The following is a 144,179-nucleotide window of genomic DNA, read 5'->3' on the forward strand; positions in this document are numbered from 1 at the left end:
AGACGTTGTCCCTTCTGTTTTATCTGTCCCTGCACTCCCTTCATCTTTGGCATTAGTTTGTGTCGGTATCTTTTCACCAACCTCATCTTGCTCCTTATTATTTAGAGGAGGTTTTTTTTTCTTGGACATGCTCGAACCAAATGGCCAACTTCTCCACAACCAAAACAGACTAAAGTGCCTGAATTCACATAAATGGCATAATCAAAGTCTTCCACTCGCACATTAAACACTAAATTAAGGTCTTCATCCTTTCTATTCAGAATCATAAGTACTTGTCTTTTATGTGAAACTACATGCTTCAACAGTGGTGACTTGCAACCTGCTGGCAACTTCCTGATAGGGGAAATAATTTTCCCATGACGTGACAGTTCTCTGACTAGCAACTCATCACTAATGAACGGAGGAATATTTGCAATCGTGACTTTTTTACCAGGTGTGCTCAATGGGGAAACTGGCAAAAAAAAACATCATATACATCGATACCTTTTTCAATCACTTTGTTTGCCTTCTCCACACTATCAACAAAAATAACTACTGCGCTGTTCATCTGGGCCACAGATTTGACACTGCTACAACCCACAACTTCGCCCACTGCCAAACTACATTCCTCCACTGTAATGCTAGGACAACTAGGAATGATATTCAAACCATGTTGCCTTGTAAGTTTGGTGAAATCCATTCCCGGCATTTTGCAAAACCCAGCAAAACACCGGTTCCTATTTACTAAAAAATAATCAAAAACCCTTCAAATAAACTTCACCAATGTGATCCAATCAAAAGAAAATACACAAAAAGACACATTCAAGAAAAGAAATAGCAAAGTTAGAAGTTCTCAATCTCTCAGTCCACTCACCACATGCTCCACCCACAACTCCCAGCATGCAATGGGAATGAAAGAAAGAAAGAAATGCCAGCACAAGGGTGAGGAAGACGAGTACCAGGACAAGGGAGAGGAGTGGGGCAAGGTAGCGGGGGAGGAGTTAGAATGCGTGGTGGCGCTCAAAGAAGGACCAGAGCTAAGGTAACTGATCAAATAAGAGCCACTATCATTGACCATGTCATAAACCACGGGCTATCAGACAGAGAGGCTGGTGAACGAGTACAGCCAAATATCAGCCGGGACACAGTGGCATCTATTGTCCGTATTTTCAGAGAAACCAACAGGTAGGATATTGCTTCTCCTACAGCAAAGTGTAAATACTGTAAAATTACCATTTACAGTATTAGAGTGACTTTATGCCTCCAGTCTCTGATATGTAACTGTATTTTGTCTCTCTAAGGATTCAACGTCTACCTCCCTCAGGGGGCAGAGGAAAGCTCCTGAATGAAGAACAAAAACTTGCTATTGTCAACATGGTGATTCTATAAACCTAGAGGACATACAGTAGATATTCAGAGAGTCAGGGAGTTGGAGGCCAATCGAGTCCCCCATGAAATTATCTATGTTGACGAGGCTGGCTTCAACCTGGCAAAAAGGCGTCGCCGTGGGAGAAACATAATTGGCAAAAGGGCCACAGTTGCCGTGCTGGGCCAGAGGGGAGCCAACATCACCATGTGTGCCGCAATCTCCAACAATGGTGTACTCCTGCATAAATGTGAGATTGGCCTTTACAACACCGACCACCTTCTTCTTTTTTTAGAAGACCTGGATGAAAGACTGGTGCCAGAGGTAGAAAGGGGGCAGTTGGGAGACCACTTGCCAATATATGTGATCACATGGGACACTATGGCATTCCACCATCCCCGTACAATTACAGCCTGATTTGATGCCCATCCAAGGATGATATCCAATTTCCTTGCCCCTTACTCTGCTTTCCTCAACCCCATTGAGGAGTTTTTCTCAGCCTGGAGATGGAAGGTATTTACAATAAATATTTTGGCAGAGTTGGAGCCTTTTGCAAACAAAATGTGTAATTTTGACCATTGTTGCCACTGTTTAGGCCTGTGCGTTAACTGTTTTGAAAAATGTGGGTTTTTAGTTGACTGCTGCGTCAAAGTAATCAATTAAAACTGTAAATTACATGTTGTGTCTTCACCTCTGCGGTCCTATTTACGCACATCCCTGCAAATAAAACTAATCTTCTAGACTGGAAAACAAAGACAAATCTGTGAAATCCAATTTAGAACAGTTGTGTAAGAGCACATTAACATGGAAACAATGTCCGGGGGGGGGGGGGGGGGGGGGGGCGGATTGGGCTGCCTCGAACAATGCTGACATGGTGGTAGGTTGGTGCAGGTCCCGGTATCCCACAAGGTGCAAAGTCAAGCTGGGTTCAGCAAACTATATACAGTATATAACGCCGGTGTGCATCAGGGAGCTGCACCCCTGCCGCCGCCCAAGCTTTCTAGGGCAGGGTGTGCCACTGGGTCCGTTTGTATCATCAAAGATAATCATGACGGATGCAAGCCTGTCAGGATGGGGAGGAATTCACGAGTAAGAGGTTTTTGGAGCCACAACTTCCAACAGTCCCACATAAATTATCTTGAGCTCTTAGTGATATTTTTCTCTCGCTGAAGTGCTTCCTCCCATTCCTCAGCGGTCATCATGTCCTTGTGAGGTCTGTTGGTTGCACATATTAGCTCACAAGCAGATAATTTGGAGCAGCAAGCATCTCCCGTCGCTCAGAGCTACCCATGTGCCTGGGGATCTAAACTGTGGGGCAGACATACTGTCCAGGGCCGCCCCATTATACGAAGATTGGACTCTGGATCCAGCCATAGTGGAACAGCTGTGGTTCGGCTTTGGGAGGGCAACACTGGACCTGTTCCCCTCCAACGAGAGCGGTCATTGTCCGCTGTTCTCCTTGATGTGCGATTGGGACACGACACTCGGCGTGGACGCGCTCACCACATCTGGCCCTGTGTTCTTTTGTACGCTATTCCCCCTCTGGCTCTGATTTCACCCACTCTCGCCAGAGTGAAGGAGCACCTCCACACGCTGATCATGATAGCTCCACATTGGCCAACGACACACTGGTTGGAGGGGATATATACAACAGCTCCTGAGAGGACAGTCTTGGCAACTCCCGCTGTGGGAGGACATGCTGTCTCAGGTAGGGGGGACATTGTTTCACCCACACGCAGAGCACCTAAAACTATGGGCCTCAGAATGTTATAAATACCATTCAGAGCACTAGGGCTTCCTCCACTAGGTGTTTATATGTCTGTAAGTGGAACATTTTTGAAGGGTGGTTCTCTGACAGAGATCTCCTCTCTTTTCAATGTCCCGTTGGGGGAATTTTGTCATTCCTGAAGGAGCTGATTGACAAAAGAATGGCATTCTTCACAATTAAGGTTTACCCGGCTGCCATCTCAGCATGCTATGTAGGCTTTGAGGGTAAAACAACCAGCCAACACCCTTTGGTGGGCCGCTTTTTGAAAGGGACACGCTTCTGCCAGTTGCCATGTTCCTGGCACCTCCATGGGACTTGTCAGTGGTATTGGAGGGCCTTGTCAGCCCCCCATTCGAGCTTTTGGAGGAGGCTGACCTCAAGCATCTGTCCCTCAAAACAGTGCTATTGTTGGCCTTGGTATCTACTAAACATGTAGGAGATCTCCATGCTATGTCAGTGAACCCCTCCTGTACCAAGTTTGGTCCCGGAGATCCCAAGGTCTCATTACAGCCCAACCCAGCTTTTGTGCCTAAAGTGGTGGTCTCATTCTCTCCTATTACTCTTACAGCCTTTTCTCCACCGCCTTTGTCCTCCCAGGAGGAACAACAGCTGAACAATCTTTGTCCAGGCTCTGCAGGCCTACGCAGACAGGACTAGCAACTTCTGGAGAAGTGATCAGCTCTTTGTGTCCTGGGCAAAGCTTTTTAGGGGCAAGCCCATCTTATACAATCAAGGGTCTTCAGGTTGCGGTGGGTCTCAGGGCTCACTGCACTTGAGGCATAGCGGCGTCCTGGGCCCTCTTTAAAGGAGTGTCCATTCAGTAGCGAGTTCACCACTCGCTTTTACTCAATTCTATAAGTTGGATATCTCGGTTCCAAGCGTGGCCTCAGCTGTTTTCAACTGAGCCCCTGCTGGGGCATGCACAGCCGAGTGCTGGGGGTCGCTAGAAACGTCTGGCAATACGGGAGTCTCCATATCCCATAGTGAGACATCAAAATGAATCTTGTGAATAAGAACTATAGGTTACTTGCGTAACCCCGGTTCTCATAGTAGCATGAGTGAGATGTTTCACCAAACAACCCTTCTTGCTGGGGCAAAGCGAGAAGAGGTGCTTATTTTGAATGATGTTCAATACTCTTGCGTAGAAAACATAACTGTATATTACCGTAGCAAAAATACTCTTGCTAAGGCTAGGAACATATTCAAACTCATCAATTTAAACAACAGCCTTATTAAAACTATAAACTAATTTTCACTATAACTTCTTCACTTTACTCAAAATATACAAAATGTATATTCGAAATCTTTGATCTCTAAAACATAAATGTCTTCTTTTTGAACTAAATATACTGAGAAATTCATCTTTAGCTTATAAGTCTAACTTAACTTCAGAAAATGGATTTTCTCCCATGTGTTAAATAATTGACCTATTGTGGTCACCCCTGGTTCTTTTTCTGAATAATGTGGTGTTTCTATTGTAGACTTCTGTAGTAATAAAAAGACTCCTGAAACCGTAACTATATTTTACCATATTTAATCTAAAAGGCAGAGGGATGTTTATAGCTACTGGACTCTCATACAAAACGCAACAGGTGCCATCACGTAAAATAATCTTATGGTGCAAAATCATTTTCTTTATGGTCTTCCCTATTTCTTTCTCATGCACATCTTGTTTTATGAAGATTACTATATCTTAAAGTTGCATCTTTAAAACTTTTCACCTGTACACATCCATCAATGTGTCGTCAATTGTGTAGTTTGCTTTTTATTGTGTACAAGAAAATCTGAAGTGAAATGCAGGTGTGTTTGACAACTCATCTTCGTTTCCGTCGCTGACAGGTCCATTGAATGTTCTTCATTGCCTCTGTCTTAGCCCCTGCCGTCAGTTGTCCATTTTTCAGTGTTCTTTTCATGGCCCCCAAGTCGGAATTCTGGTGAGTAGCACACCATCCTTCCAGGAAGAGCAATCATCCACGAACAACATTTTTTGACAAAAATTCTTAAAAAATCCCATTTTGTTTAATATAAACATTGACCATCTTCTTCATCCTTAGTGTAGTGTCCATAAGCTTAATAAATTACAGTAAAACAGTCGCAAACAAACACTTTAAACACAGTGTTCCCTCTAAAAAAGTCATAAACAGGTCTTCACCTTTCCCCCAGGTGTGAATCCCTTCATAATTTAAATAAGCAAAATATTTTACAGGGAGTTCGTCCTCTTTATATAAATACAATTAAAAATAAAACTGAATTTTTCTCTTAAAACCTTCCAGCATCACATTTCCACGTTAATCCTTTATGCAGCCTTGGTAAACATTCTTAAAATCCGACTAAAATTTTAATAAAAAAAACTGGATTAGGCAGAAGTCAATGACAGCCCCTCGTGTCATTGCTGCACAGTATGGTACTCCATTCAGCACCTGAGAATATCTTAAAAGAAACTAAAATCTCTCTGTTCGCACATTCCAATAATATTGACCAGGTTTCTTTGCAAAGAAATGAGCAGAAAGCAGGACAGAAGTATTAATGACGAATGCAAAGAAAAACTATGGGAGGAAGATGGAGGAGCAGCTTTCGCAGAACAAAGTCAGAGATGTGTGAAAGTGTCTCAAGAACATCTCTGGCTTTGGGCAGAGGACCAGCAGGGCTGCAGACGGTGACACCAAGTTTGCAGATGAGTTAAACAGGTTCTTCACCTGGTTTGACTCCCCTCACGCTGGCCCCCTCCCTGCGCTCAACTCTCCACACGTCTACAACCTCCAGCCCACCAGAGACCTACCCTCCCTCCCGCTGCCATTCTCACCAACCCCCGATCCATCCACACCTTCAGTCCTGCCCTTCTCCCCCCACACAGTCACTTCAATGCAGGTGAGAGGGCAGCTGATGAGGCTCAAATAGAGGAAAGCTTCAGTACTGGATGGCATCCCACCAAGGCTGCTGAGGACCTGTGCAGATGAGCTCTGTGAGGTCCTCAGCTACATCTACAACCTAAGCCTTCAGCCTGGGGGTGGTGCCCAACCCTGTGGTAGATCTCCTGTGTAGTACCGGGTTCCCAAAATGCTGCACGCCAAGGATCCGGTTCACTTTAGACCAGTCACTCTGACCTCCCATCTGATGAAGACCATGGAGCGCCTCATCCTTGTACACCTACAAACCGTGGTGAGCCCCACTCTGGACCCGCTGCAGTTTGCTCCTCTACGCTGTCGTCTGCTGGGCCCCAGGCAGCGCAGAGCGGCACAGAAAGAGGCTGAATAAGCTGGTGAGAAGGACCACTTCTGTCCTGGGCTGCACTCTGGACTCTGTGGAGGAAGTGGCTGAGAGGAGGGTGTTGTCTAAGCTTACATCCATAATGGACAACACCTTCCACCCCCTGCACCAGACTGTAGAGGAGCTGAGCAGCTCCTTTAGTGACATACTTATACACCCCATTTGGAGCTACCACAGGTCATTCATCCCTGCTGCTATCAGACTTTACAATGCTGCACTATAACTACAGTAACTTGAGCAATAACTAATGTGCAATTACTATTTAATAACCTGTGCAATAACTTGTGCAATAATCCTGTTAAATAAGGGACTTCAGCTGGTTATAGTTATCTCACTACCTCACTGTTGTTCTTTACCTGGTACCACTTTAATGTACAATGTCAAATCCATATGTACACATGTCACCTTAAATGTACATAAGTCATCTTAAATCTCTGCTTTATTTCTTTTTTCTCTCTCGACCCACTGTATATATGTGGACACACTGTATATACCTCATGCACCTTTTCCTCCTTTTGGCACCTCCTTTTGATTATAAGAGCCGATGTGACACGTGAATTTCTCCACTCTATTTAACATAAACTCTAGGCTTTTGTCTCTTTGGTGCATTTTTGGTTAAAACTAGTATGTTCTTATTTTTTACTTGAACTTACTTGATTGGAAATTTTCCAGTTCTGATTCAGATGGTAAAAATTACCCTCTTGCGACCTGCAGTTTTTTCGAGATGCAAATTGTAACAATTAATATTTAGATGATCATTAAATCCATTTTGGCCATGTCATTTCAGCCAGATTAATGAGCAATTATTCAGTGTACTGTGTCCACGTTCCATCTGTACACTTCACGTTACATTTCCCAGTTCATTGTCCTCCCAACAATGACATGGAATTCCCATCCTTGGTTACTCTGCCAATAAAATGAAAGAGCTGCTATTTGAACATTTTCAATTCAGCCCACACATGAATAGGATTTGGATAGTGTTGAATCTAATATTTGTTATACTCAAGTTAAGAGTTTGGAACATTTATTTGAAGTTGTGAGGTTGTTGCTGGCTTTAATTTAATGTATTGTTTCTATCCTAACAGACATGAATATAAAGTTTGAGCTGCATAGTGCAAATGGAACTCAAGAATTTATTATAAATAGCTTTTTTCTATGTAGAAAATATTTCATTCAGAAATGTCATTAAGGCACATCAGGTTCTGAGACCTTTACATGAAATGTGCAAATGTGTTTCTTTAAATAAGGTCCTTCAGTATTCACAGTTTGACTTGAATATGTGAGTACCTCTTGGTTGTTGTTTTTTTACCACATCATTGGTAGACACTCCACAAACTGAATCATGTTTATGAGTCATTGAAATCACTCAGAACCCTAGTGTCACACAAGTTCCTCCTCTGTGCTGGAGATGCAGCAGATGGCGCTGAGGAGCAGCCTGGGCTCAGTAACACTGAGGAGAGCATTGGGCTCAGGCCCTGGAGGCCTGACACAATCCAATTCACACTTAGGTCACAGAAATAAAAGACTTCAGGCTCAAGATTTGACTTGGTCTCCTGGTCTGAGACCTGATTCTTATTGACAGGTTTTTTTTATCAAATGTAATGAAGTATGAAAGGGAGCTGAGCAAGTGCTACTGTAAAATAATGCACTTTCCTGGATTACAGGCTGTTAACTGCTCAGAACCATCTGTTCATGTTAGCTACAACCTCACAATAATATCCATATGAATGATTTGGGATATGCAAACAAAACAAACTTGACTTACCTCACACGTTCTCTTGCTGTCGTCACCGACTGACGACGAGGACACCTGCAGCTGAAAATATCAAAATAACAACAGGTTCATTCTGAAGTTTAGCTCTCTGTTATTTACATCCTGTGTTTTTGCCTTGTTCAATTTGTTGTAATTTACACCTTTAATCTGAACAGCTTCACTACAATTAGAATTGAGAAGAATTGGTGGATTTGATCAATGTAGAAAGTTGTTTCTTAATCATTTAAAAAATTCCTCAATTCCCCTCCAAAGCCCCTTTTAATAGTAAAAGAGTCAACAATATGAAGACAAGAAAGACCTATATTTAAAAATGTAACATAAACTTTTTAGACTTCTAATAGGGTAAATATTACATTATTATTATTATTATTATTATTATTATTATTATTATTATTATTATTATTATTATTATTATTATTATTATATTAAGTAGCCTTTTGCAGTTGAAATGGTGAAATGAATATTAAATTGTTATAAGATAATTGTTGGTGAATGTTAAAAGATTGAAAGGTAATTGTAAAATGTTCTTGTGGTAATTTAGGCTTAAAGACAAATGGTACAGGTTTGGAATTGAAACATTTGATGCTGGGTTAGAATTAACCTAGATGTGATTAAAAGAACTTGTGAATGCAGCTTTGGAGACTTGACTCTGACTTGGGACGAAAGATGGGACTTTCTTAGACTTCGAAAAAAAATTACCTTTGCACATCTCTGCTGCACATCATCAGAGACAAAGCTCTGCTTGTTCCATAAGAAAAAGGCCTTTCTGCACCCAGAATTGCCATTTCACACAAGAATAATTACAAAGAGCACCATGGAGGGAGTTGCTCTGAGCACATAGAGGAAGTAGTGTTGACAGAATGTGGCAGAGAAAGAAGAGGAACGGAGATTTGTCGTTTTACTTTTTTTTAATATATGTTCTCTCAACAGAAGTAAAAATCAGACCAATACACATTAAAAGATGATGGACTGATATCATTTTGAACTCAACTGTAAATTACAGAATTTATAACTTAATGATTCCACGCTACAATTATAATGGAGTAAACAATTATGTGTTATTTAGATGAGATGCTAAAAAGCCTTTTGATTCCTGTGAGAATGCGGCAGCACAGCTTAGCTTCACAAAGGCATTTGTTTACTGATAATAACTGGGTAAATGACATGCAAAAGAACAAGTTTTGCTAATTGCAAAGTAAGCTTCAATTTAGTGAAAACCATTTATAGTACAAACATATAGCAGAAAAATGATTACAAAAAGAATACATTCATAGCAAAAATCATATGCAGAGAAGGGGGGGTCAATGGTTTGTTGATTTGATCTTATTTATGTCTTTTGTTGCGAGTAAGAACTAAAGCAGGCGAGGCTTCTGAGAAAATGAGGAGCATCTTCTCCCACTCAGGAAACATCAGCACTGGCGCTCCCCAAGGGTGTGTTCACTCCCCACTCCTCTATTTATACAAATGACTGCACCTCAGCGGGTCTGTCAGTGAAAATGCTGAAGTTTGCGGATGATACCACTGTCATCGGTCTGATCCAGGGCAGTGATGAGTCTGCATTCAGAAGGATGTGGATTCCCTGGTGCACTGTTGCAGTCTGTTCCACCTGGAGCTCAATCCACTCAAAGTCCATGATGAATCACCTCCGGTTCCTGGGAACCATCCTTCCTCAGGACCTGAGACGGTCCTCGCACATAGACACGGTCCAGAAGAGGGCCCAGCAGAGACTGTACAAGTATAACCTTTCACAAGAGCTGCTGGTCACCTTTTACAAGGCTATCAAGTGGTTTGGCTGAGCCATAGACCAGAACAAAACAAACATGCACCAACAAATCAGGTCTAAAGAAAGAATCGTTAGGGTTAAGCTTCCCTTTAGAAATATAAAACTGTTTTTTTACCCTTCGATTGGTGCTCAGGTTGGCACTACAAAGCGCTATTTACAAAAGCAACCACAACAAAGACAGTTTCTTCCCCCAGGCTGTCTCTGAGATAAACACAATGAACAACTTTTAGCCTGAGTGGTCAGCTATTGTACTGTTAAACCAACGCTGCAACATGCCTTTCCACCCATCCATCATGTATACCCACTTATCCTTGCAGGGTCAAGGGGGGATGGTGCCTATCTCCAGCGGTCAAAGGGAGAGAAGTTTTTTTTTTATATATAGAAAAATACCTATTTTTACCAATTGACAAAGACACAAAAGTATTTCATTCTTCCAACATTGCTTTTATTGATTTTTATCATCCTTTTGATCTTTTTGGCATCTCTTATGGATCCTTTTTAAAAACTGAGAAACTAGTAATGGAAAATAACAAAAAGTGGTTATTTAATTTTACCTTTTAACTACAAATGTTCCCCTCAAATTTGCAAAAAAAGACAGTTTAAATGTTTAAAATCCCTGTATGCATGTATTTTTGTGTTATGTTAGTCTCATGGGTTTTGTATTTAGATCATCTTGGGTTGTGATTATTGCTTAGTTTTTGTCTTTTGTGGTTTTCCATACTGGTTCACTCTATTGTTTTAGGATTCGTGGTTCTTTCTTGTGCTCTGGTCATCGTGAACAGGTTTGTTTAAAGGGAACATATCATGTAAAATCCAATTTTTTTAGCTCTTAAATACATTTTGTTGTGTACTTAGGGTCACTAGAATGCAGAAAATTTTAATCTACAGTTACATAAATATATATTCCCCTTTTGAGTCATATTTTTCAAGCCGTTCAGTTTTCTATGTTTTCTATGTTTTGAACTATTACATCACAGTATTTGCTGCAGAACTGTTAAACAAGATCAAGGTCATTACCCTTACTTTTTCTTTGACATAGGAAGTAAACATAGGCAACTGTATCTGATCTGGGGTGTCTATTTGTGTGTGTGTGTGTGTGTGTGTGTGTGTGTGTGTGTGTGTGTGTGTGTGTGTGTGTGTGTGTGTGTGTGTGTGTGTGTGTGTGTGTGTGTGTGTGCTTCATCTTCTTAACCCCCCAGTTGTTTCAAATGGATTAGCTCTGTTCCACTGTCGCCACTTGCCTTCACAGTATGACAGGCTGCTGCAAAGTTAAGCACACAATGCTATCAACAGTCCACTATTGCCTCATACTAATTCAGTAGGAAGTACTCTAAAGTCTGTGACTCAATGCAATGCAGTTAGCTGGGTTTCCGACAGAAAACGTTCTAGTTTGAATAATAGACTGAATTTGTGTGCATTGTATTACTAGGGATGAATAGGAATGTATTACATTTTATTTCAGTCTGCCTCTATCCCTGTGGTGGACTGGCGACCTTTCCAACGTGTGCCCTTTGTTTTGCCCAATGACCGCTAGAGATAGGGACCCACCAGTAGGTGTAAATTTAAAAAAATCAAACAAAAAAAAACATTAATCAACAGGTACCTTTTTGAATAAGTTTGCATGTATTTGCCTGTGCATGCAAGTGTGTGTGTGTGTGCATGACTTATTGTCAAGTGTGTCTCTATTGGCCTGTGATGGACTGGTGACCTATCGAAGGTGTGCCCTCCCTCCTACACAGTGAGCGCTGGAGCTTTCCCACCTTCCAATCCTGCAAGGATAAGCCAGTATAGAAAATTAAAAGATATTTCTGGATTGATTTCATAATATATTTTTGTTCAAAACTGTTTATCTTGTAAAGTGCTTAGAGATTACATTTGTTGTCAGTTGTTGCAGTTTTAATAGACAGAAACCCTTAACAATCCATATATACCCACTCACTTGTGCATGCACACACTTCCATGCACAGGACCTTCTTGCTGCAAGCCAACAGTGCTAAGAACAGTGCTATGCCATGCTAGTGACATGTAGTCAGGGTAGGCAGGTGAAGCACTGCTAACAATGATGAGAGAAAATTAATTTATCCACTTGACGGTAGAATTGGTCTGTATATTTGTTTTCTGAATGATTTCAAAATTTTTATGGTTAGAAGTCACTGAATCTTTGGCTCCTCACAACCACTATTGAGTATTTTTCTTATGGAAAAACCTTACACAAGTGCACTCTAGCAAACACTTACAGGCGATTGGATTCAGGTGCTTACAGATTCACTTCTATGCAGAACACCCCTATTATTAAATTTAGCTGTCAATTTATTCATTTTGTATTAAATAATACTGTATATTCTTCAGTGATGGTATCAAGGCATTGGTTGTAATAGTTTATCGGTTGGTTTTGCTGTTCTTTTTATATCTCTCTTTGCAGGTGTAGAAGCAGACTCTGACGATGTTATATTGCTTGCTCCTTTTCTTTTCCCTTTCTCTTTCACCTTTTCTCCCTTTTAGCATTTTGTCTCTTTTTTCCTCGTTTACCTTCCCGTTTCGGTGTCCATTGCACATGAAATAGTCCCGGCATAAAATCTAATAAAGCTTCTTGCATACATAAATCAAGCGGAGCACTGTGGCAAAACCAGTAAGGCCAATTTTACGCATTACCTATTCAAATCTATGGGAGAAGGGTGAGGCGAGGCAGTGAGGAGCTCATCTCTGCTGTATGCCCATTGTTGTCTCTCTTTATATCACCAATATACATGTTTGATTACACATGTACTACACACTGATGTTACACAGTCTATCTAAAATATTTCCTGAATATGTGTCACATCTTTAATCCTAGCTGGGACTTTATAAAAATGAACATCTCCCCGACATTTTTTTAAGGATAATATTGTACACATGGGATCATTTTCAGAAAGGTTTTCATCTACATGCGAACCTGCACAAATACGGCACTAAGAGTAGTTTTAAACATGCCAAACACACAGGGGGCAGTGTAGTGCGAAGCTAAAACCCGTCAGGCAGTCAGAATCCTTCAAAACAGTGGTGACGTTGAACAACATTGTGCCTAAACAGGTGACCTCCAAGCACTCTTTCTCTGTTACGCCTCACCGTATCGGAGCAGCTGGGCTTGGAAAAACACACAATCAAAAAGCGTCTGGACCAGCTGGAATGTTTATAACATTCCAATGTGTGCTTTTACTTTGAAGAATCGATACCAAGGTGAAGACAGGAAACGCGGTGTGGTTGCTGGGGAACGTCTGTTGGAAGTCGGATGAAAGCAGTCGGAGATGCCGTTGATTTCATAGCAGTGACTTTATTCAGTTTAACATTGATTAAACACATATTGTAGCAAATCAATCACAACAACATAAAAATCAGCTCCTCTCTGACAGCATTAATTTTTCCTCTGATGCATGGCCAAGTCTATAACAAAGGTCGCACTGACTCGCACAAAGGACCTCAGCGTCTGTGATGCGCCGGACATTAAAATTCTGTTTCACCATGCCTGTGCAAATTCTCAGTTATCTGGGTCATCCCAACAGCAAACAGGCATAAATCAAAGGCAAACGGACTTTCGTTCAGTTCTTTCTGAAAACGTTTCGACACCTATCCAGGAGTCTTTAGCCCCATTTACACTACCCTTGTTAAACCGATCCATGCCGAGCTTGGTCCGAGCTTGGATCAGTTAACCAAGCCGAGCTTGGTTCTGACGACCGTTTACACATCACGCTATCTCGGTTCCTTGGTTTCCTCGCCTCCTAGTGACGATCTGCGGTATTACTGCTCTCTTGGCTTGAAGGAGGGACCAAGCAAATAAAAATGGCGGCCCCTGTAACATTCAGGAAGTTATTTTCGGATATATTTAGTTGTTTGCGGAGAGTCAGGCGAAGACGGCAACTTTTGGTGAATTTACTTGACAGAGTCGGCTTTTGGGACGCGGATAAGACAAACGAACATCTAATAAGGATTTACAGACGCAGGAAACAACGACAGACGCTGAGGTTCATCCCACTGCTAAGCAGAATCATCACTGGAAATCGTGTGTCACGGTAGGGAAGCTAATATTTTTATGGATGGATGAAATGTCAGCTGACCGCACGGAGAGGACGCGGTCTGCTCATGCGCTCTTCGTTATCAGATAACCGAGATAAGGAAAATCCGAGCTGAACCCACCCCTGGAACTGGGCTGCATTTAGCGCGGTCCGGTTGTGTCTGGCTCGGTTCAGTTCAGTTTGCGTTCCACTTACACTCAAAAGTTATCTCGGTTACCGAGCTCGGACTGGTCTTGGCTCGGTTAAAAAAGGGGTAGTGGAAACGGGGTATATGTCAGTTCTGGTGGCTCACACTTCAACAACCTGTAGTTGGTTCGCTGCTGTTTTTAAGGACATGGGGGCCCATCCTCCTAGGTGCATTCTAAGTCAGATGCAAATCAATGACCCACCCTCCACACTGAACTGCACAGCACAGGAGGGCCAGCAGCTCAGGGCAAGATTCAACAGTGCACTTGCTCCTCAAGAACAAAGGACACTCTTTTGATGACAAAGATGTCCAGATTTTGGACAGGGAGATGGTTTGAAAGAGGGGTTAAAGAAGCCATCTTTGTCAAAAGAAAAAAGTCGTCACTAAACAGAGGGGAGGATTATGCGTTCAACTCCCCAGTGTTTACAGCTGGGACCTCTAACACATTCCAAAGAAAATAAATCAGCAGTCTCTTCATGGTTCAGGAGACCAAATTCTCCTCTCACACCAAGCAATAGCTTCTAACGATCCAGAACAGTGACGGGTGGGTCATAGATTTGCATCTGACTTAGAATGCACGTAGGAGGATGGGCCTCCATGTCCTTAAAAACAGCCCCGAACCAACTACTAGTTGCTGAAGTGAGAGCCACCAGAACTGACAGAGACTCCTGGGCATTCAAGCGTTTTGAGAAAGAACTGAATGAAAGTCTGGTTGCCTCCAATTTAAGCATGTTTCCCCTGTTTTAACATGTACAAACGCAGGTTCACAAACTCCATTTTCAAAAATCTCCACTCTGGACCTAGTTTTCAGAAATTATTTTTTGTGGTGATGTAAAACACAGCTTTTATGTGGATGAAAGGCAAAAAAAATGTTGTTTTGTTGTATAATGACAAATGGTTGTTTGTCCTGTTTGTCTCTGTGTTACCCTGCGATAGTCTGGTGACCTGTCCAGGGTGTACCCCGCCTCTTGCCCATTGACAGCTGAAAGCACCATCACCCCTCGCGACCCCACAAGAAATAGACATGTTAGAAAATGGATGGATGGGTGTATTATGAGATGAAACATTTACCAAGGAGTGAGGGAGATAAAAGACTTGATTAATGCAACTTGCTTCTATAGACTTCATATATAAATAACGGCGTGACCATAGATGATTTTGAATTTTAATAAAAAGGGAGCTCAGCCAAAGCTATGTATGATAAATAATATAAATAGAAAATCTTATTTTACCTTATATTAAAAATTTTCTCTTGCTATTGTATTGTTGAGCATTATGGAATTGATTAAAGTATAATCAAAAGCTTTTAAAGCAACTAAATGTTTCAGTTAAGGCCAAAATTGAAATCTAAAAGCTCGTTTTTGTTTGTACATCACGAGGCCTCAGTGCCTCCTGGCCATGAACCTCGCGGCACACCACTGCGCCATGCAGCCCTATAAACAAGAAAAGGTTCCCTAAAACACAGTTTGGGATCATTTAGATCTTTATTAACACCGTGAAAACACAAAAAGAGCTTAGGGTGGCAGGAGGGGGGGGGGCGCCGCGTACACAGGAGACCTCCCCTGAATCCAGACCCACCAGCGCGCACATGACACTGGGTCACCTGTAATGCAGACGACCCCGGCCTGCTCCCCCGCCCCCTCGCTTTTTGACGTCATGCTAGCCAGGCCTGGGATCGCCCATTAGTCCCCGCGCCTGTCTGTCACGCGCCCTGTCATCGGATTGGGCTTCCTGCGGAAGCCGTGTCCCGCCACGCTGCACCTGTCTGGCTGTGAGAGGCTGGCGGCTCTTCCTCCTCCTCAGCAGCTCCCGCCCCTTTCATTCAGCTCCAAGGAAGGAAGGAGGAACTCCTCCAGCCAGCCGCGTGTGACACTTCCAGGGCGCAGCCGAACTGCGCTGCTATGTGCTTCCCAGGGATTGTTTAACTGCTCCTACCGTCGGCCGGCAGGGAGCTCCGACTGTTGGGGACCCCAGGCGTTTCTTCGGGGGGGCCCGGGCTGTGCAGGGAAGGCGCTCGCGAGCGGCTCGGAAGTGAAGCGTGGCACAGAATAGGCAGACGAGAGGGGGGCTTTTCCTGTGTTATCAGATAGCTCGAACTGCACGGCTGCCACCGCGGGACTGACGCAGAGCAATGGCGGAGCATCACCAGGTTTCCGACAGCAAACACAAGTCCCCGCTGACCTCCGGGGCGCCGTGCTCTGGGAATGGCCGCAGCAGCACCGCGGCGACGGCGGCGGAGAGAGACGGCGTGGCCGGTGCGGGAGCAGGGTTGTCCGGCGGCCTGTCGCAGCCGGCCGGGTGGCAGTCCCTGCTGTCTTTCACAATCCTGTTCCTGGCCTGTCTGGCCGGCTTCAGCTCCAGGCTCTTCGCCGTCATCCGCTTCGAGAGCATCATCCACGAGTTCGACCCCTGGTAAGTTGGCTTCTACCCGACTGCTATCGCGAAGGATAGGAGTGGGAGCAGACATTTTTAATAGCACGTTTTATTTTTTATTTATTTTTTTTGTCTTAGTTGAAACGCATGTTTTCTTGGTGTTCTCTATTTAACGCGGTGGTCCCGAACGCATTGTTCTTAATGAGAAAAGAAGCTCTGGAGCAGCAGCGTAGGGAATGAGGGGGGGTGATGACAGCTTGAACCCGGAAACAAACAGCTGCGCCACCAGCGCCTGGAACAGATCGCTCCTTTGCTTGTCCACCGACGTGCTCTGGAGCAGCAGCACTGATTGCAGCCTCTCGGTGTATCCGGAACACCTTACTGGCCTCATCTGCCTTGCAGCAGACAGGTAGTGCCTCACGCTGCACACTGTTCTTGTAGCAGGGTTGCCAGGTTTGACCAGGGTTGCCAGATGTGACTGACAGTTTCCTGCTCAAACGCAACATAAAAGTCTCACCCTCTCTAGAAACTCGTGTTATACGTGGAGAACTATTGTATGCATAATATTAATATTAATAATAATAATAATAATAATAATAATAATAATAATAATAATAAAAGGTTACACAGACTGACTCCCTGCAAAGTATGCAACCTAGTAACAACTACACCAAGACCACTTTCCCAATCATGTCACAGTAACCCCCTAGAAAGTGATCCAAAGCCAACATGACCCGCAAACCCATCTTAGTGGATCAATGCAACATCTCTCTTTCACACACAGTCATGTAACAGTTTTAGGTTGCTCAGCTGCAGCACATCAACACCCTTCTCTTAAACTGAGGAGTGTTGACCTGTGTGGTTTTGTGGCACCATGTTTTTTTTTTTTTTATATATCCTGAACTTGCACTCATATTTCTGTCTTACAATACTTGCAAACGAGCTTCAGAGTCATCCTCTGGGACAGGAGCGATCCAGATCAGCCCTCCGTTCCTTTCTGGATGTGGTTTTGTATTGTTTTCACTTTGGCATTGGGCTGTCTGTGTCCGCCAAGCTAATAACAGCTAGCGTTAGTTGTCTCGTATTTAAAATAAATAAACAATGCTTAGGCTGGTGAGAGGCAAATAAAGGCTGCTTTTCTGTTTACTCCAAATTCTGACCTTACCAGCTAAGTGTTGCTGAAATATTGACTCATCAGACAGGATGTTTTTCTAATCTCACGTTGTCCAGTTATGGTTAGCCTGCCGCCTCAGCTTCCTGTTCATAGCCCACATGGGGGGGCAGTCAGTGAGGTCTTCTGCTGCTGCAGCTCCTGTGCTTCAGGGCTTGGCATGGTGTTCCCTCAGAGATGGCATTCCTCACACGTCGGATCTAACGAGCGGTTCTTTGAGCTACTGTTGCCTTTCTGTCACCTCTAACAAGTCTGCTTTCACCTCTGCTTTCTGACATCAACTCCTCTTATTCACCACCACAATTGCTGCTCACTGAAATTTCCTCCGTCCAAGACCCTTCTCTATGATTCCCATTAGATCAGCAGTTTCAGAAAGACAGGGACCACTCTCCCTGCCATCCACACCATGCCGTTGGCTGTTTCATTTTGTGTTTTACCAGCAATTGTGAACAAATGAAAGTAGTAAAGTGGTCGTTGAGGGTGGCTACTGAAGTCTTCTTCTTGCTTTTGTGTTACAAGGGGTTAACCCTTAGGATCTCTCATTTTTGTCTTTATTTGCTTCCACTTGGCTCCATTTTTAGAAGACATGGACTTTGTTTTCACTTTTATGCTGATGATTGTCAGGTTTCTGTGGCTATTAAGAAAAGTGACTAATTTTCCACTGGACCACTGCTTAAATGTCTTGAGGAATTAAAGGCCTGGATGGCGTTACATTGTTTGGACTTGGAAGGAGAAGTTTGTTTTTTAGCAGCTCCACTGATACCCCGTCTGTGGAGCTACAGTCCTTGGGTCAATATATCAAACCAGTAATCACAGATCTGGGGGTCAAAGTAAACAGTGGTCTTGAATTTGTTTATCATATAAGAGCAGCGGTGAAAACAAGCGTTTTTCATTCATGGCCGCTGGCTAAAGTCAAGCTGATTCTTTCTAGAGAGAACTATGAGACGGTAATCCACTCTTTCATCACCACTCTGTTAGATTACTGTAATGGACTTTATATGGGGGTCGGTGCTTCTATTGCTCACCCCCAGAGTGTCCAAAATGCTGCCGCACGTGTTTTTAACTGGCAGAAAAAAGCATGAGCCCATTTCCTGTTTTAGCCTCGCTGCATTTGTTGCCTGTACATTTTAGGATTCATTTTAGATCCGATTTTATTTGTTTTAAAGCATTACGCGGTCTTGCGCCGCCCTCCCTCAGTGAGCTGCTGCGCGGTCGTACCTGCTCCCACGCTGTCAGGTCAGCAGACCGGATGCTCCTCAGCGTCCCGATAACCAAACGCCAGGATCCAGCCGGTCGTCTCTGCTGCTGCTCCTAACCTGCCTTTGGGCATCAGACAGGCCGCTTCTTAAAAGCCACCTATACTCCTTGGCTTTTGGCTCCATCAGAGATGTTGATTTTTAGTTTAAATTAAGATTGTTTAGTTGTGGTGTTTTAGTTTTTTGTTCAGGCTTTTATTGTGCTCTGACTGCTGTGGTGTTCTGTTGACTGTAGCCGTACAGCACGTTTGCTACTATGGTTGTTTACAGTAATTAAAGTTGGTTTGGTAAGCTAAAGAAACCATGACTTTTTTTTTGTGGTAACGGTTGCAGATCCCTTTTCCATGCGATGCTGCGTGTTCAGCAGCGAGTAACTGGCATAGTCCGCTTTGGGTCACCTTAAATAGTTGCTGTGTTTGGCCGTAGAGTGGTGCAGCCTGAAGTCTCATTACATTTAGCTTACTTCAGCAACTCCTCTCTGCCTGACAGCGGGATTATTGTCTTACTGCTTCCCTCTGATGATGGCGGTGGCATAGGCTGTAATGTCGGCGTGTCCATAGCGGGGCTTCCCTGTTGCTCTGGGACAATTGTGAATCCGTCTGGCTGGAGGTCCGTTTTGGCAAAAGAAGTGGGGCGAGGCGGCAGCTCGTCAGGGAATCGCAGTGTCGGGATGCGTCGACCAGGCCTCTGTGTGTTTTATACCGAAATCCATGCTGTGTTCTCGCGTATTTACCGCAGCTGTGTACAACGCAGGTTAACACCACTCCAGGGATGCTCTAACGTGTTAATAAAGGAGAAAAAGACTAGGGGAAAAAGCAAGTGGATGCATGTAAACTAACTGATTTGGTGTGGGGTCACCTTGATGCATGAATGGGGCTCCTTCATGTCATCACAGAGCAGTTACACTGAGCTTACCAGTGTTTTCACTAAGATACACAGAGAGTCAAACAAATCTTTAAATTTTTTTTTTACCTCCTTCTGTTTCTGATTGATAAGCCCAATGCATAAAGCAGGATTGCTGCATTTATGACTATATTTTCTATTTAATTTTAGAGTCCACCAGCAACTATTCTATTCTATTCACAGACTGCCCAGAGCTTTTATTTGCACTTTAAGGGCACCGTTGCCTTGTTGGAGTCTGCATTGCATCACTGCGAAGCATTTAACGATCACTCCGTCTGGTGGTGTGGCTTTAACGGCCAGCCTCGGGTCTGTCTGCTGAATTACAGAGAGGGGACCTGAAAGCCCCCCCTGGCTGACAATCCTTTCGTTCCTGTGCTGTTGCTCTCAGAGAGCCTAACGTAGCATGACGGAGTGAAATTTATTCCCACAGTGCTTCATTGTTCTTTCAGGCTTCTCCACTGTTTGACAGGTGGCTGCATGTAAACTAGATATTTGGTTAGCTGGGGAAGAGAGGGGGGGGGGGGGTGTCTCTGACTGTGTTTTTATCTGTGTTCATGACAAAGTTAATGGAATATTTCAGCAATCTTTGCCAAACATCTCACTGGGTTGATGTTTAATAAGGGATGCAGCAATTAGTAACGATTTCCACTAGCTAGGATTTGTGAAACATTTTATCGTTTGGCTTTTTTGTGATTTCTCACAACAACGTAGAAAAATTACATTCAGACTGTTGTAATTTTAACAAGCCTTTCTCCTGTCACCGGTTAACTATTTATATTAGGAGCAATGTGGTGAAAAGGGTTTTACAAATGTTTTAAATCAAACATGAAATGTTTGATTTAAAACATTTAAAACATAAAACAGTTCTCAATATCAACTACGAAGCTGATATTGAGAACTTTTTTTGCCATCTTTCATTAGCAGTTAGCTAACGCCACTAAAGCAGCTGTTTGTGTGTGTTCCCTTCAGTAAGTTACATTTCTAAATACTGCATGTTCAGTGACAGAGGTTGGAAGATCAACAGAATAAAAGGGCAACCTTGCACCAAGTTCCACTTTCTTGTTATCTTCTCAAAGCCTTTCTCTCTCTCTCCCAGTCTGACTGAACCACAGTCATGTCTCAGTTTGTTAAACAGACAAATTGTTGCTCCCTCTTGGGCACCTTTGCTTTGGGGTTCTGGTTCCCCCCGTGTCTGCCTCGCCACCCGGGGGGGGGGAGGAGTCCTCTGCGCTGTACACTTTTGGTAGTATATAAAACAGTCATTCATGAAGTGACTTGCGTTGTGGCTGGGCCATTGCCATCAAAAATAAAATAAAGCTTTGCATTTCGTTGCGCTCTGACTGGAAGAATGCTGTTTATTGGCAGCCAACAACAAAACATTGGTCCTTTTCTGCAGCGCCGGAAATGGGGTTATCATGGGATAACAGGTCCCCTTTAATTAAAGCTCAGATGTATCATACTGTGGGTTGTTTTTTCTTTTAAGAGGGAGTAGTAACTTGACTTGCTCTTGTTGACGACAGTTGCTTTGTGTGCCTCAATGCGACCTCGCTACAAGGTTGCTGTCATTTTGTTGCTTATCTTTACAAGAACATTGCAGGAAAGCAAAGGGTTGTATCAGTCCCCTGCAACCCCCCATCTGTCCTTCTCCCCCTCTCCCCAAGGCGTTCCTTTGATCTGGCTAGTTAATGGTCCCTTTCCCTCTGAAGCTCCTGATCAAGCCGCTGCAGATCTGACAGTGTACACGGTTGGCACTGGCATCAGGCAGATAGCCAGTAGATGGTGAGTTGTGCTTTGAGTTTTGGCTGTGTTAAACATCCACTGAGCAGCAGTAGCATCAGAGCAGAGAGGGAAAAAACAGCTTCATTAGCGCTTATTTCTGTCTGGTACTAAAGTTGCTTGCTGGTAAGTTGAACCTCCCTCGGAGGGTCTATCTGATCCACATCTCATATTTTAGTCAGAGCTCCAGCTCTATGGAGAAAGGCTTGCTGAATACACAAATAAGAGTATTTAGTGTTAGATCAGCCCTCACTAGATCACGATGCTAGGCCTGCTGGTTGGTGGTAGAACAAACGCATTGCTGGAATAATAACATGGATAATGAAATGGTCTGTACATGAATGTAAAGCTTGAGGTTGGGACAGTTATTTTTGGTTCTGCTTCCTGTTTGAACCAGTTGATTGATAAATGCGGCAGCTTATAACTCCTGATCCAGCTAAAGCAACTCTGACTCAGCTTCTGCTCAGGTGTTATTGGTCTCAGAACTATCATCTTTGACAGACTGCTTGGCAAGCATGAATTACAAAAAAATCCAGTTGGAGGTTGCTAATGGATCCTTAGCTAGTATGAAATGTACAGCGGACACCACCAGCATATCTGGAAAAAGTTGGCTGCAAAATTATTAAAACTATGGTAGTTTGTTGTGGGGGAGGCAAGAAATGACCTGTTCTAGTTTCCTGTTACTACCAGCAATAGCTTAGTGTCGTAAACATCCCTGTTGGTTTGATCAGTTCTTCTTAGTGCGGCGTGGAGCTTGATGTCCCTGCAGTACAGGTGCTTAGGTCAACTGGAGGAGACAAAGACTTAGCTCAAAAATTCAGCTTTTGGTCTATAAAGCACTTAATGGTGTTGGGCTGCATTACATAGGAGTGTAGTACCAAGGAGACCATCCAGTCTTCAACTGAAGACAGAAATGGTGACTGACTGGTCATCGTTTGCAAAACTACATGTTCAGTTGCAGGACTATACTTATGAAATGTTCAATTTGATGCTGTTGGGTCAAATGTTAACATTTTCCTTATTCAAAAAGTCAATAGTTTTCCTAGTGCTTCTGCATCTTAATGGAGCTGTTCACTCATTCGCCGTCTCATCAATCAGGCTTTCCTTTATTGTGAACATCTGAATGTGTCGCAGTAACTTGTTGTTTTACCTGGATATGCTCAGCTCTAGATTAACAATAAGCTTTACTCAGCCTATTTAATCCTATTTCATACATTTATTACACAATATTGAGAAGGGGGGCACTTGATTTTAAGCTATGTGAGGGAACAGTGAAACTGGATCACTGTGGCTTTCTGAATATACATACTATAAAGGCATCTATTATTCCAGTGGGCCATGATTGTGGTTGGATTGCATGTGTTTGGTGCTTTTGCCATGTGTTTTTCTGTTGCTATGATTAGCAGTTAGATGAGTCAGAACTTAGTTTATCAAGCTGATTATCAATGTGCACACTCTACCGCAGTCCGTCTGCTGCTGGAGTTGAGAATTATGGCTTGATGCTTCTGTCGCTTGCTTTTGAATTGTTATTTAGCCATGGTTCCTCAGTAAGTGTAAAATAGAATTTCAGTATGACTTGTGACCAGTGAGAGCTAAATGAAGTCACATTGTTCATCTTCCTTCAGCAGTCTCCTCATGGACCCAAAGCAAATTAGATTTGTGCATGTCAGTCAGTCTTTCCAGAGAAGCCAATAAAAGACAGGAACCGCGGTGCAGAAAACGAGGATAGAATGGAGGAGTTTAACTAACAAAATGGAATAAATTACAAGAATTTTCACATATTGGGAAGGAGGAAAATGTAGTAGTTCCTGAAATATTTCTGCCGTACCTGGTTGGAAAAAAAGTTACCCGGTTGGCTTGGCTCTCCTCTCCTCACAGAAATTTAAATGGTTAGCCTTGTCAAAAAGGCTCACTGAAATAGGGTATGGCAATATATTGAGATTTTTAAAATATTGAGATTTTTTTAGGAGATAAAATGAGACTATATTGTTTACATCAAGATGGTCTCTGTTGTGTAATTATACTTTTATGTATTCCAGTAGATCATTTTTCAGCTGTTTCTCATATTTTAAGAAAATGTGCCTGTGAGACGTTTGGGACAAAGCTTTGATTCAGAGATGCCTTTTTATAATTACTTTATGAAAAGAAAAACATATTGTGATAAATATCGTATATTGGCGTTCAGCCTAAAAATATAGGATTATTATTTTTGGTCCATATCGTCTAACCTTAGACTAATACACAGAAGTCCTCCAAAAAAGTTAAAAACTCTAAGCTTAGTGCAGAATTTAGGACAAAACGATGCCAATAATGTTGATTAATCAGAGGAAAAACTTTCCTGTAACATCTGTCAGCACATGATAGACTGGAAGCTAGAGATGCACCAATCCGACACACTGATCGTATATCGGCTCGGACATTGAATTAGCTGGAACGGATATCTGATGAATGACGCCGATCCAGCATTCTGATCCAATCACTTTTTATTTTTTTTATCAATATCATACACAGCAATACATTTACAGCGATCTAGTCACTTCAATTCTATGCATGCAACACCGGTTACGTCATTACGCAGAGCACGCACAAAATGCAGTTTTTAAATGAAGGTTTTTAGTATTAAGTGGGGAAAAAAAATCCAAGCCTACATGGCCATGTGTTAGAAAAGTGATTGCCCCGCTTTGCTAAAACGTAACTGTGGTTGATCACACCTGAGTTCTCCTAAAACAGATTTAAAAAGAGAGCAAGTGAGAATTTTTTTAGGATTATAAGGCGTGCCGCGTGATAAATATTCTTCCCAAGTGTGTAATATCACTCCGCCCCTTCACGTACACAGCTTTCTCCTGAGAGAGAGAGAGGGAGCTATCTGTCTCTGTCAGGAGGACAGAGTAGTTGGACTGCACTGCCCTGTTTCTAACATAAGGCCAAAATAAACCTAATTTTATATTGAATAAACTAACTAGGTTTATTATTGCTTGTACATACTCCGGGCACAGACTGCCTAAATGCTCCCACATATTCAGGTGTTTTGTGCACATATGATTGTGTAATTTCAGCCGCCTGCACCCTGTTTAATGCAGTGAGTATAAACGTAGCTTTAGGAGTGACTCTCTGATCTGGAGACATAGTTCTCTATCCTCCACAGTCCAGAAAGTCATTGACTACTGTAAAATCAGGGAAAAACACTATTGCAGTTATGGTTTACGAAGCCATGGTCTGCCATTCCAAACTATGTGGACATGTCTGGGTAGAATGGATTTTAAATGAACTGCACAGGTCCTGACTAGGGGAGAAAGGAAAAACTAGTGCTCCAATTGGGTTTTAAATCAGCTGCTCTAAAACTGATCTGAACAGTGATTATTAATCTATAGATCTTTACTTATCAGAGTGATACTGATATGTTAAAAATGGCTGACATTGGCCAATACCGATGTTGATGTCGATATATCATGCATCCCTAGTGATGGTGTTCTCCTCTATGGGTCGCTAGCGGCTTTATCAAGTTATTCAAACACAAGCTCTGCAAAACGCTGAAATTCAACATGGGTGGCTAGGTTTAGATGTTTGCAAGCACAATTACAGAGCTCCTGTGGTGATATTTAAAGTTAACAGAAAGCAACACTCCCATCACTGAGCGTCACTTCCCACCATGGAGCTCCGCCTTCTACTCTAGAGCTCCGCCCCCTACCCTGGAGCCCTGCCTCTTACTCTGGAGCCCTTCCCAGGACTGATTTTAGGGTAGATTTCAACCTGCTTCTGTCTGATTTGAACTTTGTCTTGTAGTACAAACGTAGAGGACTGAAAAGCTGTCCCAGAAAACTACCCTGATTCAGGAAAAGGTTCTTAAACACACCTTTCTTCCGTCTCTTGGCTTTGTGACCCCCTCCATTGGTGGCTCAGAGCGTTAACAGTGAGAGCTAAACTCTGACCGCCTGTTCAGAACATCGGTCCCCGTGTGTCCGTTTGTCATGTGCTTATGTTTGGCAGCATAACAATTGACTGCTCAATATTGTGCATGTTCTCACACAGTGCTCGTAAAGTTTCACAGCTTCTTCTTACTGTTGCCTAGCAACTGTCCCTCGTCTTACAGTTTCCATTATTCAGTTTGGTTCAGCTGGTGCCTTAGGTTTGCACCGCCTGTTCTCTGATAGTTTAAATAGAATCTCCTTACAGCATCGGGGCTGGTCTACTGACACAGCTCGCTCAGCTGAGCTGTGGTAAAAGTAGGATGCCGTTCTTCTATGCTGCCTCATCAGAGAGAGAAAAGCCTGCAGAGGTATTCTGCTGCTCATCAGTAATTATTTAGAGAGAAGGAAACACTGTGCAGAGTCTGGACACCATCAGCTCTGTGCCCGGTTCTCTCTGTTGTGGAAAACAAGAGTAGGTATGTGCTCTGAGAGGTCCTATACAAACGCTGCCCTGCTTTTAGATATGAGACTTTGTGGCTGCTCTTTTTTTTACGTAAAAAATGCAGCTGCTGGGAAGACCAGACAATACAGGAATCCAACAACCCTGACTCTGCCCCTTTTACTCTGGGATTCACATAGATCATTTGTATTTATATCAAATGCTGTCACTTTTGACATAACTTAGAAATTAAATTGGTGCTTGGTGAGTGGCTTTATATACAAACTCATATGGACTTGTATATAAAGGGACTATTAAGAATCTTTGTTGAAAAGGAACTTGGAGAACAGTAAGCTGTTCTTTGTCACAGAGGGAGCTCCTCAGTTCCTTTTGCCCAAACGGTATCCAGTGCTGATTTGATCCAAAAGCACCTTAAATCTAAGGCATTTACTTTGGGGAAGTATTGCTTTAAAGTAGTTGGAAGTTTATCTGAAAACCTTTTAGGCTGCTTAAAGGGTAACCGAGTTTCTCCTCTCAGTGAAATAAGCTGACTTGACTGACTGGTTCTCTCAAGGTTCTTATGTTCCGTAAATACGGAACATGTACCTACCATGTCCCTTCATGGTAGCCTTTACAGCAGCTTTAAATCAGAACATCCTTTCATATGGTTTACGTGTTTGACTGGTTTTGCACAAACATAGATGGGTCTACTGATGGCCTGTTTATTAATCATCACACTCTTCTGTAGATTTTGTGTTTAATTGCCTATAGAGTGGGGAAGATGAAGGGTTACTACATTCTGAGGGTTCTATCAGCTTTGGTGCTCCACCACCACCTGCCTGAGTTTTAATTTGTAATCCTATCTGGAACAAAGGCAGAATGGAACAATGTCAGCCCTGCAGCCCATTGGAAAAATGTACAAAAGCAAACGTTAATAAATCAACAAATTTCAATATATTCTTAGATTTTAAGATGGTTTGTAGTTTATTGCAACTTGACTGACTGTAAAAACCGGATAGATTAACCTCATGATCAATTTACTTGCAAATTCTCCTCAACCCCACCACACAGCCAAGTTGGGGTAAGTATGATCATTCCAAACATACTCAAGGTCATAAACGGAACACTTTGCTGCCATCTAGTGGTCAGAGTTACACCCCGTTATGCCTAACCTTTGCTCATTTGCATGCCAAATCCAAGAAGTTCTCCTTCTGTTACGAGCTTTTCTCACATTTGCATTCCCTGCTATGCATGATTTTATTCTAAGAAACAGTGAATGTTACAAAAGTTCTCTAATAAGAAAAGGGTTTATAACTCTGTTTTTATAGTAAATGCTGTGAAATATTCAAGCAATGACTCTGAAACGGTAGCTAATCCTGATTGGAGCTGTTCTCTCTTGTTTGAAAAGAGAAAACAGGAAGTCTGTGCCAGAAAAATCCCTTAAAGTCTATTACAGTTATGCATTTCTATTGACTTTGCATAAGTTCTAAAGTATGTTTTTTTTTTTTTTTTTTTTTTTTTTAACGAGAATAAAAATGATTATAGTTGACATTTTCTTTGCACCTTGGAGATTCTTTTAGACTGGCTGTAAAAATCACCAGGCTGCTGCTGGTGTTTCCAGGGTGATCTATGTTGTGAGAGGAAGAGGATAGATAAGCTCATCAGGAAAGCCAGCTCTGTCGTAGGAAGCCCCTGACCCAGGGCAGGTGGTGGGAGACAGAAGGCTCAGGAGCTGTTGCGGAGCTCCTTCAGTGTCAGACTGCTGCATCCTAGATGCACAAAGGAGCGTTATCACAGATTCTTCCTCCCAGCAGCTGTTAGACTTTATAACCATCACTGCTCCCAACAAACGCAGCAACAGTTCACATACCTGTTGTTTTTTTATTCTTGTACATAGTTTTTTTTCATGTATACACATTTTATACATAAATTCATACACAGTTGCACATTTCTTTAATCTTAGTAAGTGTACAGTATTATTTTTCTTGCCTTTTAATTTAGTGACTGTGGAGAATGACCCCCCCACACTGCTTTCTCTTACCTTCCTCGACAACACTGTTAGTATTATTGATCACTTTTGATTCCAAGGAACCAACCTTTTCTCTGCATCTAAGATTTTTCTCACTTGTAGACAGTTTGGTAAAAGCTAGAAGGACTAGTCCTGGGCGCTCCGTGGTGTAAGCTTAGTAGTAGAGTTGCTGGTTCCCGGCCCACCTAGACCCTGGGCACAACTCCAGATCTCCTCACTGTTGCTCCATGTGTAGTCGTTTTTACATCATAAATATACAAGCAAAGCTCAGGTTGCTACTTTCTTGTTTTTAGATTTTAATTATTTAGCAGGCACCTTACATTTGAGACCTAATCTGCCAACCAGGCTGGAAAACATTTTAAGAGTCCATCCAGGGTCAAGTTGACGTTTGAGTGCACCCTGGCTGAAAAGAACCTGCTGTTTCTCAGTCTTCAATGAAAGGCTTTGAGTCAGGACCATGAGGACCAGAGACGGATGGGACAGTTTGTGGTTTGTTTGTGTGCTTTCCTCTACTTTTGCCAGTGACTGAGGCATGTCGCAATGATCAATAAATCAATTAGATGGGGTAATCCTGACCGTAGTGGTCTGGTGGCTCGTGAGAGGTGCGTGATGAAGCGCCAGGAGCCAATAACAGCTCCTCACGGTGGTTAATAAAAGCTAGCACGTTAGGTTAGCTGATAGGAAGACTTTATGCTGGACGGGAACTTCACTAACCAGAGAAACGTTAGTTTGAAAAGAAATGAAATTGGTGTCAAAGCCAAACATGACCGCTGCAGGGTGGGATTCTTGCATTCAGCCCATATGACGCCACCTGCTTAATTGTCTGAGCCAGTAGGTCGAGAGGATATACTTCTGTTATTATGCCATTATCATATTAGTGGAAAAAGGTCTCAAAATGCCAATATGAGTTATCATAATGTGTTATCGTAACAGATCTAGTCATGACAAGCTGCTCCATCATCAGAGAGCTGACTTACCAGGATGCCTCTGTTTTACTTTTTATAGATCTGTTTTTATGGAGGGTCAGGTTGTGTTGAGTACTTTGATTCTTGTGGGAAAGCCCGAGGGAGAAGCAGACTCGCTTTATCAGCAGAGGCTATACTGGAAAACTGTAAGCTAGATGGATTCCTGCTATTGTATGAATCCATCTACTAGGCCTGTGTAAATATAGACCTGGCTGTGGGCTGAAGGTAAAATAAACTGTTCAAGCTGCACTACTGAAGTCTGTGGAGCATCTAGGGTGTTGCTATAAAGCCTTTATTCTTCCACTTAAACTGAAGGTTCCCAAAGCCATAAACCTTGTCAATGTCAGTTAAGTCTGGATCTGAAGGTCACACGGTATGCAACACAAGTGTTTAGAAACCTGGCGAGATGCAGATGTTCTTTTACCAGCAGTTTATGTGAGATTAGTTGGAGTTAACTCATTTGGTTAAACCACAGAGCAATTGCTCACCTTTTTACCCTGTGACTAATTGGGGGACATTCCCAGATGTAAAATGTTATAATGCTGTTCATGTTGTTGCATATCCTTCCTTAGGTTACAAAGGGGTGGTTTTATTTGCACTTCCTGCTTTTACCAGTTTGGCTTAACGTACCTGGCCTTGTCCTTGCGTATTTTTTTTTTTTTTTTTTTTTTTTTTTTGTTCTCTGTTGCACCAAGTGTTCCTTGTTTGTGTGTCAAATCTGAATTGCTCAGTAGTGATCGGTGCATTTCTGACCCTAACCAGAGAGAAACTTATGAAAGCTCCTCTTTTTGTTGCTTTATTTTGCAGGTTCAACTACAGGTCAACTCACCATCTGACCACCAATGGCTTCTATGAGTTCCTCAACTGGTTTGATGAAAGAGCCTGGTACCCTCTGGGTAGGATAGTCGGAGGAACGGTAAGCCTTAAGTGCACTTTACAGGGCAGCTCCTTTTTTTTTCTCATCTTTTTCTCAAATGTCTAAGTACTTGTCCATGCCGTCCTAAATGCTTGTGTGACTCAGCTGAGCAGCTACATGGCCGTAAGCAGGGAGATGGCAAAGAGAGCTCTGAGCGGATCTCTTCTGTGTATCTCTGGGCGGCAGTTAAATCTGCCGTCTTCCTGTATTTCAGGTCTCTGCTATTAGCTGATAAATTCACTTCACTACATCTGCTTCATCAGAGGCAAGAAAAGAACCAGAACTATATTGTATTTATGTTGAGAAGATGAAAGACTAATAATACATTTTGGTTAGTAGATAATCCATTGTGTTGGCATGCATTATGAAACTGGGTCTGGAGGGGACAGACCTGCGGCAGAGTTTCATGGCAGGTCTCTGTTAGCAGCATGTGAACGATTCTTTATTACCTTCATTAGGAGTGAAGGCGATTCCGTGCCATATTTGTGAGACTTTTTTCCTGCAGCAGGGTTTTTCAAAGTGGGGACCTCAAGTAGGCGCTAGGCAGGGCTTAGAAAATTGGACGGAAAATAAAAAGTCTGTGTATTTTTTATCTTTTATAAAATATTATTTAATAATTGAACCATTTTTATAAACTATAACTTGGATTAATATATCTTATTGACATGACAAACTCAAGGGATTTAAGACGGATCTCTGAGGCTTCCTTTGCCTAACTAGTAAGAAAGGACTCGAGCCACCTTGGACAATGGCATGTATAGCACTGAGACTTAAGCCCCGCCCCCCACCACACACATTTGAGAGAAGTTTGATTTCCTTCGCACTGTTCTTATCAACCGTTTGTTGCAAAGTTTATTCGTGGGGGAATAAATCGATCTATCGCCCATCCCTACTATAACCCTTTTCATGTCTGAACAGTTAAACCTCTAACTTTCCATAGATTGCACAGGGGTGTAATTACACCTGCTTTAGGGTTGTGTGTGTGAAAACACAAGCCTTGAATGTTGTTTCCCTGAGTTCTGGCGGCGTTTCTGTTTTAGTTTGAGCTGTTTTTAACTGAAGTGATTAATTTGTCTTCCTCCAGGTCTACCCAGGCCTCATGGTGACGGCGGGCCTCATCCACTACGTGCTGAACCTGCTGCACGTTACCGTTCACATCCGGGACGTTTGTGTTTTCTTGGCGCCAGTCTTCAGTGGCCTGACCTCCATCTCCACCTTTCTCCTGACGAGAGAGCTGTGGAACCAGGGGGCGGGGCTGCTGGCGGCCTGCTTCATCGCCATCGTCCCAGGCTACATTTCTCGCTCCGTGGCCGGCTCCTTTGATAACGAAGGCATCGCCATCTTCGCCCTCCAGTTCACCTACTACCTCTGGGTACGCCGGGACGCGGCTCTGCCTGTCTGGCTGTGTATTGTTTAGGTTCTTCTATCAAGTGACTGCTCTTAGTCAGAATGTCAGGAAGGCATATAGTGAGAAAACTAGTTTAATATCTTGCTATGACTTGAAATTCTAGTTTATAACAAAACAAATTACGTTTCTACTTGGCATTGTCTTTCATGTTGATGGGAAAACTAGAATTGGCATATTTTCATTTCTGCTCTGATATTTATTAATTATATTGGCTGACATGGAGTTGGAACTAGAAACTATTTACTGTTATTAGGTTGACCCCACTAGTCTTGTCACCTTACTAATTTACTCTTTCTGTACTTTCATTCAGTCTCACCTCCTCCATCACTCCAGTCAGCTGCAGCAGCTCCAACCTGAGTCTTTTAGTCATGCCTCTATAGCCTTTGTTAGCAGCGCAGACGTAACGATGTGCAGAACATGGCGCCTTGCTTTGTATCGGCCATTAAAAAGGGAGAAAGATGATGAATAATTCAGTCAGAGGGCTGGACATGCTACATCAGAACAAAGTCCTAAAGTAGCGAGGCCTAATGGAGGGTGGGTGTGTGTGTGTGTGTGTGTGTGTGTGTGTGTGTGTTTGTTTTAATGCTCTCATTTGTAAACCTGCAGGTAAAATCAGTCAAAACTGGATCTGTCTTTTGGACCATCGGCTGCTGCCTGTCCTACTTCTACATGGTGAGGGATCACACACCAGTCGTTGCTATAATTGGTGAAAGTTCATGATCATTTTTCTTTGTTTCATGACCCTAAATTAGGTGTTTGTCTCTTCTGTAACAATTTTCCCTACCCTGTTGTATGCATAGTGTTTGGGTTTGGAGTGGCAAACCTGAGCACTGATTTCCCATAATAAATCAAATTATGATCGGAAAACAGCTTTTCATAGTTACTCAGGCTTTCTTACTGATAGAAAAATGTGTTTAAACTGAAACATTTCAGGGGAAAATACTCACAGCACTGTATCCAGTTTTAAGCCTCTCAGACCCCCCCCCCTACACACACACACACACACACACACTTCTTTTAACGTCTTAATGATATGTATATTTATCATGAGTATCTGAAACGATGATTTTGTTGTGTGGCAGGTGTCGGCGTGGGGCGGATACGTGTTCATCATCAACCTTATTCCTCTGCATGTGTTTGTCCTGTTGCTGATGCAGCGATTCAGTAAAAGAGTCTACATAGGTAAGCTGCAGATACAAGCTCACTGCATACATCAGTCCTTTGGGTTTATATTAGGAGCATAAACTGATCATTTGGTGGGTACAGCTTACCTTGCACCTTTTGACTGTCATAACTTAGGCCAAATGTGGACTTTGGCAAGAATTTAGATTTTGTTAGCACCAAGTCTTACATGGCTAAGGCTGATTCTGTACCCACATTCTGCCCCTGGAACCAATAATAAATTAGGCGTATTTTACCTAATATCACAGCCCTTCTGGTGGTCTATACTTTTGGTATTTTCTGGTCTAAATAGAGACACAGTCACTGCCTCTTGATGAGGCGAGTCAGTCTCACTCATCACAGTCCAAGAGTTTCATTGACTCTAATCCCTTCTAGTTCTGTCACAGGATTGTTGTAACTATAGACCGATGTGGCATTCATAATTTTATGAAACAGTAGCTTTTATTATATTGCCCTTTTTCCTGCAGAACCTACATGAGAATGGCTCCGTGTGAGGGATGGTCATCGTAAATGTAAAATGCGCTGACTTTCAGCTGTACAGTTCTCTGTATGACGACTAAAAATGATCTGTTCTGGTTGTAAAATAATTTCTGGATTAGATTGAGGTCTGGACTTTCTGTTGCTCACTCTCCAGCTGTAGGACAGATGGACCTTACATTAGGATCTGGGATGTTTTGTGTACAGATGGTTTTACTGTCCAAATGAGGTTCCATGGTTACAAATTTTCACTCGTTGACCACTGAGCTTGGCGGTTTAAGGGTTTTCTGCTGATGTGATGGTGGGTTTTTGCAAAAACGTTACACTGTGTTTTGTAGTCAAGCTTCTGTCACTGGGTTTCCCATGCCCTAAACAGAATGTTCCAGGAGTCTTGTAGTTCATCCAGATCCCACTTTTCCAATCTAAATCCCGTTTTCTCGAGGTTGCATGTCCTGACCAGCCATTTGTTTAACCTTACTGACAAACATTTGAGCTGAGGCCTGTAGACCGACTGAAACATCTCTCTCTCTGCAGCCTACAGCACCTTCTACATCTTAGGCCTGATCCTGTCTATGCAGATCCCCTTCGTGGGCTTTCAGCCAATCAGAACAAGCGAACACATGGCAGCGGCTGGTAAGTGACCAATCAGAGAGTTGCGAGGAATGTTGTATTTAAAGCTCCTGATAAGTGTTTATTGCAAGTCTGTTCTTTCAATTTTCCTGTTGTGACTCAGCATCACATCAACGGCTGATTCTAATTTAATTTGAGATTACGTCACTGTTCATCAGCCTATAAAGCACATTTATTCCTCATCTAGCTTTGTAAGAGTGTTCAGATTGAGTGGCTGGGATGTCTCATCTGCCATTTTCATTATTTGCTTTTGACTGTTTTACTGTAGAATCTAGAAATGACTGGGATGACTCCAAGCTTTTAACGTTCTGCTGCGTTTCCCTGTAGGTGTGTTCGTTCTGCTGCAGGTCTACGCCTTCCTGCAGTATCTGAAGGACAGACTGACCAAGCAGGAGTTCCAGACGCTGTTCTTCCTGGGAGTCTCTCTGGCTGCTGGGGTGGTTTTCCTCTCTGTCATCTATCTAACATACACGGGTAGGTAATTTTTTTAAAAAAGCCACATATATTTGGCTCCATTTTTACCTTATTTATCAACGGAAACAGAATCTTTCCAACTGGTAATTAAAGACTTCACTGTATGTTTAACAACACATTTGTGTGTTGATCCTGCAAAGATGAGACACCTCTGATCTGCTCTGGCCATTCATAAATCACACATTAAGGCAGTGATGCCCTACACAGCTGTGACTGTACTAAAAACAAGCCTGCGCTGTGGAGCAACAGGATGTGCCGTTCTGCTTTGATGCCATAAGTCTCCCCAGACTTCTTTCTCAAAAAGGATGGCAGACAAAGTGTGTGTAGCGATCCAGTGGTAAACCAAGCAAATGGTTAACTATATTCCCCACCTTCTTAATCTTGATTTCTGAGTCTTGTTTCCGCTTTTAAATGTATATTACAAAAAATTTAACTTGGGTCACTAATTTCACAAAGTGAAACTCGTATATTAAACAGCTTCATTACAAATAGCAAGAAACACATCAAGTTTTCATTTCTTTTAATTTTAAATGGTTATTGCTTATAATGAAAACCTAGAATTCTCTCTTTTGAGTTTTTTTTATTTTTTTTTGTTTTGCAAAAGATCAGTATTACAAACTCATGGTGTCACTCTCTAATCAGCTGATTAACTCTATATACATGCCAAGGTTTCCTGAGCCTCTAAACGGTCTCAGTCTGGGTCAGTAGGTGACATAAGTCATGAGGACACCCTTCACATGGAGGGTAAGACACAAAGGGTCGTTGCTGAAGAAGCCACTACACACAGACAAACCCTACAGCTGGGCTGCAAGCGTCGCATTCCTTGTGTCAAGCTATGGGCTGAGGGGGAAAAAGAACCAGACTGTTAAATTTAACATTTCATCTGGAAATCAAGGTCCCAGAGTCTGGAGGAAGCGTAGAGAGGAGCAGAATCCACGCTGCTTCATGTCCAATGTTTCCAGTCAGTGATGATGTGGGGCATCATGACATCTGCTGGTTCTGGTCTACTGGCTTTTCTGAGGTCCACAGTCAGTGCAGCATCTAGCAGAACATTCTAGAGCACTTCATGCTTCTAACTGCTGACAACCTTTATGGAGATGCTGATTTTACTTTCCAGCAGGACTTGGTTCCTGCTCACACTGCCAGAGGTACCAAAGGCTGGTCCAATGACCACTATGGTTCTGTGCTTAGTGGGCCAGCAACCTGGCCTCACTAGAACCGCACAGAGAAACTCTAGAGCAGGGGTTCCCAAAGCGGGGGGTTCGTGAGATGAGATGTGATGGTTTTACTCGCAATTATGTGAAATTATTTTCCAACTATGTGATTTTTATTTTGTAGAAAATTACTCCTCCGTGGCCAACTTTATTTCTTTAATCCGTTCTTTTGGTGGAAATTATGATCGTTAAGTCATATTTGGTAAAATCGTAATATTAAGAGAGGAAAGTCATAATATTACCAGAACAAAGTCGAAATATGAGAATAAAGTTGTAATATTAAAATTTTATGCATAAAATTTTAATATTACAAGTATAAAGTCAGTCATTTGCACAATTGTTTCAAAGTCCTGATACTAAAAAATAATTTGATGCTGATGTGCTAAAAAGATTTAATCTTTTCCTATTTTGTAATTCTTACTCGCTTTATCCCTCATGGGGTCACGAGCGGTGCTGGTGCCGATCACCAGGAGTAAGAGTAAGTGAGCGAGTAATAAAAATGATGGATGGATGAATATTTTGTAATTTACCAAAATATAACTTTTCAGTATGCTCACATTCCTTATTTTAAGACGGGGGGGGGGGGAAGACCACTTTGTTTTAAAAGTTTTTAGGGGTCGCAGGCTGAAAGCTTTGGGAACCTCTGTTCTAGAGTGTTGTGGATGAAGGTGAGAGACACAGAACTACCAGTGCAGATGACCTGAAGGCAGCAGTCTGGGTTACCTGAACACGTCAGCAGAACCACAGGCTGATCGGCTCCATGTCACACTGCACTAATCCAATAATTCATGATAAAGGAGCCCAGACCGAGCACCAAGTGCTTAGAAATGGACCTACTTTTAGAAATCTGACATTTCTGTTTAACAGAATATGATTTTGTTTAATATTAAATTTTCTGAGACTGAATTCTGGGTTTTACATTATCTGTAAGCCAGAATAATCAAAACTGCAAGAAATAAAGGCTTAAAATATTAACACTACAATAGTAATGAATTGCAATTGTAATACATCTAGATAATGAGTTTTACTTTCTGAAATGAGTGGCAAAAATTTAACTTTTTAACCATATTGTAATTCTTAGAAACAAAGCTGTAAATCCTGTCTGATAGCCCAAACCGTACATCATCACTGCTTCGACCCGCTCATTGCCCCTATAACAAGTCAGCCGCCATGAAGCTAGCCTGATGAGTCAGACAGGAGAGGCAGACTGGCTTCTGCCCTCCATGCTGCACCGGTCCTTTAACAACATGCATGGAGATGGAAACAGGCACTGCCTCAAAGCGCTGCGTTAAAGTGCTCTCTCAGGTCACCCTGAAAACTTAAGATTAAACAGCTGCTGTTAAGTTTGGAGACTGAATCTAATTGTCTGGCAAAAGCTAATGCAAAGCTGAACAAGCATGTTAGACCACTGCTGTTCATGCTACCAAGTCACGCTGTGAAGGGAGCAACTCTGGAATTAGTGAGCAAAGGTTGGGACGGTAATTACCATGATGGGGCTTTTACTCTGTCAGTGATAATAGGTCTGCTTTTTCAACTCATTTGAAAGATGAGCTCAGTCAGGCAAACCACGAGCTCACCTTCAGCAAATCACTCTGTTTTAACACCTCAGTAACAACAAAAGTGAGTTTAATTATCTGCCAAGCCGCCTTTCTTCTTAGCTGGACAAAGTGCTTTTGAAGGGCTGTCTGCTCCATATGCAGGTCTTTGGTTCTCATTCTAAACACATCTACGCTAATAGCATAAACAACATAACACTTAGAGAGAAGGGCTGCCATTCACACTACAATATGATGCGTCCCCCCCCCCCCCCCCCTGGTTTTTAAGACCTGTTGGTGCTAAATCTAATGTAAAATCTAATCTGTTCATTAAATGTATTCTTCCCAAATCATCTAATCAAGGCCCATTGGCGATGGAGAACCATTGTTCTCCAGTTGTCGCAGTCCCATGGCTGTTTGTTCTGCTGTTATTACACCACTCAAATATTTAGCAGCCATCTCTGTTCAAAATGGAACATAATCATCTGTATTATTCAGCCAACTACTCCATCTGTGGTAGTAGGTCTCTACAGGAGCCAGAACAAAGATGAGCTCCCAGCACTACTCTATTCCAGCATCTTAAAGTGCTGTCGGTATCTGTTCCCTCTGAACATTCATGTTGCGGTTGTCAGGCAGCAATGCAAATCAGCAGGGTATGATTTACAGGGTATAGAGGTCATGTATTTAAAAAAAGAATGTATCACATTTATTATTCATGCAGCAGGTGGCATCCAGCTCACAGACATTGATGGCAAGGAGGAAACACTTGCTATACAAATATAGACAATGAAGCTGCTGTCATATAGTTTCCTACCTGGACTGTATGTTGTATTGAAACATTTAGTGCCCTAGATCGGGCCGGGTTACTGGTAAGACAGAGCAGGACGTCTGATCGCAACAAAGTAGCTCTGAGTGGCCACCTGCTCATAGATATTTAATAAAGTGATGTAGCTACATTTCCTTACAATAGACTATTATTAGACAATAGAAAACGGCTTAAATCATCGGTTGTCAAAGTGATAATTCAATGTTTTATAGTGTCGATGCATTCAGATGGACAAATAATGTGTTGGAGTGCTGTTGATTGATCCAACTCCAAGTGTTTGACATGCTGAGGATGTGAATCTTCAACAGTGCAGAGAAAGCATCTGCATTGCGTAGCATGAGATTATTTAAAGTTTTGATCTGGTCATTGCTGCAGTAGTAGCACCTGTGTGTGCTGTGGCTCATGTTGCAGTATACGGTTTAGGGCATCTCAGAGCAGTGATCCTGTTGCCATGTAACGTTTAGACGATTGAAAAATCTGGCAGCCTGGAGTTAATCTTGCATATGCTGCATTATCACATGTGTTGATATTTACCTATAGCAGTGTTGCTTCCCATGGCAGATATGGAGCAGTGAAGCTGGGTTTAAGAAGCAGCATTATTTTCTAATTGGTGTATTAGCTGGTTTAGCTGCCTCAGCCAGCCTTAGGCTGTGTATTTTACTAGGAGACAAGCTTACTCTAGAACAGGGATGGCCAACTCCAGTCCTCGAGAGCCGGTGTCCTGAAACTTTTAGAGGTTTCCCTGGCCCCACACACCTGAATCAAATAGCACAATTAGCTCCTCAGTATGCAGTCAGGTTCTTCAGAGTCCTGCTAATTACCTGATTATTTGACCCAGGCGTGTCAGACCAGGGACACATCTAAAGGTTGCAGGACACCGGCTCTCGAGGACCGGGGTTGGCCACCCCTGCTCTAGAAGGTTGTTGACATTTGTTTGAACAACTGTTACCTGTAGAGCAGCGCTAGAGTGGGATGCTTCCAGCATCCAATCTGTGACTGGAAATGTGTAAAGGTCCAGGTGGATTTCTCTTCTACACAACTAACTGGCCACTCTCCTAAATAGACATTAAAGGGTAACTCACCCCAAATCAACAATATTTTGCTGATAAACTGTTAACATGGTTGTCTCATAGTACTGTCTAAATATCCTGGTCATTACGTTGACAATTTTAGACACAAAAGCAGGATTTCAACAATGATGCACTAATTTGTCAGTGTGGCACCCTCCCAAGATTAAGCGGTGGTCTTGCATTGAATTTCGAATCGGTGTTGCTGTTGGTTCAAAGGTTTTTTTTTTGTTTTGTTTTTTGTGACGCAATTTGGAGAGGGTGAGGTCAGTAGCTCAAGTGCTCTGGACTAATGGCAAGCCATTTTAGCATTTAATCTGTAAGTTTCAAGTGTAACTCAGACCCATTTTGGATATCTGCAAGGTCATATTGACTAGTCGTAATGTCACTGACTAGTATAAATTTTGATTTACAGATATCTATGATGACAGACAACACATGAATGGTAAAAAATAGTTTCAATCTTACTAGGAAAAACTGAATTACAGATACCTGTAATTAAAGTGTTGACTAAATTCGGTGATCCCACTCTGGATCTCAAAGTGGGAAGTAATAATAATAATAATAATAATAATAATAATAATAATAATAATAATAATAATAATAATAATAATAATAATAATAATAATAATAATAATAATAATAATTATAATAAAGTTGGACCAATCCTGTCATCACTGCCTTGGCAGCACTGGCTTGGGCATTGCTGAGTCAGCCCCCTGAGCCAGGGGCTCCACAAAGACTCCCTCAACCCATGGTGATGAGGGGAGTGAAATCCCCCACCCCAAAAGACCAAATTGTGGCGTAACTACCAGCGTAACTCTGCCTGCTCTCCATGATTCAATATGGTAAATCAAACTAGCTGCTGCTTTCCCCCCATGCTGAACACAGCGTATCCCCGCCTGCTTTGATGGAATTTTTCAAAGTTGTCTGGTTTATGCTTTTACATGGGGGTGAGTTACACTTTAAAGGCTCCCGTCTCAATAAGACATTTAGGTCACGAAAGAATGATGGAAAATTTCAGTGATTCTAAAACAAATTTCGTAAAAATGAAGAATACTTTTAAATTGCCTAATTATATGTCTTGTTGAAGTTTTATAGCAAATGTTGTACTACTTTATTATGTCCTTGGTTCCTGAAACGGCCCAACTTCTCGGTGGAGTTCAGTCTCCACACCAAAAGGACTTCTGGCTTGCTGTAGAGTCTGGGGCAGTCCTTATGAGGGACCGCTAAGATGCTACATGCAGTAGAGCAGCAGTTTCTGATTAGAACCAGCCATACAATAACTCCTCACATCACCTAGTACATCAGTGCAGAATCCCCATGGACCGGCTCCAAAACAGGGCTGAGCAGGTTGTGCTTTCGTCTGTCATTGCACTGTGCACATTATCTAATATTTACAAGTTCTCTGCTGCAACACAGTTAGCCACACCACTTGCACTCCCAAATGTTTGTATGTTAATGTTGCAATATTTAGCTCAAATATATTGTCTGTTTCCCCTTCAGGGTACATTGCTCCATGGAGCGGTCGCTTCTACTCCCTCTGGGATACCGGGTGAGTCAGACTTCATGTGCTACAGGATTTAAAGCATCTGACCTTAGAACTGCTAATGAATGACCGTCCTATCTGTAAAACTAATGCATGGTGAAGTCTTACTGCAAACGGAGGGAAGTAAAGTGGGGAAAAGAATTTGAAAAAGCTTTTAACAAGTCTCTGCTCATGTCTTCATGTTGTTCGCAGTTACGCTAAGATCCACATTCCCATCATAGCCTCAGTGTCGGAGCATCAGCCCACCACCTGGGTCTCTTTCTTCTTCGACCTCCACATCCTCGTCTGCACCTTCCCTGCAGGCCTCTGGTTCTGTATCCGAAACATAAACGATGAGCGGGTCTTTGGTAAGCCTAGGTTCAAACGTTGCTTCTGAGCTGTGGCACATTGTTTTCAGCAGACGTCCTGAGTTCCTGTCACAGCGGCGTTGCAGATTAAGCTTTCTGGCTTTTTGAGACGTTGGCTGACATCAAATGAAGTTGAATTTAGTTTAAAGCAAATAGGTTGTTATCACTGTAAATAAATAGGGGTTTTATGAGGGGTCAAAATAATACAAATTAATTTGAAATATCGGATGTGGCAGTATAACTGGACTGTGTAAAAATCAGAGGTGTGAAATGGTAAAATGGCGCGCTGCAGAAACGTTAATGTCACCATTTCTAGGATTAAAGGACTAATGTCTCAGAAGGATCTGGAAAAACTAATCCATGCGTTTATTTTTAGTCGAATTGATGACTGTAACGGTGTTTTCACAGGTCTGCCTAAAAAGTGGATCAGACAGCTGCAGCTGATCCAGAACGCTGCTGCCCGCGTCCTCACTAATACTAAGAAAGTAGAGCACATAACCCCAGTTCTAAAGTCCTTACACTGGCTCCCTGTATCTCAGAGAATAGACTTTAAAATACTTCTGTTAGTCCATAAATCCTTAAATGGCTTAGCACCTAAATACATCACAGACTTGTTATCAGTGTATCAACCCTCCAGACCACTCAGGTCTTCTGACTCCAGCCTACTCTGCATACCTAGAACCAGAACCAAACATGGAGAAGCAGCATTTAGTTCCTATGCTCCAATTATCTGGAACAAACTTCCAGAAAACTGTAAAAGTGCGGAAAGCCTGAGTTCTTTTAAATCAAGATTAAAAACACATTTGTTTAAAATTGCCTTCAACTGTCCTAGTTAACTGAATCACCACTTTTTTGTTCTATTTTCTATCTATATTTTATTCCTACTTGCTTTTATTCTGTTTTATTTTGCTATATTTTAATCATGTAAAGCACTTTGCATTGTCTTTGTACTGAATTGTGCTATATAAATAAATTTGCCTTGCCTTGCCTCTGTGAAAATTAGAATCCGTGAATTTGGCCGTCATTAAAACGTGGTGAATATTAATGTTATAAATATTAAGGTTATAAAATTTAGGGTTGCCAGTTTTAATTCACTGCCTTAATTTTAGTGCGTTCACTTTTACCACTTAAATTCTCATTCATTGCGTCCACAGTGACATTTGTTACTGCCAGTAGATGGGAATGTGGCAGCAGCTCCGAACGGACGGCGGAGAAAACATTCAAGATCAGATTATTGACGGCATGGATTTTTAGTTTTCTTTTAAGTCAAACTGAGCTTTGAATAAGTTTTGAATTCCTTGGCTATCTTTCCACTGTGATGTGGATTGTGTATCCTAATGACCCTGCCGCCTTTAACTTAAAGTTAATGTCACCTGGTGTGTGACAGATACTGCTTGGGTTATTATTTTGTGCTAGACGTTATAGTGGAACTATTTCTCCACAGCGTTTCCATGTGATAATTATCCGTCTGTATCGGCGGCCGCTTATTTTACCATCTGAGCTTGCTAAAGAAAGAGCATGGACTTCAGAGGACTATCGGAACAAACTAATACCCTGTTTAGTATGGAGAGAAATTTGTTCCAATCTGGCAGCGTGAATCCTAACCAGATGTACTCCCCTCTAACCTCATCTGTCTCCTGACTCCAGTGGCCTTGTACGCCATCAGCGCGGTGTACTTCGCCGGCGTGATGGTGCGCCTGATGCTCACTCTGACTCCGGTGGTGTGCATGCTGTCAGCCGTGGCCTTCTCCAGTGTTTTTGAGCACTACCTGGGTGACGATATGAAGAGGCAGAGCCCTCCTGCTGAGGACAGCAGCGACGAGGATGACAGGAAGAATGCAGGCAACCTTTACGATAAGGTGAGGGGGCGGGTGGGTGTTGATTTGAATTTAATGCCATGGTAGTCGACAAAAACGGCCACGTCCTGATGCCCATGTCTATGATAGTTACATAGCCTGAGTTGCTCGGTCTACTGTTCACCAACACAGCCAGACGCTAACTAAGGCTAGCAGATAGCTTCTGTTGGCGCAGAGTCGATGAAAACCCTCCACGTTTGTGTGTGATTTAAAAAGAGAAACTCGGGGCTGAAATGTGATGCCTGCACACTCGCTGGAAGTCAGGGTATTGATGAGTCTTTAGCACCAGGTAAAGGTTGTGAGATAGATAATGGGCAATCTAAGGAAAACCACTCATTTAGGATATCACTGACCCTGATGTCATACAAGTGATCAGATGCATTTAAAAATCCCTCACAACAAGCTTTTTTGGCTTATAAAGGTTTACCTTGTTAGAAATCCACGATCTCAAACTGTGATTAAGGAATTAAGATGCGTTAACTAGTGTTAATTAACCGACCTGTTTGCGGTCGCCCCGGGTTCTTTTATCTGATAATGTGATGTTTCTATTGTAGACTTCTGTAGTAATAAAAAGACTCTTCAAACCATAACTATATTTGACCATATTTAATCTAAAAGGCAGAGGGATGTTTACAGCTTCAGTACCGGGTTCTGACAACAACACAACGGCACCGGGGCCTGAGAACCCCGTTTGTTCTCCCACACAGACATTAAGTAGGAAACATTGTGTCCACTCATTCAGGGGTGTGTAACAGTATATCAGTGCTCAGTTCATCACATTGGTGGAGAAGATCATGCTGTAATGCAGACGGGTCCTAGCTGACACATCTTCCCCTAAACAGTCATTCTGTCCAATCCAAGGATGCCAGACTCTTTGCCTCCTGAGTCCGTTTATCTGTAATTTGGTAACCAACCAGTCTCTGTAATCTCATAATCTCCAACACTGGTTGAGATTTAATCAGTTTTAATTTAGATATTTAAATAGAGATGATCAAATACAATTTTGATTTTCTGAAACATCCAAATAGTTCTTAAATTTGGCTTTGAACCAGATTCCATATTCAACATTGTTTGTATCCATGATGTACATCTATATTTTCTGACGGTGTGTACACTAAACACAGTACGGTGGATGCTCATTCCCCGTTGACTTGAACTTAATGCTGGCACCCCCAAACCCTGCTGCCCTGGATGGTGGTGTTGGAGCTTCACTAACCTGTATAAACGGCTCCTCCTGCAGGCGGGGAAGGTGAGGAAACACGTGTCTGAGCAGGAGAAGCCAGAGGAGGGCCTGGGCCCCAACATCAAGTCCATAGTCACCATGCTGATGCTGATGCTGCTCATGATGTTTGCCGTCCACTGCACCTGGGTCACCAGCAATGCCTATTCCAGCCCCAGTGTGGTGCTGGCGTCTTACAACCATGATGGGTGAGCTGTACAAGCACTCTGTGTGTGTGTGTGTGTGTGTGTGTGTGTGTGTGTGGTCCTCACACTACAAAAGTGAACTAAAAGTAAGTAACTTTTTCTTGAAATGAGTGTATTTGTCCTTGAGCAGGTAAACAAGTTTATCTGCCAATGGAATGGAGATTTTTGTACTTAAAATAGGAACAACTCATCTCCATGTTATGTCGAGTGCAGGATGTCTACATTTCTTAGTTTAGGAGTAAAATGCTCACTCCATTGGCAAATCAAGGATAAATAACCTCATCTAAAGAACATTTTACTTAGTTGCCTTTTTACAGTGCAAAGGCCTGTGTCCTGAAGCTTTTAGATGTGCCTCGGCTTAATCACACCTGAGTCTATTCATTCCTTAGTGGGACTCAGTAGGACGTGACCGCACGCTGAGATGTGGTTCAGGTGTGTTGGGCCAGGGACTCGTCTAAAAGCTGCAGGACACTGGTCCTAAAGCCCCCCCCACCCGTAGGAGGTTTACAACGAGTATAAGACAGAGACAACACTGAGTTGTGCAGGTTTCTGCTTGTTAACAACAAAGAGTGACTGTCCCCATCAGGTCCCGTAACATCCTGGACGACTTCAGGGAGGCGTACTACTGGCTGAGGCAGAACACAGACGAACATGCCAGAGTGATGTCATGGTGGGACTACGGCTACCAGATAGCAGGCATGGCTAACAGGACCACGCTGGTGGACAACAACACGTGGAACAACAGCCACATAGCTCTGGTGAGAGCCTCTCTGCAGCATTTGCACCGTCTCCTGGTTCTTCACGGCCATCTTAAACGCTGCTGCTGTTCCCTACATGCTTAACTTCATCAAACTGCCAGATGGGCAATCAAATAAGAGGAAGAACCACACAGATGCAGCTCTGTAAAATGTTGACAGACAGATTACATTTTAGATTTCTAAAATGGAATATTGGAATATTTCTTTTTTATGAACATCTGAAATGATGTTGCTTTTATATTTTTGTCCTTATCTGACCGTACGAACGTACTTCCAGACTCCAAATGTCTAATAGACTCCAGATTTGGTTCTGCTGATCCTGCGGCAGAATAAATCCCTTTGTGCTCCTGATCTGTGTTTGTCCAGGTCGGCAAAGCGATGTCCTCCAACGAGACCGCAGCCTATGACATCATGAGGTCTCTGGATGTTGACTACGTCCTGATCATCTTTGGTGGGGTGATCGGTTACTCGGGGGACGACATCAACAAGTTCCTCTGGATGGTGCGCATTGCTGAGGGGGAGCACCCAAAGGACATCAGGGTAAGCAGCACCGCCTCCCCCCATCATGAGCCCTGTGGCTGTGCTGTAGTCATGGATCCCTTTTTTCTCACCTCTTCCTGCAGGAAAGCGACTACTTCACCCCTCAGGGAGAGTTCAGAGTGGACAAAGCTGGCTCCCCCACCTTGCTCAACTGCCTCATGTACAAAATGTCCTACTACCGCTTTGGAGAGATGCAGGTAGTGTTTTATCCAGAACTGCCTGGCAGGTCCTCTGTAATGCTTCTGTTTATCCACCATCACTAATCACATCCCCTCTGCTAAAAGCTGGATTTCCGAACACCTCCTGGCTTCGACCGGACACGGAATGCTGAGATCGGCAACAAGGACATAACGCTGAAGCATCTGGAGGAAGCCTTCACTTCAGAGCACTGGCTGGTCAGGATATACAAGGTGAAAAAGCTGGAGAACCGGGACCGTGTGGAGGGCAGGCTGCGGAGCACCGACATCCTCAGGCAGAAGTACACGTCTAAAAAGGTAAGCTGGTCAGCCGTGCCAGCGACTCACGTAAACTATAACCGCTGTCAGAGGATGGTTAGGAGGCGGCAGGTGGGCTGCTGTAAGCAGGAAGTGCTCTGTTCAAACCGTGGCAGTCAGAAAACAAGCAATCAGAGAACTTGGTCAAAAGATGCAATGCTCTGCAGAGCGTTCCCCTTACATGATTTGCTAGAACGTAAGAGATGGAACAGCTTCATGACGAGCAAGGAACCCAGCCAAGAGAAGGTTACATCCTGCATTGGTTACAAAATGGAGGCAGACAGCCAGCCGATTTGTTTGCTTTTCATTTAAAAAAAATCAGTTTTGGAAACTTTATATAGATTTTTGAATCGTAGTAAATGGGAATCCCGATTCTTGCGCAAGTCATGTTTTTGACACCGTTATTAAATATAGATAGATAATTATCCACTTGACCTGCCAGATCAGGAGAGAAAGCAGCCAAGAGACCCATGGTATCTCTGGAGGAGCTGCAGAGATCCAGGTGGGAGAATCTGTCAACAGGACTAGTATTTGGTCGTCCGCTCCAAAAAAATCCTGTCTTCACAGAAGAAGGGAGGGACTGTTGGCAGAAAGCTATATTTAGTTTAAGGTTTGCAACCAGCCCTGTAAGTGACACAGCAAACAGGGAATTAGCTGCTCTGGTCACTGTAGATCCAATAATTCAATATCTGTGTGGTGAAAAACTAATACTGCACGACCCCTAAAAGAAAACCTGGTAAAGGCTGCAGAGGAGGTGCACCTTCCAGCAGGATAGTAACCAGGAGGTAGAGCTATGATGGAACCGTTTACATCTAAATATCTCAGCATTTAAAAGCCCACACCTGAGTTTAATAAGGGCTCTGCAGGAAAACTTGAAATGTATTAAAGACTTTCAGTCTGTAGATGTGGAGAGCTGCTAGACATACCCCAAAATACTGCAACCATAGCAACCGGGCAGGCACTTCTACAACAAACTCAGGAGGGCTAAATACAGACGGCACACCGTTCTGCAGATTTTCCTTTTTAAAGAAAAAAAGTCATTTTCCTTGCAGGTAAAAATCAGGTAATACTTCTGTAATGCACCTGAGGTAGCAACGTGATGTAATGCTAAACATTTACCAAGGTGGACACTTCTGAATACACTTCTACCCTGATGTCTTTTCTTTCCTCCCGTCAGACGGCGAAGAGGAAGCGGGGCTTCATCAAGAACAAGCTGTCCCTCAAGAAGGGCAAGAAAGTGACCAAGAAGTCTTTATAGGAAGTTCACCGCGAGCAGACGCAGACTGTGAGCAGCAACAGCAAAGCTTACACTCACAACGTTCGGCACAAACACACAGCAGCAGTAAAGACGCAGCGCAGCGACTCGGGATGAAGCAGCTCCTCCACACCGCCGCAACCACAACCATGCCAAGGTGAAGCTCAGCTGATCCAGGAGCCAACCAGGAGGCTGGATGAGCGCAGACATGAAGACACACACAGACACACACACACACACACATAATAATAAAACAATGACCTTCTGTAGCTGTAATGGGACTCTAGATCCAAACGTTAACTGTTCTTTCAGGAACTCATCAGCCAGACAGCCCTGGTCTGGCACCACACACCGTCACTTAGCTAGTTGGTGCTTCCACGCAGCCACAGAATCATTTCTGGCCTTCTATCGACTTCACCCACATCCCCTTGACGTTAACCGTGTGGGCTCACATCCCTGAAACCGCTGTGAAAACCTTTAGTGTTGCGGGAGCCGACTTTAACTCTGCTGTGCGCTTTTGCCTGAACCGTGAGAGAATGCAGCGGGACAGAAGAGCGTAGGCCTTAGAATGGTGGGGAGCTGCTCTGTGCGCGGGTGTATTTATGAGAGGGCCGGGCCGCTGCAGAGACTACAGCCAGCGCAGCGCCCCGTCCCGTCCTCAGGATGCAAGGTTTTTATCTGGCTTTGATTTTCAACGAGAAACTTCTTCCGTCAATTGTAATGGTCTGGATGCAGGTGTGGGAATGAAACATGCCTTTTTGAATAAAGAGGTTGAAATAAACACTTTTCTTTAATGCTCAGCGTTTTTTTCTTGGAGAGTTGTAAGTAAAGTCCACAACACTGTTTTTGGTGTAAAAACAACTTTTAATGTCAACAAAAAGTAACGCTACAGTTTCAAAAATGCATCCAAAGCAAGGAGGCGTGTAGCCGGCTGCATTGGCAGCGACGCATCGAGGCTACATGAACTGCTGCAGCTCCTTTGTAGAAGCCAGAATACATCCGCAATCGGACTGAAGGGGAGGAGGAGACGCACGTCGACCAGAGGTTTGAACGAGACAGCCGGACTGAGCCGACTCCACGTGGGAAGGCGACCTTAGAGAAGACTCAGAAACTCAGCCATCATCAGACTCCACACGGCTGCATATGCAGATCTGATATTCACACGTCCCCCACTGACCAAGCTGCAAAACGACTGCTGTACGGTTATCTTCTGTCCTGGTGACCTCTGGCAGGGTTAGCAACCTTTAACATCCCTAAGAGCCAGCGTCTGCTTTTAGAAAAAAATAAAACTACTAAAATATTTGCACCGTTACTGTCATACATGTAGGGGGAAAACACTTCCTAATATTTTCAAACAAGCTTTTGAGGTCTGAGTCAGTTTTTGCTATGGTTGTTTCAGACGGCAGAACTATGGGATTTGAGGCTAGAGCTGGTAGCCAGGATGTCAGCGTACAGCCAGTACTGGGCTAGAGCCTCTGGATGAGCCGCTTTGCTGTTTTTATGGCTGGTGCTGATCAGAGAGGGACTAAGAACAGTGGGGACCCTGCATCAGGCTAAGAATGAGCGATCTGAGGTCTTTGCTGGCCTTCTACAACATAACTTTAAAAAGATCCTCAATATTTCTTAGACCAGCTTCTTCCTTTGTTGTCCTCAGCTAATTTCAGGGCACTGGCCTGTTGTCCACCTAAATAAAAAAAATCTTCTGTTCTACAAAATGGATGTTTTAGAAACCCTGGAGGCCTCCAGGGCTGCAGAGAACACAGCGGTGTGGATTTAACGTCGACCGAGGGTGGAACGCACAGATGTGCTACGGAGGTCCGGCCGCTGTAGACGGTGATGCTGCACATATTCAGACGATGAGTCCAGCTGCGCTTCTCAGCTTCCTGAGGAATCTCAGTAATTCTCTGCTGGCTTAGATTTACAGTGAACACAGATGGGAGAATACAAACACTCTGGGATGAGACATGCAACGACCCGACAACAACACATTTAACTTTTTTTTTTTTGTTTTCCATTTCTACGCATCCTCAGACCATTACCTTCCTAACAGTCCCACATTTAGTCGTTCTCATCCTCTTCATCGCCTCCGAATGACAGCAGACTGTTATTTTTGACTTTCTTCCCTGACTTTTTGTCCTTCTCCTCCTCCTCTTCCTCCCCCTGCTCTCCGCCGCCGTCGTCCTTCTTCTTCTTCTTGCTGGAGCTGGCAGTGATGCCCTGAAACCTGTCAGAGGATGAGCGCTTGGCTGGTTTCTTGAAGAGAATCTTGCCATCAGGAGGAGCTTCTTGGCCTGTGAAAAGGACCGGGAGGTTAGGGCTGCATGTGTGATGCTGCCACAGAGGCAGGGAGACGGCCTTTAGCAGGTCAGGGCTTGTGTCCTGTAACGAGAGCCTCCTGACCTTTCTCTCCAGCTCGCGTTTCGTCCTTGACCCTCTTCACCTCGTCTGCACTCAGATCGCCGGTTTTTAAGACGACCACTTGAGGTAATTCATCTTCCCGATCACTTCCGCTGTCATCGTCCAGCGTGGGCATCACCTGACGCTGAGAGAGAGAGAGAGAAGATGCAGGTTAGAACGGCTCTGCAGTGGAAAAGGTGTTCACTGTGCGGTCAGGGACAGCTGACTGCACACGCTGAGCTCCAGTAGAGGTTTAGTGAAGATAACGTAGCCCTGTTCCACTGCTGGTTACCGAGCACCGTCACTCACATGGCAGCTAACCAACCCGGTCAGGCGTCCGGACGTGAAAAGGTCAAACTGAGCATCAGAAAGCTTCACAGAGGACCGAGCCTGAGCTAACGACGGGAAGCTGAGGCCACCAACACTAGACAACAGGAAGGAAACATGTTGCCTGGTCTAACGAGTCTACAGCTGAGATGTAGGGACAGAATTTGGGTTCGATGACATGAAAGCAGGGATCCGTCCTGACGCAGATTTCCCTCACCATTCGCTGTCTGGGATTATTTTTAATTCCCACCATTTGGGTGTGAAAGGCCACAACTGTTGCTGCTGGCCACCTCCAGCCCTCTAGGACCTCAGAGGACCATCTGACAGTGGCCCAAAACTCAAATCGTCTCCAACTGGTTTCATCTCAGCCTGTAATCCAGAGACCTGCACATTCTGCAGATATCAGCCTGGCAGAGCAGCTTTGGGATGGGGATTGCAGATTAACGTGGTGGACCTGCAGCCGACAACTGTGCAGAAACGTACTGTGAATCCAGACCGCCTCTGCGGGGATTATTTCTGTGGCGATCAAAGACCTGAGGCAGATCAGGGCTAGGATGCTGCAGCGATAACGTGAAAACTTCCTGATCACTTCTCCAGGAGGACGTTTGGTCACATGTTTTCTCTACTTGGTGGGCAGACATGACTTCACCACCAAACCCACTTCAGATTTCTGCCCATTGACCCGACATGCCGGCCCAAACAGTAACCGACCTTGACTTGGAGCAGAGGTCAGGAACACATCTCTCCTCCTTCAGCTGACATCTCCCAGTGAAGCAGCTCCCTGCTCTTTAGTTTCTACCTCCATGCTCCCCTTAGTTTGTCAGCCTGCGCCTTCTGCCCCTATGAGCCCTGGATCTGAGCTCAGGGCCAACACGTTCAGACACAACAGCTGCTGTTGGTCATAACAGATTCTGTTTAACACAGCCACGTGATAGTGGGATTATTTAAAAATCAACCTCAGCTTTATTTAGATTATTTGCCTCCTGAGAGCATTTTAGAGACTGGGTGCCATTGGTTGCATAAAATGTTGAAACTCCAGACAATCCTGCCAGAGATCGGTACCACAGTAGTAGTGAAACCGGTCCCGACCCGCGGCTGACTGCTAGCTCCCACGCAGGAGCCCACGTCCACAGCATCTTACCTTGGTCTCGACATTTGGCCCTTCTTTGTATCCCACGTCGGTCTTGAACTTCTTGAGGAAGGACGGCTCCGCCGGTTTGATCCACGTCACGCCGCTGGCTTTGCCTTTATTCATCCTGAAAACAGCTAACCGAGGCTAATGCACCAAAACACTGAGGCGCCTGGCTGCAACGGCTGCTGTGATTGGTCTAAAACTCAGCCTCCGGAAAGCGGAAGACTAGCGACACTTTCAAAATAAAATCCTCCAGGAAGATAAGATAAGATAAGATAGTCTTTATTGATCTCACAATGGAGAAATTCACTCGTCACATCGGCTCAAACAAGAAGGTGCAGAGTAGGGAAGGTGCATTCAATTATATACAGTGAATCTTCATATATACAATGGAAAGAGGAACGAAAAGAAGCAATTAGAAGCTATTTCTTAAAGATAGCTTACTTCTAAATGCTAAACTTTTATCAAACATGCACTATAACTAGAGTTGAGACATCTGGGCTATTTTAGAGCTGGAACCTATGTAGGCATGCTTTTATTGTGAAAGCTCCCGGTGCTGCTGTCGGATTGCCTTGTCGGCCGGCCTGCTCCACAGATGGATCCCAGCTGTGTTTACGCGCTGTCGGCGGGCTTCCTGGCGGCCGCCGGCTCTCTGTGTGCCAAGCTGAGCCTGGGAGCGGACTACCTGAGGGAGATGTGTGAGTCCAGCCTCGGTGGAGCGGCCCGCTGTGACTGGGTAACAGCTTTCTGACATCTCCCCATCTCCTTCCGGGTTCCGTAGTTCAGTACGACCGGTTGATCCGCTCTCTAAGAACTACGACTACGAAGTGCAACCTTTTTATCTAATAACTGAAATAAATTCACTAATGGATGAGATTGTGTTTTTCTTTTTTAAGATGAGCCCGTATTTATAAAAAAACCTAATTTCGCCAATGATGGTTTAGAGTAAGATAAAAAAAAAAGATGATGTGTGAATAATGTGCGAGTCCTTTAGTTTTCCTCTGGCAGAGTAAATGTTAACAGTGATCAGTGGAGAGTGATCCGAGCCAGGTTGGATTTGAAGGATTGTTCATCTTTCAGAAGATGTGAGGCAAAAGAAATACCCTTCTGATTTTCTTTTTGGATTCTTTCTAGAGCTAACGTTGAATTTGAAAGAATCTGTCCTCAGTTTAGAACATTTCAGTCTATAGTTGACTCACTTTTGTTTTTCTAGCACATGATCAAATTGGCAAAAACATCAACAAAAAAAAACTCCAATTTGAGCAATCTTCACAAGTGTAAACGTTACAGAAAGCACAAACCTTCTTTTCTTTATGCAAACTTTCTTTCTGGAATAATTCAGACCCCTCTGACCTGCCTAAGTACTGCAGCCTTCATGCTGGACCCTGTCCAGTTTGTTTCAGGGATACGCTGAAATCACCCTTTTCACACCATTAACCCATGAAACAAAGCCCGTCTTTAACTTAGAATAACTCAGTTATGTTTGACCTGCAGTTTTTAGCAGGACTCCACGAAAGAAGTTCCTAATGTCCCAAAACATAAACACCTTTTTTTAAAAAAAAAGGAGTTCCACCAGTTCCAAACGTAGTTTGTCTAGGTTTAGGCCGTGTAGACTCACGGCTAACTTGCCTCACTATTTGAACTTTTGAACTAGAGCCAATCAGAAATCGCTCAGTTTCCAGATCCAAAGCTGTGAATTGGATGTCATGTTAAATCGATTTACTGTCACCAGAACCAGTAAGGAGAGAAAACGCCTCTGCCAGCTAATAATCTTGCCTTTGCTAATCACTGAAAGCAGTATGAAGCAGAAACAGCTGCTCTCTTTCCAGCTCCACGTCCCTCTTCGGCTGCTGTGTGGAGCAGTGCTGCTCACCTGTAACACCGTCATGTGGACCATGTTCTCCAAGGCTCTCCGTCACGGCTCTTCTTCAGCAGGGGCCACGGTCACCACCACCGCCTCCAACTTCATCTTCTCTGTAAGCTCTAACTATCCGCTCAAACGAACAGGCTTAACGTTTCTGCAGCCCCCCCCCCACCCCCACATGTCTGTTGCAGCCCCCGCTGGGTTAACCGGGTGTGTCCTTGTCGGTGTGTCCAGGCGGTCCTTGGGAGGCTGATCTTTGGAGAGACTCACAGCAGCCTCTGGTGGATGGGCATCTCTCTCACGCTGTGTGGACTGCTGGTGCTCCATGCTGCAACGCCACACAAACACCCGCAGGAGGCCGAGAAGAAGGAGAAGTGATGGATCACAGAGAGGCTTCTCCTAGAAGCGAGCGTGGAACATCTCATTGCACTTTAAACACATGGATGACAAAGCCTTTGTGCTGAAAAGAGAACATAACCAATGTAAAAAATGTTTCCTAGGGTAACTTTAGTAGATATTGGGGTTAAAAGTGTGAGGGTTTCAACATGTAAGTTAGAATTGTTTGTTCGTTTTAGACGAGCTGTTTTCAGCTAAGCTGACTGGTTCCAGCCCTAAAATCAGATCCAGCACATTTTACAGCTCAAACTGGTGGACTGAAAAGTTGCCAAAGGCTCATTAATTAATTAATTAATTAAGTTGGTTAAAGCTTTTCTAAGTCCTGGTCACTGGAATTAGACTGTGTGTTTCTCATTAGCTGAGAGCTATTGTTATGGTTGTTGACTGTGTTTCTCATCAGTAATTACCTGTAAATACACATCAGTTTGCATGAAAATAAATGTATATTTTTGGATTCAAGTAGTAGCTCCTGGTTGATCTTTTTCTGAGCAATCTAACTAGTTTCTGCTAGAAATGGGTAAACCTCGGCCTAAGAAACAGATTCTAACCTGGTTCTTTTGGAATATATAATAGCTCGTTATTTAGGGAAGAAAAAAAATCCAATCAGATGGATAATTAGAGGGTTTAAATTGGAACAAATTGGGCTATTAAATTCTAAAGTTAACATGGTCCTAATCTACGTCACACTCATCTAAATGAGTTCTGCTTATTTCACCTTTTATACGGATGAATCGCACTAAGACAAAGTCTCATTTTCAAGAACAACCCATTTTAAATATAGACACTAAACCACATGTTAAAAGATACAGCGGTCATTACAATTCATATAACAAATGAACTGAAAAAACATCTGAAAATCAAAATAAGACAGCAGAAATAAAACATAAAATAAACAGCCACCCAATATCCTTTATTAAACCAGTTCAGCTCAATTAAGCTGCAAAGTTCTGTGGGTACTGAATAAACAACGAGAGAATGATAAAAGCCATGTAAGCAGAGGCTCTAGTTACTGTTTAAGTGACAAAGGAAGTTAGATTGGGTAGAAGACAATTACTGATGCCTAAATGACTATACACCATTGCAATAGTCTGCATGTGGACAGAGAAGGCAAGTTAACCAGAGTATGAAGTCCAACGGTGGGTAAGAATTTTACATCCTGCAATCGATCTCAGGGATAAACAAGATCCAACTTCTGTAAAAAGCTAATGGAAGTGTTCACATAACGTCTCTGTGATCAGTAAAGTTGTTTTTTTATCAGTAAAGGTAATGTGGCCACAAAAAAGCAGTTCAACACATTGCATCTGACCAGAAAGAGAATTTGAAAACGAGACTGGTATCAAACGTGTGTTACATAACATGTTATGATTCAGTGTCAAATGTTTCTGACAAATCTATGAAAAGTGCCCCAAGATCAGTGGCGCCTCTAGAAATCTTTCATAGGGGTGGCCAGATGGAGCCACTGAAACTAAAAGTTGTAATTTCAGGATTTTATTCTACTGTTGTAGTAAAGCTGCATGTAGAAAACTATCAGAAAGACTCAAGTAAACGCCTACTAATATCTTTTGGTGTTTAAGGTTTTACTGAAGTTTTAATGTTCCTAATGACATTAGACCCAAAGCTGAAATTTGATTAGCGATGTGGACGATCTCATCCAACATCTGTATCAGACCTGATATTAATGATATTCCTGCATGGGATATCAGGCTGAGGACGTCCATCCAGACAGCCTGTTCTTGTGTTTCATCAACCATACTCTGATGGATTTTAATCTTCAAGTTTAAGATGTAAGCCAAATAGCTCGTATTTAAACCGATGTTACACAAATACATGTTTTAGGTTTCACACAAGGTAGAAAGTCAGTGTTTAGTGAAGATGACCTAATGATACAGATTAACGACCCAAGACTTCCACATCCAAATACAGATAGTAGGAATAGTTCCAATCTAGTAAATCCATAGACCTCTGTTACCATTAGTGGTGCTGATGGTGTGTACTGACGACAGGAACCTTTTTATTGCACTGCTATGGTCCTTAGTCTCAGCAGTTTATACAGAATTAGGTTCTTTTTTGGCACAAGGGTAATGGACGCAAAAGTAATTGTTCTGAGGCTTATTGTGAAACAATCAATCTTTTGGGTATAAATTGCAGCAGTATAGCTGACAGAGCTCGCTCTTTTCTTTTTGACATGTACTTCAGACAGCAGGACAAAAACAATATAATGCTCATAACGCTTTTTTTATTCAGGGTCTTTTTTACTAGAATTTATCGGGATGTGACTTAAACCCAAAAATCATCCTAGAGTATATCTCTAATACTAAATTCAAAAGGAATGAATCCATCGGCACATCTGAACTCAGTCATCAGCAGCCAGGAGTCCAGGTTTCGGAAGGCCAATTGGAAAAGGTACAATTATTTCCTTACTTTGACCATCCATGGATGAGAAAGCTCTGCGAGGATCAACGCTGGCTCTGCTCGGGTTTTATTGGCACCGTGTTTCTCTTTGACTCCACCTTGTGGTATCTGTATGTATACCATCGTGGAGGATGTGAAAGATCAACAAAGAAACGTCCCCTGACTCGGATCAGCCGCCAGCATTACATGATAACGCTTTGCTCAGCTCCAGGTCAGGGTTCTTCATTCTCACACTGAATAAAAACACACAGAGTGCTGACCACAAACACAGAAAATTAAGCATTTCTAAAAAGAAACCCCCTTCTATAGTTTTTGTAGGTAGGTTTATATAAAGAAACACCTCAGCTTTTTTTTTGTATGTTTTAATTCATTTTTAATAAAGTCATAAAAACAGTTTCAGAAGAACAGAAAATATAAATATTTATACATATTCGTTGTTATAAAATGAACCCACACAACAAAACAGTACAGTTATTAAAAGAAGTGTAAACATTATGCATAGTCCCATAGTATCCAGCACCTATTCACCAATGACTGAAGAGTTTTTCACCGTTCCCGTCAGGTCTGGGTTTTAAACACGTCACGAAGAGAAGAAGTGCGACACGGCCCAATCAACACAGATGAGATGTTAAGGGAATCCAGTCAGAACAACGAACCACGAAGGAGGATAAGGCACAAGGTGAGTTCAGGTCCTGGGGGGCAACGTACGGCCCCTGCTGGGCGTCGCTTAGCCAGTCTCAGTGAGAACGCACCTGCTTCCGGCGCTGACCACAGCGTACGGTCCAGCAGGGCGCCGGTATCTGCAACAACGCAAAGGTTTCTGCTGCTTATGGAAGAGCTGGATCATGCTTTAGAAAACCGTTTGGTTTTGTATTAACTTGGTTCACGTTCTTTGGTCTGAGCAAAGTAAGGAATCAGAGCGTGGTGGGCGCTGTTCCAAACGCCCCTATGTGTTGAATGAGGGAGGGAGAAGCAGATCTGATCCAGCAAAGCTCTGCCGCAAGTCAAACATGCTGTCTGTGAGCTTTGTAATAAATGTAAATAATTTCCTTTAGTTTCTGTTAGCTCTGCTACACTCCCATAATCTGGATTTAGAGGGAATCCCTCACCCATACAGTTTGGGTTCTGAAAATAAGCAGACCATCATCACTAACCAGATCAATGACTGTTTTTTGTCGACATATTTCTAAACAGTAACTTTATAACTAGTAGATTCCCAAAAAACCTACAGACCAGACAGTGATTGGATGCACGTTCCTCGAACTGGGCCTGTTCACAATTAGAGCAGTGTGGAGTTTAATGACAGAGGTCATTTATTCTGGGGAAAAATAATCAGGTGACAAATGGCTGGTCTGAATTTTAGGATGTCCATAATTCCCTCTGTAAAAATCTGAATAAAATGGGCCATGCCAGTGATTAATGCTTTGATTAACAGTTTATCAGAGAGGAGGAGAATATAAAATGACAGACCGCCAGCTATAATAATATTGTCCGTTTTGGGTCTTGGAGCCACAGAAAGTTGGTCAGACCACACGGTGGCCCTGAAGTCAAGCAGCAGCTCCCTGACAAACGGCGCCTCGGGCGTCGTGCTGCAGGGTTGTGCTCCACGCTGTGAAGTCGGGCCTTTTTATTTATATGATCCAGGGATCACGGATAAGTTTCAGTACATCAACATACTTTATTAGATGATGTGTTACGCTGAGAAGGTAATGCCCTAGAATCCCCAACGCGCCTGTAAGCGAGCAGCATCTTGGTTCCCTTTCCAACAACTTCTCAGGCCACACGACAGACAGACGACCTGTGGAATGACATCAAGCTGAAGAACAGAGGAATGTAGTCCAATCATCCAGGTGCTGGAAGTTGGTTGACTCCTCATAACGCAGATGTGAAGCAGTGATTATACGTGTGCTTGTCCATCTGATTACGACAAGATCCTGAAGACCTTTTCACTTTTATAAAGGTGTGATGTTTGTTCACACGACAGACCGATTTCTGGAGAAACTGAAAAATCTTCATTAGGGAGTTTGAACAATCGCTTTGGGGACAAAAGAAGGGCAAATCGTTGCCTATGTTCAAAGCTCAAGCTCTAACATGTATTTACTCCCAGCACCTTAACGTAAGAGAATGATTCTTTGTACCGAATCAGCCAACGCACATCACAGCAGACCAGTGGGAAGACACAGAAAGCACGATGATGCGTAGCGGCTCAGATGTTTGAGAAAACGGTGAGAACACAAAGTGACTGCGGCGGTGCTGACTCCTGTTTGCCCCGTTAGATACCAGGTATCTGGGTTTTCTTCCCCCTGCTCCGATAATCTATGCCTGACTCAACCGTCAGAATCGATTATTGACGCCGGCATCTTTTTTGCGGGGGGGGGGGGTTGGATACTGACTGCTCATAAGTACACCACACAGCCCTGCTTAAAACTAAACCCCTATTTCTCTATGTAGAAAAATATTTTGTCATTAGTAGCGGCCCGCAAACCTTGAGATCCCGACACCGTTAACATGGAAAGATGTCAAACCTCGGTACGTAACTGTAAATCAAAACAGAAGTAAGTACTCTAGACAATATCACATTAAAAAAATTCCACCAATAGTCTACAACAGGTACAACGTCTTTTTGCTTTTTTTTTTTTAGCTTAAGCGTTGCTCATTACGTGGAAGTAGGTAAGTGGTATCTCTATGACGTCCTCCTGAATAATCTCCCCCTGGGGGACGGCGACGTGGTCCACAGGCTCTCTTTTACAGCTCAGCCCAGAGAAAGGGCTGAACCAGGACAGAGAGAGCCGGCCTCCGAACGCGGTCTGCATGGCCTCCCAACATGGCACTTTGCCCCACTTCCCTGTCTCTCCCTTCAGGCGTTCGATTCCCTGAGGAGGACACAACAGTGAGCATGAACACGCACCATCACCCACAGCTTATCGTTGCAAAACTGATGATGGTGCCGACACAGCTGAGGCGTTTTAGGCCTAAACCAATCTAAAAAGACTAAAAAGCTCAGCACTCTACCTGAAACTGGCTGCTGCTAATTTCTCCTGTTTATACTGGCCAAGAAATCTGACTAGACCAACGTGTAATATATTTGCTACGCAGCGTGAAACTATTTACACCTGGACCTCTTGTTACACTGATATAATAACCGGAGGGAGATGATGCTAAATGAGAAGTCAGAGGACATTAATTTGAAGCTGCGTTTGAAGTGTCCCCTGAGAACCTCTGAACTTACCTGTCCAACAGGCTAAAGCATTGCAGCGATTAATGTGAACCCAAATCATCAACAATTGTGTTTTTTACACTATATTCTAAAAGAGGTCCTCATTAGAAAGACGACATTGAACAACCACTCGGTGACGGTCTCAAAATGTTCCTCCTACGCAGTAGAAATGTATGATATTTACTTTTTATTTTCCAAGTCTTGATTAGGAAAAAAAAAATTGTTTCTGGACTTCTGTTTCAGATCACAAGAACAACTGTTATAGACTATTAAGTAACTCAAAATCATTGATTAAACTTGGTGTGGGAGTGGGGTGTTCATACATTAAACACATGAAAGTTGTATCACATAACCCAAGATCAGCTGGGTTCTCTGAGATAAGGGCTGGTTAGGCAGTGAAAATGACGGGTTATTGGGTTACATACAGTTATTAGTTCTGCATCATTGTCATTGAGGCGATCAGTGATGGATGATTCCCCTCTGAACTGGCTGCCAGCCTCGCTGCCTTGAGTCCCAGGTACAAACTAGCAGGTAAATTAGAGTTACCGCCATGTAATAACCATTGCTATGGTGACCTGATGAAACTTACCAGGACCACACAGACCACCTTGAGATCTCATTATTGCAGCAACAAGCATGAAGCTTATCACAAAAAAACAAACAAGCTTTGGGTTTCCTCTCAAGATGAAATACTTTGTTCTGCTGTTCATAACAAAATATCCAAACAAAGAGTGCTTGAACTCTTGATACTGAGCTAATTAGATATTTAAACGAGATATTAGCTCATGAGGCTCGGCGATATGACTTTAAAAATAAAATGCCAGATTGTATTATATCAAATTCGACTAAATTTTTCCCTTAACTCGTGATAACTTTGTTTATTCTTTTCCAGCTTTGGCAGCATCAGCAACTCTTTTCCTCAGGACAGAACTGGTTTCTGTTTTTGTCATGATGATATCTTAAAAAGGGACCGTGTGGAACTAATCTGGCTTTTAATTAGCAAAAATCAAGCATTGCTTTTATGAATACATATTCTGGCAAAGTCTAATAACGTCACATGAAAAAGGAAAGTGATCTCATAACTTAGAAATAGTTTAAAGACACACGTGTTGGTGCACCCACTGAGGGGGGTTGGTGGGGGGTCGGGCGCCTGGCTGCGTCACCATTTCTGATTTCAGTAGCTGAAAGCGGACCAACTTGTCAGCCTGAGTAGCCCTTATTTCATTACACAAGCCATAGCTGTCCCTAGAGGAACATCCTCTGTGCATATATAAGCAACAGTCATTCTAAAATCTCCTCCCGCTTTACCCAAAAGCTACTTCTTCAGTGACCGCATACTTAGTTGCTTAACGTCAATGATGACCACCACCACCATCTGCAGGCTGTGGCTACTTAATGGTCTCTTAACTACAGAGCCTCTTGATAAGGCTGACATTAGCCGTCTATCTTCCACCACGCAGATAACTGCCCACTGTCCAGTCTGTCACCAAAGAGTCAGTGAACCACAGCCACCCCTGCTTTAACAGCTGGCCACAACGCTACAGAACAAAAATATTTTAGAGGGACTTCACTATTTGACCACAACGCTTCAACTCAGCTGCCGTCACATAGTGAGGCGATTAGTGACTAGACCGTTAACACTAGCCACACAAGCACTAGGATCTCCTGGTGCTTCTGCTCACTAGTCCAGGTTTTACCCGTCGTGTACAGAAAGCAGCAACACAGGAAACCTAAATGCGGTTTGGACTTCAGATACTTTCTCGTCGCAAAGACAAAAGGGGTGGACGCACATCACTTTCTCTTTCTGCGTGCCATGAACACACATCTAAGAACTGGCAAGTTCCCGTTTACCCAAACCACCCACTCAGTCTGTTCACTCGAGCGACCGCTTTACTTCTATCAACCTGAGGGGTGTGCATTACCACATACCAATGTACCCCCCACGCTGGAGGGTCCTGGGTCTGCGTTTCAGGGTGGGATGTACGAATATGAAGTGCTCTCCTTTGGCTGATCTCTCAGTCCTCTGGGATTTGTGAAGTGTACAGATGCAGCCTACGCTCCTCCCAGGAGGCGGGCGCCATGCGCTGCCTCAAACACGGACCACTGGCTTCTGGGCCAGATTCAAGGGCAGTTCTCTCCAGGGATTATGTTCAGCTGTAAGCTCGGCATCGCCACACAGTCGCAGGATTTTACAGGTCAGTTGTTACTGCAACCACAACATGCAGCTGCTTCCAACAGAAGCCCTTCTCCTGAGCGAGCCGTCGTCAGCTTCAGAAACAGCGAATGGGGCAATGTGGGAGGACGCATTTCCCCATAGTGAGATACGGAAAAATGCTTGAAAGAGACTTTAACATAATATAAATAATGATCTTCATTTGTCCTTGCAACATACATTCCAGTGCAATTATTCCTCTGCATCTAACCCATCCTAGGGGGAAGAAGGCTGCCACTGTGTGGTGCCCTGGGAGGATTCTGGGGTTTAGGGTCTGGCTCAGAGACCCAGAGGGGTAGAGAGTGGGATTCAAACACAGGGACATGCTGCCTACCCCAGAAACAAGTGCCCCGCTCTAACAGCTAGGCCACTATTAATTACCTGGGTTCTCTGAGAGCATGAGCAAGGTATCCCACCACCAGGTCATCCTCATGGCATACAGTGAGGATGAGGCTACTTTGGTACAATGACTGTGAGAAACAGCGTCTTGCTTATATATGTGCAGAGGATGTCCCTCCTCTAGGCATCAGCCTCGCAGCTGCCGCCCAGTTAAGGTTGGTGTAATGAAATAAGAGCCGAGGGCTACAAAAAAAGCTCAGCGAAAGACTTAAGTCTAGGAGAAAGACGAGGTTAAACACTGGAGGACAGAGCCAAGTGAACCATCTACTGAAGCACCAAACATCAAACAGTTAAACCATATCATTGCACACTAGTGATATTTGCTGTGGCTCAATAAAAAAGGTCAGTTCATAAATGGGTTATTAATGTTGGTCCTGATCATTTGAGTTATTTTAAAGGTACCTCCTTACTGTAATAAAATTAGGATTTATAAACATACTAGTTTAATTTAGAACGCAAAAATCATTGTGTTGAAAATCCCTCGCTTTATTAAGAAGCACTTGGGACAATTTTGGAAAAAAAAATAGTTTTTGGTGTTTTGGAGGATTTTCCTAGAGTCTGTGTGAAATTATCTCTGTCCTTAAAATAATATGCCTGAGACCCTCCATCCTATGGTTTGACTTCTGTTGCAAAAATACACGTCACTGACCACAAAGGACGCTCCATGGAGTCAGGGGGACTTTGAAAGCTGGATCCCTTAGCAAGTCATCAAATAGAAGGGGTAACAAACAACATGACTACGACTAATTTCTGAAACTGCTTAAATGCTGCACTATGGAAACCCAGCTTTCCTAGCTGCTGCCTTAATTATACAGAAGAATGATGTTAACATACCCTACCCAAACAACTAGTCATCTTAAGATACCATCATGAAAACCTGTTTCTACGTCTGATCACACAGCTTTTATATAGTCATGTTAGATTTGGTTCATCTACAATTGTGTCTTGATTTTCTTATTTTCATAGCTACTGACATATCCGTCTAATCTCACCACTCAGGAGTATTCTGAGCCGTTTATCTGCTGCTTTGTGCTCCTCTGTCTGCAGGGATACAAGAAAACATCTACTAAAGTCTTCCACACCTTGAGACTCACATTTTTTTTTATTTTTCTATTTAGAACTGCACACCAGTATGTAAAACATTTCCCTAGTTGGATTTCCCAATTGGGTTGCAGCGATAAGGTCTCGGGTTTGAAACCCAAACAGGCCATTTCTGCATGTTTAACCCACAGATGCATGGGTTCTCTCCAGGTCCACCAGTTTCCTCCCAGCGTCCAAAGACAAGTTAGATGAATTGGTCTGCGCGTGCATTGAGCTTCGTCTCTGAGGTTCCCTGTGATGGACTGCTGACCTGTCCTAGTTGTACCCTGCCCACGGGAGACAGGGCCCATTTCAAAATCTATAAAACTTGGATCTAAACACGCTTAGCAAACATTAAATACAGATTCTTTAAATTACAGTTTAATAATCAGAAATACTTTTAGTTTGTAAAATATTTTTTTTTTTTAAATAAAACCAGACATCTGTTAGGAACTACAGGTTCAGTTCATAATCCGGATCTAATAGGGTCTAGTATCTAGTAATTTATTTTATTCCTGCTATTTGTTGACTCAATGTTTATTGGATTCAGTGTTTTATTGTTGATTCTGTAAGGTGACCTTGAGTGTTGAGAAAGGCATCTATAAATAAAATGCATTATTGTTATTATTATTATTATTCAATGAGTTTCAAATAATCTGTGGTTTCTGTCAGTGACCAAAGAACCAAAAATCATCAATGAGTTGGACATAGACTTACGTTTTGATAAAGCATCTCACCTAGATATAAAGCAATGCAAAAACCTATTTTTCAGAAATACTTTTTTTTTTTTTGCTTTCAATGAACAATGTCAGGAAAAATCAAACAATTTCCCCTGCTAATTTTACCCATAAACATAAAGACTTGGAAAAATCTTAAATGAAATTTCATACTTTTCAGTTGTGCGTAGGAAGCCCTTGTGAGTTTAATTGGCTGAAGAGCAGCTTTATGGCCAGTACAGACAGCAGCAACTGTAGACTACAATACATCTGTATTGTTAATGAAGCACAGCAAACTAAAACGATAAAAACAGCTCGCACACATGGGGAAAATACAACAACAACAAAAAATAAAACATGAGGCATGCAATATTTCTGCACTAAGCTCACTCATTCATTCCCATTGTTTGGTTGAACGTAAAGCAAAACAACAGAGAGCACACTTGGGACCACCGGGACTGAAACCTGCATGCTAGTGGCATGTTAAGCTTGATGGGACGACTACAGTGACGGAAGCTCTTCTGCAGCTTACCTCTGTCAAGATTCTAAAGAGCCTGTCTGCCTCAGAAAGCTTTGGGCAGAGTGAGTTATCAACCAAAGCAGAATGCATGAGTATGGAAAGGGCACTGCATAGGAAAGAGGCAGATTAAAGACAAAGAATGGAAAACAGGGATGGAAAGAAAACAGGGGTCATGTGTGAGGATCATGTGAGCAAAGAACAGCGTACAGTTCAGGAAAAGGTTGGTTTAGCATCCCTAGCGCCCCCCCCCCCCCCCTCCCTCCCTCCCCCACCCTCCAACAAAGCAAGCAAACACAGTTTTGCTTTGCAACTGAGAAGGATTTATTCTCTGCGTCATGTGCTGAAATATCTGTGCAATCTTGGAAAAATTATTTTAAAAATTTGTGTAAAAAAAAAAACAACAAAAGAAAAAGAAAAGAACAACATCAACATCGTTATACCAGCTGTGTTGTCACATACATGACTAAACTAACCACCATGCGTTCCCACATCAGAGGATCCAAACATCATGTAAACAGAGAAGATTAAATGGCAAAAACAAAGTGCCGCTCTTGTCGATTTCAGCGCGTGTAAGTAAGTATGAACGGTGAAAGTTTATACTTCCTTAATGCTTTCAAAAAGTTCAGAGTTGTGCAAGACACCGTGTCAGCTGCTGGGCGCGTCTGAACAGGGAGCTCTCCCAACTCAGACCCACGCCAGATTTAACTTAGCTTCCAGCAGCCCAGGCTTTTAAAGCCGAGCCAGTGATCTTTCAGAGGATTTTCACATCAAAGCCAACCAAATCATCCGAAAATTGTGGGGCTTTGTTGATTTTGGCACACGACCTCTCCAATGTGTTTCCCTGGAAAATGCTCATGGCACAAACAGGGAAAGAAGTTGAGAGGATGATCCCTTCTTCAGGACAATAAACATAGGCTACAACAGGTTTTTTTTGACAACCTAAATTTTCACAAACATCTTTTCCCGCTGCAGCACAGGTCAGGGTTTACATTGGTAGGGATTAAAAGCCTTTCATTTGTTTTCAAAGAACCAGAAAAATTCATCTGACCAAATCCAGCTGGTTTTGGGAAACAAACCCTTCGGCTGAGGATAAAATGAAGATTTGCGCTCTGACTGACAGAGGCTTTCTCTGTGTTCAGCAGAGTTTGTTTCCAACCTGAAATATTACATTTACCTGAAATACATAATAAAAACAGGTCAGCCTTTTCTCGTGGTCTTTAAACAAAGCACTCGCATTAGAGAATGAAATGCTGGTATCAAGAAAAATCTAACACCTAAAAACTTCAGATAGTGAAACAATCCAGAATAGGCATGGGCCTGCATTTGATTATTAGGGTTTGGTAACAGATTACAAATACAGTTTTATTGTATTTACACATGGATTTAAATCAAAAACATTGGCTTGATCTTAATGCTGCTAAAATATCAGTTGCAGTAATGTTATCTATAACACGCATTGGCATTTTGACCTCAATACATAGATATGGCAAAGATTTAGACTAAACACAGGCTAACTTTAGCAGGGGTTTAATGTGCTTATTATGCAATATGCTGTTGCTTTTTTCCTTTCTGCTCTTTATAGAGAAACACTGGGAGTATCCATTGTATTCCTATAAGCCATAAAAGATGAGTTATGTCCTTGAGTTCTGGAGAAGCACTGTATTTGTTTAGATTTGCTCTTGCAGGGCAAACAGGACTTAAAACTTGGGAGTTCATCAACTTTTAGTTCTACAGTCTTTATAGTTAAAGATGGGGAGATGAGCTAAAAATGTGGCCCTGAATGCAATTGCTAGCATATTATCTGCAATCTCAACTCCGCTTGCAAGCAGAGAACTGAGCTAAAAATATAACTTCACAAAATACTTATCACTAGTTTCCTTTGCTTTCAAATCACAGAGGACATCTGACCACTGTAAGCTCCAATTACTGTTAGGAACAGCCTGGGAAAGAAATACCAGGATGTCATGCACGGATGATTTTTTTTTCTGATTATAAGACAACTAAATATCTCAGTATTTCTTATACCTAAACTTGTTTCCAAGCTGCCCACAGACATGAGGTTAATCCTTTAAAAATCCCAAAATTTCTTCTCTGGGGACCTTCTGAACCAAATCTTTGTGCTGGATGAGGAATTTCCACTGTGGGCTTTTTGTTATTAAAGTGAAGAGCAAATTTACAGTTTTCAGTGTTCACTTCAGATTCAGACATCACATTTGTGTCTACCTCGTCTGTTAGTGACCAATGGAAAACAATGCACTGCAGGAACAATCCCACTTTCTGTAACTGGCTGTACGTTTGATGACACCTACCAAGTGTTGAGCTTTGTATCATTATAGAGGCAGCCGCAGACGGCAACAAAGGCTGCCCTGTGAAGCTCGGACACATCTGTTAACGTATCATCATTAAAACAGACCAAAGAGAAGAAATTTGGCTAAGTTGCAAACCTGTCAAATCAAAAATACCGCTCGCCACATGAGATTAGCTACCAAAAACAAGACACTTTACTACAACTGCATTTACCGCTAATTGCAAACATCATCATGAATAACAAGCTGATAGCAGCTGGTTGATGAAGTAAGTAATGAGTGAAAACCGCCTTAACTTCATAAAAGTGCTGAGAGGCACATGTTGTTTTAATGATCAGATATATTTACAAACATCCAAATATGTTTTTGCACTGGAAAAACGTACTAGCCTTCGCTCAGCTAGCTGACGATCATTAAGTAGCCAGTGGTGAGAGAAGGTCACTTGTGTTGCTGCATGCTTCAAAGCGCCAAATAACACTCCAGTCAGTCCTGCAACTTCTGTCATTTCAATAAAAGGACTTGGAATCATATGAACTGTGTGAAGTAGTATTTTAGCGGTTTTGAAACCGTAATTGGCCCATGCCTAATCCAGAGTACACATGTACGAAAAAAAATCTTCAGAGTAGTTGCAAATATTTCTAAAACCATAAGAGAAAACATCCATTTGAATTTTTGTCACATTTCGATAAAATTCACAAACAAATAAAATCCTCAATAATAACGGGAAGAAAATTATGCATTGGACAAAAAAAAATACCATTCTTGACTTTGAGTGCCTGATCAGGAATTTACCTTTTGGTTTCAGTTCTGACACAAAGTTCTCATATGGCACTGTATTACCACACCAAAGGCCTCTGGATAGTTATTTTGGACACAAAGAATAATACTTGAATTGCAACAAGTGGTAACATCTGAATATTTCATCCCACTGATGATATTTTTGACTTATCTTCATCTTTGATTCCTTTTCATCAATCATCTTGCAAGAGATTAACTAAGGCAAGACATTGATATAAAATAATATATATTTTTTTTAATCAGATACCCATTACTTCACTCTAAGGCAGTGGTTCTCAATCTTTTTGTTGCGCTCCCCCTTTGAAGAATGAAATATTTTCAAGCCACCAACAAAAATTTAACTTTTATTGCTCTCTCTTAATTCAGTGAAACCATTGCGCTGAGGATTACCCAGAATCCCTTCTATTTTATAACAGTAAATTACATTATATCAGATAATAGCTGTTTCTAGCAAATGGCATTTTTTTAAATAGTGCTACATTTTATAAACGATATACAGTGGTCCTTCACCATATCACAATTTGTTGTTTGCAGTCTCTCTGTATTGTGGATTTTTTTTAATTGTACAGTACACTGTGTCTAATGTCTAAACCAGGGAACTGTTTTGTATCCTGGATACTGATTGGCTCAGCGACTGTAGTATCAGTCTCCTTCATCTGTAGTGTATAGCTTGCACTGATAATTACCCAGAATCACTTGCTACTCATATTACTGGCTGCAGGTACAGGCCAAACAGCAAATGGTGCCGTTATCCCATTTAGCAGAATTTATTTATGTCACAGACCTGCCCCCACCCCTTTTTTGGTGTGCGCCCCACGGTTTGAGAACCATTGCTCTAAGGAGTGTTTCAGGGTGTTTTCCCATTTGCTGTAATTCTGAGACTTCCTTCAAAAATACAAAGACTAAACCTTATAACTCCAAAACACCTGAGAACTTTGCGATGGAACTAAAGGCATAATGAAAAATTACTAAACTAAGTAAAGCAGGCAAGATAGAGTCTGATCAGAGAACAAAAAGGTCAGGGTATTATGAACCAATGGAGAATTATACAGCATTATTTTATTTCTTCGTTAGATTCTTAGAATCTGACCTTCATTTCAAACAAAAAACTAATCAAATTTAAAACAGCAATAAAAAAAAAAACTGTTTATATGCTCCTTTTGCCAGCATTTAAATTTTCAGGCAAAGTATGGATGTGGTTTCCCAATGGTTCTAAGGAATCCGTTGCATTGGGAAAACTTTATTTTGTCTCCAAAAACCAATAAAAAGGTCAGTTCAGCTAAATTACGCAAGATATTTACCACAATCCTCTCATTTCTAGCTGATCTTGGGGTTGTAGCAGAAGACAAAAATATTTTAGAGGGACTTCACTGTTTGAAAAGTTGCGTAGCAGCTTAAATACACTACAGTAGCTTGCAGGATTGATCTTACTTCTAAACCATACACTTTAATTAATTCAATTAAATTAGGATTTTGGTTGACAGGCCAGCGCAAAATAGTGTAGAACTGTTAATAGTAGTAGTAGTAGTAGTAGTAATGATTTAAAAAAAATTATACACATGTAAAAATTTAAATAATGTGCTGTCTTCCACAAAGCTATTGGATTGTACATAGTGTGTCAATGAACATCAATTTTCGAGTCAGTTTGCAACTTCCGGTGGGGTTGGACTACCAACTGTTTTGTAGGAAGAGGTTTAATGGTAATCTTCTTTGAGCCTGTTTGGGCATCAACTGCAGCTTTGAGACTACTGCCACACCAGCTTGTGTTTATGCCTTCGGGATTTCCGGTATATATTGAAGACATGGCTCATTGATGTCTTAAACATGACGTGTGTGAATTTGCATTGATGGGACGAGACTGGACAAACATGTTAGCGAGTGGTCTGTCAGATGTTCACAATGCATGACGTTCCTGCCAATTGTGCATGCAATTCAGCAATTCAGTATCAGCTGCTCCATCCTTGTTTGGTCACGCCCACCATCAGTATACCAATTTATTGATGGACCATGATGGCCCAGGCATGCCCCCAAATTATTTTGGTGGTTGGTAATTACAAAAAAAAGTCTACGGAAATACTTTAAATATGAGCCCTCCGAAAGAAAAACCGAATGTATCGGACACGGAGATGGCGGTAAATCTGACCACAAACTAAATACCACAAATGTTAAGCAGCACATCACTACACTGATTACTACGCTCACTACTGCAAGTCCTGTTAAGATATAATATGCAAGCATTGTTACTCAACAATCCGCATGTGATACATTTCATATTAAGCTTAAAGTATTCCATATAACTACTGAGACAAATAGGATGCTAACTTCAGATTAAAGTTAGCTTGGTTGTGCCAACATCAGCTCATATATGCGTTACTGTTGTCTGTAGAACATGCAGCGAAATTTAGCAGAGCAGCAAATATAATGGGTTGTCATACTAACCCATGTTTGAGATACAGGGTGGGTGCCAGTCATTTGGTTAATAGGCTATCACAATACTTAATTTTTGCTTGTTTGGTAGTTACTATGTCAATTCTATTTTTGTCAAAATAACATGCATATTAAATATATATTTATGTGTGTTTGTGTGTATGTATTCTGTATTCACCTGTAGACCTTTACAGATGGCGTAGTTTTGTATACAGTGATAAAGAATACACTTTTTGACGAAAACCTTTTTGGCTTTTCGTTGAATAAAACTGTCACATATTTAAATGACTAAATGTGACTAAAACTAATAAGCATTTTTATCCAAAAGACAAAGACTAAAAACAGCTGCCATCACTGGTCCATAGAGGTAAACTTCTAGTCGGAGCCTGTGTGTTTAGAAGAAATCGGATCAGTAAGACCAGTCGGACGCATCCAATGTGTTTTGGCCAACAGGACTGAATACCAAAGTAAATATTTTTGTGTAGTAGTGCAAACTGTAAAATGTTGAAATCTATGCATCACTCCTCTTAACAATTGTGCACTACTTTATGTTAGCCTGTCACATAAAATCTAAATAAAATACGCTGAAGACGTACCGTGGCAAAATGTGAAAAAATTTAAGGGGTTTGAATCTTGTTAAAGGCCTTATGTAGTTAGTCCCTGAAATATTTGGACAGTGACGCAAGTTTTGTTATTTTAGCTGTTTATGAAAACATATACAGGATACGGTTATATAATCAATATGGGTTTAAAGTACAGACTCTCAGCTGTAATTTGAGAGTATTCACATCCAGATTGGAGCAAAGGTTTAGGAATTACAGCTCTTTATTACGTAGCCGCCTCTTTTTCAAAGGACCAAAAGTAATTGGACAATTGACACAGAAGAAGGCTGCATGGGCTCTTCCATCGTTAACCTGTCATCAATTAAGCAGTTAAAAGGTCTGGAGTTCATTTCAGGTGTGGCGTTTGCATTTGGAAGCTGTAGCTGTGAACACACAACATGTGATTAAAGGAGCTCTCAATGGAGGTGAAACAGAACATCCTGAGGCTGAAAAAAAGAAGAAATCCATCAGAGAGATAGCAGAAATGTTAGGAGTGGCCAAATCAACAGTTTGGTACATTCTGGGGACAAAAGAAAAAAAAAAAGGTGCACTGTTGAACTTGTGAACTCAAAGAGGCTTGGACATCCATGGAAGATAACAGTGGTGGATGATGGCAGAATCCTTTCCATGGTGAAGAAAAACCCTTCACAACATCCACTGAAGTGAAGAACAGGAAGTAGGTGTATCAGTATCTAAGTCTACCATAAAGAGAAGACTTCATGAGAGTAAATACAAAGGATTCCCCACTAGGTGCAAACTATTAATCAGCCTCTAAAATAAAAAGGCCAGAATTGATTTAGCCAAAGAAACAGCTGAAGAAGCCAGCCCAGTTCTGGAACAGCATTCTTTGGACAGATAAGACTAAGATCAACCTGTACCAGAATGATGGGAAGAAGAAAGTTAGGAGAAGAATTGGAACAGCTCATGATCCAAAGCACACCACATCTTCTGTAAAACATGGTGGAGGCAGTGTGATGGCATAGGCATGCATGGCTTCCAATGGCACTGGGTCACTTGTGTTTATTGATGATGTGACAAAAGACAGACGCAGCCAGATGAATTCTGAAGTGTTTAGGGATAAACTTTCTGCTCAGATTCTGCAATGCCAGAGTCAGTCACCAGATCTCAACCCAATTAAGAATGCATTTCATTTGCTGAAGACAAAACGTAAGGCAGAAAGACCCAAAAATGAGCACCAAGTGAAGACCGCTGCAGTAAAGGCCTGGCAAAGCATCACAAAGGAGGAAAACCCAGCGTTTGGTGATGTCCATGGGTTCCAGACGTCTGGCAGTCATTGCCTGTAAAGGATTCTCAACTAAATATTGAAAAGTAATATTTTACATAGGGTTATGTTTAGTTGTCCAATTACTTTCGAGCTCCTGAAATCAGGAGTGTTTATATAAAAATGTTTAAACATATATTTTTGTTCAACCCCTTGAATTAAACCTTAAAGTCTGCACTTCAATTGCATTGTAGTTGTTTATTTTCAAATTCAATGTGGTGGCATGCAGAGCCCAAATCCTGAAGATTGCGTCACTGTCCAAATATTTCTGTCCCTAACTGTATATTGAATATATCTCATGGTAGACGTATCTGAACTGAAACAGTGGCTAAATATATGTTTCAGTGGATGAGGTAGGTGTATTTCTTTACATGTCCCTGATAACATCCTGCAGGTTAAACTGACTAAACTCTTATGGCTTCTTTTAATAAATACCTTACAATTGATCCATATAATTTACATTTTCCTTCAGTTTTACTCACCTGTACAATAGGAAAGGCCATATGCTGACAGGATTAAGTGATAAAAAGGTAATTTTCTATTTTCTCTCTTTTTTTGTAATTTGGCTGAACCGACCCTTCACCAGAAAGCAGTGGGAGAGTGAACAAAGGCAGAAAAGAAAGTTTTTGATAAAAGACCAAAAAAATAACAAACTGATTTATCACAGTGTTTGCAAACAGAATGACAGTGTTTCTTTTTCTCTGCAACTCAACTCGCTAAAGGCAATAAAATAAATACAAAATAAGACATTGCTCACTTTGTTGGCAGCACATAAAAAAAGCACATAAAAAGCTGTCCATGGCTTGTGTGGGACGTACACAGTAAATCATGTTGAGTGGGAGCAAACAGGCTTCCTTAGCTGAGCTCAGAGGGGCAGGGCTAGCTTTTCCTGTCCTGAGCTCCCTCACACCACATACTGGTAGGTCTCAGCCTTACCATGGTCAGGGGTGGAGAAGGGGCTTAACCACAATAAAGAGAACTGATGTCCAAAAACTGCCCTCATGTTCATCCACTTAGTTTTTTTAGCCCATCTTCGCTCCTCCTTTTTCAACTGCTCTATGCCCTGAAAATGAGAGACAACCAAATTTGAGTTTGCATGCTTTCGTGACCCATTGAGCATTCAAACACTAGATTTCTAATAGCCATTAAAAAAAGTAAACATCAGTCTGTGGTCCCAGCGACACTACAGTATCCATTTCTTTAAACATCTTTTCCACCATGTTTAAAAAGAGGAATTCTGTGTCTACACTATGCAAGATTTTAATCAAAATGCTACTGCGGTGGAAATGAACACTTGCCACTGGCCAAATGCATGTACACGTTTCAAGTGAAGGATAATATTGACCAACTCACATGCCAGAATGGGGTGGGGGTGTATTCTAATCAGGGGAAAGTTTTCCGATTTCTAAAACTAACCTGTCGGGCCTGAGCTGTAGGTCTGTCAGTATGATGCAACTCTCTCGGACGGAGACAGCTGTCTGCTTTAAGAGACAGCTGCTGTAGGAGAGAACTGAGCGTAGCAGTCTGTTCCTATAACCTCAACGATAACGCATACAGTCCTCCCTCAAGACGGGATATCAGACAGGGATACACATTTACTAAAGACTTGGTGAACCCATGGCTATTTATAAGAGAAAAGGTGTTTTGAGGGGCTTGAAATACGTAAAAAAACAACAACTTATTAATGGTGACTGACTTTGAATTTTAAGCCAGTATCCTTGTACTGGACCATCCTTGAAATATGTCCTTACTTCAACACTGATGTGGGCTTTTTAATTTTGAAATTAATTAATAAAAATAATAATTAATAAAATGAATACTCATCGTTAACTGCAGGGCAGAATTTAGGAGCAGAACAAAAAACAATAAATTACTAATTAATATCCACAAATTATGATTGTTTTCTTTTTCTATTGAAAAGGTAGGATTCAAGACAAACAATCTGGGAAAACATACATTGGAATTTTGAAAACAATAGAACATGGTTAATAAGTCTAAGATCACCTGTACGGTTTATTATCATCTTTCCTTCAATTGACTAGTATTGTTTAATAAAAACACATTATACTTGATGTTTTTTTTTTTTATAACAAAAACTTACTGTGTGAAACAAACATGGGCTGCAACATTTTCTTCCACCTGCCACCGTGAAGGCAGAACATTTATATTTCTATCCCTGACTGTACTGTGCCAGAGGGTGGTGATAATGTCGGCATTAATTGTATTAGATTCAAACTAGAAAGATCCTGACATGACTAAGGTAACACTAGGCTAAAGATTCTCCCAAAACAGGTGTGGCCTGTTTTTCGGCTTACATCTGAAGTTTAACAGAAACAGAACAAAAAAAGAACGAAGCGAGACCGATGTGGTAAGAAAAACATTTTTACCGTTATGGTTCTGAGCACAAAGAGCCAGACTGGGCGTGTGCAAAGTGAGGCACTGAGTTGTTCTTTTTAATAATCTAAGAACATCCAGCCTACACGTACAGGGCAAAGACAGATCTCACTTTGTTATAGAAAAAAACCTAAACAAGTAAACAAAATAAAAAATAACAGTTTTTGTCTGTATGGGAGATGCCAAAAACTATGATAGCGTCAGTGCTTCAACAAAGATGATGTAGCTGCTTGTATTCAGCTGCCTTTTCCTCTGTGTTATCCTCCAAGTCCTGTTAGTTCCCATTTTCCATCAATTTAAATTAGGAGTTGCAGACAAAAAGAAGTTTGAAGCACCAAGAGAAGTTTTGAAAGATTAGCTTTGTCTTATTAAACCAACTGAGATTTCTCCAAATGTTGCATACAACACTACCACTGAATACCAACTCCTTACAAAGATATGTCTACTGCCATTGTAGAGCAACTTGTGGCTGTATGAAAAAACGTCTAACTTTGAGATAATTTACCTAAACATTTATTTGTCTTTGAAAAAATGAGAGGCTGAGAAACTCTGAAAACTGCCGCATTCCAGTTTGTAGGCAGTTGAGTTGTAGCATGACACCTGCTGTTCTTTTGAGATGTTTACAATCTGCATTGATCTGTACCAACTAGAACATTTTGACGGTCTATAATGGATAATTCTAATCCTCAGATGCCAGTGTCCTTCATGTTGTCCTGCTTGAACCCAGCTGTCCAGCCCAAATGCCTGGGTCATTAGTGAGCAACTGCAAAACTTGTTGATAGAGGTTCTTAAAAGGATTACTTTTAATTTTGGGTCAAGGAGTTTAAAATATCTACATTGACCTACTTAGTTTAAATTGATTTTAAGTTTCGCAAATGAAAACCACAGGTCCAGTCTAAAACCCTGATCAAAGACAGTTTGTAGTTTAAAAAAAAAAAAAAAGAAGCAGCTCGTTGTCCTTTTATGGTTCTTTAGAGAGTGCATTTATCTGTAGGTTCTCTGTCAGTAACAAAATAAAAAATAAAAACTATCAATCTTTTATACAAAAGTTGTAATGTGGTAAATCAAAGATGAAGGACAGTGATGAAGGTAATGGGATATGGAATAATGGTTGGAAATTCAAACATTATTCATCACTCAGTTTAACTTTAGTCAACAGGCTGAGTATGTTCCTCAACTAATCTGTTGAAGCAGAGACCTGCATAAAACTTGCTGGTCACAAGCCCTCAACAACCAGAGACCCCAACCCAGGAATGAACCGTGAGGCAATGAAAGAAAATATTTCAACAAATCAAGTTTGTTCAAACTTTGTGGACTATTGGGAGATATACATGTATAAAATAATATTGTGGAAAAGTATTTTTTATAGACAGAACCCTAAGTCTAGTGTATCAGAAGTTTTTTATATTTCATGAGCTCAATAGAAAATTATATTTTAAACTTAAATTTCAGGTGTTCAGGAAGACCAAGTAGCTCTGATAGCTGCCTTCAGGCCATCTGAAGGCAGGCGTCTCTCATCTTCCTCTTGACAACTCTCCACAGATTCTCTATATGGTTCTAGTCAGAACAGTTTAATGGTCAATCAAACACAGAACCACCAGGGTCATTGGTGGTTGCTGAATCTATAGTCATTGTCATAACTTTCTATGAATATGCCATAACTTTTTCACAATATTCTAATTGTCTAAGATGCTGAATTTTGGGTTTTCATGATCTGTATGGCAAAATCACCAAAATTACAAGAAATGAAGGCGTAAGATACTTTACATTTTTGTTTTGGTGTCACCATTTAAAACTGCACCACAGAGCGTGCAGTTAAACACCTAGGTCCACACATGATAAGTAATAGACAGTTCCCTTTTATGCTCATAAGGTGACAAAACGAGAAAAAGTTCAGGGAGTTAGAATAATATTTAAAAATGCAAATGTCCTTTTGCACCAAGACGCCAGACATACAGACTGGATTCAAAAGGTATAAGGGAGAGGCAGATGGTTGTAGAAGCACATGCATCTGTATATTCCTTAATGTGGTAGTTACAGGATTAAACAGCACACTGCAATAGGAATAATACACCTTAGGTGCAGCCTCTCCACATGACCATGCTGACAAGGAAGGACAAAACCATACAGCACCAAGTTAGATAATCCATGTGGCTGCTGAGATCAATTCTTTAGTTTTTTTTCCTAAAGATGCAAGTGTCCATCGTGCAGAGTGTTATAGTTTTAATGCAATGATGGAAACGTGTAATGTTCCAAAATGGGTGTGCAAAAATCAGACAAAATAAAAGAAAAATTGTCAAACATACGAGTGTGAGCTATTTGGTGAATGGCTGGTATTAGAAGTTGAAAGTCATAACTGAAAGAGTCAGGCAGAGATGTAGGAAGGTCCACAAAGAAGGAAACAATAGGAAATAAGGAGAGAAGAGCCGAGGGAAGTCAAAAGGCCACTACACGGGTAACTTACTGTTTCATCTGTACAGATGGAGTGGACTTGGGTGCCAAACATCACAGAGGTGAAGATGAGGAAGAGGAGGCCCTCAAAGCACAGGAGGATGAGAAGGATGACTGTTGCTGGAGGAGAGAAGGAGCTGCACTCTGGGTAATGAAGGGACACGGAAATGAAAGGGCATGTCAAGAATTTTACAAAGAACTGCTAAAGTGCTCTTAAAGATACAACAATGCTCAATTGTTGACTGGAGCAACAGAGACAGCGAACGATGTGAGGCACCGTTAAGCATGCATAAACTTGAAGATATAAACCAGGTTTAGAATAGGAACGAGAGTCATTTTACATTATAGAAAGAAGAGATTCCAAATTTAAGACAATTACACAAATTAAAACAATAAACTAAGAAATAATTCAGCTAAAAATCAAGGGAACAAAATTGATCATTTTGTGACTGTTCAGTTAGTATATGGTAGGGCTGTACGACTTTGCCAAAAATCTAAATTTCGATATATTTCAACCATTATTGCAATTTAATTTTGACTTTTCTCTGCATTAACAAGCAACAAAAATAAAGATAGATGTTATTTGAAACAAGCTATTTTACTTTTTTTAGTAATCAGAATATTATTGTTCAAGAGAATAGCTTATTGAGTTGGACTCAATGTCTTAAAAAGTTTTACAAGTACTTAATGATATGGTGATATTCCTGAAAGTTTCTGGTACTGATTCTATAAATTCTAAAACAAATAATAACATTAGATCATCTTACAGCTGCAACTTTCTTCCCTTCCATATGGAGGCAAATCCACTTTAAACACATTACTGACACCTAAAAGTTATTACTTTGTACATAGTCAAAAATTGCAGACCTCTGTGATTTGGAAATTGATTTCTAAAATTGTGAGCCTCGACAGCATCGTATCAAAAAAAAGAAAAGAAAAAAAGAGCAGTTGCTGTGGAGATCAGGTCCTAAAAGAGCCACTTCATCCCAGCTTTCAGGAGAATGGATCGTGCTCCGCCTCACATCATTGCTCGCTGGGTGTGTCTTTTACTGGTCAGGGCGGCAAGGTCATGGTAGGTACTTCCTGGAGGTGGCAGGTAATTAACCACTCGTTTTCCAGGACAGGTAGGGATGGTGCTCAGAGAGCAGAATTCACTAGGATTACTCAGACATGCATGAGGCAAAATACCACTTTGGGCATGATTTTGATGAAGGAATCATCATAACATAACGTAGTTAAGTTATTTTGCATGATATAGACCTTTTAAACTAATATTCTGTTCCATTGGTCGGAGCTCACACTTTGAGCTGCACCACACAACGCTCCACTATGGGGTTGAATACATAAATACTGAAGCAAAGTTTTCTAAGAAAGAATGGGTATGAGATCAAATCAAATTAAATGTATTTCTTAAAGACTAAATGAAGAAAAAAAAAACTAGGATACAAAAGTGGGAATCATTCTGAGTGGGAGTGGAAGTCATTTTACCAAGAGCCATTAAAAGCCATTTTCAGTTAAATTGTACATGTTTTTGTCACAATAAAAGATTGAAAAAAATATTATCTTATTTTACAACCTAACTTTTTTCTTTTTTTACAAGGATGTCCACATTTTTGAGATTTACTGCCAATACCAGGCACAAAAACTTTTAAATATAGTATTGCAGAGGAAAAAAAAGCACTCACTCGTCCAATCATCTTCAAAGCAGTAGAGGAAATGGAAGACCACCATGGCCAGAGAGTGCAGAGAGATGAGTGCAATGTACATCTAGGTCAAAAAGGAAAACCATTATAGGACAATGTGAAACATTTTACCAAAACATTTTACCAAAGAAAACAGACAACTTATTGAAAAACTGTATCATGTTAGAAAAGTAAAAATTTCTCTTATGCAATCTGCTTCATCTTAAGCACAAAGCTAACAGGTAAATTGGCGCCATGTCTCAGCATGTTTTCACGTCAAATATCCATACTTTTTCCAACAGATGGACAGTTGTATATTGTTGTAAAACCCTGCTGGTATTACAACAAAAGCAATAGATTATTATACAGTTTTCCTGCAAACTTACTGTGAAAAGCACAAAGTACTTTTGGTTGTTTTCCCCAACACAGTTGTTGACCCATGGACAGTGGTGGTCCATCTTCCGTATGCATCGTTTGCACACACTGGGAATCAAATAGTGAGAGGGAATGTAGTTCAGAAAACAGTATTACAAATATTATAAATACTGTATTTCCTTCCTCCTCAGTATACAAACGCTGAAAGTTGTCAGTATTTAGGTCAGGTTGTATACTTTAAACTTGCAGTGTTGTCAAATCTCAAACCAGTCCAGATTTCAATCCTTATTTGTCCTGATTCCAGTACGTGTGTGTGTGTGAGATCGTGTTTGTTTAAAACCTTCCTCTGAACAGAAGATCTTTGCTGAAACGTGTGGCAGTCTGCAGGACGACCACTCTTTGCCTCATAATTGGTCTTGTTGATAAGAGTCAAGCCTCCATGTGTAATACCTTGCTTCTGTTCTTTGAGTTTCTCTGTTTCTCACTGAGAGAGGTTAATTTTTCCATTTTGCCTGCTGTGAATCAGGATAGTATCCCCAAACATGACACTGTGAGCTTTCCACTTATTTTTGTGGTTCCAATTTTTTTGGCCAAACCTTAACATTATGTATTCCGAGCAAATATGTTAAACTAATCTTAAACTTAACTTAATTTACATCTTAGCCCATTTATGAAAGTGACATTCCACTTTACTTGGACCAGGGTTTGGTCCCCATAAGGCAATATCATACCTAGATGTCTTAAGAGGTAACATAAACCAGTGTACACACACACACACACACACACACACACACACACACACACACACACACACACACACACACACCTATTACAGTGAACATACAACTCCAAGGGTCTTCTTGAGTTGAAAGTTTTTCTCAGCTTTCATATGTACATACATGTGTCACTTGTAGGGACACATATTTTTTCACAGTATTGTGCTTACAATTTAGTCATATTAAATAAATCAGAACCTGAGTTCCAATGAGGCTCGTTTGTCAGATTAAAAGTATCTATTAAAGACAGCCTTTTAGCAGGTATTAAACATACTTAATAAGCCTGTTTGCCTCTATTAAAATGTTCTTAATTATTCTAATCTTGCGTTTTCAATAACTTAAGCACTTAGAAACTTTCAGTCTGGGTGGAATTAATCCAGTGTGTTTTAGTGAATTACTGAAAATAAATAAACATTTGATATATCGATTAAATGAAATTTCATTGATGCAAAATGCAGATATTGATCATATTGTCATTTTAAAAATATGCCTCTTTTGAAACACACAAGGCATGAGACTATAGTGCACAGGTGACCTATTATTAGTAGTAGCAGTAGTAGAATTTATAAGAACTCAGTTTTTGATTTTAATGCCTGGTGCCTGTAAGAGCTTAGAAATAAAATAGTCAGTTCATATTTTGCTTGTTTTTTGTGAGCTGATATCAATGTAATAATAATAATAATAATGTTATGTTACAGGGGAAGAGGATATGTCATATCAATCGCAGACTTGTGAATTGAATTTTGACTTTGTGACTGTGATACAAACACATCGTATCGTGATAAAGCTGGTGATCTGCACCCTTACTTTCAATAGTCTAATTTATTGAATATGACTGTATTTACACTTATGCAAGTGGTGTTCAGGTTTGGTGAATTGTTAAAGGTGTGTGCATTTGAATATGAAAATGCAAATCTTGTAATATCTGAGGGATATTACACAATTTTTCCTGAAATACCATCATGATACACTGAAATTGGAGGACATTTCCAGGACAGCTTATGCTGGGGACAGGTCATCCAAAACGGGGAGGTCTGGTCACCGCTTGCTTCCTTGCTGCAAGCATCTTTGATATGTCACATCTATGAACATCCCACCCGGCAACCTGATTGGCTCGTCCATTTTATTTGGTATTGAAAACCCTCCCAATGGCAGCGATTCCAGATGGATGGTGTTGAACCATGTGGACCTCGGCTGAACTACTTCCTTCTGGTCAGAGTCAGGTTATAAAGCTCCTACTGATTTAGCATTATGGTGAGTTGTATTCTTCATGCACTTTACATTTGTTTTTGTGGTGTATCTTGGATATCATTGAAGGCATGCTTGAACATAGCGACCAGAGAGTATGAGGGAACAGAGAGGATGTTGCTCATGTTACGCTGTTGGCATACAAGGCTTCTTGTAATGTTGCAAATTAGTACATGGTAGTCACGGTTATTATATTCACATAATAGCAATGCTTTTATGCCAATTGTAAAATGTTATTGTGTTGTATTCATCCACCAGACCTTAAAGTCTGGTCCGTGGAAATAATGTCTGTGTTTAATCCGATTTGTAGCACACACACACACAAAAAAAAAAGAAAGTTGGGGACCGCTGCCTTAGGCCACCAGGATAAGCTTAAGGTGTCTAAGTAGGACAGCCTAACTTTATAGGAAAAGATGCTTTCTGCCCTACCTGCAGTGGTGTGCTCGGTCCGGTTTGATGCTGCAGCACTTGGGACATTTGTAGACCACCTGACCTGGTTTCAGCTGAAGACTTTCTATGTATTCCTTGGTGGCATTCCCTTTTGGCACTGCCCCCTGGCAAAGCACAAAATATTGTAAGTCTTCAGTGTAACATGTCATTATTAAAAATGACCTTTCTGGGCAGAGAACGAATTAAACATTTTATAAAACAGAAGTATGACAAAGTATGAATGGCAATGAGAAACAAATGTTTTTAACTATACATACAGGGTCAGTGCACATAGCCCTGAGGTGTGAGGCGAGGGCAAGAAAGGCCAAAGTATTGAACAAGGTCCCGTTTACAATGCTGTAAGTGAGATTCTTGGATGGCACCAGCATTACAAAGAGCACCACGAACTCTGCATAAAACACCAGAAGCCATGTTATGATGGCGCACACGATGCCACAGGTATCCCTGATGAACCACATTGCTGACGAAGAGGAGGAAGTAATGACGTCTTTGGAGATAGGGATGCGTTGTTCAGGTTGTAGGCAGTTGGACCCTGCCCTGTTCTGCCCACGGCCGTGTTCCACATCCCTGCATCTGTGCACCGGACTCTTCATCCTTCATTGAAGCTGGATGTCATCACATGCTGGGGAAAGGAGGGTCAGAGGTTAGCAAGAAGCCATTAGGGGTGGGCTTTTACTATACTATTTATTATCAGGATAGATTTATCATCATAAATTGCATTCATCTTGACAACAATAAATTAGAGCTGGGCGATAAGACCAAAATGTTAGGAGGGTGAGATGAGCGGCTGAGATCTCGCGAGAGCTGTGCGTAAGTATAATGGAGGCGTTCATGTAACAAATCAAACAAGCTAAGGTAAGAACGAACCAATAACTAAAAATAATACAAAGTTAAAGCCCAAACATTTACAACTGTCTTATTTTCTACGAGGGAACAAACTGGACGAAGAGACCGTGACGAGCCTGGAGTGCTACCTGGACGAGTGTTTTGATAGCATCGTGATGGGGAAGGCCCAGAAGCCTACAGCTGCTAGCACACCGTCACTTAAGCGCACTCGTTCTAATTCCACCAGTGCTTCTTCTTCCACTTTATCCCCAGACAGGAACTTCAGCGACATCTTGGAATCCATCGACAAGAAGCTTACCAGCCTTGATGCGCGTCTCGCCTTGGTAGAGGTTCTACACAAGGAGTTTCAGTCTCTGAGAGAATCGGTGGAGTTTAGCCAAGCCCAGCTAACAGCTATGGCCGCCGAGAACGACGCGCTGAGGGAGAAGGTTACGGAGCTGACCGAAGGGATTATCCAGCTTTCCGGCGAAAATAAGAAAATGAAGGAATCCATTCTGGACATACAGTCGCGAAGTATGAGAGATAATCTCGTCTTTGCAGGCATTCAGGAGCAGCAGGGAGAGATAGCAGAAGAAACGGTCCGGAACTTTCTCCAGCAGAAGCTAAAAATCCCGGCGGATCAGGTAAAAAACATCACTTTTCATCGAGTCCACCGGCTCGGAGGTAAGAAACCCGACAAAACCCGTCCTCGCCCGATCATAGCTAAATTTGAGCATTATAAACAAAAAGAATTCGTTAGAAGTTGCGGCAGGGAACTGAGAGGGACAGACTTTAGTGTTAATGATCAGTTTCCTAAGGAAATCCTAGATCGCAGGCGAGTGCTGTTCCCAATCAGGAAGAAATACATGATGGACGGCGTTAAAGCCACCATATCGGTTGACAGACTTTATATTAATGGACAGTTGTTCAGGGATCAGAAGATCACCCCTTGGCTTTATTAGTTACACCACAGGTGGACTTAAAGCATGTTTCAATGATTTAAAATAAATAAATAAAATAAATAAATAAATAAGACGCACAGATCGGTACATGGTGATAAATTAAATACACGCACAGCTAAAGAGTACGTTGGTATGGTTGGTGTTCACGGTTGGGTACAGAAGGCACGGGCTATGGTTTATCCCTTTACACACTCTCTTACTCTTTGCACTTTTTTATTTTTTTGTGTATTTCTATCTTATCTGTCTGCTTCTTTCCTGAACATCAGTCAATCACAAGCACATCATATGATGCTACCTGGGTCTATGTATGACTATTTTCTCAAGGGCATGCACCTTCTAACTTCTCACTCACATCTATGGCGAATGTAAAGTTTGTGACATGGAATGTGCATGGGGCTGGCACCAGAGAGAAAAAAATGAAGATCATTAACCAGCTTACTAGATTAAAGGCAGATGTTGTATTATTGCAAGAAACCCACAAATCAGCTACAAATGCAAGTGAGCTTAATTCACCTGAGTTCCCTAATGTGTTTGCGGCCTGCTATAACTCTAGACAGAGAGGTGTAGCAATCTTAATCCACAAAAGCGTTAGTTTTAAAATATTAGATAAAACTATAGATCCTGAAGGTAGATACATAATAATTAAAATAGCTATCCATAACCAGAAGCTATGTATTGTCAGTATATATGGTCCAAATGTTGATGACCCCTCTTTTTTCCACCAATTCTTCCTTGCACTTTCAAAACACGGGGATTGTTCACTAATTATAGGAGGTGACTTCAACTTTGGTTTAAATAACGATATAGACAGGTTGAATAAAACAGGGACTCAGCGTAGTTGGCAGTCAGTAAATGTAGTCAAACAATACATGAGTGATTTTGGTCTTTGCGATGCATGGCGTTCTCTTCATCCTATTAGTAAAGAATACACTTTTTTCTCAAATGTTCACCATTCGTACTCTCGTCTGGACTACTTTCTTATAAGTAGCTCACTGCTGTCGGTCGTCTCAGAGACGGTAATTCATCCTATTGCTATCAGTGATCACGCTCCTGTTACTCTCACCTTAATTAATAAAAAAATAACCACACAAAACAAAAGCTGGAGATTTAATACATCACTGCTTAAAGATGAAGAATTTATAAAATTCATTAAAGAACAGTGGGCTTCATACTTAGAATACAATGATCAACCAGGTACATCGGCATCGATATTGTGGGAAGCTGGAAAAGCAGTGATGAGAGGTAAAATAATTTCTTTCTCATCTCATAAAAAGAAAAAAGAAAACAAAAAGATTCAGGAATTAGAAGAAAAACTTAAGTTACTAGATTTATCTCAAGAAGAAGGGAAGTTAGGTAAAATCCGTGAAGTAAAATTAGAATTAAACCACTATATTGAAAAGCAAAATAGATTTCTAATACAAAGGCTCCGAATAGAAAATTTTGAACATGGCAATAAGTCAGGAAGCTTTCTAGCTAATCAGCTTAAAATAAATAAGGAGAAAACTACTATATTTGCAGTTACAGATTCAACTGGTAATACAGTAAGTGAACCAGAGTGTATAAATAATACCTTCCGCGATTTCTACAAATCTTTATACACACCACAGATAAATCCATCAGAGAAGGATATTAAGCAATTTCTGGATAAAATTACACTTCCTAAATTATCAGATAACCAAAGAATGACACTGGATTCCCCGCTGACAACAGCTGAAACCCAGGAAGCTCTTAAAAGCATGCCTAATAAAAAGGCTCCAGGTCCAGATGGATTCCCCACTGAGTTTTATAAAGAGTTCTGGAATATTCTAGCCCCAACGTTCCACAGAATGTTGCAGGAAATACAGGAAAAAGGTAGATTTCCAGCTAATATGAACTCTGCCACCATCAGCCTTCTGCTCAAGCCAGACAAAGATCCTGTGTTGCCCACTAGTTATCGTCCCATATCCTTAATTAATGTGGATATTAAGATAATCTGTAAAGCTTTAGCAAAAAGATTAGACAAAGTAACTCCTCTCATAATACATTCAGATCAAACTGGTTTCATCAGAGGAAGGCAGTCATCCACAAATACACGCCGATTACTTAATTTAATTGATTATTCCTACAGTAAAAACATTAAAACCAATATATTGTCTTTAGACGCAGAAAAAGCATTTGATAGAGTAAATTGGAAATTTTTATTCGCTACTCTTCATAAATTCGGTTTTGGCGATTTATTCATAAACTGGTTAAAAATTCTATACAATTCTCCAACAGCCTGTGTCAGGACAAATAATCAAATATCTTCCAGTTTTTGTCTACAGAGGGGCACCAGGCAAGGATGCCCTCTTTCTCCATCACTTTTTGCCATCTTTATAGAACCTCTAGCAGCAACTATCAGACAAACAAAAGCTGTAAAAGGTATAAAATGCATGAAAATAGAGCACAAGATTAGTCTGTACGCGGATGATGTATTACTTTATCTCCAGCATTCAAATAATTCTCTTTTACAAGTAATTAGAATACTAGAATCTTTCTCCAAAGTATCAGATTACTCGTTAAACTGGTCTAAATCTACGGTACTGTCAATTAATTGCTCTCTCGAAAACTCCCTAAATTTACAAATGCAATCAGGAAATATTAAATATTTAGGTATTACTGTGTCGAATAAATTAACAGATTTACTTAAACTTAACCATGCCCCACTTTTAAACAGGATAGAAGAGGACCTTGAAAGATGGAAATCGCTTCCAATCACACTTATGGGTAGGGTAGCTTCAATAAAAATGATGGTCCTACCTAGAATTAATTATTTATTTTCAATGGTCCCCAATAAACCATCATCTGACTGGTTTAAATCTCTAGACTCTGCCATTTCTAGATTTCTTTGGAAAGATAAACCCCCACGTATTAGCTTAAAGACAATACAGAAGACTAAAGACAGGGGAGGATTAGATCTGCCTAACTTCCATAACTAAATAGGCTACAATACATCTCTAAATGGATAAAAAATAGTCTTTTAGATGAGCCTTGGTTAGATATAGAACAGGAAATAAGCAATAATATCATGATTTCAGATCTGCCGTTTATAAGCTCAAATATAAAACGGCATACATGCTTCAAATATATCAACATTAGTTCTACTCTGACAGCATGGTGGGAGTTCCTCAAAATGACAAAGTCATCCCTTATCCCATGCAGTCGTACACCTATCTGGAATAACCCTGATATCCTACAAAATAATAAAATGATAAACTTTACATACTGGAAGAATAAAGGTATTAAATATCTGGAACATCTACTTGACGGAACCGAGTTCATCAATTTTGCTAAACTAAATATGCAATATGGCATTAGTAAAAATAAATTCTTGGAATATGAACAACTTAAATCTATAATTAAAAATAAATATAAGCATATTAATGGTGGTTTACAAGTCCCAACTAATATAATAGAGTTCTTAGATTTAACCCCCCCCAAACTACTGTCTAAATCATACAGGACACTGACTAAAATAGATGATTCGATATCTCTTCCTATAATGAAGTGGGAAAAAGATTTATCAGGCACCTTTGAACAAAATTTCTGGGCTCAGACATGTCTAAGAACTTTCAAATTGACTAGAAACACCAACTTACAACTAATACAATACAAAATCCTTCACAGAGTACATTATACAGGACAAAGATTATTCAAGATGGGTCTGGCACAATCTAATATCTGCCCACATTGCATAGGCAATCATCCTGATAATTATTTTCATGCGTTATGGTTATGCACACCAGTCCAGAGGTTCTGGACACAGATATGTAAGGACTTATCAAGGTGCTTGAGCTGTAAGATTACACCATCCCCATCAGTTTGCCTGCTCGGTAATTTTGAGGAAAGTCCTCTGAAAAAAGAAATAGTTTACATGGTTTTTACTGCTTTATGCATCGCAAAGAAAACTATCCTCATGAATTGGAAAAGTAAACAAAATCTCAGTATCAATCAGTATAGAGATCTTTTGTTGGATCATATTAATCTAGAGACAGCATCTGCTTCCACATCTGATTGGTCTTTTTGGGCTCCTCTGATCAACACCATCACTTAGTGGAATAGGGGGCGGTGGGTTGCTTCCTGCAGGGCGCAGTGGCTGGATGGAGGGGTTCCTGGGGCCCTGGGGGCACTTGGAGTAGGGCGCCTGGTGGATCCGGCTCCGGGGTCTGTTGCCCCCATCTGGGAGGAGTTTGGGAGGCCTACGGGTGGCCTACAGCAGCCGCTTGCGGCGCTCTTTGGGAGCTGCGTGTTGACGGACGTGGGTTACTGACCTGGTAGCTGTGCTGCCGCTGGGTGGGGCCGGGGTGGGTCTGGGGGTCTGGGGTCCTCGGGCGCGGGCCCCGGCGGGGCCTCGGGGGTTCCGGTTCCGGGGGGTGTGCCGCTTTTGGTGTGGGCCGGCGCGCGCCCGGGTGTCCGCCCCTGCACGGGGCCTCTGGTGCGCTGGGGGGTCTCGGGGCCCGTTGAGCTGGTAGGGGGGCATGGTCATTAACACCTCTGGGCAGATGCTCTTCTCCTTTATTGGACAGGCACTCTGCCAGTGGGGGGAGGGGGAAAGGAGGGGGAGTAGGGATCTACCCAGCCTGGATGTCTACTGTCGAATGTATGGTGAGTTGTTTGAACGTTAGTGTTGGGGAGGGATTAAATCCACGGGTGGGGGGGGGGGGGGGGGGGTGGGGGGGGTTGACGTTCTGGTGGGCTTGTGTCCGGCCCCCTGTCCCGGTCCTGGTCTGTGTCGTCTTCCGGTGCGGGTTTCACCTGGGGGGTGGGGTTGGGGTGGCTCGTGCGGGCCGGCTGGCCAGGGTCCCCCCCTCTTATTATTATTATTATTATTATTATTATTTATTTATTTATTTATTATTATTTATTTATTTATTTAGTTTAAGTAGGCTTGGTGGGTGGGCTGGGGGGGGCTTAGGTGTTGGTCCTGGTGGGTGGTTGGCTGGCGGGCCCTGCGGCCTCTCCCTGGCCCCCGGGCTACGGTGGTGCCGCTGGCGAGGCCCCCTTCTCTAGGTGGGGCTTTCGGGGAGCGGGGGTGCCTATTGGAGTCAGTAGGGGAGCTGGCTCCCTGGGTTGGCTTCCCAGTCATTTGCTCCCCATCCCCGGACTCCTCCCTCTGCCTGCTCCATCACGCCGCCACACATGCAGGTCATGAGGGAGGGGGCGTTACTGGAGGTTGCCACTTTCTGGTGACGCCCCTCTCCCCAATTTTATTTTGCATCTTAGACACTTTCACTTCAAACATTTTTCACATCACACACTCATATAGGCCATGGTAGGGGGGGGGGTGGGGGGAAGACGTCTGGGAGGGGGCTTATGTTGTGTGGGCCTCACCTCGGACGGCTCCCTTCACCTCCTCTCCCACTTAGACATTGAGGGTTCTGGGCAGTCACACGGAAGGGGTGCGCTGGCAACAGCTACCTTCCGAAAGGGGGGTGGGCTGTGCCGTGCATCCCCTTCGGCGCTCCCAGTTTTTAAACGCACTTGAGAACAACATGCAACAACACAACATTTGAGCAGGCGTAGGGAGGGTCGGGGTCTTCTGCACACCCCCGTTCTCCGATGGAGGCAAGGAGTCTGGGGCCTGGAGGAGGTGCGGGCCACTGTGTCCGGGGTCTTGGCGGGGGGCTGCGGTGTGCAGTCAGCGGCCTACCAGGTCTGGGGCTGATGCCTCCGCTCCCCCCAGGGGGCGGGGGGCAGGGATGGCAAGGGTAAGGTGGGGGGAGGGAGTGGGTTTATTAGGTATTTAGGGGGAGGGGGGGGCTCTGGCCGGGTGGCTCGTGCGGGTCGTGTTGGCCCGCCCTCTTGGGGGGGCCCGGTCCGGGGGGCGTCTGGTCGGGGGCCGGGGCCGGGGGTCGGGCACAAGCAGTCGTATAGTCGATTTGGGGTGTCCCCCCCCCTTTGGTCAGTGTTGGATGTGAGTGTTATGTGGGAATGTGTGTACAGCGTCTTTTTTTTTTTTTTTTTTTTTTTTATTTTGTGTGGCGAGTGGGGCACAAGGGAGGGATGGGGTGAATGAGGTTTTTTTTTTTTTTTCCCAGGTATGGGTGTGGTCCGCTCCCTCTCCCAAGAACATCTCAAGTCTCCGATAGGTGCGGAGCCCATCCCCCCACGTCCTGCCCTCCTCCACTTCGTTGGCGGGCGCCTTGGCCCCCTGGCGCATTGGTTGGCTTCGGGTTTGGGGCGGGTTCCCGGGCGTGCGCCGGCCCGCTCCTCGCGGCCTCTTCACGGGGCCTGGCCCCCCGGGGGGCGGCCGGGGCCCTCGTCGCGGGGGCGGGGCGCCCCTGGGGCCTCTGGCCCTCAGGGCCCATGGCCGGGACCACTTCAGCGGGGCTGGCTGCCGGCGGAGCCCACGGGCTCGTCTCCGCGGCTCTTGAGGGCGTCGGCATTGCGGTGGCTGGGGGATTTCCTCGGGGTCGTCTCTGCTCCTTCCTTGGGGGGGGGGTTGCAGATATCCTGTGTCGGCCCCTCCTGGGCGACCTGCTTTAGGGACCCCTTTGGGAGTCCGGGGTTACGGGTCCCCTGACGCCTGCCTCTGTGCTCGGGGAAGGTGGGTCTTTGGTTCTCCACAATCACTATCAAGCTATTTCTGGATAATCTTCACCTAAACTAGTGCACTTTCACATCTCCCACTGGTGCTGGGTCCCAGGTATTAAGTGTTCACTTATATACAGTAATCTTATAATTTATTTATTTATTTATTTATGTTGTGTCACTTTCTTTTTTCAAATATCACATTACACATGTCAGCTTACATAATAATATATATGATTTAGCAATGGCATCTAGGTGTTATTAGAGTGTATCTGTTGCTTTATGTCTGTTGGTTGGGCTGTTCTTTTTGTGTCTCTTTCCAGGTGATGGAGCAGACAGAGGACATTTTATCATTCTCTTCCTTTTATCTCCTCTTTCTTTCACCTCTACTCTTTTTTTTTCTTTTCTTTCACTTTTTGTTCTTCCTTTACTCTCCCATTGTCATGTCCATATAATTTGAAATTCTCCTTGCAGGAATCATAATAAAGCTATTTACAAGCATAAATCAAGTGGAGCACTATGGCGAAAGCTGTTTGCTCCACTTGTAAAAGCAAAATCTGTCGAGCTCCATCTGGCATTGAGATATCAATTCCTATTGCCATAGTGCTAGACAGGACACTGGGAGAAGAAGAAAAAAAAAAAAAAAAAAAAAAAAAGAGAAGAAGAAGAAAAAAAAAAAAAAAAAAAAAAAAAAAAAAGACCAAAATGTTACATCACAGTATTTTCAATAATTATCTCTGTATTTGACTGTATTTTTCTTTTCACGCATACCTGTATGTGTTAACCAAACTACTGCAGTAAAGTGGCTAGTACACCGTCACCTCCATAATAAAATTATCACAGGCTTTCTAGAAGTGATGCTATTTTCAGGGCAGTGTCACTAACGTAGGAATCACATGACATGACGGTTGTAGTGTAAATATTAGGAGTGTAAATCAGCAGCTTTATCGTGATACGATGTGGTTTCAATTATTGGAGTTGTGATTCGATCTGATTCGATAGCGACTTAAAGGCTTGGATTTTCATTTAGCAAAAAGTAGAAACACAAAAATTATCCAAGTTCCTGTTTAATTTTCTTGTAAATATTTATTTTCGTGCCCATGCTAACTTATGAATGTGACCTGAGTCGCGTTACCTGAGTAACGGACTTACACGGGAATCCAAAATGAGCCCTGCTGCTCGCCACAACTGTTGTGCGATCTAATTCGGCCTCCGTAATTAGGTGCTTACAACAGTAATCAAACGCACACCGCCCCCCAGGGTCAGGAGGTAAATTGATTAAGAGGAGTTCCCAAATCCATTATAACTTGGGAGAGGAAATATTGCGATGCATCGATTTTTCAATTATTTTAACCACACCTATTGGATCGTAAATAATAATTTTAACAATGCAGTCAGACCTGTTGGCGTATCAAGTTTGAAATGTTTCCAAATAGACTAGGCCCGGTCCAGCACATGTTGCTCTGTGTTCGCACATTGCTAGTTGCTGTGCATGCTCTGCGTAACCGCCGTTGCAAACATGAAATAGAAGTGACTAGATTGCCGTAACTGTATTGCCATGTATGATATTAATTTAAGAAAAGCAATGACTGGATCGGAATGCTGGATCGGCATCAATCATCCGATATCCGATCCAGCTAACCTTAAATTGGTCTACATCAGGGGTGTCAAACTCAATTTCACCAAGGGCCACTTCAGCATATTGGCCACCCTCAACGGGCCACATTGACTGTATAAATCAGGAATGCCCAAGTGCAGTCCTTCAGACTGCAACTTTTAGATGCGTCCCTGCTAAAAACATACCCCAGACAAAAGGTTGAATTCTTTCATTAAATTAAACAACATCTCATATTGTTAAATAACTGATTTTATGTATTCAAGTGTTAAATATTACATTTCAGTTTGCATGGATGTAAAATTACTGCTCAGTTTAAACATTACAATACTTAAATCAGTGTGTAAAGATAAGCAGAGAAAGAACTTAAACTAGTTTTGATATTAACTCTAAACTTCAAAAAACTTTTTTGTTATTTATTACACAACGACCATGTAACAAAACAATTAGGTGATGTTGCCTGTCCTTGAACTCAAAGCTGATCCCTCTTCACCCTGTCACCAACTCACACACATCCTCATTCACCAGCTGTGTTCTGTAAATAAACACAAAACATGTTTTGTCCATGTTTGGTGCTTCCAAACATGGACAAAACACGGGCTGCATGGAGTCGAAACTGTGGCATCAAATCAGGGGGCAGTAGATGGTAAAAGTCCTCGATTGAAACATCACAGAACTTTGCTTTCAGGCCACTGTCGCTTTGAAGCTCAATTAACTCCATCTGAAGGCGGTGGGGCGCACTGCAGACATCGGCGGTGAAAGGATTGGCAAAGATGTCAAAAGCAGAGCGCTGCGATCTAAAGTCAGAAAAGCGCCGATCAAACTCGTTTATTAACAGAGTTAGTTTGGTAGTTAAACGAGCACATGAAAAAGCACCGGGAGAAGAAGCCGAGATGATCTAACAAGCAGGAAAGTGGATGAGATTGTTTTGTTCCACCTGGCACTTCCATAGTTGAGTTTGCGCTGGAAAGCTGTGATCATGTCGGACATCTGTGTGATGACTTGTTTAAACTTGCAGTTTTTGATTTAGCTGAGCAAGATGCTCAGTGACGTCACATAACATAGCAAAGTCACACAGCCATTTTGGATCGGACAGTTCAGACAAGGGTTTTCTTTTGTTCTTCATCAAAAGATTAATTTCTTCTCGAAGTTCAAAAAATCGTTTGAGTACTTTGCTACCACTCAGCCACCTTACTTCTGTATGGTACTGCACATCTTCAAGCTCTGAACCCACCTCCTGCAAAAACATCTGAAACTGGCAGTGAATAAAGTTGACTGTTTTCATGACCTTGGTCATCACATTATCCAGCTCCAGAACTTTTCCACACAGCGCTTCCTGATGGATAAGGCAATGATACGTGATGAGCGGCATCTGATTGTTGCTTTTTTGCATTGTTTCTTTCATTAGTCCAACCAAGCCTGTTTTTCTTCCACACATCGCAGGTGCACCGTCTGTAGTTAGTCCCACCAACCTTTCCTACGGCAATTTATTTTTACAGACAGACTTCTCCACTGCATCAAATATGTCCCGACCAGTTGTGGTTCCATGCAGCGCCACTATATCCAGGAGCTCCTCAGTTACAGACAGGTCTGGCTTCACCCCTCTAATAAAAATGGACAAATGCGCTGTATCCACGTCGTCTGTGCTTTCATCCACAGCTAATGAAAAAGCCAGACAGCTGCCCATTTCTTTGGCCAGCTGTGTCGTTAAATTTCCGGCTACCCTTAACTCGTTCCGCGATGGTATTTCTTGACAAACAGACATTTTGAAAAGTCTGTACTTTAGGTGTCACACACCTTTAGCATACACTGCTTCAAAAAAGCATCTTCCGAAAAAGATTTTGAAACTCTGCGATTTCTTCAGCCACAATAAAGCTTGCTATCACCGCTGCATCATTTTTGGCTGTGGCTTTTGTAAACAATTTCTGCTGCAATTGCAACCTGCCTCTTTAATCTGCTGCAATTTTTTGTTTTTCTTAAAGGCTAAATTTTGCATACTTAGCTCCGTGTTTGGTTTCAAAATGCCGATGTATATTGTATTCTTTCACAACGGACACTGTCCCAGAACACAAAAGACATACTGGTTTTTCACCTTGAAGTACAAACAGATATTCGTTTTCCCATCGTTCATGAAACCAATTTGTGCTCAAAACCTATTTTAAGTCTATCAATGAGCTTGTAAAATGGTGCTGGGGGGGAGAGGGCCACATAAAATGATGTAAAGGGCCACATGTGGCCCGCGGGCCTTGAGTTTGACACATGTGGTCTACATGATTGGATATATTGTATATTCAGTGTTTCCCGCAGCCCTATCTTGGCGAGGCAGCCGCCTCACCAAACTCACGCTACCGTCTCGCCAACATTCCAAAACAAAATACAAAACAAAAGAACGAAGTTTTAATTAATTGCCGTCGCTGTCTATAGCAGCTCTTGCCGCCGCCTACACTTCCCCGATTATACATCCCAAAAATCACCTTTGCATCTGTCTCCACTGAGAGCAACATTAACAAGTGATTGGGTTCCTTGTTCCAACCGAGATGCTACTTTTCCGATCAAAACACAGACCGGTGTTATGCCGAAAAGTGCATGCATATGCATCCCCTGTCGCGGGAGCGTGCTTCGCTCTGTACAACTGAATATCGACGAAGAAAACAGATTAAAATGTGACCGACGCAGTTACTTGTTCTTAAATTAACAATATCAAAACGTTTTATTAAACCTCTTGTGGGGAAAAAAACTGTTGTTATTTGGCAGATTCATTAACAAAATTACGGGTGTTATGAACAACATTAAATCCAAAGTTTTTATCCGAGGTAAGGCTGATTTATTTGTTGTGGTCTCTTGTCATTCACACACAACAATAAACCGTGAGAGCTGACGTGAGTTTTGAAACTGCAAAGCTTTGTCTTAAGCGGAAGATCAAAAGTGCATCTGCACAGCACCGCGTTCATAGACCAGTGTGATGCATTTGGAAGCGTCAGAAAGCTATGATGCATTCAGGAGCATGGGACATTTCAAATTTACAAGAGGCATAAAACGGAATAGAACTTAACTCATACCGTAATGTATTTATCCAGAAACAGTGTGGGCTTTCTTACAATACTGAATGCTCTATAATTGTATTTCTGATATTTTTTGATTATGTACATCTGTTAGCTTTTTATTCTGAAAAATCTATTACATATAATATAATATTACAGCAGCAAATTATCAAAGTTTTTCAGGGGATGCATTTTGTGTTCGTCTCTAGAATCCTCGCCGATGATATGATATCGTGTGTGATGAGTGCAGGTGAAATTAAACTGAGATAAGAAATTTCGAAAGAGCGATATGACTGAAATAAATTCAACCTGTAAGTTCAATTTCAAATTCCAACCCTGTATTTTTATCATAAAAATTTGACTTTGTTCGTGGAGAAATGTTACGATCGTTTTTAGAACAGAACTGTGAATAATAATAATAAGATGAATAAACCTCACCTAATCTGATCTGTTTTATGTGGTGCTAGTAATTCAAATTAAACTAATTTTATGCAAATGGAGATTACCATACCTTGTTAAAACATGATGATAACATCATGTGAAAAAATAATGTTTTAAGAATAATAATAAAAAACAAAGGTTGTTTTTGAAGAATTGATCATTCACTTCTTTTTTTTTTTGCCTTTTATTCAATTTAAAACATGCACTCTGACTCTATTGTTTAAATAATCACCTGTCTTGAAAGCTTCCAAAATACATCAGGGAGACTCTATTTTTCAAAATTCTCCCCTCTGGGGCTCGGGCACCAGCATACGTGCACCCTCCTACCTGATAGTGTGTGGCCTGCTGCTGTAAAAAAGTTTGACTGCCCTGAAACTGATAATCAAAAATTACATTTTGCAAGTAGTGTCAGACCAAATTCTGACACCACGTGCAAAATGTGCCACAAGTAAATCATGTAAATAGAATAAAATGTAAATAAATGCAAATGAAAGTGTTAAAGTGTTACAGCTCCTAAACAGTTTCGAGTTCCGTCATTGTGTCCCCCCGAACACCCCCCCGGCAGTCTTCCACGCAAAAACTGGTTCCGGCCAACAACTCATCACCCCGCCTAAGCAAATTCCTGCGGGAAACACTGATATTTATGTGGATAAATAAAAGTTTTTTTGTTTTTTTTGTAACGTACCTTGACACGTCTATGTGTATCAGTGCTATACAAATAAACTGTTCAGAGTTGTAGAGCAGAAAAAAGCAGTTGTGTGAACTTGAGTTTTAATTTCAAACTGATGGTTATCAAAATGACGATACTAGGTGGAATGCATACTGAACTTTCCTGATCCACAGTGAAGCATTGTGTAACAGGATTGCAAACAAAACAGTGTTAAGTACAAATACCACAGCTAAACATACAAGGCTGACAAGACATTCTACCCTGCTTGTTCACTGCGAAAGGTAACAATGTTAAACAAGTTTGCCCTCTAGTCCATGCCTCTTAGTTTCCACCAAGACCGGATGTACCGAGCCGCCGGTAGTCAGACAGGAAGCTCCACCACTTTTAATTAATCATCTTTCAAACATGTATTCAATTTATTTATATTCATTTAGAATGTATTTCCTATACACCCACTACTCACAACAGCATTCACCATCTTTTGGGGGGGGGGGGGGGGGGGGGGAGATTTTCCTTCGTCTTAACCTTCCATTACTGTCTCAGAATACAGCTTTTATATGAGCAGCCATCTTCTATTTCTCCCCATCTTTCCTTTTTCTATCAATTTTTCCTGTCTGTCTCTTTTTGTGTTTCCATCTTAATCAGGTATGTTTATATATGGTTATATTTTGAAGGCCTCTCTTTCCTACTTGTGGACTGAATGTAAATTTCTTTAAAACTAGATCTACCAGAGTTTAGAATAATTTTCAGTGTAACTTTATTCAGTGTTTATTTTATTACATTTGGGATATGTTTCTGATTTGTTCACGTGGTCTCTGTTTTTCATCCGTTTTCAGACTCAGGAAGGTGGATTTTTGTTTCCAGCAGACTGACATTTGGTGATGTGCGACAATCAGAGCAAACTGTATTTTTGTAGGACACCTGAAAATGACCATAAAGTAACTTACTTGTTGAGAACGTGCTATATTGAGCCTTAACGTTTATGAATACAGTTTAAGCTGAAGCGATCATCCTTGTATTTTTTGTATTAGGCAATCGCTTCCAATGCAAGGGATACAAATTCTATTGGAGATAACTAGTTGGCTCAATTTAAGCATTTATTGTTTTAATAACCGCTGTATGTTTCCCCCAACACAACAGCCTCTGCTGACGTCTCTGCGGCTAGTAGACGCAATTTCTGAGGATGGCTGCACTAAAAGCTCCCACAAAGTCATTCCCGACTTCATGGGAGCTTTTAGTACAACCATTGTCAAAAATTGGGTAGATTTAAAAAAAAAAAACACATATATTTGTCAAAGCAGGCAAAATATGTCACGATTCTGCTCACTTTCTCTCCTGGTGGGAATGGGAGAGTGTGGGAGTTTATCTGATTGTGAAGCGAAGGCATGTGACTGAGACACAGAGAGCTGGAAGTAGGAGCGATGACAGACGTAACCTAGGATGCGATCTGGCGCTACGTAAACTAATAATTGTAATAACATTAACCATGCACACGTACAGATTTCTAATAATTTACTACATGCCGTGATCTTCTTGGAGGGGAAAGGTCTTGTTAGCAGGCAGGTCACCCTCCTTGCAGGATGGTAGGGGAAACACTGGATAGGAAGGAGGAGACAGGTGGGGTGAAAGAGTAAGCTCCGTAGGAAGAAATGGAGCAAAAGTTGGGAAAACTTGAAATGACTCCCTAGTCTGAACATATTAAAGGGTTCTAACAGTACGCATGTGCACAGCAGATTGGATCTAACAACGTTAAGTCAGGCCCTGCCATAGTTACACATTTTTACATAGATTTTATAGTTAAATAAAGTTAAAAAGTCAGCATCAATAGAAAAGTCAGAATATATTAAAGGGGTGACGAAAAATGTACTACCAAGTCTGGTTCTGTTTATCTTTTACTATCTTTCAATGGCCCTAATTTGAGCTCATTTAATTTACCACCTTGTGTAATTATCTTTGGATTTGTTTATTTGCAATCGTATTCTTATTTCCTTAATCATCAAAAAAATTTTTTTAAAAGTTCAACAACAGGAATGCAAAGAATACACTTACTTAATGCTTTTTTAGATTAAAGTTTGTTCCATCCGATTAACTAATAACAATTTGCTTAGACGGACCTTCTTTTAGTGTTGCAGTGTGGCCACCATCTAAAGTGGGCGCCACTGCTCACCCTTAAGCGGAGCCAGACCACAGTAGTTGTTAGAGATCAGCAGAGGTATGTCAGAACAGGAACGTGAAGCAGTCCAAATCTGAATCTGGTGTGGGATTATGTAATACCAGGGTTTCTGCTACATGTATTTGACCGTGGCACACCGCCACACCAAAATAAAAGCCACTACACCTTCAGAGTGAATTCAAAAATATGATAAAACAATGTAAAGCTTTTGATATAGCATAGTTACTGTATATTTCTGCACTTACTTTAATCAAAATGATTTTAAATTAATTTAAATATCATGAAAGGTTAAAATTTACTTTATTTTGAAAAAAACAACAACACCACCAGCTCCTGTCTGCCTTGCTGCAACGCTGCTAGTGAATAAAGCTACTGGAGGCTACTGGGAGCTGTATTGCTCTCGGTAGTCAAGGAAAACTAAAGACACCACGGTTAAACTAAATCCTACAGGGAACCCTGAACACTGATAAATGACAACAAGAATGCAAATGCAGCACCCTTTATGTGGTTCTGTTTTTAAATATAAACACTCAACAGCCACCTAAATAGCGCCATTCAGCCATGCTGCATGGCAGTGCAGTGTCAGCTTCTCAACCAAAATTTACTGATGTGCCCAAAAGGTAAGGATGCAAGAGAAAAGCTTACAAAAACATGCAGGATGATGCCAAAAGCACGGTTGATGGTGAGCGCTTTTGTGAGGATTATAAGTTCTTTGCATATATTATTCTATTCATCTTATTTGTTTCTATTCAGTAACCTAATAGGTTCCTGTTTTGTTATATAATGTGTGAGAAAACCAAGCGTTTTTGTTTATCCAGTATTTAGGAAGATTAAAGTATTATAACAAAGCGGCTCTTTTTTAAATTCAGTAGTTAGAATGTTTCCCTTCATGTTATGGGAACATAATATGAAGTGCTCCAGCAAGATCAATTTAGCCTGGACACGGATTAGGGTGCTGCATAGAGTTTGTCTGTTCTGCATGTGCATGTATGGGTTCTCATCCGGGTACGCCGGCTTCCTCCCACAGTCCAAAAACATGGCTGCTAGGTTAACTGGTTGTAAGTGTGTTTGTACATAGACAGTAGTTTATAAATTGCATCAAACTACACCAGTCAGACTTGTACTGACTTATACTGACTTCTTGTTTTTTAGGTCTGCACCAGCGATCCTGATTTTCTTTCAACAGAACTGCAATCATCTAAATCAGGTGTGGTAAAGCAGGGAAATATCTAAAATATGCAGGGGAGTGTGCCTTGAGGTCCAGGTTTAGGAAACACTGGTGTATACAAACTTATTACGGACCAACTAAATAATAAAAGAATGAAAGAAGTGTACCAAAAATAATCCACCAGGTTAATCTGAGAGAAAATAAAGAAAATCAAGCACAAGAAAATTTCTGCCTCACAGCATTTGGTAACTTATCTGTTTTTACTGAACTCAAGAAAAGCTTTAAGGAACAAGGAGTTTATTGATGTACTGATGAAATTTAAACAGTAAGAGCTTTTACTTTTGGAAGAAAAATAACCTTGATATTTCCATATCTACCTGCAGATCAAATATAAAATTATTATGATGCTCTAGTTAACAAGGGGATTTCTATCTACAGTAAATGTTATTTTTCAACTCTCAGGCCATAATCTTCCTTTACTATTACAAAGTTGAAGTTTAAATGTGCTATGGTTCCAAGGTCAAATACTTCAGAAGGTTTTTATATGAGTCTTTGTGGAATCATCGCCAATTTGATAAGGATAGTCAAGGCGGCTTTGGAGCTCCAACCCCCTATGACACACACATCAGGAATGTGTGTTGGCTGTTAATTTGCTGTTCTTCCTGGCAGGACATAGACTTCCAGGAGGAATAAAAGGTTTCTAGCTTACAAGGTAGACACGTTAGGGTACCGTCACTGCTCCTGATCTTAACCAGAACGTCACATCTCTGCAACTTCCCGATCAGTTGCTTCAACATAACTGTTAGGAAAAAAAACACGGTGTTAGTGAGTCCTGTCTGCTATCCAATTTTCTGGCACCCAGAGAGGGAGAGACTACATTTTGATTCCTGATGTGGGAAGATTTTGCCGAGCATTTTCCCATAACCACATCAGACCAAGTGCAGCCTGCGGTTGCACCGTCTTTAAAGCAATCCCCCGAGGACAACTCAAAGGACCCTTTAGAGACAGTCAGGCACTGGATCATGCCGTCAGTGGGTCTTCTGCCACATAAAACCTATTATGGACCACGGGGAGAGTAGAGGACAAGGAGCTACTAGGATGGGCTGTACCCCTCCTTCAGTCCCCAACCTGTGAGACAGAGTTAGATCATCAGAGAAGATGACAGGACTATAACACTAGTTTGAAGAGAACTGTACCGCAGCTCTGAGTGCCCGAATTGCTTGACCAACAAGTTACTGAAGGTTCTGTAACTTTATTCTAACCAAATCCCCTTGAGTTTCTGATCAGTAGATTTTTTTGTTTTTAATAGACTGTTTTACCACACTGTCTTTAACGAATGTATAATAACAGATTTTTCTAACGGGAAAGGAAAATTATTCACACACGATTGATAATTAGACTCTTTAGCTAACTGTGAAATATATTATACTGATATACCTATTAGATTATATTGTGGTGGGATTTTAATCAGCTTAATATACACGATAATCACTGGTTGTCTATTCTTCTTTTCTTGTAATGGCAGGGCTGGGGACTACCGCCGATGTGTGGCTTCAACGACTCAATGTTTGATTTACCTGATGATGAGAATTTTTTAAATCAAGTTAATAGTGCTTTATTTCTTATATTTTTAACGTTTAAGTACCTTTAAATTAAAAAGCAACTTATTTGAGATGAGAACACAAATGCACAATCAGGATTCTATCAAAAATTGGAGATAAATTAAAACTTATTTCAGGATTAAACATTATTTTTTTTTTTAAAACGTGCGATGCAAATGAGTTCTTGTTTCATGGCAGAATACTCTGTTGGCATTTCTCAGCTTAACTACTTGTTACAGTCTTCATTAAAACAACTTTTTGGCTGATATAAAGGCACAATAACAATTTCTTCTGACAAGATAATTTCTCAAACATTTTCTGGCAATATCTAAAAAAAGAAAAAAATGTTCACGGTAAAATGTGTATGATTTTTGGTCACCATTTTTTTTCCCATTGTAAATGACGGGACAGAAATGACACTGCTGATGTGAAGCTATACACTTGATCTTAGCATCATTTCAATTTTTAATGCTTTTACATAAAACTGTTTGTTATGGTGGTCTTTTAAAATTTTGCCCCCAAACCTACTCAGTGCGAACATATGGAAGCTGCTTCAGTACAACACCTTTCTCTAATCGTCCTGTTTCTAAATCATCTCTCTCTCCATAACGTAAAGCTTTAGGACGGACGGTACCTGAAGCTGGAGGAGCCGTCACAGATGAGTGAAACCAAAACACACATACTGGATCTTTTAATGCGAGCAGCAGATACAAGATAACTTATTACTAGTCGTACAATATGTTGTTATTTTGGTGTCTATTGCTTTTTCCGGAAATGAAGTGGGTCACTGATGCCCAGCTTGCTCTCTTTCGACATGCGCCAATGTGCGTCTCTGTTGGTGCTAAAGACAAGCTAACAGAGACATCTTTAGACAAAATAGAGATGACAGTGTCATTATTGGTCACAATAAAGGTCGCGCGTACGGTAAGAACTGACTTCAAGCAAGTTTTCCCGGGAGTTTCATATATTTTAACAGTCCACACGAACCGAAAGTCACCTCAGTCCATCTAGCTAAAAGCTAGCCGTTCGGCTAATGTGGGAGTATTTCAATTTCTCTGCTAGTTTTTGTCCCGGATTTATTTTAGCTTTAAAACGGTGGCCACCCAGCGGCGTTTCCTTTGGTCTGAAAGTAACAATGACTTTTTAGATTTCACTGTATCTCACCTTGAAGATAAGCATCCTCCGCTCGCTTCCCCCCCTCCTCCTTCTCCGTCTGCCTTAGTGACATCAGCTACCCATCTAACAACATCAGGGCGCGATGACGTCATGAGCAGAGCCAATGGGATTATCAGAAACATCACAACTTCCTGGTATCGCGAAATAAACCAAGTAAAAAATATTATATACTCAAGAATTAGGAGCTACTGCATGTGTAGCTCCAAATGAGTGCTGTGAAAGAGTATTCACCATTTACGGATATACTGCTTTATTTTCGCACATGTTTCAGATCATAAAACATTTTAAATGACATGAAGCTCATCTAAATACAAATGCAGTTTTCAAATGATACTTTTATTTAAGTAAAAAAAAAAACAGCAATCTAAAATTTTCTGACTCTGTGTAAAAATTGTATTTCCTCCTCTTGTTGAATAATGAACTGTTCATCTAAAAAAAACAAAAAAAACCATTGGTGACTTGTGAAACACTGTGTTTTTACCTTCTAGCATAACTGATACTGAAGAAGCCTCGCCTGACTGAATTCCAGGGATCTGCAGTGTCTTCAGCTCAGCCCATCCAGTGATGTGCTTCCTGTTGGTTTCAACATCTCATCAGGATGCTGAGTCGATCTGTGCAATAAAAATTAAAGCTGCAAGCAGTGTTGAACTGCCCTCACACCTCGTCAAGAGGCTGTTGTTTTAATGCTTCTCAAAGGTGCTGTACAGATATAAGGCCATGGCCACAAAATGTTCATCTACATATCAGTTCAGGGCTAGATTAAGATCTATGAAATTCAGTTTGGTGCAGATCGGATGATAAATGTAGAAATTAGAGCAATAGAATGGACATGGAGTGAGATCAGATTTTGCATTGCCGCCAAAAGCCACAACCTCTGGCCAAAAGTCGGAGTATTTGAATCAACTTGTCTTTTTTCACTGGTCAGTTTCATGTTGATTATGTTAAGGGGTCAAATATGGACCCTGAAAGTAAAATATTAGACTTCTTGTTCTCAGGAGATGGGTCTTGGGTGATTTCAGCAAATGTCTCTGTGATTGTGTTGAGCCCTGGTCTGTGATGACACACACATAAAGTTTGGTACAGCTCTGACCTCAAGAGTGAAAATTGTTAAACCTTGATCTTTTATGGCAGGAAGTCAGATTTTAGGGCTTGGTCTTGCCCACATGCTTTTCATCTTTTATCCTGTGCCATGTCCAGCTTCATGGCAAACAGAGTGGTACTCTGGTTGCCATAGTTATGCCAAACATATTTGCTTTACCAAGGAAGGCTTTATACTTAGAAATACTGCCTTGATGCCCAACTTGATAATTTGTTTTGTTGATTTAATTCAATTAAATTTTATTTATATAGCATCAATTCTCAACACATCATCTCAAGGCACTTTAGAAAGTCAAATTCAATCAAATCTTCCACACAAATTGGTTGAAACGTTTCCTATCTAAGGAAACCTAGCAGATCACATCGAGTCTTGACAAGCAGCATTCGCTTCTCCTGAAAGAGCGTAGAGCCACAATGGACAGTCGTCTGCTTTGTCGATGGCTTTGTTGCAATCCCTCATACTAAGCATGCATGAAGTGACAGTGGAGAGGAAAACTCTCCTTTAACAGGGAGGAAAACCTCCAGTAGAACCAGGCTTTCCTTTTTGACACAGCACATAGTTAGAATGGCTTAGGTTACCCTGAGCTATCTCTGTAGTTATGCTGGTATAGGCTTAGTCTGCTGGAGGACATCAGGATCTTTTTTTCTCACCCTGTCAAGTTTTCCTACTGTTCTCCAATTTGCATTATTTGTTGTTAATTAAATTTTTTAGTTTTTGTTCTCTGTCCTTTTTCTCTTCATAGTAGGTACACCTAGTCTGACGTTGTTAGTTGTGACATATATATAAATAAAATTGAATTGAAAATAGAATTTAAAAAATTTATAAAGATCAGAATTCTAAAAACTACCTAAAGTCAGGCAAATTTGCCCGCCAATCAAGGAGTTTGGATTCTGCCTCTCCAATAGTTAACCTCCCTCTGAGATTTTGGTCATAAAATTTAATGCTAAGTTTAGCTTCATTTGAAAAGAGGACCTGGGACCACAGAGCACCAGTCGTGCTCTTCTTTAGTCCAAATGAGATGTTTGGGTTGCCACTGAGTATGACCAATGATTATGTAGGCAACAAGGTGACAATAACAAAACGGTTCTGCATAAAGCCTTTTTACTGCTCTCTTTGCTCGTGTCAGCTAGTGTATTAAAAATTAAATGTCTTTTCCATGATTTGTTGTCAATTAAGATTTATCTGTACTTTTTATTAACAATATGCACTGTGCCAAAAGTTTCAAACAATTACCTCTGGAGGGCAGTGCTGTATCATCAATCACTGCCTGCTTTGCCGTTTTACATTAAATACTGCATTCCGCCAGCTTACACGACCTCTGTTTAATTTCACTTTGGTTGTAAAAGTACACCTTAAGCGTGACTGAAAAGGAACTACATCAAATTTAAATAAGTAAAGTATGATTTTTGCATATGAATGAGCAAGTGACTAAAAACAATTTATGTTTCTCACACTGATGCATCTGTACATGCAGCTACATGTGTTGCTCCTGTACATAGGGATATCATGTAACTCTGTCATCCGGCTGACACATTTGCACCTTTACATTTAGGATACAACCCATCTCATGCTTGAAGCACAGGCTAGAAACATTTGATATTTGTAAAGATATACTATTCATGTAAGGTATATCTTTTGATTGTCTTATTGACAATTATTTTTTAAAATGGTAATCAAATCAGATGCTTGTATTCAACCAACCTGACAAGATAGGACCTGGAAGTCAGAGAAGATTTCTAAGAAGAAGAAATCTTTGTCATTGCAATTGTACATTCCAATAAATTTGTCTTTTGCATTTAATCCATCCCTTAGGGAGCAGTGGGCAGCAATTAAAGAACCCGAGGAGCAAACAGGGACTAAGGGTCTTGCTCAGGGACCCACAGTGGCAGTTTGTGGGGACCAAACCAGGTGCACTGCTCTAACCACTAAGCCAGCACATATAAGTAAATGTCTTATTTTACTCTTTAACAGGAAGGACCAGTGAGGCTTTTTACAAAAAAAAAAAAAAGGAAACTGATTTTTTTTTAATATGCATTTTCAGATTTCCGTTTAATTTTTTGCTGTTTTGTTTTTGTTCTAAATTAACATTTTCTGTCTTAAGCATGTAATGTTTTGACCCTTTGTGCCAAGTCTTATTTTTGTTATGATCGATTAAATAAAATGTAATTTTCCTGATATGGGTCGCATATTGGCAAAAAGATCAGATTTGGGTCGCATTTCTCTGCAGTGTGAACGTAGCCGTTGCCCATTTCCTCATGTAGTCTCCTTGAGTTCTTCCTCTCAGTGTGCCTGTTTCTTCCACTACTTCCAGCCTCCACTTCGAAAACGACTGTCAAGCCAGCCCTCACTGGGTTTTAATAGGTCACGCATATATCATGAAATACGATAGCAAAGGGACTTAATTTTGAAATTCCATATCAGATCTTGATGACCTTTGGTGAGCCACATCAGTGTGGAACTAACTTGGGGCCAAAAGTTTTGTTAATTTGAAAAATAAAAATTATTGAAAAACTAAAACTTGAAATTGAAAAGTTAACATTTTGTATAAAATTTGAAAAATACAACCATCTATTTTCAAATTAACAAAATTTTTTGGCCCCAATTTAGCTCCATATTCTTCTCCCATTGTCACGCTGATGCTGTTAGGTACCAAAACATAGTGCCATTGGATTTTACGTGAATACGTAATACTCTGTACTACCGACAGAATTCGGTCGGTATAAATGTATAGTATTGTGTAACCGTCCTTATTCACTTGCGTCTGTTAAAGTCAGTGTTTATTAGTCAATGATACAAACAAATAGGCAAAACTGGCATCTACGGAAGAGTTCCATGGAAAAACCATTGTTTGTCCAAAATAACTAAAATATCCGCCTCATCTGTCAAAAATCTACTTGATAATCCCAAATATTAGGGAGAATTTTACCTAGAGACACTCGACAAAATAACATGTTGGAAGGGATGCTAAAAATTAAACAGCATTTCTGGAAAAACTAAATCATACCAACAGTAAAACATGGTGGTGGTTGTGTAATGATCTGGGTTGCTTTGCTGCTGACCTGTTCAGGGTGTACCCCGCCTCTCTCCCGGTGAACGCTGGAGATAGTCACCAGCAACCTCCGCGACCCCATGGGGGATTAAGCGGGTCAAAAAATGGATGGATGGATGGATGCTTTGCTGCTTCATGCTTCTGTAAGACTTATAATTGATAAAAAACAAAATGGGGTAGAATTTTCTATCATCAGTATGTTATCTCAAGTTTAAGCTCCAATACATTATGCTGTGATTTAAAGCACACCAGCATACTTTGAATGAAAACTCAAAGATGGTGATTTTGTATTGCCCAAGTCAAAAGTGGGACCTTAATCACATTGTGATGGAGTGGAATGACTTTGAACAGGTTGTTCATGCTTGAAAACCCTCTTTTGTGCCTAGTGGTATATCAGTTCTGTGAAAGAGTGGGTCCAAATTCTTTCTCAGAGACTCATTACCAGTTGCAGCAAATGCTTCAGTTATTGGGTTTAATGTACCATGACTTTTTCCACACAGGCTCAAATGGGTTTGGATTCCTTTTTTACACCAGTAAATTTGAAAATGCTAATGTTTTTCTGAAGTTGCTTTGTCTGATTGACAATCTTTTTTGATCATTTGAAAGTTTTGATGTTTATGTTACAAATAAATAAATAAAAATAAAAAATAAAAAACTGTTCATCTGGTCTAAGCTTTTTCCAGTGGGTTTTTAGCGATTTTAGAGTTTTTACCAGAAATCTAAATGTAGACCTGTTTTTAAATGAAAATGAAAAATTATTTAAAAAAAGAGAGAATATGCTAGTTTTCAGCTAGGGATGTCTTGATTACTACACAGCATTTTTACAATGCAAAAAACTAATATAAAAGTCCAGTTACCTAGGATGTGAGAGTGGCCCTCACATCTTAGGTATTCAAAAGTGCTTTTTTTTCAGGAACAGAACAAGAAGCACTTCATCTGTAGCTGGATGTTCGCTCACCCATCAAAATAAATGAGATCAGGTATTTCAATAACTTCCACGGCCACATGTGTTTAAAAGCAAGCAACGAGGCGTATGGACTATTTCTATAAACATTTGGTAAACAATGGGTCGCTCTCAGAAGCTCAGTGAATAACCCTGTGTTTCTGCAATAGGATGGCACCTGTGCAACAAGTCCAGTCATGAAATTTCCTCGCTCCTAAAAATTTCACTCAACAGGATCACTGCTGTTATATGTAATATAGATGCACTAAGCTGTATTTCAGAACTGATCCAGCCCCATTCAGTGGAGAACATAAAAACAGCTCAGAACTCAGAGACAGCCGTAAACAGAGTTCTAGTTCTTTAAAGAACACATCCATGCCTAATACACAAACAAAAGCTAAAAGAGGATAAAACTGTGACACAACTCCTCAAACTGTTGTCTCATCAGCAAATTGATGGGGATGGGATCCTCAGGCGAGGGACAGAATCCCAAACACAACAGATTATCCCAGAGTCCCTATAGCCCAGGAGTCGTCAACCTGTCAATCGCAATCGACCAGTAGTAGTAGTAGTAGTAGTAGTAGTGGTGCGCTTGGGGCTTATAGCGCTGATCCAGTTTTGTCATACTTTGAGTTACCGCTGTATGATTCATCAAGGAAGTCAATCATTGGTAGATTCATCATTGGTTGTCAAACTGATAAGCTCTATTAGAGACGAAGCTCTTCAACACAGTTTATTCACGTCGTTAATGGAAGAGCTGGATGCTACACGGAGACTTAATTCTTCATGCTGATGTTTGCTGGTTGAGTCGTGGCAAAGTGCTGCAGAGATTCTTTGATTTGCATCCAGAGATAAAAACTTTCCTGCCAACAAGGAATGAGGACCACAACGATTTGTCTAATGATGAATGGCTGCTTCATCTGTCTTTTTTGTTGTTGTTGTTGTTGTTGTTGATGGATTTAACTGCTAAACTGATTGCCCTCAAGACTGAACTCCTCGGACTGAACATTTGTCCCACATGATAGATGTAGTGAACGCATTCAAAGCCAAGCTTTGTGTTTGAACGACACATCTGAATCCAGGAAGCTAACGCATTTTCTGAAAATGGAAAGATTATCTCTCACAAGACTGCTTTTAAAAAGTATTTCATGGAGAGCATGGATTTGTGTTAAACCCTTTTGAGCCCATTGATGTAGAGGAGGTAGCCGCCAAGTTCCATCGTATATTTTCTTTACAAACTGGTACGGACATGAGGACAATTGATTTGCAAACTGATGTAAAACTGAAAGCCAGATCAAGGCACTATGACTTTTGGGGATTTGTAAGCAGAGAAAAGTTCCCTTGCTTCATTATTTGTGCTCTAAAATTGAGAGCATACTTTGGCTCCATCTATGTCTGAGAGGTGGTACCTTCACAGATGAAAATAATTCACAGTATAGGAGCTCCCTCACTGACAGACACCTCACAGATTGGATCAGACTGGTTGCCTGCACCCATGACCTAAACTACAAAAACTTACAGAATGTGTTGATTCCCAACCATCACAACTTGAATGAGCTTTACTAGGGAAACATTTCCTTCTGGCACTGTAAAAAAGTGATACTGCATAAGATTGGGGAAAATTGCATTCAGTTTATTTGATTTGGTGAGTTGTTGTCAGACATCTTGTTTTAAAATGTTAAAAGGAAATGTATCAAGGAAAGTTATTCTATGAAGATTATATAAATGGCAGCATATGTTATCTGTTCATTACAAAATGTGTTAATATTTCCCCTTCTATTAAAAAATAACCACTATAAACAATAGTAAAGGTAGTTTCTATGAGGTAAGTTCATAAGCTTCAGTCATGTTTTATTAAAGGCACCACGCATCTAGCCTTAGAATAAACCGACTTTTGTGATAATTCATTGATGTGCAATAACAGGCAAAGCAGAGACTGATTATTGTAATGTGTGATCTGTGTTAAATAAAAATGCACGATGTCATCATAACGTCTGTTATTTTGTCCTCCACAAGCATCCTATTGTCCCACATTTGGTTAAAATAGTGGGACAACAAATTAAATCATGCTTTGTACAGCAATTAAGAAATTAATTTGAACAATATTGGTTTAATCTTAGGTAATCTTTAGATACCAGATTTGCTATATTTAACAAAGGTATCTTACAGCAATGAACCAAGAAAAAGAAAACTGGTTAAATTCCTACCCCAGAAATGGTGGCTGCTGGGCTTACGGATTAAGAAGTTATCAGCAAAAAGATGTGGCTGAATAGTATTAAAAGCTGAAGAAAATTCAATACATGGTCGCCAAACATGGACCTTGGCACCAATAAAGTGACCACAGTTTCATCAGCACCCTGCAAGAATGGCATGCAGACTACAGTGTCTACCTGTTGCAGAATCAATTTTTAAATAAGCTTTATTATCAGAAACATTAGATACAGACCTAAAATAATTTAGTGATGTGAGGGATTTAATCTATAATTGACTTTTTCCATAACCTTGGAACTTTTCATTGCTGGAGTGATAAGAAAAAGAAAGTGGAAAAGATGAAGCACAACTGCTCAGCACACATTTTTATCACCTGATTGTGCAGGCCGTGGTATTTTAGTCATTTCAAAAAAGAGTTTTACACATTTTTTTTCATCAAAGTATAACTTTGGCAAAGCCCTGGTTCTTTTCTTTAGTAAACTAAATTTGTTCTTACAGTTTTTCTCAAATGCTAAAACACAAAAGCCAATCCTCTAAACCAAATGACCAGTTGTCTAAACACATTTACTAAATCTAGCCATCACTTTCCAATATCATAAACACATTTCACATGAAGACACAATTCACAAAACACAATCCTCCATTCACATAAATCTTAACACATTTTTCCTTGCTAAAACACAAGTTGCAGAAGAACTCTGCTCATATTCTCAAATGAAAGCTCATGTGATGCAAAATGCTTGCCACAGTCAGCAATATTTGAACAAAATGAACACACCTGGCTTCATTCATTACACACAACGACTCAAAATTGAAAACACCTGTTGCTAATGCTGTGACCACATGTATAAAAGCAAGTTCAGAGTGCACAGTTTGCTGAAGATTCCAAACAAACACAATGGATGAAGGCAGAGTCAGGGGAAGAGGTAATCGCGTCCGAGGAGGGAGAAGAGCTGGCCAAGGAGGGAGAAGAGCTGGCCATGGTGGAAGAGGAGCTGGCCATGGTGGAAGAGGAGCAGGCCATGGTGGAAGAGGAGCAGGCCATGGTGGAAGAGGAGCAGGCCAGGGAGGAAGAGGAGCAGGCCAACAAGGGAGAGAAGGTCCAGGAGGGAGAGCAAGACAACCTCGTACCATCATTACGGACGAGATGCGAGCAACAGTCATTGACCATGTCATTGTCCATGGCATGACAATGGCTGAAGCAGGACTAAGAGTCCGTCCAAACCTGAGTAGGTTCACCGTGGCCACCATTATCAGGGCATTCAGACAACACAACAGGTATTGTACTGTGACAAAGTGGGTGAGAACTCCATTTGTCTGTTTATATACATTTGGTAACATTCTGGTTTGTTTTGATTTAGCCATATTGTATTTAGTCTTTAGTTTGCAGATATATATACTATCCCGGGTTTGTTTATGTTTTGCATTTCTAATGATTATTTACTATAACATCGTGGTTCAAATCATTCAGTTTGTAATTGTTTTTTCATTTATCTTGTGTATTTTATTTCAGTGAATTTATCTGATGTTTTACTTTACTTCCTGGAAATTAGGCCTTCCTGTTGGAGGATTGGCACAGGAAGAGACCATCTGAAGAGGGGGAAGCAGTAATCCATCCATATTAAGTTTTGGGCATTGTGTAATTTAATGCTGTTTGTATTTTAATTGTTGCATTGTTTCATATTCAGATAGTGCTGAATTGGATTGATTTTACCAATGATACATTTGATAGGAAATGTATCAATTGTTTGGGGTGCCTGTGTGGGAGAGTCCATCGGAGGCCATTTTGTCTACCTTTGTGGGGAAAGGTATAAAAGACAAGAAATTGAGATGTTCTAGAGAGAGGGAGAGAACCAGGTCAGTGTAGCTGTGTGCACGTGACATTAATTTTGGTTGCTTTATGTTCAGTTTTGATCTGTTTAGCCATGTTAAACCTTTTGGTTATTTTTTTTAGATTTTTTGTAAATATTTTTCAACACCTTTTTTGTGAATAAAACCACCTGCTGCACTGGACATCTTTTGCCTGACTGCCTTCCTCTTAGCCACTTTGGCCAGGCTAACTCACATGTACTCTATTGCTTTCTTTGTCACAATACAATTTTACAAGCCTGTGAAAGTAGTCTATTACAGTAGTTTCAAATCAGTTGTTACTGGATTGTAAAACATGTCAATTGACGACATGTTTCTTTCTTTAGAGTTGAAAGAATGCCACATAGAGGTGGGCGGGTTGCCATATTTACAGCGGCACAAGAAACCCTCATTGTGGATATGGTTCGTGAGAACAACCTCATCAGACTCCGGGAGATCAGAGACAAAGTCATTGACGATAATGTGAACTTTGAGGGCATTGATGATGTCAGCTTGGCCACAATAGACCGAGTTCTCCGGCGCCAAAAGATGCGGATGAAACAAGTCTATAGGGTTCCCTTTGAGCGAAACTCTGCACGACACAAAGACCTACGCTATGAGTATGTGCAAGTAAGTATACATCCATGTTCACAGTACAGTTAGTAAACATACTGTGTTGCTCAGTGGCCTACATTACTTCTGGAGAATACAGTACAGTAATATGCTACCTGATTGACTGTTGTTCTGAACACCTGTGCACTTTCACATTTTCACAGAGGATATTACAGTTGGACGCGGTGGCCAGACCTCATGAGTACCTCTTCCTGGATGAGGCTGGCTTCAATCTGCACAAACGAAGGCAAAGAGGCCGTATTATCATTGGCCAAAGAGCCATCACTGAGGTTCCTGGCCAACGGGGGGGTAATATTACTCTTTGTGCGGCTATGGGTTTGGAGGGGCTTGTCCACCGGCAGGCTGTCCTTGGGTCTTACAACACCCAACGTCTCCTAACCTTCCTAGAGGAGCTAAAAGATATCCTCCTGGACCACCAACAACACCATCCTGGGCCCGAACATCCCATTTATGTGATCATTTGGGACAATGTACGCTTCCACACAACATACCAAATCAGTGAGTGGTTCACCACCAACAGTAACCACTTTTTAAACGTCTGTCTGCCACCCTACTCCCCTTTCCTGAACCCTATAGAGGAGTTCTTCTCATCGTGGAGATGGAAGGTTTATGACAGACGACCATACACTAGAGAAAACCTCCTAAGGGCAATGGAGCTGGCATGTGTTGACATCCCAGTGGAGAACTTCCAAGGGTGGATCCGCCATTCCAGGGCGTTTTTCCCACGGTGCCTGGCAAGAGACAATATAGCCTGTGATGTGGATGAGGTGATGTGACCTGATGCAGCTCAGCGACATGATGCCGCACAGTGATTGTGGTGTAAATACTGTAAAATGAATAAAAAAAACTTCACACCCTCATCATGTTTTCAAGAGTACTGTTGTGTGCAATAGATTCTGCTTTTGCAGTGAGTTGTGTTACAGTAGTGTACAGAATTTACTATAGATTTATACCCTTCATATGAAACTCACAAATCTAAATGCCCAATCCTCTGCAGAACTCTAAGAAGATCCAGAATTGTAAAGTTTCTAAAATATGCATTGGCAGTAAAGAAACAATGAACCTTCTCACAAATTGAGCATTGTGTTTTCAATTGTTTTGCTGTAGTGTGTAATGATGTGTATAGTGTTTACATTTTTGAAAGCTTCGAGCTGCTCTTTGGGTGTGAAAGTTTTAGTTTTGAAGGGAGAAGGTGTGGTTGTGTTTATGTAGCTTTAGAAAAGGGTGTTGTGTTTAGACATTGGAGAACATGGACGAAACGTTTGTGAAATGTGTTTTAGCATTTGAGAAAAACTGTAAGATTATGATCATCTTCAAATCTTAAACAGAATCTGTTCAGCGCATATTGCATATAGTCTCTCTGACAGGATCCAGGCATGTGTTTAATGCCTTCTCACACAACTCTTACTTCTGTAATTACTACCCAACTTGGCCTTAACTTTATCTTTGTATTTTAATTGGGCTTTTTTTATTTCAGACAGGATCTTCTTCCTAATTTATTTTACTTTGGAGATATTCCCTTCATTAAAAGATGTTCTCCTTTCACAAATCAGCACCTTAAGATTAGTAGAAGACCACAGTTTGTTATTAGGCAAAACATCATTTTTGAGGGAATAATCTCTACAAAAGGATGTAACCACAGACGTCAATCAGTTCATTGATCTTACCAGAGGACTTGGTGAACACCAACCAGTGAGTGCAGTCGAAGCAGCCCTGCAAGGCTTTGGAGGCATCTCCACTCCAAGTCTTTATGACACACTTTCTGTCCTCGACACTTGCAGCACATGCATCATATCATGGTTAGAGGATCCAAGCCTGGGGGGGCTGGCAATTTTCCACTTTCCACTGCAATGGACTTTCTTCTGTAATGTTTTTTTTTTGTTCTGTTTATGTACAGCACTCTGAATTTTCTTGTTACTGAAATTGTCATGGCTGGGTTTTCCATGATGACCGGGAAGCGACAAACGAAGAGACAGCATAAACAGTAAAAGGTGATTTATTGATGTGGACAGGGTAGATTTGGTAAGGGGTGAAGTGGTTTTGGACAGCTGGGAAGGCTCTGGTCATGAACTATGAGGAAAGAGAAAGAGAGAGTGAGCACAGTCAAACAACAGATCAGAGAAGTTGGGAGCCAAGGTTCACTTACAAATAGATGATAATTGTGAACCCAGGGGAGGTTGGCAGCAGGACGTCAGCAGGAGAGGAGCGCCAGGTCGACAGGAGTTCCAGGAAGGCTCGAGGGATTCGAACCTATCAGAGAACCAGGGTGGAATTGACCAGGAATAGAATGGTTGGAACACAGCAGGAACATGAATTAATCTATGAGAGTTGAGAGGTTAGTGAGAGGTAAGCACACAGGAAGCAGAGAGGGGAGACAAAACCGTGATCCGTCTATCCCAAAGTTTGCTGTACAGTGTTAAAATTTGGGTTTTATGAGGATTTTTTAAAGTATAATACTGTAGACTTTTAAATTTCAGCAAAATCATTTCTATAGGTTATTAGATAAATGCGCGTTTGCAGATTTGGCTCTTCCTCCGCTCTCTCTACCTTGCGCAGAAGTAAAGCAGAGAGTCTACTTTGCTCCACGCACACACACACACACACACACACACACACACACACACACACACACACACACACACACACACACACACACACACACACACACACGCACGCACACACGCACGCACAGTGGTTCGATCAGGGGCTGGTGCACGCTTTAGAGAAACAACTTTCAGTGCGTGTAAAATGAGAGAAACCTTCGCTAAATCTGTGGATCTGATTTAGGTTATTAAATACAGGGCGCCCATCTGCGTCTAGAAAGCTGAAGTGTTCTTTATCTATTCTTTTGTTTCTTTCAGGCGTGGTCCATGTTTTCTAAATAGTAAAAGAATTCACAGTCCACCAACTTAGTTTTAGATGTATTTTCCGTGTACAAGGAAATTAAAGGGCTCCTTTTGATAATTAGTAATAAAATATCAGTCTTATTACAGAACTGTGGCAAAACAATTCTAATTAAACTTATTACGCCAACAACATTTGGCAAATATTTTCATATTTGATATCTGGTTCTTGCAGATATTCCCCACAAACTCAGTTAATGCTTTATATTAACTTTTCAGTCGCAACGAACAGATCAAGTCTGGAGAAAATCATAGACTGTCAGGCTGACTAAATGCTGCACCAACAGAGTTTTCTGACCACAGCTCTCTGGCAAGACCAGTCTGTCAGCAGAGCTCTGCCGCTTACGATAAGTGAATACAAAATCAAAATTGGCTCATAACCTTGAAGAACTGACTGAACACATGAAGGTTGGAGGTGTACTTTCCCACATAAGAACATTGCAGAACTACCTTTTGTGATTAATAAAGGCTAAAAAATCACAGACAGAATGATAAATATCTTACTGCTCCCTACTCCCACTTGTGAAAGTGAAACCCAGGGAAATTGAAATCCCCCATTTGGAAATGCGGGGTGGGCTTTTGAAAACCACATGATTTTCAAAAGCCAGGGGCTTTTGAGGTCTAACAAAAAAGGGTCTATGTCTTATCATTCAGATACATATCACACTGTCAACCATATCATCAACATCAGTTAGTTAACAGGTCCCTCAGAGCAGCTAATTTACATTAGCAGAGCTAATGGCTGCAGCAGCTGACTGATCACTTGTAATAACCATTCCTTGGTGCTGTGATTTTAACATGATTTATTTCAGATCTATCAGTTATGTCATCTAAATACACCACCATGCAAACTATGAGTTTGTTATGTTCAGCTCAGAATATCCTGTTCTTTCAGAATATCCTCTTTTATTCTTGCTCTGGAAAACATCATGATTTGTGATTGCCTGCCTTCTGCCATGCCCACCTGCTCCATTTAAATACGCCTCATATTTTGTATCTAATCTGCTCCTCCATGCACCTGTTTCCTGCACTGCTAAAGCACCTCAGTGCAACTAACTCGTTGCCAGATAATCAAAGCTTTTGCTTGTAGATGCTGTTTTTTCCATGTCATTGATTGATCCCTACATTATTACCTCGATTCTGTCATCTGGATTCCTTGCATTGCCTTGCCCTTGTCAGAGTTCTACCAGATCTCTGGACCACAACATCATTTCTGTGCCCTGACCTAAGCACTTTGCCTAATGTTTGGATTTGTTTTCCCACCTATGCCTGTCCCTTGGAATCTGGATTAATCTCTGCCATTCTGCCGGATGCTGTGGCCGTGTCCAAAGCCCGCACTCCACTCTGCCAAATTGCAACCCTACTGTGACATCATAACCAACATAGATGTCTGACACTGGAGGACAAAAAAACAAGACCAAGTCTTCTGTTTGGATTCTGGAAAGGTTGGTGGCTTTATTTCTGAGTCTTTATGCCATCGTTGACTCTTCTGCAGCCACCAACTAATTTATTTACTTTTCGGAGGTTTCCTGGCTCCCACCAGTTTAATCACAGATTTATATCTGTTAAATTTTCTTTCATGTCTGGCTGAATTTTCATGTTTTTTGATAATTTACAAATACATGGGCTGCTGGGGGAATCCAGCATTAATTGAGCAAGAGGCAAGGTGCACCCTGGTCAGGTCAACAGGGAAAAACAACACCTAACTATGCACAAACCTGCAAATCTAAGGGCAAGTTAGAGATACCAATTAACCTAAAAGTCATGACTTTGGACTGTGGCAGTAAAACAGAGCTCAGATAGAATCTACAAATTCAAGAGAAGGATATGCTAACTTGTTGCAGAAGGTCAGGGTTTAAACCTTGGACTTTCTTGCTGCAAGGCAACTGTGCTAACAATTGCACGACTGTGCAGCACTTCATACTTCTAACAAATAATAGAAGTATTTGTGTGGTCAATCACTCAGATGTAACAGTCTCTGCACTGACAGCAGAAACATGAAAAAAAATTACTGTCAAATTAAATAAACTCACATGAAAATGCACGACTGTTGCTGTGAGATAACTGTTGTTCATCTGAAAAACAGACTAAACTGGATTAGTAAAACTGGTAACAGCAGATGGGATTTTTATTAGAGCTTACATTTCTTACAGCTATGTTATGTTAATATAGACTGGCCTTTTTATTAGGTGAACTTGTTAAATTCCTTACTAACACAAATAGTGAATCTTCCAATCACTTGGCATCAACTTAATGAATTTTGGAATCTAGATGGGGCAGCAAAGTGGCACAATTGGTAGCATTGTTGCCTTGCAGCACGACATTCCTGCATGAGTTTGTGTGTTTTTCTGTGTGTGGGTGAGTTCTTTTCGGGTACTCAACCTTCCTACCATAGTCCAAAAACATGACTTATGATAATTGCTGTCTCTAAATTGCCCTTAGGTGTGAAAGTATGCTTGACTATAGGAGGTATAGGCAAATGCAAGGGCTGCACTGAGGGTGAGTTTTTTCTTCTTCATTCCAACAGCCTACAACTAACACTGCTCTATATATATCCTACTATTATTTTGTGAAATGACCAAAACCCACTACAACATATAAAGCATATTAGTTCAAAGGTACTCTTTTAAGAGTGTGCAGTCTTCTGCTGGCCAGACAGCACGCAGAGAGCACAGCCCAGTTTAATAAGTGCCCAGCGGCAGTCAGCCCAAGAGAAAGCCCCGCTGGCACTATGCACACACAGCTAGCCACACTCCACAGTCTTTTTACAGGGAAGAAGCTAAGCTGGAATCCTGTCAAAAGGCCAAGCTAATCAAATAAATAACAGCAGCAAGAGTTACCATCAGTCACTCCCACCTCAGAGCAGGTTTGAAAGTATTCATGTGTAGAAATAGCCTGAACTTTATGCACAGCTGCACGCACATAAAGCAAAGCTGAGAGCTGTTCACTTGTTTGTCTTCATCTTCTTTGACTTGCTTTCTAACGATGCTTCCAGATCTCATTGTGAAACGATAAAGACATAAACAGGAACACTTTGTGTAACACTACAACAACTCCGTATTATACCACTGGTAACTAGACTACAAATAGCTGAAGGGGAAAAAATACAATGCTTTATAAACATATTCAAAGATGAAATTAGGACACAAAATACAAATTAATCCTAAACCACTAACATAAAATACAAAATATAAACTCACAAACAAAGCTGCTCCAGGTCTCAACATAGTTGGATGCAAATAGATTTTACTGAATCCATCCCTGGGTATTTACAACAAACAAATTGACTGACCTGACTTTTTAACTCCCCCTGTGTTCACCAATATCCAAAAAGAAACAATATTATTGAAAGTCACTGTAAACTTAACAATCTGCTGTTTCCAAACTTGCCGCTATACTCACTATAATGTAAGGATGACTACTACTTTTCTGCTAAGATAAAGAGTAATATATGTTAATTTATATATAAAAAAGTGGCCATGTACATACTAGAAAACTTTACTGTTGCTTGAATAAAATAAAAAATAAAAATAAGACCAGGAAACCATTGTAATACAAAGTTGTACTTATGTTTTTCCTGAAGGCAAGTGGAACAAAGAAATGTCTCTTTGTTCTTTTCACAAAAAATGTTGCTCTCAGGGAGGAAGATTGACACTTTCTAGATGCTGTAAACAACTTAAATTCTTTAAAAAGCTGCAGAAGACGAGAAGCGTGGGCTTTAGACCTGAAATGAAAAAGTGTTACTAACATAGAAGGACATCAGCTTTCCATTTTATCACTGTGTATACAGTATATCTTTATGTCATCACTATGAATAGCATTAAAGAGTGAAACACAGAATGATTGATTTAAGAGCAATGTTTTGTGCTTCTGAAGTCCAGCCTTGATGAAAAAGATGATCACAAGAAAGAAAGAAGAAACAGATTCAAGTGGGAACTTTACTTATGTTAAAGTGGTCTTGCTTCACTTATGCTGCATAAATAGCATTTTAAGTGAACTGAAAGCTGTAGATACCACCATGATTTGTGAGGGAAATGTTTAAATGAACTGATTCTCAAGCTTGACAGAAACATCCCGTTTTGATAAAATTCTGTTTGAAGTTTTGAAATATTTCCAGTGTTTTTAACATGTTGTAAAAATTTACCTCAGAGAGACGAAGAAAATGTCAGAATAACATAAATAATTAAGACTACAAATAATACAATAGTTGGAAAAAAAGACAGGAGCCGGACATTTCAGATGAAAATACAGTAAATGATTAATTGAACAGAACATTTTACATATAGAACATAAAGGTAATGGATTACATTAAGAAACTTGACATTTCTGAATAGCATTAATTTATAATTAGAAGAAATTCATACATTCTAAATGTTAAATGCTTTACAGTTTTTATAGATTGCTTTGACCTGTTTAAAGAAACTTGCAACCTCTCAGTTTTCAGCATCACCATCTCTGCAGAGCAAAAGACACTTCTTGCAAATGAGTTAACCCATTTTCATTGGTTTGACTCATTTTCCCCACCCTTTTGCAAAACAGTTAACGCAGATGTCATTCATGCAGTCCAAACTTCATTGCTTTAGCTGTGGTAGCAAAACAGAAACCATATGTTCCAAGCTCTTAGAAACTTCTTGATCAGAATGAAATCACTGAAGCCCCTGATTGACACCTCTTTACACAATTTTTCAAATTGCAGTCAGTTTGCAGGCTTTACATAAAAGGTGTCATGTTGTGTGTTGTTCTTTGCAAGCATGGATGGTCAACGTAAGGCAGATGAGAGTCAGAATAAGAGGTAGATGGGTCAGGGGAAGAAGATTATGAGGAAGAGGAATCCATGTGTGAGGTGGCAGGGTAGCTGGAAGGGCTGAAGTTACAGATGAAATTCAGGCAACTATGATTGATCATGTGGTAAATCATGGCCTTTCACTTAGAGGTGCAGGACAAAGAGTCCAACCTGTTCTCAACAGAAACAAGGATGCATCCATGGTAAGGGTTTTTCGACAGGACAGCAGGTATTGCTGCTATACAGTAAATACATCTCTATCTATTCCTATAGAGGAATTCTTCAGTGCATGGAGATGGAAGGTATATGATCACCGCCCCTATGAGCAGATGCCCTTGCTCAATGCAATGTCTGCTGCTGCCCAAGATGTAGATGCAGAGGCATGTCAAGGATAGATTAGGCATGCAAGAAGATTTTTCCCTAGGTGCATTGCAAGGGAAAATATTGAATGTGACGTAGATGAGGCCATGTGGCCTATTCGTCAGGACAGAATGGACTAGAAGGAACAAACAGCTCTAGTATTTTCTGTTGGAATCTTTCATTTTTTTGAATATTTCATTTGTTTATCTGGAAAAAAAGAATGAAGAATCAAAAAAATTTGCATCACAACATATCTGCTTCTGGATCCATTTTTTTTTTTTTTGCAAAAAGGCAAATTTGATTACAAATGACACTGCCATGTAAGCTGCGTACAGTCTTTGGCTACAATGAACCAGCAATGCTGCACTGATTCACATTGAGTGTGGTGTTTTGTATTTTGTTGCCCCTTGTGTAACGAATGATTGGAAGGGCTCAAACATTTGTGTGCAAGTTGTGTTGTTTGAAGGCAAAATGTGCTTTTGGATCATATGTTAAATGTTTTGGCAGAGTTGGAGCCTTTTGCAAACAAAATGTTTAATTTTGACCATTGGAGCCACTGTTTAGACCTCTGCGTTAACTGTTTTGAAAAATGTGGGTTTTGAGTTGACTGCTGTGTCAAAGCAATCTATAAAAACTGTAATAGGTCATAAAATGACCGTTGTTATATGTGTGATCCCCAGTCTTTCACTCCTGAAACAAAAATCTGGTGAAACCAGTCCGTTAGTGTGAACTCCAAGCATTTTCAAAACCTGTCAAAAAGGGATGTGATGTGGTGACTGTAAGTCATTTTCTCTAAAAAAGAAAGTGTTGAATATAAAAATAAAGAGTTCATGGTCAACTTAATTGCAGGATATTCAGATTAACACAAGCCCATACCTTCAACCCTTCTCCATCATGCTTATGTCCTTATTTTTTTTTTAAACATTGTCCTTTGTGTTAAGGTCCAACAGCTCTGTTATGGTCTAATACGAATTAAGGATATGCCTAAATGATTCTTCCGGTTCATACAGGGGCAGGGTCCTAGTTCTATGTTTATGTTTGCTATATGATTTTTTTTCTTTTTCGTTCTTTTAGGTAGCAGATTTTCTCCTTAAACAGCAAACACACTATACGTATACAGAATAAAAGCAGATTCACTCATTGTTACAAAGCTGGCCTGACAGAAAGTGGTGGTTGACAAAGGTCAACATTACTGCAAGTCAGTGACTTGACACAATCAGCTGAGTAGATAGAAGACATAACACCTTTTTGCCAAGCTGAATAATGAACTGAACTTGATTGCATTGTTTGATAACTACATTTAAACTGGAATGTATGTAACTGACGTGGAATCAGTCTGTTGGAACGGATTGAATTGGCTTATTTTTCCTAAGTGCCCAGAGAATACATTTGCTGTGAATTGGCACTAAATATATAAACTGAATTGATTACAGTTGAATTGAAAGCTTAAACATAAAAAAACATTAAAACAACCAGAAACAATAGTGTCATGCAATTACACCTGTTTGATTATGAAGATTATTATTAATTGTAATTGGCAATTATAATTTAATAATATATAGTTCAAAATCAAAGGATTACTGGTTGTGATCAAGGGCTATAAGCCTGTAATGATTAACAATTGGTTTAATAATCAGCAGTTATGAACTTATTCATACTACAAAAGTGTTGACTAGCAGTGGCGGCTGGTGAAAAAAAAATCTTGGTGGGGCTGGCCAATAGATTTCCCTGCCTAACCCAGTACATGCATTTAAATTAAAAGTCGGAAAATTACTACGATTCCACAATAAGCATTTAATTAATAAAAAAACATTGTTCACAAAGGATTATTTTGGTGTTTTTGTCTTATTAATCCTTTTCACAGACTCATGCCAGAGGGTTTGCATACATTTTACATGTACGTATATTATTACGAAACGAACGTTTACGACTTGACTTAAATATATATCCTAATTTTTTATTTATATAATGATTTAAGTAGAACAATGATTAGTGCAAAATTAAGTTGTATTTACTGGAGATGAAGTGTAGACTGCAAATTCTGTCATAGTATGATGGCTCCCACAGTCGATTGGGATTGTCTGCCTGCGTCCTTTTCATTGAAAATATCCATTTCTTTCTTCTTTCTTTGTCCTTCGTCCTTCAGTAAACGAAAGAAACGTACATCCGACGATTTGGATTGCCTCTGTGTGCAATCAGGAGCACAACAAGTCATAGGCATTGTTTAGATTCCAAAAATAAACTAAAAGTACGCTCTAATTCACCCGTTTTGTCACGCTGGTAAGCGAAAACAGTACTGTTTTTGCCAACCACCGTGACCCGGATGTAGCGCGGATGTAGCTCGTGACCACACGCGTGAAATGGTCTATACACCCATAGACATCATATACTCTTATATTATGTCAAATAGCAAGGGCAAAGACTCCAGGAGCCACCACTGCTAGTTAGACTTGGCCAGGAAATGTTGACAACTTTAATTATAATTGGAAATGGAGTTTTAACCATTACTCCTTCATGACAAGCCAATGAAAATGTCAGTTTATTCAGTTATTAATTCAAAAGGCGATAATTTGTTAACTCTTAGAGACCATTTGATTTCTGACTGAAAATAATCACAAACACCTACAATTTCATTAGTTGTTATTAAACTGATAATACCCTGTTACAGTAATTATTCTGCTTAACAAAACACTAGAAAACACTACTCACTACTCAATAGAACATGAAAAGAAAACAAATTAAAATAAAATCAATCAAAATGGATTAACTGAGAGGAAGCAATGCTTAATCAATTCACAGTTGGTTAGGAATCTTATTGACAACATCAACTATCACAATCCACGTCAGCACTTTGAGGTAACAGCATTGAAAGAACATGGGCTAAATAGCTCTGAGGTAGCAAAGCCGGTGTACCGAAACAGGCCTGCGACTGAGATAGGGACCGCTTCTGGCAAAACTAGCCGCTAGCAATGTTCATGCACGGTTAGTTCCTAACTCGTTCTAGTTCAGCTTTAAGTTGGCACTCAGCTAACAGTGGCTAAGCTAGTGTGTCTTCACAACAGCCCACGGCTAACAGGTTCAGGGCTACTCGTTGTCCTGCACAAGATGGCAACTATGACGACATATGACCTCCAACCTTGCGCGGCGTGCTTAAGATGACAGCCCTGATGATGTATGACCTCCGACCATGCGTGCCGTGGGTTAGATGGCAGCTCCAAAATCACAGCTAACTCACTAGCCTAGCGGGAAGTTGGGTTTTGAGCGAAGGGCGGTAACCAGTTGAGACAAAGGCTTCAACAAAACGTAGGAAACCCAAAAGGGGGAGAGAAAGAGGAAGAAGTATGGAACAGCCGATCCTCACAGCTCTTTCCTCACCCAACAAAACCAACACAGTAAAAAAAAACAATTTATAATGCATGCATACATTGGAAATATTCAGTACAGTTAAACAAACTCCCTTTGGATTAATTTATGCAACAACACAATACTTCATATTGTTGGGCTCCCATGAAACTTTTTGGACTCTAATACGAGTATTACCTGACCCTAAAGACTATTTGCATGCTTTAGGCTTTTCAGGAAGTGTGTTGGTCAGCGCAATTAATTCAGTTCCTTGAAAAAAACTGTGGAAATATTATGTCTTGTTGTGTCTGGGCAGTATGTGTAAACTGTAATGCATGGTGTTCTGGGAACCCAATATTCAAGTCTGACACAGAGTTGCATTTAAAATGTTTATTTTAGCAACAGAGAAGGTGACGAGGTATGACAGACAGACAGATATGGACTGGAAATCAGAAGATCTGTTAACTGTGACATCATCCAGAGAAGACGGCTCACCCGCTACTACCATCTAATGTAGAACAGATTACTAGATCAATGTGTGCTTCTGTGCTTTTTTGTCTCTCTTGTTGTGTCTCTGCTCTGTCTTCTGTAACCCCAGTCGGTCGAGGCAGATGACCGTTCATACTGAGCCTGGTTCTGCCGGAGGTTTTCCTTCCTGTTAATGGGGAGTTTTTCTTCCCACTGTCGCTTCATGCTTGCTCAGTATGAGGGATTGCTGCAAAGCCATGTACAATGCAGACGACTCTCCCTGTAGCTCTACGCTTCTCCAGGAGTGAATGCTGCTTGTCGGGACTTTGATGCAATCAACTGGTTTCCTTATATAGGACATTTGTGACCAATCTGTATAATCTGACCCAATCTGTATAATATGATTGAACTTGACTTTGTAAAGTGCCTTGAGATGACATGTTTCATGATTTGGCGCTATATCAATAAAATTGAATTGAATTGAATTGAAAGATGCAGATGGGGTAGCGGTCGGTAATGGAACTGGACAGGAGATGCAGGCATATTCAGACTTGACCTGAAGCTGTTAGCAGAACCAGACTTGAACAGGGGCTGCAGGCAACACCAGATGTGACCAGAAGAGTAGACAGAATTTGACTTGAAGCCGCTGACGTGTCTCCTTCGTGAGCAAAGTGATACATGGAATCCAACAGGAATCCTTCTTCCATAATCACTAGCAAGCAGACTAGCGAGGGTAGGGCGAGGACTTATCCCAAGGAACACACAGAAAAAAAACCTGAATCAATGTCTGTCTCAAAACCAATTCACTATGGTAACATAGTAACTAAAAGATTCTTGATTCTTGAGAGACAGCAGCTTGGGCCAAGATTCAGTAGTCCACTTGCACATCGGGAACAAAGGACACACTTTGGATCAGAATGAAGTCCAGAGTTTGGACAGAGACAGAATGAAGCCATCAACAGCCACCAGATGGTTTGGAAGAGGGGTGAATGAAGCCATCAAAGCTATCAAAAGAGAAAAGCCAGCACTGAACAGAGGGGGAGGGTTACGATATCAGCTCCCCAGTTTATGCAATCCAGCCCTGAAACTTATTCCAAAGAGGTTACATAAGCAGTGTGATCATGATTCAGGCGACCAAGTAAATAACTCACACCAAAAAAACAGACTCCAATGACCCAGCAGAGCGGCAGGTGTGTCATTGATTTGTATCTGACTTGGAATGCGTTTAGGAGGCTGGGCCTCCATGTGCTCTAAAACAGCAGTGCTCCGACTACAAGTTACTCAAGTGTGAGTTGCCAGAATAGACAAAGACTCCTAAAAAGGTCTCAAAATGTCTTCAGAGAGACTGAGCAATAGTCCCATTGCCTCCAATTTAAGCCTGTTTGTGTTTAACTGAGATAACTGAAAATATGCAAAGGCATCTTAAAAACTAGCGTTACTGTTAAATGCGTATAAATGTAAAATCTGCAAAAAAACAGAACAAATAAGGTGTATCTGGTTTTAGGAGAATGCCTATTCTATTTTAACAGCATTGTCATTGAAAAAAAACTATTTAATATCTGTACCCATTTTTTATTTATTGCTTGTTGTTTATTGTGTGTACCCAAAGCTGGAGTTAGCCTCGTGAGACCATCCTGATCTCGCAAGCTTTCAAGGTTTCACTCGCAGATCAGTCTGGCTACCCTCCGTTAAAGAAAATTTGGAGCCGTTCACCAAACGAACGTCCAATGGCTTTGAGGCGGGTTGAAGTGTGACGCAACGGGAAGCGCGACAGTTCAGTCTAAAGAACATGGCGGCTTCAGCCGATGAAACTAGCGTTAGCGTGGCTATCGAGCAAGTTTTATCGAAATTACAGAGTATTTTTTTGCTGAGCTAACGAGCCTTTACCTGCAGCAGCAAGAGTAGCTTGGCTTGTGGTTGTGTTTTCGTCGTTGCTCTGTTACGAGCAACGACGAATCTGATTGGTTTATTTGGCCCGTCTATCACCAACATAGGCCAATCAGCTAACCAGTATTTTCGCCCCTTCCCAAAATTACTTCAACGGAAGGTTTCCAGATGGATATGCGGAGCAAATACATCTGGCGGAGTCAGGTAAAGCTGGAGTATGTCGCAGAAAAATATTTCACCACGGTAACATGTGGTGAAAATAAATTATTCTTGATTGATTTATTAAGTCAACCACAAACATTTCTATATACCAAAGCATTCTGGAGTCAAATGCGACGCCATCTTCCTGACAGCTCATGGTTTAATTTAGATCGTGCACAATGACAGATCTACAAAAGACTGTCTGTGACCAAATAAAGTCTTAACTTCCTTGCCATACTAAATTGCTATATTTATTACTAAGTCTAGTACTAAGTTTTAAAGGACTGCAAAAGTCTTTTGTTTGGTTTTAAGTAAAAATTGCTTGATTAGCTAACAGGGAAAGCTTGTTGGTGAGCAGACTGAGTCTGTCATCTACAGGGAAACACCAATAGTACTTCAGATTTTTTTTTTTAATGAAGTGCAAGTAAAATCTCTGACCTTTTAAGAGAAAGTGGTATTACCATCAACTCTGCCTTGGGAAGCACTCGTCACCCTGGCAACCAAGAGACTGCAGGAAAGGCTTGCTGTTCTTTGTACTTTAAACACATTGCATGCCTACACTGTATGGTTTTATAAGAGGTGTTCTCATATGAACCCTGAGGCTATAGGTTACCATGTGAAGCAGTTGATTATTAAAAAACATGTAAACATAAAAGGAAAAACTTCTACACATAGCTGTGGGCAACAAAAACAGGGAAAAAGAAAACATACCAATCAAGTTTTATGTATTTGGAGCTGAATTAATATATTTATGTGCACTTGTAATATTTTCTTTTTCCACAGAATGCATACAGTGGGTTATGCACGTTTTGTGTAGTTATATACTGAACTAGAAAGTCCTATTCTAGTTTATTTACAGTTTCATCCTAATTACTGTGAATGCAGTAGGCATTCACAGTTATTGAGATCCTCTTCCGCCTTTTTACTGTTTAAAGTTTGATTCGCTTCTCCTCCTACAGTTTTTCTCCGATTTCAACCATTCAACTTTTAAACTATTCAGCTTCTTCTGGAATCGATGGCTATATCTTTTTGTACTTTTAACTCTTCAACTTTTTAAAATATTCAGCTTTTTCTGCAAATTTTCAGCTTTTTTTTCTCCCATAGGAAATGAATGTAATTCACTAAAATTCTGCTCATTTCAGCTGTTTTTTGACAGCTTACTGCTTCAGCCTACTTTCAGCTAGAAACACCATTCAACTTTTAAAATGTAGTGATATATTTCAGCTATTATGGTATATTTTAGCTTTTTCATATCTTTTACCATTTTCATACAATACCTCCTTAAAATAATTTTGGCTTTTCAAGAAATTCAGCAAATAACATGCGTTGCTATGGTCGTCAAGTGGCAGTTGGTAGAGTGCGCACTCTAGAAATTCAACAAATTCTTCTTCTCCGAACAACTTCTTCTCACTCGCTCAATTTTCAACCTATCCACATAAATTATACATCAAAACGTAGGAATTTTTGTCAGGATTTGGGAAATGTAACCCTCATTGGTGTGGCATTTATAGATTTTTCGCAAATCACCTCAGACCGACACAAACCCGAAACCGCCCCCATTCATTTCCTATGGAGCGGTTTTGAAAAATGACGTCTGAAAATCCAAAACATCACACGTTTTCGCATCGTCGCTACTCCTAAACCGTTTGATGTACAGGCATGAGACTTTCACATATGAATGTGTCTATACTTGTCCTGTTAGATCTCAGTGCTGCGTTTGATACAGTTGATCACAATATTCTCCTACAAAGACTTGAACATACTGTAGGGATTAAGGGGAAAGCATTAGGCTGGTTTAAATCTTATCTGTCAGACAGATTCCAATTTGTTCATGTTAATAATAAATCTTCCTCAAACTCTAGGGTCACCTGTGGAGTACCACAGGGTTCAGTCCTTGGACCAATTCTCTTTACTATATATATGCTTCCGATAGGCAAAATTATCAGACAGCATGGGATTAATTTCCACTGTTATGCTGATGATACTCAGCTATATTTATCCATAAATCCTGATGAATCCAATCAATTACTTCGACTGCAGTCATGTCTTGATGACATCAAAAGCTGGATGACTTTAAATTTCCTGCATCTAAATTCTGACAAGACCGAAGTTTTAATCTTTGGGCCAGAGTCCTCAAAAAATAAACTTCTTAACCAATCACTTAATCTGGGTGGCATTAACCTGGCCTCTGGTAATAAAGTAAAAAATCTTGGTGTTATTTTTGACCAAGACATGTCATTTAAATCCCATATTAAACAGGTTTCCAGAGTTTCCTTTTTTCACCTCCGGAATATCGCCAGAATTAGAAACATTCTGTCCAGGAGTGATGCTGAAAAACTGGTCCATGCATTTGTTACTTCAAGGCTGGACTATTGTAATTCTTTACTATCAGGAATTCCACAAAATGCAGTTCAAAGCCTTCAGCTGATCCAAAATGCTGCAGCAAGAGTTCTGATGAAAATCAACAAGAGGGATCATATTTCTCCAATTTTAGCTTCCCTTCATTGGCTTCCTGTTAAATCAAGAATAGAATTTAAAATTCTTCTTCTAACATATAAAGCCCTTCATAATCAAACTCCATCATATATCAGAGCTCTGATTACCCCGTATGTTCCTAACAGAGCACTTCGCTCTCAGACCGCAGGTCTGCTGGTGGTTCCTAGAGTCTCTAAAAGTAGAATGGGAGGCAGATCCTTTAGCTATCAGGCTCCTCTCCTGTGGAACCAACTCCCAGTTTTGGTCCGTGAGGCAGACACCCTGTCTACTTTTAAGACTAGGCTTAAAACTTTTCTTTTTGACAAAAATTATAACTAGTGACTCATGTTACTCTCAGCTACCTTTATAGTTTTACTGCTATAGACTTAGGTTACTGGAGTATATCAGGATCTAATTTTCTCACTACATTGAGTTCTACTGTTCTTCAATTATGCATTATGTGTTGTCATTTCTGCTTTAACTTTCTGTTCTCTCTCTTTTCTCTTCATAGTAGGTACACCTGGTCTGGCGTTCTGTTAACTGTGACATCATCCAGAGAAGACGGCTCACCCGCTACTACCATCTAATGTAGAACAGATTACCAGATCAATGTGTGCTTCTGTGCTTTTTTGTTTCTCTTGTTGTGTCTCTGTTCTGTCTTCTGTAACCCCAGTCGGTCGAGGCAGATGACCGTTCATACTGAGCCCGGTTCTGCCGGAGGTTTTTTTTTTCCCGTTAATGGGTGGTTTTTCTTCCCACTGTCGCTTCATGCTTGCTCAGTATGAGGGATTGCAGCAAAGCCATGTACAATGCAGATGACTCTTCCTGTGGCTCTACGGTTCCCCAGGAGTGAATGCTGCTTGTCGGGACTTTGATGCAATCAACTGGTTTCCTTATATAGGACATTTTTGACCAATCTGTATAATCTGACCCAATCTGTATAATATGATTGAACTTGACTTTGTAAAGTGCCTTGAGATGACATGTTTCATGATTTGGCGCTATATAAATAAAATTGAATTGAATTGAATTGAATGTCCCAACCCTTCTGACACTCACAAAAAAGGAATTTTGTGGATAACTGTTACGGTTTTTCCGCAGGAACAATTTGTTCGGGAGTAGCGAATTTGCAAAATCCTGAAGACGCTTTGGACCTCCATCACCCCAAATGATCCACTTTTTTACATCGTCGCTGTGCCTACACCGATTTTTGTACAAACATTAAAATGAGCAACATAGTCCTCAAAAGCGTGCTGATACTCACAGTGAAATAATTGTTTTGATATCTCTTATACTTTTTCAGCTAGAGCGATTTGTTCGGGACTGTTTTTAGAGGATTTTGGAAATTCCTTAAAAACCCCCTTTAGATCATAATTTCTTACGCCTTTATTAAACTTTTTCCAGCAAAAAACGATAGCTTTTCTTCTTCCTCTATCCGTTACGAACTAAACGCAGAAAAAATTACGTCTCTACCATTTAGGGATCAGGAGATATGAAGTGTTGTTCGGGGCAAAGTTCTCCATTATAATCCAATGGGACTTATTGTGAGCAAAGTCTCTGCACTTTGGTACACTGGCCGCTGCAGGTGTGTGAGTGAGTTTCCATGACGACGCAACTCTGAGGGCCAGAGGGAGAGGATCAATTGAGATAGAATGGCAACTTTCGATGCTCACCGCAGTTGCTGTGATTAATGTAGGAATCTGAAATTCGCACAGTCACTTCCTCTTGACATTTTAAAAATTTCAAGTGACTTTCAGCTATGTGTCATTTTTCTGTCCCATTTTGGATTTCACATGCTTTCCTATTGGGCCTTTGCTTCCAACAGGACCTGGCATGATGCCCAGACACGACCCAATTGGCCAATACAGCACCACCCACATGTGGGAAATGGCGCTACTGACCATTTTGGTCAAATGTTGAGTTCTGGGCCCAGATGTGGTGAGGCTGAGTTGCTAAAGGAGGCCAATCTGACCCATGAACTTTGGTGACGTTTGGCGACATTAAGTATTGGCACCCCTATTTGAGGCACTTCCCAGTACAGGATTTGAACCAAACTGACAGAGTACAATCACCCGGTGATCCTGAGCACAACCATGTTAGCGGCTAACGGTTAGCATGTTGCTAATCGGAAGTAGCTCTAGGAAGCTTGGACAAACTTCTGCTTTACAGAGTCTGTACCACCTTTATGCAGAATGCTCCACAATAAGTTTGGGCCTCATCACGTAAAGCATCTCCAAGTTAGGAGGTGTCAAACATCCAATGCTTTTCAATGGGGGCGAAACCCCTTATACTCCCTAGAAATGCAGGCCCACATATGGCTACAGTATATTCAAGTTTGAAATTCTACTTCTGCTTTGTTAAATGATTCAGTGTTTAGAATGAGTTAGGAAATGTTTGGTGCCTTTCCCTCAGTTTTTTCTTCTTCTAATCATTCAGCTATTGTTCTTTCATGTTCAAATTCTTCAACTCTTTCAAATTCTTCAACTTTTTCAACTTCTTCAATGCTTTTCAGCTATTTTTTCTCTTCTTCAAAGATCTTCTGCATCTTTTGCTCAATCATTCAGCAATCTGCATTCACAGTGCATTTTCGCAGGAAATGCAAATTTTTCTAGTTAGCTTAAAATTTTTTGGGAGGTGTGAAACCATTATGTCCTGAAAGCAGGCTTCTCTGCCAAACGACTGATGCAAAAACCACATTTTAGGCAGTTAAATATTGCCATTCTTATATAATGCTACTGATAAAGTTGTTTACGGGGTGAGGATTATCAAACAAACTGTAACAAAGTTAAATTAGATTAAAAAATGTCATGAACCAGCCTATTTTTGGATCACTACCATGTGTTATCTATTCATTGATTCATTTTTTCCACTCATCTAAGGTCAGGTCGTGGAGGTAACTGTCCCTCGCGACACCCTCTCCTGGGGTATCTAAATGTCTTCCTGGGTAAAAAGGTGTTTACATGTGGAACTCAATAAATTAGAATCTGAACAAAATATTATTTAATTTGGTAATACAGTTTTGGAAGTTCATTTCAAATAATATATACATCCATTACACACAGTGATATATTTAGTCCATAATTCTTTAATTGTGGCCTTCAGCAGGTCTGCTGGCTCTTTTTCTTCACAACAGTTCCAAGATTCTGTATGGAGTTTAGGTTAAACTGATTGGTTGGCCAATCAAATTTATAAAAGCAGCTGACAAGTTTTGAGAGTCATCTTGTCCTTCTGTAGGGTGCGGATAGAAGAATTCAAGTTTTGTGTTTTTTTTCTAGGAGTTCAGCATGGAACAGAGTCAGCCACTAAAACTCTAAATGAAGACATTGAGAAGCTATTTCACAATAAAAGAAAACTACGTGATTAAATTTTCAATGTTCAAAGAACCTGCATGCTTTATTTTCAAGCTTCATGAGAAAACTACGGTGGCCGGGAAGTGCAACCCAACGATACAAAATCTGAAAAAAATTCACGTTTCAGAAAACATTTACAAAAAAAAAAAAAAAAAAAAAAAAAAAAAAAAGAAAACATTTACATTTCACGAAAGAAATTTACAACCGACAAAATCAACTGGAAAGAGAGGAACTGTCATCTTGGATGCTTACCCAGAAGTGATGATGGGAGCGTTCATGGGGATCCAAGATGGACAGTAATCGAGTGGTGTTTTGCTGGTTTTGTGGGACACATGTGAATACATTAATGCGGTTTCGTTTTTTTGTGTGGTCCTTGGAGTTTTTAAGTGGCACAGAACGGAACGACCATATATGCTGCAGCAGTTCATACAATATTTTAATGAGGGTCACTCATACGCTGTAATCATAACATGTCAAGCCGTATTCTCCTGTCACATAGAGACATATAGACATTACATAGGTAGCAACAATCGTATGTCTATGGTTTCCTCTTGGTCTCCGTGCCGGCCAAGTGGCAAATACTGCGTGTCCTAGTTGCTGGCTCCTAACCGCTGCTCTCGCAACAGGGGAACTGAGGCAACCATGAAAGCTCAAACAAGTCGATCTACTTTTTTAGAGCTAGTGTGCACTCATCAGATAAACTGATATCAGTTTACAGATTAGATAGATAGAGTTGTGTACATACATATATAGCCTATATATAGAAACAGATGGAGGCTGAGTGTTTAAGTTGTCAATGCACCAATGTGTATTTGTCATTTTCAGCACAACTAATTAGTAAATATAAAACAGTTTATTCGATTGCTGACAATAATCCTGACCGAAGACTGTAAATTATTTGATTTTTGGGTGTTAGGTGCAAGACTCACCATCTAGGGTATTATGGATGAAGAAATTCAAATTAGAGTGCCATTTCTTCTCTCTTTTTCATCAGACTAAATGTTTGAACACATGGTTGCTGCTCTTTCCAATATGTTTATCGTATGACCATGGTCATGTAATAATTGGAACAGTTATTTGATCATCAGTTCACTTCCTCCTATACTTGGCTGCTGCAAGGCTCACCAAGAAAGATCTGGAGCTGCAGAAAAAGTGTCTTTGGGGTCCTTTGGGAGAAAGTTATTTTCCATTACCGCAATGAAGCCCATGAAACAACAGACAATTATTGCAATTTGAGAGCCTGTCCACCCTCCATTGACACAAGCTGCTACCCCCAGGAAACCATTATTGTGCCAAATCAAAAAAACAGATAATTGGTGCTCAACATATCCCAAACAAATGGAGTCCATAGTCTTCTTTAATATCTTAACTTAAAATACTGCAAATAATATTTATTTCTGAACTACAGTCTATGTTCAAACAAACAAACAAACACTAGTTGATAATTTATGTTTTTGGGGCATTTTCTCCAAAGCTTTAACCCGTGTGAAAGTCCTAACTGGAGATATAGTCAGACAGACCTACTGCAAAAGCCATCCAGGGAACTCATTATCCTACATGATGTGAGTCATGAGCAACACTTAAACGCTCTCTTTGCACTACTGACGGTTATTCCAAGGATTTATTTTGCTATGATCTGGCTAGCTATTTACACAAACGACTGTATTATAAATTGCCCTGGAAATTATGTTTTTAAATTCTCTGAAGAACCCGGCAGAAGGTCTGCATGAATTATAGACCCTTTCGTCTTATCTTAATGAGGTCCAGTGTTTTGTTCAGTGGTGTGATAACCACTTTCTCATTATTAACGTTAACAAAACTGAATAAATGTTGATCAACCCCAAGTTCATAGGTGACAACTCCTTACTTCTTATACATAATCAACAAATCAATCGGGTGTTTTTCTTATAGATATCTGGGTGCTCATCTGGATAATCAGTTTAAATGGGACATTCATGTTAATAAGTTGTGCTCCCAGCTACAGCAGAGACTGTATTTTTTATGTAAACTCAGGGTCTTTGGGGTTGACCAGAGGAATATGTTTTTATTCTATGAGGCTGTTAATTGAGAATAATTACATTCCTCAATTGTCTACTGACAAGTTAGCAGTGACCTTTCCAGAAAGGACCACGCTCAGAACAACCTCTTTCGGGGGAAATTATGTGATGCTGTGTACAGCCACATCAGATACTGTTTCCCCTGTTTGACACAGGGGGTACAACATCTGATAGAGTGTATGGACCCATCAGGATGTATTACTTAGTACTTTTTATGAGAGAGTAATGATTTGATGGAGTACATAGAACTGTCAGGATGTCTGTCGACTGTATGAAATTAAGATCTGGGGATGCCTAATGCCAATAATGACAGTAAATAGGTTGATTTTACATCAACAGGTTGAACATTTACATATATGTCTGTACATATCTATGTATCTAATCTGTAAACTGATATATCAGTTTATATGATGCAAACTAGCTCAAAAAAATTAGATCGACTTGTTTGAGCTTTTCACAGCGTGCACGGTGGTTACGAGCCATCAAAAAGGATGCACAGTATTTGCAGTTTGGGCGGCACAGAGACGTAGGGGGAACCAGACGTACGCGAGTTGATACCTATACAATGTCTATGGCTTGACATAACATCGGCATCATTCAGTTTGCTTTTCAGAGACCTGGAGCTGATGTGTACATCGTGTAAACATGACATCATGTCTACGACCCTCATTACGTAAAATATTGTTGTCATGGTAGAGTTTTGACGTAGCTTTCTGTTTAAAATTAGTTTTCAGTTTTCATCTCTTTTAGGTTCTAGTTATGATTTGACTTTTATTTCTGTTAGTCTTAGCTCCTCCTTTCCCCTTACTTAAGCTTTCCCTTCACTCCCTTTGCAGTCAGTCACACCTGTTGGGAAATATTCCGTCAGATGCATTTCACCTGCTAGTCTCCCTATTTAAGCCTCCCTCTGTCTCGCTCTAGTGCCGGTCCTTCTTCTGTATCCACCTCTCCTTGCCAGTCCCCGTTTTGCCTTGGAAGATTTGTTTTTTTTGCTCTTTGCTTAAGGTTAGTCCTGCCAGTCTCTCTAAAGACTCTTCACGCTACTGTTTGTTTCTGGAGAAGTTCTGCTCTGTGTCCTGGTGTCGCCAGAGAACTGCTAACCTGACTGGCCGCCCTGGAGAAGTTCTGATCTGTTGCTCTGGTGTTGCCACAGGGTCTGCTAGCCATGCACCACTTAGCTTCCCGGCCACCTTGATTATAATGGACTCTCGCTCCGGGCCGTCAGCTCCTGCCATCACCTTTACTCCGGTTCCTGTGCTACCTGCTCCTCTAGCCTCATCAAACCTCCATTCATCAACCTTGCAATAAAGACTCTCAATTTTAGTCCCGTGTGTGTGCTTCTGAGTTAATCCGTAGTCAAATCCTGACAATTGAATGCACTGCTGCAGCATATCTAGTCTTTCCTTCTGTTTCGTGCCACTTAACTCCAAGGACCGACCACACGAAAAACAAAACCGCATTAATCTATTCATATGTGTGCCACAAAACAGGCGAAGCGCCACTTGATTGCTGTCCATCTTGGGTCACCATGAATGCTCCGGGTTATCACTTCTGGGTAAGCATCCAAGATGACAGTTCCTCCCTTTCCAGTTGATTTTATCATTTGTAAATTTGTTTCATGAAATATAAATTTGTTTTCCAAAATGTAAATTTGTTTTCTGAAATGTACATTTGTTTCAGAGCTTTTGAAAGTGTTTTGTGTCACGAACCAGAGACAGGAGGACCCAGTATTCAACCAGACAAGCAGAGGTTAGGTTAAAGAAGGTTTATTTTTCCAAAAACAGATGTGAGCAGAAACCAAGACAGGCAGGCAAAAATGAAGGGCAGGACAAAAACAAAGCTTGTGGTAAAAAACAGTCCAAGGCAAAAAAGCAGGCAATTTGATAAGGGAGGAAAAACACAGTACAGGGAATGCTGGCAAAACTCACCCATGGACATGGCAGAAACAAACAATGATGTGGCAGATTGCAGGGGGCAGAGGCAGGTATAAGTAAGGGAGTGATCAGGTGAATGGAGTGAAACTAATTACTGGAATGGGTGGAGCTAATCAGGGGAAGGGAAGTGACAGAGTAGTGACTGAGAGGCTGATGGGCCAGAAACTAAGATGGACAACTACAGAGCCAAAATAACCATAAAGAGCAAACCCAAGATAGAAAACAAAGCTAAGACTGAACAGAACACAAGCTATAATAAAATCTAATAAAGGAAGCCAGATAACTAAAACAGTAAACAGGCTAAACATGAATCCAACACAATACAAAACAAGAAACAGAAATAAACCCTAAGGCAGGAAAGCCAACATAACCAAAATAAAAACATCTACCAGAACCGAATTGTGACAGAGCCACTCTCTCAATGACGGATTCCAGACGTCCTCAGAACCAAAACAGACTAAACCGGGTGGGTGGAGGGAGGTACAGGATGGAGGGCCAGAAACAGGAAAAAAAGAAACACTGCCCAAACCAAAAACAACCCGACAGGGCGAACTAAAATAACAGAAATAGAGTCTGGCGGGCGTCCAGGAGGACGGCCCCGACGAGTCAGGTTCTCCGGCGGGCGTCCAGGAGGACGGGCCCGACGAGTCAGGTTCTCCGGCGGGCGTCCAGGAGGACGGGCCCGACGAGTCAGGTTCTCCGGCGGGCGTCCAGGAGGACGGCCCCGACGAGTCAGGTTCTCCGGCGGGCGTCCAGGAGGACGGCCCCGACGAGTCAGGTTCTCCGGCGGGCGTCCAGGAGGACGGCCCCGACGAGTCAGGTTCTCCGGCGGGCGTCCAGGAGGACGGCCCCGACGAGTCAGGTTCTCCGGCGGGCGTCCAGGAGGACGGCCCCGACGAGTCAGGTTCTCCGGCGGGCGTCCAGGAGGACGGCGGCGGAGCAGGGCTTTAGGAGACCTTCGCCTGGAGAGGGAGAAAACAGAAACTGGTGCCTGGCTACAGGCTGCTAAAGGGGGCGCCTGACTACAGGCTGCTAAAGGGGGCGCCTGGCTACAGGCTGCTAAAGGGGGCGCCTGGCTACAGGCTTCGGGCAGGGCCTGGCTACAGGGTACGGGTGACAGTGCTTTGAAGCTACGAGGAGCTGGCACTGGAGACAGTGCTTTAACGCTACGAGGAGCTGGCACTGGAGACAGTGCTCTAACGCTACGAGGAGCTGGCACTGGAGACAGTGCTCTAACGCTACGAGGAGCTGGCACTGGAGACAGTGCTCTAACGCTACGAGGAGCTGGCACTGGAGACAGTGTTCTAACGCTACTAGGAGCTGGCACTGGAGACAGTGCTCTAACGCTACGAGGAGCTGGCACTGGAGACAGTGCTCTAACGCTACGAGGAGCTGGCACTGGAGACAGTGCGCTAAAGCTACGAGGAGCTGGCACTGGAGACAGTGCGCTAAAGCTACGAGGAGCTGGCACTGGAGACAGTGCGCTAAAGCTACGAGGAGCTGGCACTGGAGACAGTGCTCTAACGCTACGAGGAGCTGGCACTGGAGACAGTGCTCTAACGCTACGAGGAGCTGGCACTGGAGACAGTGCTCTAACGCTACGAGGAGCTGGCACTGGAGACAGTGCTCTAACGCTACGAGGAGCTGGCACTGGAGACAGTGCTCTAACGCTACGAGGAGCTGGCACTGGAGACAGTGCTCTAAAGCTACGAGGAGCTGGCACTGGAGACAGTGCGCTAAAGCTACGAGGAGCTGGCACTGGAGACAGTGCGCTAAAGCTACGAGGAGCTGGCACTGGAGACAGTGCTCTAACGCTACGAGGAGCTGGCACTGGAGACAGTGCTCTAACGCTACGAGGAGCTGGCACTGGAGACAGTGCGCTAAAGCTACGAGGAGCTGCCACTGGACACTCAGTCTTTAAGCTGCGGGGAGCAGGCACTGGGGCTGAGATTGAGGGCAGGTCCTCCAGGACCCCTTCTTGGGGCTTGTGAAGAGGCAGGTCCTCCTGGACCCCCTCATGGAGCTTGAGAAGAGGCGGGTCGTCCTGGGCCCTCTCGTGGAGCTCCGCTGAGTCAGAAGCCCCAGGCTGAGGTGGGACATCGGCGAAGGCCAGAGGTCTTGAAACATGCACACCCACGCAGACTCGGGCCGTGGCGTGTGCAACAGGAACCTCTGTGCCCGATGCTCCGACATGCACCGTCTCCGCACAGGCAGCAGCGGTGCACGCACCCACGCAGACTTTGGCCGTGGCGTGCGCGGCAGGAACCTCTGTGCCCGGCAGCGCGGCGTGCCCCACACCCACGCAGACTGGGGCCGTGGCGTGTGATGCAGCAGCCGGACTACTGCTGGGTGGCACAGGGGAAACCCAGCTGGGCGCTGTCAGGCCAAGTTGTGAGGCAGGGAACAGGCGGGGAATTGGCAGAGGGTGAAGTTCTTCACGGAGGATGAACGGTATCTCCGCCCGGATCTTCTCCGTGTCCAACCCCTCAGGCTTTCTGCTCAGTCTACGAAGCAGTTCCACCTGAGCAAAAACCCTCTCCCATATAGCCTGATCTTCCTGAAGTTGGGTCATGGTGGGAAAAAAGAAAAAGAGGAGAGGAAAAAAAAAAAACAACGTACTTGTCTGGCGATGGGTCTGGTTATGGCCACATCATCCTGTCACGAACCAGAGACAGGAGGACCCAGTATTCAACCAGACAAGCAGAGGTTAGGTTAAAGAAGGTTTATTTTTCCAAAAACAGATGTGAGCAGAAACCAAGACAGGCAGGCAAAAATGAAGGGCAGGACAAAAACAAAGCTTGTGGTAAAAAACAGTCCAAGGCAAAAAAGCAGGCAATTTGATAAGGGAGGAAAAACACAGTACAGGGAATGCTGGCAAAACTCACCCATGGACATGGCAGAAACAAACAATGATGTGGCAGATTGCAGGGGGCAGAGGCAGGTATAAGTAAGGGAGTGATCAGGTGAATGGAGTGAAACTAATTACTGGAATGGGTGGAGCTAATCAGGGGAAGGGAAGTGACAGAGTAGTGACTGAGAGGCTGATGGGCCAGAAACTAAGATGGACAACTACAGAGCCAAAATAACCATAAAGAGCAAACCCAAGATAGAAAACAAAGCTAAGACTGAACAGAACACAAGCTATAATAAAATCTAATAAAGGAAGCCAGATAACTAAAACAGTAAACAGGCTAAACATGAATCCAACACAATACAAAACAAGAAACAGAAATAAACCCTAAGGCAGGAAAGCCAACATAACCAAAATAAAAACATCTACCAGAACCGAATTGTGACAGTTTTGTGCATTGTTAAATAGTTTTTTGAAATGTAAATTTGTTTCGGATTTTGTATTGTTGGTTTGCACTTTCCAGCCACCATAAAAAATTCTAGAAATCAGAGATTTGCTTCAAAAAGTTTCTGCAAAAGCTGTTGAAGCTCGCAGTTGACACCATGAACAAGATCACACTTCACCAAGTTCACTGTCTTGGAAAAAAGAGACAGGATAGCAAGAGACCATGCCCAATTGTAGAATATTTTGAGCATTTCAGAGAGAAGGAATTAGTGAAGGGCCAGGGAAGCAAGGAAAATACCTAAAAGGGACTGACTTGAGTGTGAACGACCAGTTCCCAAAGGAGCTTGTAGACAGACACAGATATCTTTTCCTGATCCTAAAGTAACTAATATAGGAGGATCTTGAGTTGTTATATCATAATCTGGCCTGTCTGCTGTCTGCAGGCTGTCATTCCTCTTTTCCATCCAGTCATTATGCATTATTCACTGCAGCTACATGACTGCCTTTCATCTATACCAGAACTAAACTGTTATCACGACTATGAGCATTGCTTAGCACACTGGGTATATCTGCCTGTCTCTTCTCAGACTTTTGTGTATGACCAAAGTCTGCCTCCTGGATGTAGATTTTACTATCCTGTCTGATACTTCTGCAGTGAGTGGTCAGTTTTCAGTATCGCCAGATCCAGCCTGCTCCTGTTGAGGTTTCTGTCTGAACCAGGTTTATGAAATAAACCTTTTTTTTATCACAACACTGTCTGGCTTGAATATTGGTTTCTGTGCCTGCTTGTTCATTACACTCATCAGTAGATATATTCTTTGTAAACAGTTATTCTGTGATCCTGCATCCATTTATTGGCTGGATACACCCTGGACAGGTCACCACTCTGTCACGCTGTTAGTAGTTGGTTCTTGGATAGTGGAATCAGGGTGCAGACAAGAACTATTGAGATGGTGAGAGTTTATTAAATAAAACAAAAGGTTTACAGGCAAACAAGGATCCAGGAACTAGGAACATGGCAAGAAGCTGACCAGAACTGGGTAACAGGGCAACTGGTAATGGCTGGGCTGACAATATTTACAGGAGGGAAAACAGGGAGAGTGGCAGGTGGCAATACTTACACGGCTCAGGAGAATGATATCTAATAAACAGAGGGGAGGAGGGCAGAGAACTAGCTGGAGCAAAGGGGGAAACTGAATCTAGCAGGGAAGAGAATAATTGCATGACATGGGAAAATAACACAAAACTGAGAAGGAGCAAATCTAACAGAACTACCAAATATTAACATATCTCACTAGGTAGGGATTGATTCTACCGATTACCCGAATATATATGAAATATAAGGTATATGTTTTATAGACAAAAAGAAACAACAGCAAAGTGTCTATTTTGAATATTGTGGAGAATTATAAATCCAAAGCTGTAACAGCCTGAAAAAATCAAAAAGAACACAAAGGTACTTAATTAACATGCTTGCTCTTTGTTTTCAGATTTAAAGCTTTAAAAAACTGTAATGCTGCATGTAGGTGTCAATACACATCAAGCTGCCTAAAACAAGAAATGTAAAAAAGACACAAACATATTCAAAAGCTATTTGAACACACATGCACATGCAGGAGCAAGTAAAACAGAGGAAGATTGTTAGTAAAGCACAGGAATATCCCCCTGGCTAAAGAGGGTACCAAGCCCCCTAATCCCCCGAGTCTGCCTCACTGCCATCTCCAGCCCTTGCAGGCCACGCCTGGGATCCAGTCCCCACGCGGGCCAGGGCAGCACCAGCACCAGCACCAGCACCAGCACCAGCACCAGCACCAGCACCAGCACCAACCTCAACACCACCCAGGACGAAGTAGGGGAGACACCACCACAGAGCACTAGTGGCTGTTGCCTCCCAAGTGCCAGAGCAATGTGTGTGTGCAGTTGGAGCTCGTTTGGCCGACTAGAGAGCTAGCATGGTTTGAAGTGACTGGGAGTCAACAGACCTTCTGCCGGGGCTTCTATGGACATATCGGATCGACGAAGAAGTGTGAGCCATTTAACAAGAAGAAGGCATAATGGGGTAATTAAGCTGTTGCGATTCAGCAGCTGATTGGTGAACTCAATGTGATGGTGCCCAATTTTGATATTTAACTTTTGTTGCTTATACTTCCTTTTCTGTTTGTTTTGTTTAATAATCATTGGTGTTGTAGTTTTTATGTAGCTCTGTTGTTGCTTGTTTTCCTTATTCCCCATTGTCCTTATGTTCTCTCTTTCTATCCCCTCAGCATGCATTGCCCTTTCCGACTAAATCAATAGACTCCTCCTTATTAGAGCCAAATCTGTTAAGGCAACGGGAAAGCTTACAGTCATACTATACTGAATGCTTTATTTAGCAGAGAAAAATAAACTTAATTTAGTCATAGCCTTCTTCAAGTACTTCTGCTTAAGTAAGTCCAGAACATCTTTAGTTAGAGAGAAAGATTTCAGTATGGGACAGTAAATCTCCATTATTATCAATCAACAAAGAATTATATTTCCTCAGTTCCGTAATATAATTGCACCAAGGGCAATATTCAATCAACCAACACAGAAGGAGGAGTAAATCAGGTGCTTCTAAGGCTAGTTTGATTTAAATAATTACAATGTAAAGACCATGATCAATCAAAACAATTTAGTGCTGCTCTCTGTTTTTTTTTAAATGATCCTTTGTACTCACATAATACACTCAGAGGTCTTCACTGGTATTTCTGTACCAGTCAAATATGTGTTCATCTTGTATCTTTTTATAGATGAAAACAACAAAAAGGTGTCTGAATTGGATATCTATCTATCTATCTATCTATCTATCTATCTATCTATCTATCTATCTATCTATCTATCTATCTATCTATATATATATATATATATATATATATATATATATATATATATATATAGATATGTATGAAAAAAGAAGAAAATCAACCACAAAAATATTTATTGTAACACACTTGCTTTTTGTTCTCAAATTTAAAACTTTAGGAAGCTTTAAATGTAGGAGTTAAACCACATCAAACAACCTAAGACAGAAAATGTTAAAAAAAACCCTCAAATATTCAAAAGGTAACAGAACACAGATGCATATGCAGGAGTGAGTAAAAATATAAGTAGACTTCAGAGTATTGAACATTTGAATTTAATATGCAAAGGCAGTGCTTGACCATGACATTGGTTATTCTTACTGTCTTCTGCACAAGTATTGACATCACTTTAACATTTCAACTTTTTGTCACGTCTGAACTACAAAACAATCTGTATTTGAAGAGGATTTTATGTGATGGATCAACACAAAGTGTAATTGTGAAGTGGAAGTAAAAAGCTATATGATTTTCTAAAGGTTTCAAAAAACCTTTAGAAAGTGAAGAGAGCATTTATATTTCTGATATTCCTAAATAAAATCAGAAGCAACCAGTTGTCTTAAAAAGTTGCATAATTAGTAAATTGAGTCGACCTTAGTGAAATTTAGTCCTAGTGTAAATCCATCTTTCCTTTGAAGGCCTCAGAGCATCATGAAAATCAATAAAGTCAACACATACGCAGGAGCCGAGCCTGGGTATGCTCACGTTGTGACACCCCCATGGCTGAGCGCAGCCCACCGGAGAACTGGGAGATTCTCATGCCATTCACAAAGGTGGCTGAGAGCCACTTGCTCGGTGCCCCCGTCCCGAGAACCATCTTCACCCTGGAATAATCGATTGCATTGCATTGCATTGTCGACCAAAGGGACACAGAGGCAGAGCTTTGGCAGAGATAAAATGGAATGTCAGGAGGGGATTAATCGTTTAAAATGGTTTACTTTAATGTGTTTTCACTGTGTTTTGAAGGTTTGATGAAGGTTAAGACCTAGAGCTCACAGGCTAAGCCTTTTGCTAGTAATCTTGAAACAAAGCTATGTTGATGTGTTTCGAGTGTGTTTTAAGGTTATAACAAACTTTATTTCAATATGTGTTTTATACACTGATAGGATATTAATGTCCGTGTTTTCCAGTCCACTAATTACAACAAAGTATAACTTGGAAGTATTTTTAAGTGAGCGCTGAATGTCCACTAGCATTAGCCACTATTAGCCTCCGTTAATAACCTGCTACCAACCCAAGTAAACATAACTATGGCTTGTTTAAAAATAAAGCTTGTTTTGTTTTGCTTCGCCATCGTTCGATAGTGCTACGAGCTTTAATACAGCATTAATGGGGAAGATTAACGTTGATCTGTTTTGTGTAACTTAAAATTAACTCACCAAGCCAATGGCCATGGTACAGCATTCTAGTTTCCTAAGTTACCAATTTGAGTCTTAATTATTTCCTGGAGAAATAATTACATTAATAAAAACCAAGTGTCCTTGTTCAGGTGGAACAATTATTGCAAATATCACCATGTCTGGTTTATGGTTGATTAAAAAAAGAAAAAATATCTAAAATTTTGAGCCTACATTTTTTCTATAATAAACACTGCAAAACTATATGAAAACCCCTTTGAAATTATAGAAGCATTATCAGACGTTATAGATCTACATCTTGACTATAACTGCAACAAATCTGGACTGAATCAGTTGATGCATATTTGTTCCACAAAGGTTTTAGTGGGCAGTGTGCCAGGCAGACCAGTGATTAGTTGTGCCAAAATAGGCAAAAACTGTGCCAAATGTGTTTTATACCTCATAAAAGTGTATCTGGTTAAATAAAAGAGCTGATTTCCATTCCAGGACTCCTTCTGCACATAAAGTATTTGTTCATAAGTTTTACCCCACATTTCATCAAAATGTACCATTGTGCACAGCATCATATCAATAAAATGAAGAGAAAATGTGTGTCTTTTTGTTTCAAACAACAACTTTATTGAAAAAATACTTATTAGTTGTATTGGAAAGTGGCTCTCACCCTTCTTTGCGAATCCCGGCTGGCATGGTGGAAGCCTCCTCCCCTGGGCTGCCACATTATTGTGGTGGAGGGGTTTGAGTGCCCCAATGACCCTAGGAGCTATGCTGTCAGGGGCTTTTACCCATGGAGCCCGGCCAGGCACAGCCAGAAGAGGAGACATGGGTCCCCCTTCCAATGGGCTCACCACCTGTCGGAGGGGCCAAAGGATTGTGCATTGTGTGATGGGTGGCAGCCACAGGCGGGGACCTTGGCGTTCTGATCCTTGGCTGATGAAGCTGGCTCTTGGGATGTGGAATGTCACCTCTCTGGTGGGGAAGGAGCACGGATTTGAATGCACCAACCTTAACACACTGCTCTTCCCTCCAAATAGGACTGAAACCACAAAATAGCTGTAGATGACATTTTAAATTGCTGCAATTTTCATGTTAATATGTAATAGTTCACAGTATCAAATGCTTTTTTCAAGTCTAGAAATACTGCACCGACAATATTTATCCAGTGAGAATTTTAACTGGTTTACCAAGTTGCAGTTAATGGTTTCAGTGGAGAACTTTTGTCGAAAGCCAAACTGATGAGGATGCAGCAGTTGCTTCATTTAAAAATGTTCAATGAAGTGTTCTGTAATAATTTTCTCCACAACTTTCCAGAATGCAGGGAGGATGGCTATAGACCTGTAGTTACATGCTATCACCTGATTTATGGATCGGTGTAATTGCAGCAATTTTCCAGCTTTGTGGGAACGTGTTTGTCTGTATGGAGAGGTCATGTTTTTTTTCATTATGGCAGCATTGCGATTGTAAAAGTCCCTTGACATGGAGTTTTTCATATTTATTATCACTTTCCTAGACCTTGTAGTCCTTCCATTTGGACCAATTGAACCAGTGGGTTGTCCTACATACTGGCCAATTAACTCATTGCATCAAATGGCTTGAGGCTACTTCCATTTTTGGAAGTGTTACTACCAGTACTTCCGGTCCCTGTCTCCCTGGTAGAGAAACAATGGCATTTTCTTTACACTTGTTGCCTCCAAGACTTGCCTAAAGTCAATATCAGCGACGTACACCAATCTGCCAATACGAAGTAAAACAAAGACTAGTATGTACACTGAAGGCAAAGCTAATATAAACAATGGACTGTTTCCCTACTTCTGTTCCAGTTTTCTGTGCATTAAGCCTCAACAACACACCTCGTAACTACACTTCAACAATGCACTCTATAGTTTTATGTTTGACTGATTAGTGAAATTTTTACTACTGTTCATGCTGTGACTGAAGGACGAAGCGGAAGCTGTAAACGGAGACAGCTGATGCTAATAACATGATAGGTTAGCTTTCACTAGGAAGTGCATCGCTTACAGCTTTTAATAATAACTACTTATAAAAATTGTACAGTTGTACCTGGTGTAAAAGCGGATGTCATCATCCGAGCATTCAATGCGCTGCAACGAAAGCAGCTCCGTAGCTTTGGCTCCTCAACCTGGACTCAAAGCTGCTCAATGATTCTGTGCAGCCCCTCAGTTTCATTTACCAACTCCTTGGCAAGTTGCCCCTTCTTCACAGAGACACGATAGTCATAACATGGAGCCACAGTCACATGCATCTCAGTGTCTGGGTTCTCTGCTGGATTTGCCAGAAGGCTGTCCACTGAAGGGCAGCGTTGCCACACACTGAGCCTCGGAGGGAGCAATGAGTAGTTGTTCCACTCAGAAAGAACAGCTATAGCCCCTTTCTTCAGGCTCCTCAATCCTCCAGGAGTCTCCACTACATCTCCCAGTATGAAATGCCGGCTACATACTCGGGTACCTTTTGTGGGATTG

At 41.4% G+C, this 144,179-nt stretch overlaps 5 protein-coding genes across 8 annotated transcripts; 3 read left to right on the top strand and 2 right to left on the bottom strand.

Annotated features, from left to right (window-relative positions):
* The first annotated feature begins 15,981 nt into the window (after nt 1-15,981).
* On the top strand, nt 15,982-47,727 carry LOC105918846 (dolichyl-diphosphooligosaccharide--protein glycosyltransferase subunit STT3B). The gene is made up of 16 exons (XM_036129012.1): nt 15,982-16,585; nt 29,801-29,909; nt 30,994-31,281; nt 31,924-31,989; nt 32,400-32,499; nt 33,511-33,609; nt 33,934-34,080; nt 40,229-40,277; nt 40,464-40,618; nt 42,266-42,477; nt 43,715-43,902; nt 44,486-44,657; nt 45,024-45,197; nt 45,281-45,394; nt 45,482-45,691; nt 46,869-47,727. The coding sequence occupies exons 1-16, from the start codon at nt 16,305-16,307 to the stop codon at nt 46,947-46,949; spliced, it is 2,445 nt and encodes an 814-aa protein (XP_035984905.1). The 5' UTR covers nt 15,982-16,304; the 3' UTR covers nt 46,950-47,727.
* A 62-nt stretch (nt 47,728-47,789) lies between these two features.
* On the bottom strand, nt 47,790-51,020 carry kiaa1143 (KIAA1143 ortholog). The gene is made up of 3 exons (XM_012854010.3): nt 50,812-51,020; nt 49,347-49,488; nt 47,790-49,237 (listed from the first exon to the last, which is right to left on the bottom strand). The coding sequence occupies exons 1-3, from the start codon at nt 50,923-50,925 to the stop codon at nt 49,005-49,007; spliced, it is 489 nt and encodes a 162-aa protein (XP_012709464.2). The 5' UTR covers nt 50,926-51,020; the 3' UTR covers nt 47,790-49,004.
* Nucleotides 51,021-51,221: 201 nt separating this feature from the next.
* LOC105918851 (transmembrane protein 42) lies at nt 51,222-53,521 on the top strand. The gene is made up of 3 exons (XM_012854011.3): nt 51,222-51,538; nt 52,632-52,778; nt 52,901-53,521. Exons 1-3 carry the CDS (start codon nt 51,398-51,400, stop codon nt 53,042-53,044), a joined length of 432 nt encoding a protein of 143 aa, XP_012709465.2. The 5' UTR covers nt 51,222-51,397; the 3' UTR covers nt 53,045-53,521.
* A 4,582-nt stretch (nt 53,522-58,103) lies between these two features.
* On the bottom strand, nt 58,104-100,726 carry zdhhc3a (zinc finger DHHC-type palmitoyltransferase 3a). 3 transcript variants are annotated; one of them, XR_004928348.1, is made up of 9 exons: nt 100,619-100,726; nt 96,011-96,107; nt 80,667-81,031; nt 80,389-80,513; nt 77,947-78,043; nt 77,564-77,645; nt 75,892-76,022; nt 63,631-63,724; nt 58,261-58,347 (listed from the first exon to the last, which is right to left on the bottom strand). XR_004928348.1 is itself a non-coding variant. In XM_021311417.2 (8 exons), the coding sequence occupies exons 3-8, from the start codon at nt 81,000-81,002 to the stop codon at nt 58,117-58,119; spliced, it is 1,002 nt and encodes a 333-aa protein (XP_021167092.1). In that variant the 5' UTR covers nt 81,003-81,031; nt 96,011-96,107; nt 100,619-100,726; the 3' UTR covers nt 58,104-58,116. The 3 variants fall into 3 exon arrangements, 2 of the variants coding, with proteins under 2 accessions (XP_021167092.1, XP_021167094.1); XM_021311417.2 differs by lacking the exon at nt 63,631-63,724 and having other exon boundaries at nt 58,104-58,347; XM_021311419.2 differs by lacking the exons at nt 58,261-58,347; nt 63,631-63,724 and adding an exon at nt 63,916-72,096.
* Nucleotides 100,727-108,704: 7,978 nt separating this feature from the next.
* On the top strand, nt 108,705-111,708 carry LOC118558489. Of its 2 annotated transcripts, XM_036129030.1 has the most exons (4): nt 108,705-109,210; nt 110,128-110,410; nt 110,557-110,883; nt 110,990-111,708. In XM_036129030.1, the coding sequence occupies exons 1-4, from the start codon at nt 108,831-108,833 to the stop codon at nt 111,056-111,058; spliced, it is 1,059 nt and encodes a 352-aa protein (XP_035984923.1). In that variant the 5' UTR covers nt 108,705-108,830; the 3' UTR covers nt 111,059-111,708. The 2 variants fall into 2 exon arrangements, with proteins under 2 accessions (XP_035984923.1, XP_035984918.1); XM_036129025.1 differs by having other exon boundaries at nt 108,706-109,210; nt 110,557-111,708.
* The last annotated feature ends 32,471 nt before the right edge of the window (nt 111,709-144,179 follow it).

Source organism: Fundulus heteroclitus, chromosome 3 (genome assembly GCF_011125445.2).
Source record: "Fundulus heteroclitus isolate FHET01 chromosome 3, MU-UCD_Fhet_4.1, whole genome shotgun sequence".
Lineage (NCBI taxonomy): Eukaryota > Metazoa > Chordata > Actinopteri > Cyprinodontiformes > Fundulidae > Fundulus > Fundulus heteroclitus.

What these genes read in the sequence shown, in the direction of transcription:
- kiaa1143 (XM_012854010.3), bottom strand. Translation starts at nt 50,925, where the DNA reads ATGAATAAAGGCAAAGCCAGCGGCGTGACGTGGATCAAACCGGCGGAG. An exon ending in GGCCAAATGTCGAGACCAAG is followed by an intron (nt 49,489 to 50,811) that starts GTAAGATGCTGT and finishes TCTCTCTCTCAG; the next exon opens with CGTCAGGTGATGCCCACGCT. An exon ending in AACGCGAGCTGGAGAGAAAG is followed by an intron (nt 49,238 to 49,346) that starts GTCAGGAGGCTC and finishes TCCTTTTCACAG; the next exon opens with GCCAAGAAGCTCCTCCTGAT.
- zdhhc3a (XM_021311417.2), bottom strand. Translation starts at nt 81,002, where the DNA reads ATGAAGAGTCCGGTGCACAGATGCAGGGATGTGGAACACGGCCGTGGG. An exon ending in GACCGAGCACACCACTGCAG is followed by an intron (nt 78,044 to 80,388) that starts GTAGGGCAGAAA and finishes TTTGATTCCCAG; the next exon opens with TGTGTGCAAACGATGCATAC. An exon ending in CTTTGAAGATGATTGGACGA is followed by an intron (nt 76,023 to 77,563) that starts GTGAGTGCTTTT and finishes TTCATTACCCAG; the next exon opens with AGTGCAGCTCCTTCTCTCCT.
- LOC105918851 (XM_012854011.3), top strand. Translation starts at nt 51,398, where the DNA reads ATGGATCCCAGCTGTGTTTACGCGCTGTCGGCGGGCTTCCTGGCGGCC. An exon ending in GAGCGGCCCGCTGTGACTGG is followed by an intron (nt 51,539 to 52,631) that starts GTAACAGCTTTC and finishes CTCTCTTTCCAG; the next exon opens with CTCCACGTCCCTCTTCGGCT. An exon ending in CCTCCAACTTCATCTTCTCT is followed by an intron (nt 52,779 to 52,900) that starts GTAAGCTCTAAC and finishes CGGTGTGTCCAG; the next exon opens with GCGGTCCTTGGGAGGCTGAT.
- LOC118558489 (XM_036129025.1), top strand. Translation starts at nt 108,831, where the DNA reads ATGGATGAAGGCAGAGTCAGGGGAAGAGGTAATCGCGTCCGAGGAGGG. An exon ending in GCATTCAGACAACACAACAG is followed by an intron (nt 109,211 to 110,127) that starts GTATTGTACTGT and finishes TTCTTTCTTTAG; the next exon opens with AGTTGAAAGAATGCCACATA. An exon ending in TACGCTATGAGTATGTGCAA is followed by an intron (nt 110,411 to 110,556) that starts GTAAGTATACAT and finishes ACATTTTCACAG; the next exon opens with AGGATATTACAGTTGGACGC.
- LOC105918846 (XM_036129012.1), top strand. Translation starts at nt 16,305, where the DNA reads ATGGCGGAGCATCACCAGGTTTCCGACAGCAAACACAAGTCCCCGCTG. An exon ending in GCCTGTCCTACTTCTACATG is followed by an intron (nt 31,990 to 32,399) that starts GTGAGGGATCAC and finishes GTTGTGTGGCAG; the next exon opens with GTGTCGGCGTGGGGCGGATA. An exon ending in CGAACACATGGCAGCGGCTG is followed by an intron (nt 33,610 to 33,933) that starts GTAAGTGACCAA and finishes GTTTCCCTGTAG; the next exon opens with GTGTGTTCGTTCTGCTGCAG.